Source organism: Onthophagus taurus, chromosome 1 (genome assembly GCF_036711975.1).
Source record: "Onthophagus taurus isolate NC chromosome 1, IU_Otau_3.0, whole genome shotgun sequence".
In the NCBI taxonomy this organism is placed as follows: Eukaryota; Metazoa; Arthropoda; class Insecta; order Coleoptera; family Scarabaeidae; genus Onthophagus; species Onthophagus taurus.
In genome coordinates this window covers 39,153,635-39,263,244 of record NC_091966.1, presented here as the reverse complement: position 1 = coordinate 39,263,244, position 109,610 = coordinate 39,153,635, and the positions used below count along the sequence as shown (strand labels likewise).

At 30.4% G+C, this 109,610-nt stretch overlaps 12 protein-coding genes and 3 long non-coding RNA genes across 21 annotated transcripts; 10 read left to right on the top strand and 5 right to left on the bottom strand.

Annotated features, from left to right (window-relative positions):
- The first annotated feature begins 2,403 nt into the window (after positions 1–2,403).
- On the top strand, positions 2,404–8,302 carry LOC111416368 (equilibrative nucleoside transporter 3). The gene is made up of 8 exons (XM_023048361.2): positions 2,404–2,763; positions 2,828–2,982; positions 3,042–3,170; positions 3,229–3,303; positions 3,360–3,586; positions 3,648–3,834; positions 7,409–7,837; positions 7,890–8,302. The coding sequence occupies exons 1-8, from the start codon at positions 2,582–2,584 to the stop codon at positions 8,117–8,119; spliced, it is 1,614 nt and encodes a 537-aa protein (XP_022904129.1). The 5' UTR covers positions 2,404–2,581; the 3' UTR covers positions 8,120–8,302.
- Positions 8,303–8,324: 22 nt separating this feature from the next.
- LOC111416357 (dynein regulatory complex protein 11) lies at positions 8,325–16,465 on the top strand. Its single transcript, XM_023048350.2, has 5 exons — positions 8,325–8,903; positions 11,668–12,121; positions 12,177–13,130; positions 13,186–13,410; positions 16,212–16,465. The coding sequence occupies exons 1-5, from the start codon at positions 8,367–8,369 to the stop codon at positions 16,460–16,462; spliced, it is 2,421 nt and encodes an 806-aa protein (XP_022904118.2). The 5' UTR covers positions 8,325–8,366; the 3' UTR covers positions 16,463–16,465.
- A 5,991-nt stretch (positions 16,466–22,456) lies between these two features.
- Positions 22,457–47,219, top strand: LOC111416369 (Fatty acid synthase 1). 2 transcript variants are annotated; one of them, XM_023048363.2, is made up of 7 exons: positions 22,457–22,524; positions 37,093–38,287; positions 38,345–39,618; positions 41,925–42,183; positions 42,240–46,313; positions 46,371–46,610; positions 46,671–47,219. In XM_023048363.2, exons 2-7 carry the CDS (start codon positions 37,112–37,114, stop codon positions 46,782–46,784), a joined length of 7,137 nt encoding a protein of 2,378 aa, XP_022904131.2. In that variant the 5' UTR covers positions 22,457–22,524; positions 37,093–37,111; the 3' UTR covers positions 46,785–47,219. The 2 variants fall into 2 exon arrangements, with proteins under 2 accessions (XP_022904131.2, XP_022904132.2); XM_023048364.2 differs by lacking the exon at positions 22,457–22,524 and adding an exon at positions 31,003–31,238.
- A 500-nt stretch (positions 47,220–47,719) lies between these two features.
- On the top strand, positions 47,720–49,213 carry LOC139432615 (uncharacterized). Its single transcript, XR_011642353.1, has 3 exons — positions 47,720–47,816; positions 47,886–48,174; positions 48,227–49,213. It is a non-coding gene; the product is annotated as an uncharacterized lncRNA (long non-coding RNA).
- A 1,101-nt stretch (positions 49,214–50,314) lies between these two features.
- LOC111416338 (2-oxoglutarate and iron-dependent oxygenase domain-containing protein 3-like) lies at positions 50,315–51,629 on the bottom strand. The gene is made up of 3 exons (XM_023048326.2): positions 51,520–51,629; positions 50,878–51,469; positions 50,315–50,825 (listed from the first exon to the last, which is right to left on the bottom strand). The coding sequence occupies exons 1-3, from the start codon at positions 51,627–51,629 to the stop codon at positions 50,550–50,552; spliced, it is 978 nt and encodes a 325-aa protein (XP_022904094.2). The 3' UTR covers positions 50,315–50,549.
- Positions 51,630–51,768: 139 nt separating this feature from the next.
- LOC111416337 (serine/threonine-protein kinase dyf-5-like) lies at positions 51,769–67,256 on the top strand. The gene is made up of 9 exons (XM_071201300.1): positions 51,769–51,873; positions 55,968–56,124; positions 60,000–60,167; positions 60,977–61,315; positions 65,830–66,021; positions 66,072–66,562; positions 66,625–66,860; positions 66,917–67,043; positions 67,096–67,256. The coding sequence occupies exons 2-9, from the start codon at positions 55,969–55,971 to the stop codon at positions 67,106–67,108; spliced, it is 1,722 nt and encodes a 573-aa protein (XP_071057401.1). The 5' UTR covers positions 51,769–51,873; position 55,968; the 3' UTR covers positions 67,109–67,256.
- LOC111416339 (uncharacterized protein) lies at positions 66,921–68,588 on the bottom strand. Of its 2 annotated transcripts, XR_011642356.1 has the most exons (6): positions 68,430–68,588; positions 68,164–68,362; positions 68,006–68,111; positions 67,746–67,947; positions 67,100–67,370; positions 66,921–66,973 (listed from the first exon to the last, which is right to left on the bottom strand). XR_011642356.1 is itself a non-coding variant. In XM_071201301.1 (5 exons), exons 1-5 carry the CDS (start codon positions 68,478–68,480, stop codon positions 67,290–67,292), a joined length of 639 nt encoding a protein of 212 aa, XP_071057402.1. In that variant the 5' UTR covers positions 68,481–68,588; the 3' UTR covers positions 66,921–67,289. The 2 variants fall into 2 exon arrangements, 1 of the variants encoding a protein (XP_071057402.1); XM_071201301.1 differs by having other exon boundaries at positions 66,921–67,370.
- LOC111416340 (mapk-regulated corepressor-interacting protein 1-like) lies at positions 68,276–71,720 on the top strand. Of its 2 annotated transcripts, XM_023048330.2 has the most exons (6): positions 68,276–68,387; positions 70,461–70,560; positions 70,609–70,678; positions 70,730–70,851; positions 70,906–70,959; positions 71,025–71,720. In XM_023048330.2, the coding sequence occupies exons 2-6, from the start codon at positions 70,509–70,511 to the stop codon at positions 71,153–71,155; spliced, it is 429 nt and encodes a 142-aa protein (XP_022904098.1). In that variant the 5' UTR covers positions 68,276–68,387; positions 70,461–70,508; the 3' UTR covers positions 71,156–71,720. The 2 variants fall into 2 exon arrangements, with proteins under 2 accessions (XP_022904098.1, XP_071057403.1); XM_071201302.1 differs by lacking the exon at positions 68,276–68,387 and having other exon boundaries at positions 70,365–70,560.
- A 4,405-nt stretch (positions 71,721–76,125) lies between these two features.
- LOC139432618 (uncharacterized) lies at positions 76,126–77,785 on the top strand. Its single transcript, XR_011642355.1, has 3 exons — positions 76,126–76,295; positions 77,049–77,091; positions 77,696–77,785. It is a non-coding gene; the product is annotated as an uncharacterized lncRNA (long non-coding RNA).
- A 251-nt stretch (positions 77,786–78,036) lies between these two features.
- Positions 78,037–78,508, bottom strand: LOC139432617 (uncharacterized). Its single transcript, XR_011642354.1, has 3 exons — positions 78,342–78,508; positions 78,167–78,274; positions 78,037–78,113 (listed from the first exon to the last, which is right to left on the bottom strand). It is a non-coding gene; the product is annotated as an uncharacterized lncRNA (long non-coding RNA).
- A 2,680-nt stretch (positions 78,509–81,188) lies between these two features.
- Positions 81,189–82,386, top strand: LOC111416355 (vacuolar protein sorting-associated protein 26C). 2 transcript variants are annotated; one of them, XM_023048347.2, is made up of 4 exons: positions 81,189–81,382; positions 81,441–82,059; positions 82,113–82,232; positions 82,287–82,386. In XM_023048347.2, the coding sequence occupies exons 1-4, from the start codon at positions 81,326–81,328 to the stop codon at positions 82,367–82,369; spliced, it is 879 nt and encodes a 292-aa protein (XP_022904115.1). In that variant the 5' UTR covers positions 81,189–81,325; the 3' UTR covers positions 82,370–82,386. The 2 variants fall into 2 exon arrangements, with proteins under 2 accessions (XP_022904115.1, XP_022904114.1); XM_023048346.2 differs by having other exon boundaries at positions 82,107–82,232.
- On the bottom strand, positions 82,255–82,877 carry LOC111416356 (Late endosomal/lysosomal adaptor, MAPK and MTOR activator 3). The gene has a single exon (XM_023048349.2). The coding sequence runs from the start codon at positions 82,803–82,805 to the stop codon at positions 82,431–82,433; it is 375 nt and encodes a 124-aa protein (XP_022904117.1). The 5' UTR covers positions 82,806–82,877; the 3' UTR covers positions 82,255–82,430.
- A 394-nt stretch (positions 82,878–83,271) lies between these two features.
- On the top strand, positions 83,272–94,265 carry LOC111416333 (protein GPR107). Of its 2 annotated transcripts, none has more exons than XM_023048319.2 (7): positions 83,272–83,446; positions 83,503–83,613; positions 83,671–83,816; positions 92,447–92,669; positions 92,726–92,833; positions 92,883–93,712; positions 93,823–94,265. In XM_023048319.2, exons 1-7 carry the CDS (start codon positions 83,363–83,365, stop codon positions 93,968–93,970), a joined length of 1,650 nt encoding a protein of 549 aa, XP_022904087.1. In that variant the 5' UTR covers positions 83,272–83,362; the 3' UTR covers positions 93,971–94,265. The 2 variants fall into 2 exon arrangements, with proteins under 2 accessions (XP_022904087.1, XP_022904086.1); XM_023048318.2 differs by having other exon boundaries at positions 93,811–94,056.
- Positions 94,266–97,447: 3,182 nt separating this feature from the next.
- Positions 97,448–106,959, top strand: LOC111416373 (tRNA-queuosine alpha-mannosyltransferase). 2 transcript variants are annotated; one of them, XM_023048374.2, is made up of 6 exons: positions 97,448–97,583; positions 97,635–97,911; positions 97,963–98,260; positions 98,360–98,442; positions 98,493–106,448; positions 106,529–106,959. In XM_023048374.2, exons 1-5 carry the CDS (start codon positions 97,502–97,504, stop codon positions 98,728–98,730), a joined length of 978 nt encoding a protein of 325 aa, XP_022904142.1. In that variant the 5' UTR covers positions 97,448–97,501; the 3' UTR covers positions 98,731–106,448; positions 106,529–106,959. The 2 variants fall into 2 exon arrangements, with proteins under 2 accessions (XP_022904142.1, XP_022904141.2); XM_023048373.2 differs by having other exon boundaries at positions 97,963–98,442.
- On the bottom strand, positions 104,166–105,750 carry LOC111416372 (cytochrome P450 6A1-like). The gene is made up of 2 exons (XM_023048372.2): positions 104,667–105,750; positions 104,166–104,607 (listed from the first exon to the last, which is right to left on the bottom strand). The coding sequence occupies exons 1-2, from the start codon at positions 105,748–105,750 to the stop codon at positions 104,192–104,194; spliced, it is 1,500 nt and encodes a 499-aa protein (XP_022904140.2). The 3' UTR covers positions 104,166–104,191.
- Positions 106,960–109,610: the final 2,651 nt, after the last annotated feature.

Here is a 109,610-nt window from a genome sequence, read left to right as displayed (position 1 = left end):
CTTCAAGAAATTAATTTTATAGCGAATTTTGCAAGTTATCGATGAAAATTGCTACATCGAAAATTTTATCAAAACTTCAAATATTGTTTTCTCAAAAACTAATAGCTTTTTCTCAAAACTGGTTGGTTCATTGGAAAGAGGACACTTTTATTAACACTTTGAGAAATTTTCATACTCATATTTTAAGAACTGGATTTTATACGAATTTTTAAAACTTAATCGGCGAAAATTGCAAAATTCGGAAAAATTATCGATCATTTCAAAAATTTATTTCTCAAAAACTAAAAGCGATTTTTCAAAACGGCTGGTTGCATTAAAAAGAGGATACTATAATTAATAATTCGTGATATTTTTAAAAGGATCCTTCAAGAAATTAATTTTATAGCGAATTTTGAAAGTTATCGATAAAAATTGCAACATCGAAAATTTTATCAAAACTTCAAATATTATTTTCTCAAAAACTAAAAGCTATTTTTCAAAACGGGTTGGTTCATTGGAAAGAGGACATTTTTATTAACACTTTGGGAAATTTTCATACTCATATTCCAAGAACTGGATTTTATACGAATTTTTAAAACTTAATCGGCGAAAATTGCAAAATTCGAAAAAATTGTCGATCATTTAAAAAATTTATTTCTCAAGAACTGAAAGTGATTTTTCAAAACGGCGTTTTGCATTAAAAAGAGGATACTTTAATTAATAATTGGTGATATTTTCACAAAGATCCTTCAAGAAATTAATTTTATAGCAAATTTTGCAAGTTATCGATGAAAATTGAAACATCGAAAATTTTATTAATACTTCAAATATTGTTTTCTCAAAAACTAAAAGCTATTTTTCAAAACGGGTTAGTTCATTGGAAAGAGGACACCTTTATTAACACTTTGGGAAATTTTCATACTCATATTCCAAGAACTGGATTTTATACGAATTTTTAAAACTTAATCGGCGAAAATTGCAATATTCGAAAAATATGTCGATCATTTAAAAAATTTATTTCTCAAGAACTGAAAGTGATTTTTCAAAACGGCGTTTTGCATTAAAAAGAGGATACTTTAATTAATAATTGGTGATATTTTCACAAAGATCCTTCAAGAAATTAATTTTATAGCGAATTTTGCAAGTTATCGATGAAAATTGCAACATCGAAAATTTTATCAAAACATCAAATATTGTTTTCTCAAAAACTAAAAGCTATTTTTCAAAACGGGTTGGTTCATTGGAAAGAAGACACTCTTATTAACACTTTAGGAAATTTTCATACTCATATTCCAAGAACTGGATTTTATACGAATTTTTAAAACTTAATCGGCGAAAATTGCAAATTCGAAAAAATTGTCGATTATTTCAAAAATGTATTTCTCAAGAACTAAAAGTGTTTTCTCCAGTTTCTTGATATCAGATTTTACTCTGACATTGCTCCTTGAATGCCGCTGTTTATTCTGCTAACCTTTGATTTTCCTCGATTCTTTCTTTCTGTCGGTATCCATTGGAAAGCAAGTTGTAGAATTCTTTTTTCTGGCATTCTCATAACGTGTCCGTACTAGATTAACTGTTTTCGTTGAGTATCCTCTATTATTGTGTGGTCACATATTTAGTCTTCTTCAAACTTAGTGGAGGACCACTTTTTTCATAGTCGTCGAAAAGTTTTTTTGACATACATTCTAGATCCTCTTTTGGTCATCAGCAAAATGAAGTGTATACAGTGTTATGCATCTGTGAGCTGTATTTCTCTTCCTTGGCATGATCTACACTTCAACATCTCTTCAGTGCTGCGTTCTGAGAAATTTTAAAGAATGTTTGGGACAAGCAGCAGTATTGTCTAAGGCCTTTAGTCACTGGACAGGTTGGTGGAAAGAACATTTTCTGGGATTGAGCTGTATGCTTTGGTAAGATCTATAAACATTATTCAATTATGTGCTTTTACACTGTTCTCGGATCACCTTATACTAAGTTTTCGTTCACCTTTTCATCAAACCTAAAGATGATATCTGGAAATTATATGCTCTTTTAAAACTTTCGACGAGGTGCTTCCAATTTTTAAAACCCTCCTTTGAGCTAATTATGCAACCGAAAAGTTTGTAGCAGAAGCAGTTAAAGCAATTTTATGACACTGAAAGAGTACATAAAAGTAGTGTCGTAATTTTGGCTAAAATGTAGAGCAATGTCATTGGGAGGAAGAAAATTATTTTGTAAGGATTTAGGTGGACCTTATCATACTAAAATTTTTTTTTTGGCATTTCTTAATCTTTGGCCATAAAGATCTGTACTTAAAGTTTGTAACGCGCTTTCTATAAGTATCTAATGTAATATTGGATGATGATAAAATCAAAGTGTCAAGTAATACGCTCAAGTAAATTAAATTAAAGTGCTGCCACCGTACGAGTAAAATGTTATTAGAAAACTGATCGGCCGCAGGCGCGAATTCAAAATCAATAAAATATAGACCATGGTCGGGCACCCGATGTCCACATGCGCAAGATATTATTTTTAAGACTTTATGATCAGAACATATATACGACGTACGATGTGATGTGTTAATAACAAAAAGAATCCATTTGTAACCAGTGCAAAAATTACAATGGAACAGAACGGTAATGACGCGGCCGGTTACTCGAAATTGGGAAAATGTAAACGCGAAAACGATTTTCACGTCAAAAACGGTTTCACCAGCATGAATCTTTCGCCGCCAACCGATACGTACAATATGGTTTATTTATCTTTTGTATTGGGAGGAGCTGGATTTTTGTTTCCATATAATAGGTAACAATCTTTATTGAAAAACTGTGAAAACAGGACAATATTTTAATTAAATTTATATCTTTAGTTTTATTATGGCAATGGATTATTTTAAAATTCGCTACCCTGGAACCCCAGTTGTTTTCGATATGTCTCTAGTCTACATAGTTGTCGCTTTCTTAACTGTGGTAGCAAATAATTTGCTGGTGGAAATATGCAGCCTCAACACTCGCATTAATTTCGGTTGGTACTCTTTGTATCACCTCCATTTCTTTTTCGTATTAACATTATCCTTTCCATAGGCTACGTCATGTCATTTATAACATTAACTTTTGTGGTAACGTGCGAGGTTTGGTGGGAGGCTTTCGGCACTTCCACATCATACACCATCAATTTAGCCGCTGTTGCTGTCGTTGCAATTGGTTGTACAGGTACAAGTCAAAATAAAAATGTTTTAGTAATTATTTTTGAAATATTTATCTATTTTAGTGCAACAATCAAGTTTTTATGGGTATACAAGTATGTTACCATCAAGGTATACTCAAGCCGTTATGGTTGGAGAGAGTAAGATTTATTTTTAAATTTCTTGATTATTACAATTAAAAAAATTGAAATTTTAGGTGCTTCTGGTGTTTTTACATCTTCCGTTCGAGTTTTAACGAAATTTGTTATATCAGAGATCCGGGGAAGTACAATTTACTTCTTTAGCGTGTCGATTACGTCCGTGGCGACGTGTTTTGCAATGTACCATTTGGTGAGGAGGAGCGATTTTATTCAATTTTATATCACATTGTGCGAGAGAGCGAAGACTAGAATTACTTTAGAGCCGACAGAAGACGCTGGGCTGGTACAAAAACTTTGTTTGCGAAAATTTCATTTTTTATCCATTTTTCTTATTTACATTTTAGATTGAAACTACTGATGCTCAATATGGAGTTTTAAAAATACAAAATAGCCCACCGACAAGTACCACTTTGAGCTTTGCTAATCCAGCTTACGAACCGTCCGTTCCAGCTCCAACTTATAAAGTTGAAGATGTTGTAATTCGAGGGAGAAGTAGTGTTAGTGCTGGTGGGGGATTTACCGGAATAAAACGTAAGATTTTTATGATTTTATTATCACAAAAATGTGAGGTTTTTGATTTAAAATGTTTAAAAAATATATATATAGATTATAAAGATATGTTGATAATTAAAAAATCTCCGAAACGATTTAAAATCAAATGCTGTCGTATTTGTGTTAATTTTAAAGAACGAAGAAAGTATGAAGAAATTCAAAAAATCATCCTGACTTTATTTGTGATGATATTAAAATGATTTATATCTCAAATTAAAGCTTGAAATGTCTATTTTAGAATGGTGTATAAACATCGATATGTTGATTATCAAAAAATATCTGAAATGATTCAAAATCAAAGACTCTAAAATTAGAGTGAGATCAAAAATTAAGAAAAGTCCTAGAAATTCAAAAAATCATTTTGATTTTATTTTTGATGATAGAGAAATGAATTATATCTCAAATTAAAGCTTGAAGTATCTATTTTAGAATCATATATAAAGATCGATATGTTGATATCCGAAATATCCGAAATGGTTCAAAAACAAACACTCTAAAATTTGAGTTAGATGAAAAATTAAGAAAACTCCTAGAAATTAAAAAAATCATTCTGGCTTTATTTTTGGTGATATAGAAATGATTTATATCTCAAATTAAAGCTTGAAACGTCTATTTTAGAATGGTGTATAAACATCGATATGTTGATTATTAAAAAATATCTGAATTGATTCAAAATCAAAGACTCTAAAATTAAAGTGAGATCAAAAATTAAGAAAAGTCCTAGAAATTCAAAAAATCATTTTGATTTTATTTTTGATGATAGAGAAATGAATTATATCTCAAATTAAAGCTTGAAATGTCTATTTTAAAATGGTGTATAAACATCGATATGTTGATTATCAAAAAATATCCAAAATGATGCAAAATCAAACACTCTAAAATTGGAGTTAGATGAAAAATTAAGAAAAGTCCTAGAAATTCAAAAAATCATATTGACTTTATTTTTGGTGATATAAAAATGATTTATATCTCAAATTAAAGCTTGAAATGTCTATTTTAGAATGGTGTATAAACATCGATATGTTGATTATCAAAAAATACCTGAAATGATTCAAAATCAAACAGTCTAAAATTAGAGTGAGATCAAAAATTAAGAAAAGTCCTAGAATTTCAAAAAATCATTTTGACTTTATTTTTGATGATAGAGAAATGAATTATATCTCAAATTAAAGCTTGAAATGTCTATTTTAGAATGGTGTATAAACATCGATATGTTGATTATCAAAAAATATCCAAAATGATTCAAAATCAAACACTCTAAAATTGGAGTTAGATCAAAAATTAAGAAAAGTCCTAGAAATTCAAAAAATCATTTTGATGTTATTTTTGATGATAGAGAAATGAATTATATCTCAAATTATACCTTGAAGTATCTATTTTAGAATCATATATAAAGATCAATATGTTGATTATCGAAAAATATTCGAAATGGTTCAAAAACAAACACTCTAAAATTTGAGTTAGATAAAAAATTAAGAAAACTCCTAGAAATTCAAAAAATCATTCTGGCTTTATTTTTGGTGATATAGAAATGATTTATATCTCAAATTAAAGCTTGAAATGTCTATTTTAGAATAGTGTATAAACATCGATATGTTGATTATCAAAAAATATCTGAAATGATTCAAAATCAAAGACTCTAAAATTAGACTGAGATCAAAAATTAAGAAAAGTCCTAGAAATTCAAAAAATCATTTTGACTTTATTTTTGATGATAGAGAAATGAATTATATCTCAAATTAAAGCTTGAAATGTCTATATTAGAATGGTGTATAAACATCGATATGTTGATTATCAAAAAATATCCAAAATGATTCAAAATCAAACACTCTAAAATTGGAGTTAGATCAAAAATTAAGAAAAGTCCTAGAAATTCAAAAAATCATATTGACTTTATTTTTGATGATACAGAAATGATTTATATCTCAAATTAAACCTTGAAATGTCTATTTTAGAATGGTGTATAAATATTGATATGTTGATTATTAAAAAATATCCGAAATGATTCAAAATCAAACACTCTAAAATTTGAGTTAGATGAAAAATTAAGAAAACTCCTAGAAATTCAAAAAATCATATTGACTTTATTTTTGATGATAGAGAAATGATTTATATCTCAAATTAAAGCTTGAAATGTCTATTTTAGAATGGTGTATAAACATCGATATGTTGATTATGAAAAAATATCTGAAATGAGTCAAAATCAAACAGTCTAAAATTAGAGTGAGATCAAAAATTAAGAAAAGTTCTAGAAATTCAAAAAATCATTTTGACTTTATTTTTGATGGTAGAGAAATGAATTATGTCTCAAATTAAAGCTTGAAATGTCTATTTTAGAATGATGAATAAACATTGATATGTTGATAATCGAAACATATTCGAAATGGTTCAAAATCAAACACTCTAAAATTTGAGTTAGATGAAAAATTAAGAAAACTCCTAGAAATTCAAAAAATCATATTGACTTTATTTTTGATGATAGAGAAATGATTTATATCTCAAATTAAAGCTTGAAATGTCTATTTTAGAATGGTGTATAAACATCGATATGTTGATTATGAAAAAATATCTGAAATGAGTCAAAATCAAACAGTCTAAAATTAGAGTGAGATCAAAAATTAAGAAAAGTTCTAGAAATTCAAAAAATCATTTTGACTTTATTTTTGATGGTAGAGAAATGAATTATGTCTCAAATTAAAGCTTGAAATGTCTATTTTAGAATGATGAATAAACATTGATATGTTGATAATCGAAACATATTCGAAATGGTTCAAAATCAAACACTCTAAAATTTGAGTTAGATAAAAGTTATGAAAATACCTAGAAATTCAAAAAAACACCCTGGCTTTATTTTTGATGATAGAGAAATGATTTATATCTCAAATTAAAGGTTGAAATGTCTATTTTAGAATGATGTATAAAGAATAATATATTGATAATCGAAAAATATCAGAAATGGTTTAAAATCAAACACTCTAAACTTAGAATTAGATGAAAAATTCCTAAAATTCCTAAAATTTCAAAAAACCACCCTGACTTTATTTTTGGTGATATAGAAATGATTTATATCTCAAATTAAAGCTTGAAATGTCTATGTTAGAATGATGAATAAACATTGATAGGTTGATAATCGAAAAATATTCGAAACACTTCAAAATCAAACACTCTAAAATTAGAGTTAGATCAAAAATTACAAAAATTCCTAGAAATTCAAAAAACCACCCTGACTTTATTTTTGGTGATATAAAAACGATTTATATTTCAAATTAAACCTTGAAATGTCTATTATAAAATGGTGTATAAAGATTAATATGTTGATAATTGTATAATAAATCAAATACTCTAAAATTTTAGTTAAATTAAAAATGATAAAATCTAAAATTCACCCTGACTTTATTTCTGATTATATACAAACAATTTATATCTTAAATTACAGGTTGAAATCGCTACTTTAAAATGAGATATAAAGATCAATTTGTGTTATCTCTGAAATTTGAGTTAAATTAAAAATTAAGAAAACCTGAAATTAACTTTTTTATTTTCTTCTTTTTAGGTGGTCTTTTAGCACGTTGGGAAATAACAAAAGCAATATACCCCTATATGATTTCAATATGTTTGGTATATTTTGCCACATTGTGCCTTTATCCAGGCATAGCATCTGAAATTTGGAGTTGCAATTTAAGATCTTGGATGCCAATCCTGATGATGGCGATTTTTAACGGAGCCGATCTTTTGGGAAAAATGCTTGCAGCTTCATCGTGGCATTGGACCGGATCTCGTCTTGTAAGATGTTCCGTAGCTAGATTAATCATGATCCCGTTGATGTTAATGTGCGTGATACCCAAAGCAAATCCTTTACTATCAGCAGAAATTTTTGCTTTCGTATTCGCTCTTATTTTGGGATTGAGTAACGGTGTGTTGGGGAGCGTTCCAATGATTCAAGCACCAAGTAAAGTTGATGATAGACATCGAGAATTAACTGGTAAAAATCTATACAATTTTTTGGTTTTTATTTTTAATTAATTTTTGTTTAGGGAATATGATGACTTTGCTTTATAACTTTGGATTAACAACAGGATCTTTAATGGCTTATAGCTTAGAATCTTTAACAGGGCCTGCAGATTTCGATCCTTGTACAATGAGATTACCCACCGAATCATTACATCCTCAAAACGTAATTAATACAACTATATTTCCAACAACGATAACATACTCAACTTTATTATCAACTTTAACGAATACATCTACGGAATTTAGCCAATAAATTTATATCAATAATTGTAAATAATGTACTAATATATCATTTTAATATTAAATTTAAATTTAACTTTAAAAATTCGTTATAAATAAACTTATTCGTTGGATATTGATTAATGTTATCTATTGCTTTGTTAGATTTCAAAATAAAAAAACTATATCGATCAAATAAAACGTACACCTCAAGTGATTCATGGTATTTATTTTAACCCCATAGCAATCAATATCACCCTTTTGAGCGTTTAGTTTGAATCATGTCTCACGTAACGTACGACGAAGAATGGAAAAAAGCTCAAGAATTATTAACACAAACGATTAATTACGAACAAGCACCAGGTAATAGAAGACAACAAAGAAAATCATTAGCCACATTATACGTAAAATATATCATCGTTGCAAACAAACTATCAGAATGTGTTGATCAAATGGTGCAACCTCAAAAAAGGGCTTTAATCCGCAAACTTTTGGAAGCTACCTTAGGAAGAATAATTGAACTCAAATGGGATTTGATTGAAGCTGATCTAAACGAATGGAGTCACGTCGGCGACGTCATTTCTGAATTAAATGTTACACCCTATCAGTCGGAATTGAAGATTCCAAAGTGTTTCACAGACGAAAGACGCGAAGAAATTGAGTATAAAGAAAAATTTATTGAGGATGTTTTAGAAAAATATGGGTTTTCTGAGAAAGTTGAAGAAAAGAAACCGATGAGTGAGCAACAAGCGATTTTAATTATACAAACTCATGAGAGAGCTCGGCAAGGACGATTAAGAGCACAATTTATGAAGGAGGTAACATTTTAATTAATTAAAAATTATTTTGAAATTTAATTTATTTGTGTATGCAACCCAAACGACTAACCGCAATTTAGGTTGCCTAAACGATTTTAAACTTTTTAATGACTTTATTGCATAATGAATTACATAAAGGCTTAAACAAAAAACTTTTAGCTTTAATTTGAGTTATAAATCATTTCTTTTTATTTAGAAATAAGTTCAGAATACTTAAACAAAGTTAGCCCCCAATTAGATAGGATTCTACACGTATGCTATACATATATTTGATTATAACAAGAAAAATTCTCAAGCGATTTTGATGAACAATATCTCATTTGAAAGCTTAATCCTTGGTCAATACGAAAATGGAAGTGCCCGATTTAAAAATCTCTTTGTGTTTTGTTAAAACACCATAATATTTCGAAGATAAATGAAAATAACGCTAAAATGATCTTCTTTTGGTGGTCATAACTCGTAAACGATGTATTCGATTATCAAGATCTATACGTCATTCGATTCGCCATAATTTCTTCTATCGAAATCATAAAATGCCCGATCTCATTTCTTTCTTGTTAACCTTATACAGCCTTCAAAACGACATTAATATAGAAGAAAATTTAGTGTACAATAAGAAGAAGTAAGTTTAGCACGGGATTTGGAATGTTTTAGAAAAAAAGTTTTAATATAAAAGTTGTGGCAAATTTTACTCTTAATGATATTGCTCTTTTACACTTTTGCTGTCAGGTGCATAACAATTGAGAAAAATTCGAAAAGGTGAAATTTGGATGAAATCGTGGTTTTACATCTTGTTGTTGGTATAGCTGGGATTCGAAACGTTTTAGAAAAGAAGTTTTTATATAAAAGTTGTAGGAAACTTTATTCTGAACAATATTGCTCTTTTACACTTTTGCTCTCAGATGTTTAAATATCGAGAAAAATTCGAAAAGGTTCAATTTAGATGAAATCGTGGTTTTACATCTTGTGGTTGGTATAGCTGGGATTCGGAACGTTTCAGAAAAAAAGTTTTAGTATAAAAGTTGTAGGAAACTTTATTCTGAACAATATTGCTCTTTTACACTTTTGCTCTCAGATTCATAAATAACCAGAAAAATTGAAGAATTCGAAAAGGTGAAATTTGGATGAAATCGTTGTTTTACATCGTGTTGTTGGTATAGCTGGGATTCGGAACGTTTTAGAAAACAACATTTTGTATAAAAGTTGTAGAAAACTTTATTTTGAACAATATTGCTCTTTTACACTTTTGCTCTCAGATGCATAAATATCCAGAAAAATTAGAAAAGGTGAAATTTGGATGAAATCGTTGTTTTACATCATGTTGTTGATATAGTTGGGATTCGGAACGTTTCAGAAAAAAAGTTTTAGTATAAAAGTTGTAGGAAACTTTATTCTGAACAATATTGCTCTTTTACACTTTTGCTCTCAGATTCATAAATAACCAGAAAAATTGAAGAATTCGAAAAGGTGAAATTTGGATGAAATCGTTGTTTTACATCGTGTTGTTGGTATAGCTGGGATTCGGGACGTTTTAGAAAACAACATTTTGTATAAAAGTTGTAGAAAACTTTATTTTGAACAATATTGCTCTTTTACACTTTTGCTCTCAGATGCATAAATATTCAGAAAAATTCGAAAAGGTGAAATTTGGATGAAATCGTGGTTTTACATCTTGTTGTTGGTATAGCTGGAATTTGGAACGTTTTAGAAAAAAAGTTTTTGTATAAAAGTTGTAGGAAACTTTATTCTGACCAATATTGCTCTTTTACACTTTTGCTCTCAGATGTTTAAATATCGAGAAAAATTCGAAAAGGTTCAATTTAGATGAAATCGTGGTTTTACATCTTGTGGTTGGTATAGCTGGGATTTGGAACGTTTTAGAAAAACAGTTTTTGTATAAAAGTTGTAGAAAACTTTATTTTGAACAATATTGCTCTTTTACACTTTTGCTCTCAGATGTTTAAATATCGAGAAAAATTCGAAAAGGTTCAATTTAGATGAAATCGTGGTTTTACATCTTGTGGTTGGTATAGCTGGGATTTGGAACGTTTTAGAATAAAAGTTTTTGTATAAAAGTTGTAGGAAACTTTATTTTGAACAATATTGCTCTTTTACACTTTTGCTCTCAGATGCATAAATATTCAGAAAAATTCGAAAGAGTAAAATTTGGATGAAATCGTGGTTTTACATCTTGTTGTTGGTATAGCTGGGATTCGGAACGTTTTAGAAAAAAAGTTTTTGTATAAAAGTTGTAGCAAACGTTGTTCTGAGCAACATTGCTCTTTTACTCTTTTGCGCTCAGATGCACAAATATGGAGAAAAATTCGCAAAGGTGAAATTTGGATGAAATCGTGGTTTTACATCTTGTTGTTGGTATAGCTGGGATTCGAAACGTTTTAGAAAAGAAGTTTTTGTATAAAAGTTGTAGGAAACTTTATTCTGAACAATATTGCTCTTTTACACTTTTGCTCTCAGATGTTTAAATATCGAGAAAAATTCGAAAAGGTTCAATTTAGATGAAATCGTGGTTTTACATCTTGTGATTGGTATAGCTGGGATTTGGAACGTTTTAGAAAAACAGTTTTTGTATAAAAGTTGTAGAAGACTTTATTTTGAACAATATTGCTCTTTTACTATTTTTCTCTCAGATGCATAACTATCGAGAAAAATTCAATATTTATTCGTTCAGAATGATTTTTTAAAGTTTATGCCAATTTTGATTTTAATCTAGCTTTAATAAGTACCTGATCATATTTTATTTTAGGTTCGAAACATGAAAGAAAAATCTAAACCTCTATCCGGCGATGGAAAAGAAAATGAAGAAGAATTTAAACAAAGCATTAGCCTTCCTGCAGCAATGAGAATACAAAAAGTTTGGAGAGGATATCAAACCCGCAGACAAACCAGAAGAAGAAAACTTGAAGAAATGTTATTAATCGGAATGATTCCACCGCCGAAACAACAAAACGAAGAAATAACCAAAGCAATTGAAGTAGAAAAATATAGAAGATCACTACAAAAAACCAGACAGAAAGAATATGAAGTAGCCGTTGTGAATTATAGAAATTATATCGAAAAACATCAAAGAGCGATTGTTTTGGAGCAACTTAGCGATGAAATTAGAATTTGGTTGCACGAATATAAAGCGCAAACTGGGAAAATCCCTGAATACACCGGATCCGATCGAGGATCATCTAGATTATTATTGAGTCGCCAAGGTTAAAACAATAAAAATTATCCCATCAAAATAATATTGTTTTTTTATAATTCCAGGCACTGATAGTGAAATAAGTAAATCAACTCAAGGATCTTCAAAAGAATCAAAACCGAAAAAATCAAAAAGTGCTAAATCAAAAGATGATAAATCGGACGATGAGGAAGACGAAACATATTCAAAAGCAATAGTTTCAACGTTTCTCCCATCAATAACAATGCATAATGAAGAATACGACGAGATTTGGAAGAACAAAAACGAATCATCAAATCCACGACAAATTCCTTATAAAGATATGATCGAAAAGCAACAAATGAGTGAGATGGAAAACGAATTAAGAAAAGTTGTCGATGATATGATGAGGGTGGAGCTTCAATTATTACAAGAAGCATTCGATAAAGATAAAGGAATCAAAGGAAAAAAACAAAAAGCTAGTAAACGAGGAACGAAAAAAGCCAAAAAGAAAAAAGATAAAGATTTAACCCCCGATAGAACAACAGCTTCTTTATTTGAAGAATTAGTCGCTAATGGAATTATAAAAAAATATCCAAAAGTTTATCTTGACGATTTTAAAGGAGAACGATCCTACAACAATCCAGTTCCGTTTAATAAAGGAGTTAATCCCTCGATAAGCCTCGGAGATTTTCGACAAATTTTAACTGAATATTGCGTTATTCCTTTATTATCGGATCATATCCATCAATCAACGCCTCAAATTAAATCGATTTTAATTGCTGGCGCTAAAGGTAGTGGTAAAGACATGTTGGTACACGCCGTTTGCACGGAAATTGGTGCCGTACTTTTTGATTTAACCCCAGCGAATATTGTAGGAAAATATCCCGGAAAATCCGGGTTAATAATGTTGATACATTTAATTTCGAAGGTTTCCCGTTTGTTACAACCCGCTATTATTTATATGGATGATGCGGAAAAGCCGTTTGTTAAAAAGATTCCTAAAACGGATAAAACCGATCCTAAAAGACTCAAAAAAGATTTAATTAAAATCGTTAAAAGTAAATTTGAGTTGATTATTTTTTTTTTTAATAATAAATTGGGGTGATTTTTTAGATTTTTGGCCTGAAGATAGAGTGATGTTGATCGGAGTTTCTAGTTGTCCTTGGGAGAGCGATCAAAAATTACTTCAACAAGTTTATCAAAAGTATTTGGTAATTCCTAGACCTGATTATAGTTCTCGGTATTGTTTATGGAGTTATCTTTTGGGACAATACAGTGCTATCGGGTGGAATTTTGATACCAGTGGAATTAGTAGGGTGTCGGATGGATATGCAGCGGGTAAAATAAATAAAATTTAAATACTTATGTGGTAGCCTCCAATTTTTCTAAGTTAAAACCGATTTCGATGAACAATATCTCATCCGAAAGCTTAATTATTGGCCCGATTCAAAATTGTCTTTCGAATTCCGTTAAAACGACATAATATTGAGAAGATACAAGCAAATAACACAAAAATGACGCTTTTTAGGTGGTTATAACTCGTAAATTATGTACTTGATTATCATGAGCTATACGTCATTAGACTCACCATAGTTTCTTCTATCGAAATCATAAAACGCCCGATCTCAATTCTTTCTCGTTAAACTTGTACAGTCCTCAACAATATGTAAAACTACGATTTCTTCTAATTTTCACTTATTCGAATTTTTCTCGATATTTATGCATCTGAGAGCAAAAGTGTAAAAGAACAATATTGTTAACAATAAAATTTGCCACAACTTTCGTTCCAAAGGTTTTTTTGTAATATGCTCCGATTTCCGAACATTATCATTATCAAACAACGAATTCATCAAATTTTCATATTTTCGTATTTATCTCGATATCTATGTATCTCAGAGCAAAACTGTGAGAGAGCAATATTGTTAAGAATAAAATTTGCTACAACTTTTGTTCTAAAAGTTTTTTTGTAATATGCTCCGATTCCCAAATGTTATCATTAGCAAGTGTAAAACAACGAATTCATCAAATTTTCATATTTTCGTATTTATCTCGATATCTATGTATTTTAGAGCAAAAGTGCAAGAAAGCAATATTGTTAAGAATAAAATTTGCTATAACTTTTGTTTTAAAAGTTTTTTTGTGATATGCTCCGATTCCCAAATGTTATCATTAGCAACTGTAAAACAACTTAAACAACGAATTCATCAAATTTTCTTATTTTCGTATTTATCTCTATATTTGCATATCTGAGGGCAAAAGTGCAAGAGAGCAATATTGTTACGAATCAAATTTGCTACAACTTTTGTTCTAAAAGTTTTTTTGTAATATGCTCCGATTCCCAAATGTTATCATTAGCAAGTGTAAAACAACGAATACATCAAATTTTCATACTATCGTATTTATCTCGATATCTATGTATCTTAGAGCAAAAATGCAAGAAAGCAATATTGTTAAGAATAAAATTTGCTACAACTTTTGTTCTAAAAGTTTTTTTGTAATATGATCTGATTCCCAAATGTTATCATTAACAAGTGTAAAACAACGAATTCATAAAATTCTCATATTTTCGTATTTATCTCGATATCTATGGATATTAGAGCAAAAGTCTAAGAGAGCAATATTGTTAAGAATAAAATTTGCTACAACTTTTGTTCTAAAAGTTTTTTTGTAATATGCTCCGATTCCCAAATGTTATCATTAGCAAGTGTAAAACAACGAATTCATCAAATTTTCATATTATCGTATTTATCTCGATATCTATGTATCTTAGAGCAAAAATGCAAAAAAGCAATATTGTTAAGAATAAAATTTGCTACAACTTTTGTTCTAAAAGTTTTTTTGTAATATGATCTGATTCCCAAATGTTATCATTAGCAAGTGTAAAACAACGAATTCATCAAATTCTCATATTTTCGTATTTATCTCGATATCTATGGATATTAGAGCAAAAGTGCAAGAGAGCAATACTGCTAAGAATAAAATTTGCAACAACTTTTATTATAAAAGTTTTTTTGTTATATGCTCCAATTCTCAAATGATACCATTAACTACTTGTAAAACAACGAATTCATCAAAATTTCATAGTTTCGTACTTTTCTCAATATCTATGCATCTGAGAGCAAAAGTGCAAGAGAGCAATACTGTTAAGAATAAAATTGGCAACAACTTTTGTTATAAATATTTTTTTCTAATATGCTCCAATTCCCAAATGATACCATTAACTACTTGTAAAACAACGAATTCATCAAAATTTCATAGTTTCGTACTTTTCTCAAGATCTATGCATCTGAGAGCAAAAGTGCAAGAGAGCAATATTGTTAAGAATAAAATTTGCTACAATTTTTGTTCTAAAAGTTTTTTTGTAATATGCTCCGATTTCCGAATGTTACCATTAACATACAAAGTTATTTCTAGGCCTGGCATCGATTTTCAAAAAAATTTGTCACACCTCTATGCTTTGCCATATAGTGACCTCTGAAGTATAATATAATTCTATTCACTGGTTATGTATTGTCTGAAAATTATGTGAAGATTCATCCAGTATTAGAAAAGTTATGTGAGAAAAACCAAAGGATGTATATACAGGGTGATTCAAAAAACCGCTGACAGACTTCTAGAGTAGATAATACAAGAAAAATTAAGATGAATAGTCTTAATATACATCGGGTCGCAAATGCCTCCTTAACAAGATATAGCGGGTCAAAATTTCTTTAAAATTAAACATTATCTGCAATAAAAAGCCCTTTTCTAAAAATGTTGTCTATGCCATTGCTAATTTTGTCAAACGGGCAGTATTTTCGTATAAAGTGATCAATTATCTATCAATTGGTTTCTTACAAAACTTTGAACCAAGCAATAGTTTTTAAGAAAAACACGTTTGTAGAAAATTTGTTAATCCAATCAAAAACTTTTGAGTGGTATTGTACCTTCGAACTCAAAAGATATTTCAAATTCTCGCATTGGAAAATGATTAAGCTTTCGAATGAGATATTGTTCATCGAAATCGATTGAAAGGAGGGCTTTTTGTTATAAATAAAATGCATTACATACAAAATCCTATTTAATTGGGAGGAGATAAATTTGGGGCTAACTTGGCATAGGTAATTTAAATTTAAATCCTCATAATAAACTATTTTTAGGTCCTATTGTTAAAAGTGTATCTGAGGTAATGACGATTAAACGAATGGTACAATTAAGAGTTCAAACTTTAAGCCCTTTCGAGTTAATAAACGCTTTAGCTAGGTATACGCCAATTTATAAAGAAGAGGAAGAAGCCATGGAAGTTTGGCACGCGAAGACCATCATGTGCAAGAGAAGGTTACGAGCCATTGAAATGCTTGAACAGGAAATTCTTGAATTTCAAGCCAAACAAGCCAATGCAAAAAAATAAAAAAAAATTAATTTAATTATTTAATAAAAATATTCAATCAAATATAATTAATAAAATGATATAATTAAGATTATTATCATTTCAAACGATACTTAAAAGTACCTAAACCAGAAATATTATTACATTAAAGATTACATCAATTGAAAGGACATCATGATATAGTGTTATTAAAAAGTGGCGTGTTTTACTCAAGTAAACGACGTTAAATTGAATTAACCCGACTTGGAACCGTACGTTTAGTGCACAAGCACCGAACGTAATTGTATAATCGAGTTTGCAAGTACAGGCAAAACTTGGTTCAAATCGACTGCAATAAATCTCAAAAATTAAAAAAAAACAGAGGAAATGTATGTAGAAATTAAATCTATTTTAAGAATTTACTTTAAATGTTAAACTAAAATTATTTCGATTAAGTTATATTTAGGTTCGTTGCTATCTCGAATCGCGCGATTTATGTGTTGTGGAAAATAAATTGCTTTTAATCATGAAAAAGAAGAGTGTAATTGGGTAAATAATATAAAATTGCCAAATTAGTTCTTTCTTTGAGATGTTAACTTGGTGGAAAGTTGCGTCAGATTGGATTTGTGACGAAACGAAAGTCGGATCATCTTGGAGTTTACGATTGGGAAAATGTTATCACCATAACAAATTGTTACAAAATTATGAGATAAGAATTTATCGTGAGTTAAACGAAAACGAAAAGAAATGACTTAATTGATTTTAAGTTTAATGATATCTTTGAAAATGGATTACTACAAAAAAATCATCAATCTCAATTGGGCTGCTACGTTCAATAGGTCCAATATAAAAATCAAAATCGTAACTGAAACCAGATATAGCACTCAAAACGGTTACCTTATTGGATTGTATTGCTTTAAAGTTAAGCATATTTGTACATAGATCTCTTACTTTACTTAGCAAAGGACGAATTTTAAAAAGTTTGTCGTAACCAGGTTAGCGAGGTCGTAACTGATCATTGTTATCATTGTTTCTATTAAATTTGTGTCGTTTTTTGATTTCTACTAACATTTTCGGTAACTAGATAATTGAGGTTAAGAATCGAATACATACATACATACATATACTTTTAAAAACGATTCTTACAATCTAATAAAACTAATCAATTAGGTGTCCAATTTCAATTATTTAAGTGTAATTATAAAATTGAATTAAATCTTTTTGTATATCGAAAGTTCAAACGTCAATTTGACATAACGATAATTCAAAACATGATATAATAAAATTCCCTGTTAATCTTATCAACTGCTACTAACTTTACAACAAGTTGACAAGGTAGTGAGAAAATATAGTATACTAAAATATTATTCTTATAATAGATAAGTTGAGATTCAAAGATATTTGCAAATTTGTGGACTACATTTTTATTAAAATTTTAATTGTTAAGAATCCAAATTTCTATTTAGGAAATTCGAAATTGGTTCATTTGTACGAACGTCGATAATGACATTACGTTAAAATATTGACATTTGACATGACAGTTTAGAACTGTCATAAGTCATAAATCTTAACCTTTTTTCGTTGATAACTTCTTTTTGGAGATCTTTAAAATTATCCACGCGCATTAATATGAGCAATGGCAAAAGGTTAAGTATAAAACAATGATTAATACATATGTATATAAGAACAATTTGTGATAATTTTTTACGTTTTGTGTTCCACGTCATTCGAATAAATTTCACGTCTAACGTCAACCAGTAAGCAATTAAAAATTAATGCAATTACAGAAATTATCAATAAAGTTTACAAAAATTGTTTAAATTAGAGAATTATTAAGTTACGTTATAATATATACAGTATACAAACTCAGTATTCGAACATCCTCCGAAATATTAGAAAATCTCTAATCACTCAAGAATGATAGTAGAAATTTCAAATATTTTTGATGATTTATTGTTAGAAGAGTAAAAGCAGATATTAAAAACCTATTACTTAGTACTTCACAGGAATTAGTATCTCTTTTAGGTATTGGACACTGCAGATAATAGTCAAATTCAACCCCAATAGGACTTTTTTTTCTTCGCTTATAATTCATCATCACATTCATTACTAACAGAAACTGTCGCTGTTATCACTTTCGATTATTAATTAAAGTATCCTCTTTTTAATGCAAAAAACCGTCTTGAAAAATCACTTTCAGTTCTTGAGAAATAAATTTTGAAATGATCGACAATTTTTTCAAATTTTGTAATTTTCGCTGATTAAGTTTTAAAAATTCGTATAAAATCCATTTCTTGAAATATGAGTATGAAAATTTCCCAAAGTGCTAATAGAAGTGTCTTCTTTCCAATGAACCAACCCGTTTTGAAAAATAACTTTTAGTTTTTGAGAAAACAATATTTGAAGTTTTGATAAAATTTTCGATGTTGCAATTTTCATCGATAATTTTCAAAATTCGCTATAAAATTAATTTCTTGAAGGATCCTTGTGGAAATATCACCAATTATTAATTAAAGTGTCCTCTTTTTAATGCAACAAGCCGTTTTGAAAAATCACTTTTAGTATTTGTGAAATAAATTTTTGAAATGATCGACAATTTTTTCGAATTTTGTAATTTCCGCCGATTATGTTTTAAAAATTCGTATAAAATCCATTTCTTGGAGTACGAGTATGAAAATTTCCTAAAGTGTTAATAAGAGTGTCCTCTTTCCAATGAATCAACAAGTTTTGAAAAATAACTTTTAGTTTTTGAGAAAACAGTATTTGAAGTTTAGATAAAATTATCGATGTTGCAATTTTCATCGATAACTTTCAAAATTCGCTATAAAATTCATTTCTTGAAGGATCCTTGTGGAAATATCACCAATTATTAATTAAAGTTTCCTCTTTTTAATGCAAAAAGCCGTTTTGAGAAATCACTTTAGGTTCTTGAGAAAAGAATTTTGAAATAATTGACAATTTTTTCGAATTTTGCAATTTTACGCCAATTAATTTTTAAAAATTCGTATAAAATCCATTTCTTGGAATATGAGCATGAAAATTTCCCAAAGTGTTAATAAGAGTGTCCTCTTTCCAATGAACCAACACGTTTTGAAAAATAACTTTAGATTTTGAGAAAATAATATTTGAAGTTTTAATAAAATTTTCGATGTTGCAATTTTCATCGATAATTTTCAAAATTCGCTATAAAATTAATTTCTTGAAGGATTCTTGTGGAAATATCACCAATTATTGATTAAAGTATCCTCTTTTTAATGCAAAAAGCCGTTTTGAGAAATCACTTTTGGTAATTGAAAAAAAAATTTTTGAAATGATCGGGATTCTTTCGAATTTTGTAATTTTACGCCGATTAAGTTTTAAAAATTCGTATAAAATCCATTTCTTGGAATATAACCATGAAAATTTCCCAAAGTGTTAATAAAAGTGTCTTCTTTCCAATGAACCAACCCGTTTTGAAAAATAGCTTTTAGTTTTTGAGAAAACAATATTTGAAGTTTTGATAAAATTTTCGATGTTGCAATTTTCATTGATAACTTTCAAAATTCGCTATAAAATTCATTACTTGAAGGATCCTTGTGGAAATATCACCCATTATTAATTAAAGTGTCCTCTTTCTAATGCTACAAGCCGTTTTGAAAAATCTCTTTTAGTTTTTCAGAAATAAGTTTTTGAAGTCATCAACAATTTTTTCGAATTTTGCAATTTTACACCGATTAAGTTTTAAAAATTCGTATAAAATCCATATCTTGCAATATGAGTATGAAAATTTCCCAAAGTGTTAATAAGACTGTCCTCTTTCCGATGAACCAATACGTTTTGAAAAATAACTTTTAGTTTTCGAGAAAACAATATTTGAAGTTTTGATAAAATTTTCGATTTTGCAATTTTCATCGATAACTTTCAAAATTCGCTATAAAATTCATTTCTTGAAGGATCCTTGTGGAAATATTCCCAATTATTAATTAAAATATCCTCTTTTTAATGCAATAAACCGTTTTGAAAAATCGCCACCGATTCAAAACTTAAAAGATAAAATCTCATAAACATCACAATTTTTCTGCACATTGCTCAATTTTGTTTTTCAAAATGTTTATACACCCTTAGACAGTTAATATTGCAGTTATAAAATGAAGATTTCAGACTCCTGCCTCTTGTTTTTCTCTCATCTGTGAAAATTATCATTTTCCAGAAGTTAAAATCCTTATTTTGGCATTTTTTGGAAATATAAACTGCCAGAAGGGTCCCTTTTACTATAAATGCACAGAACCTAAGATATACAAACCTATTCCTTTTAACAATATTACAATACAATCCTTGGCTTTTTCAAACTATGGGATTTAACGTTATTCCTGTTTTAATTTAATAAAAATACTTTTACGTTTCTTGTTATTTGACGTTAATTTCGATATCATGCATAAAATTGCCACCAATTTATCGCTATTTTCCAATAACAACATAACCATGAAAATCACGGCAACAAAAACAATCTGTAATTTTTTTTTCAACATGATACACAAATTAACTATAACTACTTATTTAGGTAAATGTAGGGTAAAAATTTAATTTTAATCAATTTAATAAAATGAGGAAAGACGTAATCTTTTCTTTTATTATGTAAACGAATGATTTTTTTGAATTTGTTAAATTTTGGATTCATTAAATTGCATCGTTATCGTTTACACTTAAAATCTTCTAATTGATTCGATGAAAGTTTCCTATTACATAAATGTTATAAAATGTGAGAGTTGAACTTGACGAGTTCCGGTAATTTGACGTATAAAAAAGGAAATAACACTATTTTCTGGTCTAACACGACACAGATACAATCAACTCAAAACGCTCCCCGTTTTCTGACCTTGATACTCGTTCCTCCTATAGTTTTTTTTTGCTCTCTCGGCGCATTCCCTCATCTCGTGCCACGGTTTCTAAAATAAAGATAGCGTCGAGGATCACGCCATTTTTCGATGTGTATATCGATGTCCTCTACATGTTATATTAGGTAATATCACATAACACGATAATAATATGTACATATAACGTCGTTTCGATTTCAACCAAGAGTAAAAATTTGTTATTTGATAAAATTTTAATCGCAGCTATTAAGTGTTTAAAAATAAAAAGAAATCATTTGCATCTCATTTCAATGCAAATGGATTGATCAAGAAAAAGGATGGGTATAATGTATTGATTTAAATTTTTTTTTTAGGATTTGCTAGTGTTTATTTGTCGTTCATTTATATACAAAAAAATAAATTGCGCGATTCGCGAAGGTTTATTTACATTTACTATAAACACTTTCTTTGTAAATACGGATTTCTGGTTATTATTCATAACATGTGCGTACTTGTCACCTTCCCAACTCCTTTAAAAAATATAATTGAGTTAATAAAACTTGTTCGATTAAAGACAAAGTTATATAATAAAAAGGTACCTAATTAAAATAAAAATAATTTGACCTACACCGAAAATCAAAATGACCGAGATTAACTTTTTAAATGATGTATTTATGGTTCAAAGAGCGTAAGTCCGAGAATCCCGATAACGTAAATGGGGTGATCCTCTCGTAATCGCGAGGAAATTAATTATCACGACAGTTTTAAGTGTATATTTGCTTATAATGTGTAATCGTGTTACTGTTTTCAATGGATTCGAATTATGAATCAGTTTTTTTTAGATTTGCTCAATCATTGCGATTATTTTTATTCTTAATAAATTAATTAGAAAATAAATTAATGCATTAATCGCAAACTAAATTTGTTTATTTTAAATAGATAAAATGATAAAATAAAATCTTATCTACTTAGCTAATACGTATTAAAAATAAATAAATATAAACTATAATATTAGAAATAATAATGTAAAGAAAAAGAAATGTTATAAAAAATAATTTGTTTGAATCGCACCTAAACAAGTCCTTGAAGGATGAAAGCAAACATCTAAAAATAAGGGAAAATCAATAAAAGCGGCAAGTGTCACTTATCAGGGGTTTGAGGAAGCCATCCAGATCCAGTAATGAATGTGCCACAATCGATCGCGCAGGATAATTTTCAGCTATCCTGTTCAGGTGAACATATTTCGGATAATTTTCAAGGGGAAAGCTTCGAGTAAGTAATTTTAACTTTGTATTTAAACAGGCGATATCAATTTAAATAACCAATAAACAACACGTGTTTTTACAGTTAAATAATTACGAATATAAGTATTAATATACCGTATAAATATACAGGGTGATTCACATAAGAACCGACACAAAGCAGGGACATGTAGAGGACAATAAATTAAGATGATTTAACGTAACTTACCTCTATATTAAGTTGTACACCTGAGGAGTTATAGGTCTTCAAAGATGGCTCTTAAATTTTTAAAAAGTTCAATATCTTCGTAATACATTTAGCCCACATATACAAAAACGTATGCGTACGCTCTTAGTAACGAAAGGGTTAAAGGTGATGGTACCCTAACTACTTCATTTTATGTGGAATTTAATTCTAAAACTTTTCTTACTCTTATTATTTTTTAAAAAACTTTGTCGTTTTCATAGAAAACTTAAATAATTAAACCCACGTATTTCGTAATGTTGCTTAAAATAAGCGAAAATTCAGTAGTCAGCTATGAAATTGTACGTCAAACTTGACAAATAGGTTATAAAACCTTGTCGTCAAATAACTTTATAAGGTTTTATAACCTATTTGTCAAGTTTGACGTACAATTTCACAGCCGACTACTGAATTTTTGATGATTTTAAGTAGCATTAACGAAATTCTTTAGTTATTTGAGTTTTTTATGAAAACGACAATGTTTTTTAAAAAATAATAAGAGTAGAAAAAGTTCTAGAATTAAATTCCACATGAAATCAGGTAATAATCTGGTAAATCCACCAAAAGGTTAAAAAAATCTGTCAAAATTTAGGGGACCAGCACCCGTAATCAACCCTTTCAAATGCCTCAATTGGTCTCAACTTGCTTAACAACTTGCTCAACCAATTAATACCCTCGGTACACTCATAACGTATACCAAATTTGGTTTTTCTAACTTAATGTATTACGAAGATATTCAATGTTTTAAAAATTTAAGACCCAACTTTGAAGGCCTATAACTCCTCAGGAGTACAACTTAGTATAGAGATAAGTTGTGTTAAATCGTCTTAATTTATTGTCCTCTACATGTCCCTGTTCTGTGTCGGTTCTTATGTGAATCACCCTGTATAGTATTTATTAAAAAATTAAATTATTTATTATACAGAGTGGAACAAAAGTCTAAAATCGTCTAATTCCCTCTAAAATAACATTCGCTATGTTGCTAAATTTACCGTTTCTCTAATAATAAGAGTCATTTTGGAGTTTTAAATGCAACACTCTGTATATATTTCATTATGGGAACCTACTCTTCAATATGTTTGCAATATTTGACATTTGGCGTATTTAGATTTTGACATTAACACGTTTCAGTAAGTTTATGTGTTTTGAAAAGCTCAGCAAAGTATATCATTTCTCTACGATCTGATGGTTCTTAATTAAAAAGAACGAATTATTGTGCTAATAATGAGAGGGTACAATGACAAAGCTAGAAAAAAACGACATAAACGATATTTACTTAACTTTTCAGGAAACAAAAAAAAATGTTATATCGAATTATGTCGCTTTAACTGTTGGACGCAGATTTGAAAATACTGATAAGTAAAAAGTTACCACTTTGGCGTTTATGCCATCTTGGCTAGGCAGCGTCAATATACCCAAATCGTTCTTCTAGATAAGGAATTTCTCCAATTCGTCATTGCACAGCCTATAAAATTTAAGGCCGAGTCTTACCGCTCTTAACAAAAAATTGTGTTATATCTATAAGAGGGGTTGTGCAATGACGGATTGGAGAAATTAGCTATAACCCTTTGCTTTTCCCATCTTCAACCACCTAAACCTTTTGTCCCTATTGGATCGTCAAAAAACATTAAAAGAAAAACTAAAATATAAGGATCTCCTTCTACAAGTTTACAGTTTTTAGCTATTCTTTATTAACCATACTGTTAATATACGGCCAGCAATGGTATCAGGCATTATGTTGCCGATTTCACATGTCTCGATCCGCTTTCCACCAGCAGCACTTGAACATAGTGTACTCAGCATGATCATATTCAACATCCTTGTAAAGTGACGCGAGGCTGTTCACTTTTCCTATCTTCCATAAATATTTCTGGCGGTATCCTTGTTGTGTTAGGAACTAAATGGAGTAGAAATTAACCGTCAGTCATCACTCATCACATTCGAGATAAGCCCTATTGCCTACTAGGCAGCATAAGTGACTATTCTGTCTGGCCTGTTTGCAAGCTTCAGTCTGTTTAGCAATCTCGTAATTCAGTCTGTTGCCTTAGTATCATAGATTCTTTTTCTCTTCGTGGCCGTTAAATCGACCGGGGGCACAACGGCGACAATATGCACTACTGGACCAGACACGGTTTTGAAAGCGGTAGTACTTCTAAGGGCGCTTCTTCTCTAAGTAATAAATCATCTTCGAATATCGCTCGTCAGCTTATCAAACCGTACCTCATACCCATACAGCATAATAGAGCTGCCCACGTCTATCCAGAGTCTTCGTTTAGAAGCAGTTGGCCCTCCACAATTTACCATTATTCAGCTTAACATTGCAGTAACCCTTCTCGCTGTGTTGCAGACCCTTGGAGGGTGTTTCCGGAGGGTGAGTCTATTGTCCAGTGTTATTCGCAGGTACTTTAGAGATGTTCAGTTGGTAATTCGGGTGTTAGCAATTGAGAAAGCAATAGCCAGCGAAACGAGGAAAACGTTTTCAGACATTGCTAAACGGAGCACTCTATCATAAAAGACGTTCCAGAGTTCTGTATCCAGGGCAAATCCTTACGCGACTACACATGTCATTCGTTTGGTTTAGGGGCCTTCGATTATTGTGATAGTTTTTGTGATCCTCATGATTGATCTGGGGTAGGAAAGTCATTTTTCAGGGCTGTCGGAGTTAAAAGCATTGCATATGTCTAGAGTGGCCAAGACAACAATGGATCTAAAGTAAGTGTTTATAAGTTGGGTCTTAGCATAGGTGTTCACCCTCTTATAGCTTTAATAGCGTTGTTTGGCCACAGCGGCTTCTAGAAGAATTTCTCTGCTGAGTCTAGCAAGTAGAGGAATCTAAATGAGATAGCGCGTAATGTTTTAATCGTCTATGTTTCGCAGAAGACACCTTCACTTGGGCAGATATTAAACGCTACAGTTACCTTGAAGGCTTCAGGACCTGGATTTTTTCTTTTCATAGCTTTCTCTACGGATATCAACTTCTGATATCTTTTATGAATAAGGGAATACCGTTCGCACTGGCATGGTCCATTACGGTTGTTGCACTTACCACAGGATGGTCTGGGAATAAAGTGTCAACCAATATTGACATGTTTTCTGGTTAAGGGCTACGTTACATGATATTTGAAACTCCATTTATTAGTTTTTCTATTTTGTTAATTATATTAATATATTATGTTAATTACATACAAGGTTAGAAACGCTAGTTTTTTAAAGTGACAGTTCAACTAAAACGAACATAACCTCACTTATTATTTGGTTGTAAAATGTTATACAGCACGGTCATAAAACATAACTTATTGGATAATACAGCCGGTTTTTTTTAATAAAATTCTGACACTGACAACTAATGGGGTCATACACGATTTTTTTTTTATTATATTTTCTGAAAGTTTGTATAAAAATATAGTTACCGTTATTTTTTTTTTGAATATTTTCGAACAAAATCATTGTTAAAAAAATTGTTGAAAATTTATATACCCATTTGCGCTTTTAAAATTCCCGCGTTGATGACGTACGTATCCACCTTTGCGTCCCCTGCTCCCCGCTCAAATGCGAGAAAGCGATGAACATCATTTAGGTTGTATTGAAAAGAGATAGAGTGTTTGTAGGTTATGTTTATTATGTTTTGTTCATGGATGTAATAGAGACACTCTATTACATCCATGGTTTTGTTTTGACACTGTCACACCGCAAGCGCTATCTAACGGACAAATTAACTTGTTTTAGGCAGTGCGGTTCCTACGTCACAGAAAAGCCGCGAAATTATTTCGTTTGAATATTTGCTATTTTTCACTTCAAATTACGCAAAATATAAAATTGATCAAAATATTTCTTTTACTTTGTGTTCATGCATATACTTGCATATATCGTTTGACGTAAAAATTTTCTCTAAATTTAATAAGTGTGTATGACCCCATTTGAAAAATATAACAAAAATTAATTAAAATATTTCCTTTTTTTTTGTGATATTTCGATTAATTCAAGGAGGAAGAAAAAATACGCGATAAGCTTTGTGGTTTTGCGAAATTCCAATTTAAACCTTTATAAGACAGTTAAAGTTAATAATATTTAAGTCAAGTTTTGAGATAATTTTTTTTATGCTAGAAAAGTTTCGTTTAAACTACTTTTAAAACCGTATACACGAAAAATACACAAACAATTGTATTGTTTTTATCTATAATTAAAAATCTTAACGTCTGGGAACTCTAACAACGCTAACCGAAAGGTTGAAAGGTGGATTGGAGGAAATTGGAACGCAAACGATTGCTAAAAGTAAATATTGATTGTCGTTTTGCGATAATTGAGATTATCTATACATGTGGGGTTTTCCTCTGAAACAGTTTAATCAATATTCGCGTAGTTTTAAGCGGTAAAGAAAGTTACTTTGTGTTATACAGTGGTGGACAAAAGTCTACATACAGCATTGGACAAAAGTTTACATACACAGTAGTTTTTAACAATTAATGATGACGCTTCGGGATAAGGCTTAATTAAAATTTAAAAAAACCAATAATTCCAGTCATTTTAGTAAGTACAAAAAGCTTTGTAACTTCACTAATGTTAGCATTCAAAGGGAAAAGAAGGCATGTCTTGCTCAGGTGGCTAGTAGGGGTAATAGTCGTAATCTTTGGAAAAGTTTTCGAAATATGGGAATAATTAGTTTGAAGCAGCGATCAATACCTGATGGTCTTGGTAATGAGAATGTTATAAATGAATATTTTCTTTCAACGCAAGTTGAATCGCTGTGTGATGCCGATATGATAAATTACTTTGAGAGTCAAACTCTACCATCTGTCGTAAAGCAACTAAGTTTTGCGTATATATCTGAGTCGGGGGTCTTTGATTTGCTGCAGTCGATTAAAAGTAAAGCTGTAGGTCATGATGATAATATATCGTTAATATATATAACGATATTACCATATTGTTATATAATTAATTATTGTTTGGAAACATCGATATTCCCTGATGCATGGAAGGTAGCTCTTGTTACTCCAGTGCCTAAACTAGCTAACCCTTTATATCTTAATTACCTTAGGCCTATCAGTATTTTATCTTCCTTATCTAAAATCTTCGAAAAATTTATTGCAGGACAGCTGTTTGAGCACCTTGAAAACTTTAATCTTGTGCATCATGAAACCCTTCCGTCAACTCTGAAATTTTCATGACTTTCGGAACAAACTATAAAACTTTTTGAGAGTTATCTGGATCATCGTTGTCAAACTGTGAATTTAAGTGGGAGGTACTCGAATGTGGGTATGATTTTGTCGGGGGTTCCTCAGAGTTCTGTCCTTGGCCCTATTCTGTACCTAGTTTATACTGCGTATCTACATAAAGTTTTACGATATTGCAAAGTTCATATGTATGCTGGTGATACCCAATTGTAGTTCCCATTTGATATCACGGATATGTTGGATTCACAAAATAAAATCAATCTGCTAAATTAAGCTTGTCTATTAACGCGGCGAAGTCGTTAGTATTGGTCTTTGGGCATAGGAATGCTGTTACCATGCTAAAGGCAAACTTGAGGGTTGTAATTAAATGTTGTTGATGATGCTCGGAATCTAGGTATAACATTGGACTCAACTTTAAGGTTCCGTAAACATATAACCCATCTTCTTCAACATGCGTACTCCACACTTAAACTATTGTATAGCAACAAGCACTTACTGAATCAGCGTATACGATCTCACCTTTGTGATGGTTTGGTGTTATCAATTTTTAATTACGGGGATGCTGTTTATAATTCGTGCCTTGATAGTTAGACCTTCCTTCGCATACAGCGATTGCAAAACTCAAAGTAGAATATCTCATGCACTGCAGTGAGTTGGCTGGTTGGACATGTCTCGCCGGAGATTATTACATAAAGCTTATCAAACCACACTATCTCTATCAAAAAATGACATGTTCTACGCCGGCATGCCCTATCTATACCGAAACATAACTTTCAAATTTTTAAGTGCTCATTTACATATTGCATTGCAAATGTTTACAATTTGATTCCGGATTCGTTTAAGAGACTAAGTATAGGTGGTTTTAAGAATGCATTAAAGTCTTTTTGTTATGACGAACAGATTCGGTGAGCTTTGCTTGATTGGGAGTGTGAATCGGACGAGATGAGGCATCATATAACTTTTTTTGTTGCTTTTTTTAGTTATCTTATTATTCTGTCTCTTTTTGTTGTCAACTTTTTTGTTGTTGGTTTCTTATAAGTATTTTTCTTTTCTTTACATTTACCATATGATACTTTATATTTAATTTGATTTTTTTTTGTTATGCATTTCAAAAGTTTTTTTTCATTGATGCTTTTTTCTTTGCTGGGCCGATGAATAACAAGTACTGGGATCTTCTCAATACATTGACTCAGTCCAAGTTAATGACAGTAAACTGTTCTTTTCTTATTTACTTTGCTTTATTTGTATTTCTGTAAATGTCATCAATAAATAAACTAAAAATAAATTATTAAGTCCATGTAACTCAATATTTCTGAAGAAGGTTGCAACATGGCATCCGAATCGCTTAATTTCGGGCTTAACCCGAAAGTTTCTAGGTCTAGTGTTAGTTCTAATCTTAGTTTAATTAACACCAGCCGTGAAAGCCTTCGTACTTATATCTTTTCAATAATTAGATTGACGAGGAACGGGCTTAATGAATCGCCCTCGTTGATTTCCTGGGAAACCAGGATTTCCTTAGCGACCTTGTTGTCGGTGTTAATCTCCTCAATTAGCTGTATCGGTTTCTTCTCCATCATAAGTGGAGGCGTGACGTCGCAGTCTCTTCTGGTTCAGATTTCTTACACATTCCTCTGCTATACTCTTATGGTCATTTCCTATATTTGCAAAATTTAATGTTTGTTTGATGTATCAATTATGGGTCTATATCCTCTTGTACCTTCTTCGATGTAAATGCTGGAAGTTCGTTGAATGTTTGCATAATTCCTTATATTTTTGATATGTCTAAATTCCAATAATGACATCTTTTTGCCAGTATGGAAATACAGTACGTCGGCACTTGCAATAGTTTTATCAATTATGTTTGTAAAAACACCACCTCTTCTCTGTATTTTAATTATTGATAATCTTTATTAATTTTTTTTGTGAATAAACAAGTAGGTATTATATCTCTAATCAATCACACTGTAATAGTAATGTTCTATTATCTTATTATGTTTTACAAAAATCTTATAATTCAATGCTGACTTTTAAAAACCATGTAAAAACTTCTAACTTGCATTTATTTATATAAAGTCGTACTAGTTTCGGGGTTTATCATCAGCGACAAAGTCAATGAAGCTATAATAGGTGTAGACTGAAAATCAAATGAAAATAAAGCATTTTGCTATCTGATGGATAAACAAAATGAAGATAAAAGATCAAATAGGAATAGCGACGTTAAAAAGTGTGGAATGTTAAAAATTAGAAAAACGAGTAAATCTTTAAGATGTCTTGGTGGGATGAGATGAGGCGAGACTGTTGAGTCTCAGCTTCATTGACTTTGTCGCTGATGATGGGGTAACCCGAAACTAGTACGACTTTATACAAATAAATGCAAGTTAGAAGTTTTCACATGGTTTTTATTTGATTGAGGGATAACTCTTTCAATTTCATGTAGACTTTTGTCCGTCACTGTAATTTTTTTAATTTTAAATCCGAATTAAAGTAAATTGACGTCATTAGGAACCGGCTCAATGAATACTTTTAAATTTCTATGGTTTGCATCATTTTTAACAATTTTTACTTTGCAAAAAAAAACGTTTTAGCGAAAATAATTTTTGATTACATAATGAGTCATTTTTTTACCACCAATAGAAGTCTCAATAAAAGAATTTGATGGTTTTTAACATTTAGTACACTTTTATTATAGTGAATACTAAATTTTCTATGGTATTCTCAACTTTTTTTATAAACAAAATTGTTCTTTTAACGATTTATGTATTTTATTTAATACGGTTGCCTTGACAACTAAAATCCCGATTACTTAACACACATTCGAACAGCTGACCCGTTACGATCGACGCCTAGGCGTCTGTGATTCAAGATTAGGTCTAAGGTCACGCTTCTCATTTGTTTATTATTTTTTTTTGTTTTTATAAATTTGATTCCGAAATAATTTGAAGGTTAAATAAAAGTGTAGCATCGCGTCCACGCCGACGCCGCCTCTTTGGCCGGTGCCTAACAAAAGTCTATCGACCGTTTTCAGGCCGATGCCTCACGAACGGGTGAACCACGCCATCATCCCATTGGCCGAAACGCCATGGTCTGACATGGGACCACGTTCCGCGGCAAATAAATTACAATCGCCAAAAGTTCTAAGGAATAGTCGACGAACGTTCGCGAAACCGTACGTTTCTAAATTAATTATTTCAAATCAGAAACAAGATTCAACATTAAAATAAACTATTTATTTCACACTTTTTAATTTAAGTTTAAGTTGTGATTAAATGTTTAAAATTATATTAAAACATTTAATTTAAAATCAAGTTTTTATTGGATTTATTGGTTCAGGTGAGTTAATAATATCAATATTTAAAATAATTCTTTTTTGTACTTATTGTGTTAAGAAATTATGAATCATTTATGATTAAATAGCAAAATTTGCTCAAAAATTAATTTGTAAGCATTTTGTTAATTATATGGGTCAATGGATCAAAACAATGGTTTAAAAATATGTTAAATTTTTAAATAATTATAATTTTATTCGACTCGTTTAAACACCCTGTATGTTGGCTTAATTTAATTTATTTCATCCAACAAAAAAATATTCAAATAAAAAAATAGGTGAACGTCCTCCATTTTCGATGCTCTAATTGTGACCACGCCGTGTAAAAAAAAGTCTTTACAATCTATTATACAGGATGTTTAAAAAAAATTAATAGTTAAAATTAAATGTCAATTAATTAAATCTTTAACATTGCGATTAATTAATTAATTACATTGAAGACCGGTTATAACCAGCAACTAAGAGACTGAAAAATGCAACAACAATTTTTTTTTTCACTTTTATAATGAAATTTTTATTTTACATCATTTTTAATTTGACGTTTAAATTGACGTTTCTCCAGAAGATGTCAACATTGAAATTGGTAGTGAATAAATAAAAGTTTTATTTTAAAAGTGCTAAAAAGGTTTTAATTGCCTTCAAAGTATACGATGAATAAACTAAAAACATAAATATAGACAGGTTTTTGTCAATTTTATTTACTTAATGGATATTAAAACTACCTAACTAAACATCTAAACTTAAGTGTTTTTGAAGTTAAAAAATACTCCAACCTCAAACGTTTCTTTATAACCTCAAAAAGCTTCATTTCTTAATTCATAAGCGAATCGGAGAAAACAATTTTTATCTTTATGAGATTTTCAAGAAACGAACTGAAAATGAAATTAAAGATAAAAATTGTTTTCTCGAAAACTTTTAGGAAATAAGCAATGAAGTTTTTTGAGGTTATAAAGAAACCTTTGAGGTTAGGTTATACCAAATTATAAGCTTCCAGTATGATAGCTTTATTTTATATAACATTTTAAACATGACCGATTAATTTGACGTTTGTTGAAAATAGTATTAAAGTTAAAAATTGTTTTTTCCAAAACTGTTAGGAATTAAGAAATGAAGTTTCTTGACGTTATAAAAGAACCTTTGAGGTTAGGTTATACCAAATCATAAGCTTCCAGTATGATAGCTTTATTTTATATAACATTTTAAACATGACCAATTTAATTTGACGTTTGTTGAAAATGGTATTACAGTTAAAAATTATTTTCTCCAAAACTTTTAGGAATTAACAAATGAAGTTTTTTGAGGTTATAAAGGAACCTTTGAGGTTAGGTTATACCAAATCATAAGCTTCCAGTGTGATAGCTTTATTTTATATAACATTTTAAACAAGACCGATTTAATTTGACGTTTGTTGAAAATAGTATTACAGTTAATAATTGTTATCTCCAAAACTGTTAGGAATTAAGAAATGAAGTTTTTTGAGATTGTAAATTATCGTTTGAGGTTAGGTTATACCAAATTATAAGCTTCCAGTATGATTAGTTTAGTTTATATAAAATTTTAAATATTACTGATTTAATTTGACGTTTGTTGAAAATGGTATTACAGTTAAAAATTATTTTCTCCAAAACTGTTAGGAATTAAGAAATGAAGTTTTTTGAGGTTATAAAGGAACGTTTGAGGTTAGGTTATACCAAATTATAAGCTTCCAGTACGATTAGTTTAGTTTATATAACATTTTAAATATTACCGAATTAATTTAGCGTTTGTTGAAAACGGCATTAAAGATAAAAATTATTGTTTTCTCCAATTCGGTTAGGAATTAAAAAATGAAGTTTTTTGAGGTTATAAAGGAATGTTTGAGGTTAGGTTATACCAAATTATAAGCTTCCAATATGATTGCTTTAGTTTATATAAAATTTTAAATATTACCCAATTAATTTGACGTTTGTTGAAAATGGTGTTACAGTTAAAAATTGTTTTCTCCAAAACTGTTAGGAATTAAGAAATGAAGTTTCTTGAGGTTATAAAGGAACTTTTGAAGTTAGGTTATACCAAATTATAAGCTTCCAGTATGATTAGTTTAGTTTATATAAAATTTTAAATATGTTTTAACTTCAAAACTTCTTTTCTAGGTTATGTTTAAAAGTAAAAAATCCAATTTTGGAATATTTATTGCAAATTTTCTAATAAATTTAATGGCGAAAACAGTTCTTTGATATCCCTTTTAGTTTTTGAGAAATCAATCTTCAAAATTAACCTAAAAAAACGGATTTTTTTAGTGTTGAGTTCAAAACATCTTTTCTAGGTTATGTTTAAAAGTAAAAAATCCAATTTTGGAGTATTTATTGCAAATTTTCTAATAAATTTAATGGCGAAAACAGTTTTTCGATATCCCAATTAGTTTTTGAGAAATCATTCTTTAAAATTAACTTCAAAATTCGCATCAATATTTTCTAATTCAGCAACAAATTCAAAATTTTCTTGGTACTCATTTGTATAAATAAAATAAAACAAATTTTATAAAACAGAAAAGTGACATCAACCAGAAGTAACACATAGTTACTATATATTTATGCACGGTATATAATTTATGATTATAATTGATAATCTTTATTAATTTATTACATTTTAATCATTTTATAACCGAATATTTCGATTTTAATATAATTACTATAAATCGATTAAGCTTATAATTATTACAATTTCATTTGTGCATAAATAAAGTAAAAGCGAACTAGAACCGCAGATCAATGATATTTAACAATGGTCAATTAACCGATACAATAGTACATTAAAAATTTAAATTTATTCATGTGCGTTTATTACGCATTTCCAAACAAAAAATGTTTCATAGAAAAGTTCTACAAATGTATTTCTCAAAATACACAAAAATGCTTTTTGAATTCGCATAAATTTGTTTCTGTTTTTGTATCGTTTTTATCGAAAGTGAGTAAATATCGTAACCGTTGGATAAAAAATGTGAAATAAGTAATCACATGTAACATGATTATAGGAAATTTAAACTATCAATTAAATGTTTGTTGCAATTACAAAATTTCTTAAGTAATCAATACTGCGTTAAAATCGTTTAAGATAAGTAGATGATTAACTAAGCATTGAATTTGCGACGATAGAATGCATGTATTGACGTCATATTAAATAAAAAGCGAAGTCAAATTTTCCTTTACGGAGGAATAATGATTTTTTTTTGTAATAATCTACTTTTAATGGGATCACGCTTTAACATTGATATCCGATTTCAAGGTTAGAGTTCAATAAAAAACAATAAATCTTTATCAGGAGTGATTTTGTAGTGGAAAATAACAAAAAAATATGGAAAATGAATTAATTATTATTAATTTTGTAAATAAATTTTCATGTGTAGTTATCATATTCTCTAATCAACGCTTAACCTGGCGTTAATCGAATGTTAATTTAAGATTAAGGTAACAATAAATTAAAAATGACTTTTAAATGAAGTTTAACATAACGTAGAAAAGAGAATTTGAAGTCAATACTAAAACGTGTGTCAATTGGTGATATTTTTAAGATAACTTTCAAGATTGATTTCTTAGAAACTACCCCAGATATCAAAATACAATTCAACTTCAAACGTTCCTTTATAACCTCAAAAATACTTCATTTCTTAATTCCTAACCGATTTGGAGAAAACAATTTTTATCTTAATGCTATTTTCAATAAACGTCAAATTAAATCGGTGGTATTTAAAGCTTTATATAAAATAAACCAATCATACTGGAAGCTTATAATTTGGTATAACCTAACCTCAAACGTTCCTTTATAACCTTAAAAAGCTTCATTTCTTAATTTTTAACCGATTTGGAGAAAACAATTTTTATCTTAATGCTATTTTCAATAAACGTCAAATTAAATCGGTGGTATTTAAAGCTTTGTATAAAATAAACCGATCATACTAGAAGCTTATAATTTGGTATAACCTAACCTCAAACGTTCTTTTATAACCTCAAAAAATTTCATTGCTTAATTCTTAACCGTTTTAGATTGAAACAATTTTTTTCTTTCATGCCAATTTCAACAAACGTCAAATTAAATCGGTCGTATTTAAAATTTTATATAAAATAAACCAGTCATTATGGAAGCTTATAACTTGATACAACCCAAGTTGGGTTGGGTTCTGATGCTTAAATAGCTCTGACTTTCCGCATACATAATTATTTCCACACAAGGTAGAATAGAAATAGTGATCACCGAGGCGGTTGGGTTTGACCCATAATTTAAATGGTTCCTGTTTTTCCCATATTAATTGATTTTTATAATATTTTTTGCCCGGTCCTTTCTTCTTTTGTGCTATTTGATGAGCTTCTTCAACTTCTAAACTACTGACCATATTATAAGTTAGGTTAGGACGTTAGGTGCTTTTTCAACTTCTAAACCACTGACCATATTATAAGTTAGGTTAGGACGTTAGGTGCTTTTATATTATAACAAATAATAGCTGTAATTCATAATTTAGAATATAATTATTAGAATTGAACGCAATTACCTGTGCTTTTTTCTCGTCTACTGGGTCATTGGTTTCCAAATATCATTCATTAATTCAAATCAGACATTTAGATTTTTGACAGTTGAGAATTGACAAATGACAGCCAACTCAGCAGATTGATTTTCTGATGACGACAATAATTTGTAGTCAAAAAATGCTCATCACATAATAAAACTTATAAATTCCTCAAAATAAATCCAATTTTCGTTAAATCCTCAACTGTTCCTCATATTAAATGTTTATCGTCAAATTTGGGGAAATTTCTTCAAGGTTGGCAACACTGAACCCAACCTCAAACATTCCTTTATAACCTCAATAAGTTTCATTTCTTATTTCCTAAAAGTTTTGAGAAAACAATTTTAATGTTTAATCTCATATTCAAGAAACGTCAAATTGAATCGGTGATATTTAATATTTTATAAAAAAGAAACTGGTCAGTCTGGAAGCTTATAATTTGGTACAACTTAACCTTAAACTTTCCTTTATAACCTCAAAATATTTCAATTTTCTAATTGCTACCAGTTTTGGCGAAACATTATTATCTTTAACCACAGTTTCAACAAACGTCAAATCGATGGTGAATAAAAAAATTGTTGTTCTATTTTAAATAAATGTTGATAAGTTAATGAACAACTTCAAACATCCTGTATATCTTAAATCGATTTTAGTTTCGAGATTTTTGTTAACGTACAAAAACAGAAATTACGTTAAATTATAATAATTGAATTTAATTATCGTGTGCGTTTGCCGATCAATTCAAGTAGGTGCACGAGTTTTTTCATGGTGATTCATTGGTTACAAATTGGTGTAAATAAATTGATCGATACGGTATAATTATTAGTAGACGACTTTCAATTATACCCGTTTTTTTTCTCACAATCAACATAATTTCGACGTTTATATAAATATAACGTTTATTATTAGTAACTTCGATTATTAATAACTTGGAAATATTTCCAATTAACGATAAAGTTAAAATAAAGCATGTTTTTAATTAATTTTATTCTTTTTATATATTGCAAGAAGATAAATTACGATAAAACCATGTAAAAAACATATTTTTCTTATTTTAGTTTTAATAAATATTAATTAAGAAATTTTAAACATTTAATACAACACATAGCTGGTTCATTCCTCAACACCAGACGTAAAATTAACGAAATTATTCAACAAAAGCCAATTGTACCTACCATTGTACCTTCAATTGGAAGATCTCATTGTTGCTTTTTCTTCTCGTAAAACATAAGTACATCCTCCAGTCTCGGTTCGCATCGTTTCTCGAACGCGTCTCAACCTAATCGCATCGTCTTCAACAAAATGTTTTTTGATTTCAGATATACAAAAAGACGCAAAATGCCCGCCAGAGCACCAGATATGCAACAAAACGGCCAAGTGCACGAACTCATCGACGATGTCGTTATTACCGGGATTTCGGGTCGTTTTCCCGAGAGTAATAACATGGAGGAATTTAGACAACAACTTTTCGACGGGATCGATTTGGTGACAGACGACGAAAGACGATGGCCTTCCGGTTTGTATGGTTTGCCGACGCGTACCGGGAAATTAAAAGACATCTCTCATTTCGACGCGACGTTTTTTGGTGTTCACGCCAAACAAGCCCATGTTATGGATCCCCAATTAAGATTATTATTGGAGTTAACACACGAAGCTATCGTTGATGCTGGTATGAGCCCCGCAGAATTAAAAGGATCAAAAACTGGGGTGTTTATTGGAGTATCTGACAGTGAATCGTCTGAGTATTGGACGTACGATCCCGATAAAATTAATGGATATGGTTTAACCGGTTGTTGTAGAGCTATGTTCCCAAATAGAATCTCATACACATTTGATTTTAACGGCCCAAGTTACGCCATTGATACTGCTTGCTCAAGTAGTTTATTCGCTTTTCAACAAGCCATAACAGCCATAAAAACGGGTCAATGCGATTCGGCTATAGTCGGCGGGGTTAATCTTCTTTTAAAACCAACATCTTCTTTGCAATTTCACCGCCTTGGGATGTTAAGCCCACAAGGGATGTGTAAAGCTTTCGATGAAAGTGGTAATGGGTACGTTCGGTCGGAAGCTGCCGTTGTCGTCTTTTTGCAAAAAGCTAGTAATTCAAGAAGAGTTTATGCAACAGTTTTAGGGGCTAAAACTAATACAGATGGGAATAAAGAACAAGGGATAACTTACCCATCGGGGAATATGCAAAATAAATTAATGAAAGAGGTTTATGCCGAAGCTGGGGTGAGCCCTTACGAAGTATCTTACGTTGAAGCCCATGGTACTGGTACAAAAGTAGGCGATCCACAAGAAGTAAACTCAATTGCAGAACTTTTTTGTAAAAATCGCAAAGGATCTTTACTTATTGGATCGGTTAAAAGTAATATGGGCCATTCTGAACCAGCTTCCGGATTATGTTCCATGGCTAAAGTTGTTATAGCAATGGAATCGGGTTTTATCCCCGGAAATTTGCATTTTAAAAGCCCCAATCCTGATATTCCAGCTTTAAACGATGGAAGGTTAAAGGTAAAAATCAAAATAATTTTATCATATAAACCAAATTAATTATTTGATTACATTTAGGTTGTAACAAAACCCGAACCATGGAACGGTGGAATAATGGCAATTAACTCATTCGGTTTTGGCGGTGCAAACGCCCACATCGTTTTGAGATCCAATCCAAAACCAAAAACGACATGGCCCATGGGACCTTTACCGCGAGTAATTGGAATTTCCGGTCGAACTGAAGATGGGGTAAACGAATTTTTGGATCAAATCGTCACCCATAAACAAGATGAAGAATTTTTATCGTTAATCGATCAAGTGCATTCCTTAAACATTCCCGGTCACTCCTATAGAGGTTATGCTGTGCTAGGGGACGAAATTACAAAAGAAATATCGCAATTACAAGGTGATAAAAGACCCCTTTGGTACGTCTTTTCCGGGATGGGATCCCAATGGCCGCAAATGGCAAAACAATTAATCGAAATTGAAATATTTAAGAACTCCATCAAAAAATGTTCTGATGCTCTTAAACCAAAAGGAATTAACTTAGAAGATTTGCTTATTAACGGCACTGATGCCACATTCGATAACGTCTTAAATTCTTTCATATCAATCGCTGCCGTACAAGTGGCTTTAACCGATATTTTAACAACAATTGGTTTAACTCCTGATGGTATCGTTGGCCATTCTGTAGGTGAAATTGGTTGTGCTTACGCCGATGGAACTTTAACAGCAGAACAAGCAATATTAGCCGCTTATTCAAGAGGAAAAGCCATCATGGAAAGTAACTTAAATCCTGGTGCAATGGCCGCCGTTGGATTATCATGGGAAGAATGCAAAAAACGTTGCCCAAACGATATTTTCCCCGCTTGCCATAACAGCGAAGATAGCGTAACAGTTTCCGGACCACCCGAATCTTTAAAGAAATTCACCGAACAACTTCAAGCTGAAGGAATATTCGCTAAAGTTGTTAATAGTTCTGGAACAGCTTTTCATAGCAAGTACATCGCCGAAGCTGGCCCAAAACTGCGCAAAGCTTTAGATGAAATAATACCAAATCCAAAACCGAGATCATTTAAATGGATTTCATCATCAATTCCTGAGGCGCAATGGGGATCGCCGTTAGCACAAATGAGTTCGGCTGCTTATCATGTTAATAATCTTCTTTCGCCGGTTTTATTCCACGAAGCTATTCAACATATTCCTAAAGACGCTATTGTTGTTGAGATTGCCCCACATGCTTTATTACAAGCTATTTTGAAAAGAGCTTTAGGTGGAGATTCTACTAATATTGGATTGGTCAAAAGAGGACATTCTAATAATGTTCAATATTTGTTATCAAATCTTGGGAGGTAAGTTAAATTATGTTTTAACACTTTTGAGAAACTCGTTATATTTTTTCTGCCATCATGTAAAGTTCAAAACTTTTCCACAATTTTGACTAATAGTCAACCTCAATTTACGGTAAATTCAGTCAGTTCGCGAATTTTCATTTTTGACAATCAAATAACCTACATTTTTTAATTGACACTGGAGCTGACATTTCGGTAAATAAAAAGAAAGTGCTGAAAAGTGACTAACACTAGATTAACTTTAGTTATAAAACTTCTGTTATATGATAACTAACTTCAGGTTTAAAATGTCAACCTCAATTTTGACATATTTGTAATCTTCATTAAAAATCCTTTAAAATGAGTACAAGCACGACATATTTATCTTCAATATTAATGAAGTTATGGTCAACTTCCGGTTAAGAATGTCTACGTCAATTTTGACATATTTGTAATCGTCGTGAAAAATCTTTTAAAATGAGTCCAAACATGATACGTTTAATTCCAATATTAGTCGAGATATAAGCAACTTCCGGTTTGAAATGTCAATGTCATTTTGACATATTTTTAATTTTTATAAAATGACTTAATATTTGACACAAAAACAAAAATGTAATAAAAAAAATAAAAAATTAAGGTTGGTATTAATATGTAAAAATTAAATTGCTATCTTCATTGTTGCTAACTTCGGGTTTAATGTTTTTTATTCTAACTTTTTTGTTTTTTGAGATAAATGCGTCATCTTTGGACTCATTTTAAAGGTTTTTTAATGAAGATGACAAATATGTCAACATTAATAGTTGAAAGATCGAAGTTTTTGATTTTTTGAGATAAATGCGTCAACTTTGGACTCACTTTAAAGGTATATACGCTCTGAAAACGCACACCTAAACCCGATACTTTGATCTTTTACATTGATCTATCATCAATCTAAGGTTAATGCCATAACCGAATTTCCAAAACCAATCACACTTAAACAATTACAGCGATTCTTAGGAACGATAAATATCACAGATTTTTGCTAAACATCTCAAACATTTTAGCTCCTTACATCATTTATCAAAAACACTTTATTCACAAAAAATTAAATCAATCGCTTCCTGGACACATCATCACTATATTTCTTTCACTACAGCCAAGGAACTTTTATCAAAATCCATCACTTTAACCCATCATCACAAGCTGCTCTTTCACTGGCGACAAACGCTTCAAGTAAAGGCATGGGAGCAGTTTTATCACAGACTATAGACAATAAAACATAATCTTTAGCATTATCTTCAAGCCAAATAAATTATTCAACTTTTGATGGAGAATTGATAGCAATTTAAATTCTTTAAACAATTTTTGCATGGACAACAATTTCTGGTTTACACTGACCAGAAAAATTAAGGTGGAAAAACTCTACGTCAGACACGATTAAAGGAGAATCAAACATTGTAGCGGACACCTCGTCCAGAATAAATATTGATTCTCTAAATTCGCAGTACCGTGACACACAAAGTTTAAAAAACGCACAATTTAATGATACAGAATTAACACATTTACTAAACAAACAATACTCAAACACTACTAAATAATACCTATCGCAACAAACAACATCACATTCAGATGTAAAACTTTGGTGCGACCTTTCAACAAATAATTCTCGAACATACATACCACAAAAATTTCGTAAAACAATTATCAACAAATTTCACAACTTAACACATCCTGGTATTCGCGCTACTACGCACATCATTAAAACACATTCAGTTATGGAGAAAAACACACATTCTGTGCACACTACATGTACGAATTATCCCATTAATAGTACAGTATTATTCACTAAGGTTAAGTTTATGTTAGAAGCGTAGCGGGTGGCATAATTAACCTGAGTGAATAATAGCTCATTATATGTGAGTAGAATACTATACTTTGTCCACGACTACTATCGCAATTATTCCATAAATTAATTTTTTTAAATAATTTTTGGAATAAAGTTTAAACGTCAATGTGACACAAATTCAATGTTACCAACTGTAACTAACTTCACAACAATTTGTCAAAATTAAATGTCAATTTTATGAAACGTCATTTTTTTTACGAAAATTAATTAATTTATGCTTAAATCATACGAAATTATGAATCATAAGGAATTTGTTTACGCTTTTTTAATGTCAAACTTTTAAAAAGTCCTAAAAAAATTAAATTACATTGACGTTTTTTGAAATTTTGACAGTTAATCTGTCAAGTTGCCAAGATACCACAGTTACATCTTAACTATTAATACTTTATGTTCCAATATTTAATTTTTAAACTTAATTAATAAAAATTATTTTAAATTCTAGAATTTATATGGCTGGTGGTCAACCTAAATTAGGAAATTTATACCACACGGTACATTTTCCAGTTGGAAAAGGAACTCCAATGCTTTCATCAATGATCAAATGGGATCATTCGACTGAATGGGCCGTTGCAAACTTTTCTGGAAAAGGTTCAAAATCAGGCGAATTAATTGTAGACGTTGATTTAAGCAAAGAAGAGTATCAATATTTATCGGGGCATGCTATAGATGGAAGAATTTTATTCCCCGCAACGGGTTATTTGGTAAAAATTAAAAATGTTTTGATAAATAAATTTTTAATAATTTTATTTAATTTCAGACATTAGTTTGGAAAACTTTCGCAAAACTCCACAACGCAGATTTCGAAAAATTCCCAGTTATATTAAAAGACATTCAATTCCAAAGAGCGACGATAATGCCAAAAGAAGGCTCAGTAAAATTCTTAATAAACATATTCGAAGGATCGGGAGAATTTGAAATATGCGAAGGAGGCTCAGTTGCAGTTTCCGGGAAAATATTTAAACCAGAAAACATCGAAAAAGAAACTTTAAATTTATCCCCAAAAACATCTACAGATAACGATTTATTAAATTTAACAACCGCTGATATTTACAAAGAATTAAGATTGAGGGGATACGATTACGAAGGTCTTTTTAAAGGAATCACCGAATCCGACAACAAAGGATTAAACGGGAAATTAAAATGGAGCGAAAATTGGATTAGTTTAATGGACACCATGTTGCAATTTTCAATTTTGGGACAAAACACGAAAGAATTATATTTACCAACAAGACTCCACAAAGCTGTAATCAACCCAAAAGCTCTCTATGATTACTTAAACGACGAACAAAAAGACATCCCTGTGAATATGTACCGAAATATCGGAATTATCCAAATTCCCGGCGTTGAATTAAGAGGCATGAAAGCAAGTTTAGCCCCTAGGAGACAACAAAGTCAATCACCACCCAAATTAGAACGTTATCAATTCGTTCCATATGAACAAACCGTATCAGCTTTTACTTATGACAAAGCTAATCAACAAGCTTTAGAAATTTTAATGCAAATCGTTAACGAAAACAGCGCGGGGGCTTTAAAACTTAAAATCGCCGAAGTTGGTTATGCAAAAACCATAGAAACATTTTTAACCCCTAAATTATTAGATATCCTCGAATCAGAACCAATGTTATCAGTAGATATGACAATTATCACTTCAGGAGGTGTAGACACCTCTACTTTTGACTCAAAAGGAATCAAAATCGTCCAAAAAGATTTAACATCATCAGCAATCGAACAAAACGCTCATTTGGTGATTCTCCCTGATATTCTCATCAATGAAAATCAATCAATTTTAGATAACGCTATAAATTCGTTAAAATCAGGCGGATTTATCATGATCGAAGGCGCAAATGAAATCAATAAAAATATATCCCAAAAGAATTTAGTTGTTGTATCTCAACAAAAAATTGCTTCAAAATTATACACTTTATTAAGAAAATGTGTTGAAATCCCCGAAGAATACACAATCATTAAAGTAAGCGAAAACAATTTTGATTATGTTGAACCACTGAAAGAAGCTTTAAAAGATTCTGAATCATCAGGAAAACGTATTTATTTAATAAGCGAAGGTGAAGAACTTAACGGGTTAATTGGAATGATGAATTGTGTTAAACAAGAACCAGGTGGTGTACACGTTCGTTCAGTATTTATCCAAGATAAAATTGAACCATTTTCGCCAACATCTCCTAAATATATTTCGCAATTACAAAAAGACTTAATTCATAATGTTCTTAAAAATAAAACTTGGGGATCGTTTAGACATCTCTCAATCGATCAAATCAACGATGCTGGAAAATTACAAGTTGAACACGCCTATATTAACACAATGATTCGAGGTGATTTATCAAGTTTAAGATGGATTGAAGGCCCCCTTGCTTATTACAAAGACGATAATCCCAACGTTGAGTTATGTTCTGTTTATTACGCCCCATTAAATTTCCGAGACATCATGCTAGCAACTGGAAAACTCCCACCTGACGCGCTTCCCGGAGATTTAGCAGGACAAGATTGCATTTTAGGTTTAGAATTTTCTGGGCGAAATTCCGAAGGAAAACGTGTTATGGGGATGGTTTCTGCGCGAAGTTTAGCGACGTCGGTTTTGGCGGATCCTCACTTTTTATGGGAAGTACCTGAAAAGTGGAGTTTGGAGGAAGCCGCGACTATCCCGGTTGTTTATGGAACTAGTTATTACGCTTTGGTGGTACGTGGTGGGATGAAAAAAGGAGAATCGGTTTTAATCCACGCTGGAAGTGGAGGTGTTGGACAAGCTTCGATTTCAATCGCTTTGCATATGGGTTGTAAAGTTTTTACAACCGTTGGAAGTCAAAGTAAACGCGATTTCTTAAAGAAAACGTTCCCTCAACTCACAGACGATCAAATTGGTAATTCCCGCGATACCAGTTTTGAGCAATTAATTATGACCGAAACGAATGGGCGAGGAGTTGATTTGGTTTTAAATTCGTTAGCTGCGGAGCAATTGGAAGCTTCAGTTCGTTGTTTGGCTATCGGTGGGAGATTTTTAGAAATTGGAAAAGTCGATTTATCGAATAATTCGCCGTTAGGGATGAGTATTTTCCTTAAAAATACAACGTTCCATGGAATCTTATTGGATGCTTTATTCGATTCGAACACCCCAGAAAAGAAAGAAGTGATGAGATTAGTTACTGAAGGGATTTCGAATGGGGCTGTCCAACCGCTCCCAAGTACAGTTTATGCAGAAAACCAAGTTGAGCAAGCGTTCCGATTTATGGCATCGGGGAAACATATTGGAAAAGTTATCTTGAAGATAAGAGACGAAGAAAGTCGCGGACCACAACAACCGAAACAAAAATTAGTTACTGCTATCCCAAAAACTTACATGCATCCAGATAAAAGTTATTTATTAGTCGGTGGTTTGGGAGGTTTCGGATTGGAATTAGCTAATTGGTTAATTCTTCGTGGCGCAACTAAAATTGTTTTAACATCAAGAAGCGGCATTAAGACGGGTTATCAAAGTTTGTGTATAAGAAGGTGGAAAGACCTTGGAGTGAACGTTTTAATATCAACGGCTGATGCAACAACTGAACAAGGCGCGAATAAACTTCTTGGAGAAGCTTCTTCTTTAGGACCGATTGGAGGCATTTTTAACTTAGCCGCGGTACTTCGAGATGCAATGATGGAGAACCAAACGGAAGCCGATTTCAAAACGGTTACAAAACCAAAAGTGGACGGCACTAAATATCTTGATATCGTATCGAGGACTTTAGCCCCAGAATTAGATTATTTCGTGTGTTTCTCATCGGTTTCTTGCGGAAGAGGAAACGCGGGGCAAGCAAATTACGGACTTGCAAATTCAGTTATGGAAAGAATCTGCGAAAATCGACATAATTGCGGACTTCCAGCTTTAGCTATTCAATGGGGTGCTATTGGTGATGTTGGACTTATCCTCGAAACAATGGGAGGAAACGACACCGAAGTAGGGGGAACTCTCCCACAAAGAATGTCATCTTGTCTTCAAACAATGGATGTGTTTTTACAACAACCCAACGCTGTCGTTGCAAGCATGGTTTTGGCAGAAAAACGAAAATCATCCGGAAGTGGAAGCGAAATAAGCTTAGTTGATGCGGTTGCTAACATTTTGGGGATTAAAGACACCAAAAATCTTCCATTAAACTCATCCCTCGCCGATTTAGGAATGGATTCGTTAATGGGTTCGGAAATAAAACAAACTTTGGAGAGAAATTACGATTTGGTTTTAAGCGCACAAGAAATTAGAGCTTTAACTTTCGGGAAATTGGTCGATTTATCTTCGGGCGAAATCGTCGTTTCTGAATCATCAGAAAAATCAACATCCAACGATCAATTACAATACGATTCAATCACAGAAATTATGCCAAGCAAATCATTGATAAAAATGTCGAGTAAAAACACCGATAACAAAATGACCCCAGTTTTCGTTTTACATCCAATCGAAGGGGTTGTTAACGCTTTAAACGAATTAGCGAAGCAAATTCAAGCACCCGTGTATGGGTTACAATGCACGAAATCAACACCGCTAAACACAATCGGTGAATTAGCTGGTTTTTATATAGACGAAATCAAAACTGTGCAACCAAAAGGACCTTACACGTTAATTGGTTATTCTTTCGGGGCTTGCGTAGCTTTTGAAATGGGGGTTCAACTCGAAGAGAATGGGGAGAAAGTTAAATTAATGTTATTAGATGGATCGCCAGCTTATGTAGCTACGCATACCGGAAAAGCTAGAACTCAAAAGTTAATTCGCGGAGAAGCTAGTGCGGAACAAAGTGAAGCTTTAGTCTATTTTATTCTCCAATTTAAAGAGATTGATCAACAAAAGGTAATAATAAGAACGTTTTAAATTTGATTCATATTAATTAAATTTTTTTCCAAACAGACTGTGTCTGAGATGTTATCCCTAAAAACTTGGGAAGAACGTTTAGCCAGAGCAACCCAAATCCTCTCCGGATCAACTCCTTTCCCAAGCGAACAATTAGCGGCAGCAGCGGCTAGTTTTTATTTTAAATTGGTGGCGGCCGATAAATATAAACCAACGAAACAATTTCAAGGTGACGTTACTTTAGTGAGGGCGATTGATAATTATGTACAAATGGGGGATGATTATGGTTTAAGTGCGGTAAGTGATTAATTAATTGATTTTTATTGAATCCATTAATTGTTTTTTTTATTTTTATAGGTGTGCAAACAAAAAGTATCAGTTTTACCAATAGAAGGTAACCACAGATCGATATTGGGCGGACAAACGGTACTAAAAATAGCCGATATACTTCACCAATCGATTGCTGTTTAGATAAAGTAATACTAATTTGTTTTTAAAGTCAACACACATTCCTAAAATCTCCACTTCACGTAAAATACTCTCAAAAAGAATTGCAGTCCTATGCGTAGTTTGTTTTAGTATTCATACGGCTGTTAGTTTTTATTTTAATTGTTTTTTTATTTAAGTTTTAACCATTGTAAATATTAGTTTGATGTTTCTTTTTTGATAGGCTGATAGTGAGTAATTAGTTTATTTTTGTACTGTTTCGTTTCGTTTTATTTTTTTTATTGTGTTAATTTTAAGGGACTGATCTATTTATTTTTGTACAAATATTTAATTCTATTCATTGAAGTGAATAGGTGGTATAATAACTATAAAAATTTGTTTTCTTTGTGTGATTTGGTATCATTACGATTAAAATATATGTATGGTGTATATAATCAAAATAAATAATTAAGAATCTTATTTGAATCATTTTATTTATTATTAAAATCGAAAATAAATAACAATTTAGTAAATAAATAAAATTGTAGGCAACTTCATTTGCAGCTGTGTTGAACGTGTTGCCTATATTTTATTTATTTAATAAATTAATTTTTCGCAAATACTGTAACACCACGAAGATACGTAATAGAAAATTACGTAAGTCGAGTTGAAAACACGTCTATTCAAACGTATTTATTAAACCCTATGAAACTTTAAAATTATTAATAACTGTTTTACAATGTACAGTGTGTTAATTAATTATCGTACCCGACAAAGTATGCAACCAATATTTCAGATTGGTATTGCAACGCGACGAAAGTTCCTAAAACCGATTGCGACAATTCATTAACTTTAAAAGTCGTTTAAAATATACGCTAGAAACAACGATAGTTCTAAAAAGAACTGTTTCGAAAAATATAAAGGCAGCAAAAAACGGATAAATAATAAAGAAAATACGGAAACTCACAAAGCGTACAACAATGACGTTCGATCAACTGTCAACATCTGGTTACTAATTCAAAATTATCCAAGCTACCACCACATATTAAGATATACAGCCAATATTACACAGGTCACGTATGTTACGATAATTAATTAACACAGTGTATGTACCTTGATTTAACCATTTATATTTGATGGTTTTAGAAAATCGGAGATGGTTGTTTGGCGGCATAAATTCTTTTTCTTTTTCAAAATTTCTTGATAACATTCAATCGATTGTTGTATATTCTTTTTAACTGTCATTACGCGCTCTTCTGTATGGAATTAAGTGCTTCTGTCAATTTTGCAATGATTAGGGCTTTTCCCAGTTGTGCTAGAAAACATTATTTTCTTCATTTTCATTTTATTGATGGATTTCAATCAGCTCGTCAAGGGTAAGCTTCACGCAATGACATCTTCGCTATCAAGCTCCAAATCGACTTACTTTCCTAAAGTAACAATACTTGCTACTATTTCGAGTACAGGTTTATCTAGTACTGTTTCAGGTGAATCAGTAAAGAAGTCCGAAGAAAGCTTTTCGCAAACTCCCTTCATTGTTTTTGAAGAAACGCCCCCCCCCCTATGATTCTACAGCATCGAGAACATTAAATTTATTCCAAAAATCTTGGACGGACAAGTTGTGATCGTGATTCATGGATTGATTAAAACGGTTAAATGGATGTTGAGTATAATACGCCTTTAACATTTTGATAACACCTTGATCCATAAGTTGATCGGTTAGTTGATTGATCTTTATGCCACTGAATACAAGTAGTAAACTTCAGCCAAGGACCAAGGGATAATTCATTCTCTTTTATTGAAAAGTGTGCAAGGAATAGACGCTAATTCTTCTATTAAAGTGACATTGCTTGACGATATCAATTTTATTCATAAAGCGTGGTAAAAGATCACCGAGTCCACGATTAAAATTTGCTTCAAAAAAACCGGATTCTCTGTCAACAATGAAGATTTTTAATGAAGAAGACGACATGACACTTATATAGTTTATTTGTAAAGGTTGTATTGGACCTCCGAAATGAATCATACCCAAGACTACGTAAACTGTAATGAAAATGTGGCAACTTCGGAATTTTTAACGGATGATGAAATTGTCGCTACAGTCCTGTATAAAGAGACTTGCGAATGAGATGATGAGGGAATAGAAACGTTGTCGAATCGTTCTGCATTACAAAAATTGTATGAAATTCTGCGGTATTTACAACCGCTAGCATTACTACCACGGAAAATATGAAAGCTATTAGAGTACTCAAACGGGTGCTGTAATGAGACTCCTTACAGCATCCGATGCTGCAAGGATAGCGTCTTATTGAGATTCCCAGGGATCTTTGATAGGAGAACTTGGGACTGATTGTATGTCGAAAGTCTCCCGTAAGATGGCATTAGCGTCTATTGTGAAATAATTTAATTAAACTAACAATTTTATTATTAATAGTAGGAATGATGAGAGACAGCAATAATAATTATTACCAGTATCATTCTTTTAATTTAAAAAGTATAGATTCCACATCGTGTTATATTTTTAAATTTGCTGCTAACTTCACCTTTTAAAAGTTGAAGTTTGTTCAGAATGACAGATGAAAACGTCATTTTAAAGTGATTTTTCGGTAAGAGTATAATAAAATAATAATGGTATGATTAAACAATTAGATTATAATTGACATTATAGCTTTGTCTCAGCTCAGTTTCAGCTAACGTTCGTTATAACTGGTTGGAAGCTCGTCAGATGCAATCTCACATGTCATAATATGATGCAGTAATATTCAAATGTGGTGGCCAGGTGGTGGCATTATTGAATTGGAATTTTCAACCAGTCGGAACGTTAAGTGGCATAGTGGCTCCAAACACTTTCCAAACAGTTATTCTGTGGTTGGAGCTTTTATATATAAACCCAACCTGTATTCTAGTGGTTCGATTCTTAGCTGAATAATTCCAAAATATCCCCAACAGATGGCGCCACATGCGTTCCATTTACGAAGTTTTTGTTTATAGAGTTGCATTTCTACGAAGCTATTTTCTATGGTTCTCTCAAGTTCAAAATCACACTAAAATTTTTTATTTTTGTTTGTTTAGTGTTGAAATTGAAAAATAGTGTCTCCTGATTGGTCAATTCCATTAACTAGAAATTCGTTTTTTAAAATTTTCTGTATTACCAACTTTAACATTTGTAAAGTCACTAATTTAATTTGATTAAATATTATTTAAATTTTTATAATAACTATATTTATGTATGAAATCTTATAGTTTTAATGTTTCTTTAAATTGCTTTTCAGATATCTGATCATTTTCTTCTAGATTCAACGGAAACATTCTCAAAATGCTCAAATTTTGAGATTATGAATTTTCATTTAAAATTTTATTAATTCTCACAACGGACGCCTATTTTCCATTCTTACTATGCTAAGATTATCATTTTTAATACCTTCACCCGGCTAAATAACGATTTGAATAAGAAATTGAAAAAAAATCAAATTGAGGTTATGTATCTGTCATTGGGTCTTTAAAATTACTTCGTATCGACTTTACATGGGTTATATGCAATAGAAAACCTCAACGGCCAATAATACTTAACTGAATTCATCCGTAAATTAAATAATATTTTATATTACAAAAATAAACTTATTATTATTACAATTCCTATATTAAATCCTCAAAATAATGCTTATGACTGCAACAAAAAAATAAAAAAACGTTTTTAAACAGTCAAAAAACAAATTACATTTATTCAAACAACATTTAACCATCTTCATAACATAAAAACTAAAAATAATACTTTGAATAAGTACTAATAGTTAAATAAAATGAATCCTTCTAATCTGGAATAACAGGATCTTCAATTGATTTAGTTATATCGCATGTAAAAGAAATTGTAACAGCATATCTAGTGCCTGATTCGACACGTTCAACGAAATGTGTATTTTCAGCGCCGGAGGTGAACATGGAAACTCTTCCCTTACGTGGTTCTACAGTAACATTGGTACGTTTTTCAAATGGTCCATCAACAAAAACAAATCTCCCCCCTCGAAAATCGTAATTGTAGTCGTTAAGATATAACAATGAGGTATAATGAAAGGATTCGTAGGTATCCTAAAAATCAAAATTATTAAAACGAATGATGAATTGAAATATTTAATTTTACCTTATCGATATGTGTATGCCAGTATTCGTCGTGTTCAGTCTTAGGTTCAGCGTTTGTTAATCTACTAAAAAATGTTGGATGTGTTAAGTAAATGAAGTCTGGGTGGAGATCAAATAATTGTGCTATGGCATATTTTATTTTTTCTTTAACTATTTTGTAAACGGTTAAATCAGGTGCAGTAAATACTTCATCTGATTTTTCTAATGAATAAACATTGATGAATTTTCTCCCATATGAAAGAGCACCGGAATGTAAATCTAAAACGGAGGCCCCACCATCAGAACCGCCTAATTCTAAACCTTTTTTAGCAAGTTTTAAGAGTATTTCAGCTTCAGTACTAGTAACAATTTTATCTGAAACAAATCGACCACAAGCTCCAGGTGTACACTCAGGAAAATTAACTAAATCTTCTTCAAAATCAACATCACATTGAAAATTATGCCCTCGCTGCTCCAAAATTTCACCCTGTCTAGCGAACGTTACCACTTTTACTTTAGTTGAATAATAATAAACGTAAATCATAATCCCGATTACCAAAACGAGCCTACTCCAAACTCTTTGGTGAGGAAATCGTGGTAAAAGTCCAAATTTTCTAAAAAATTTCAAATTAAACCTAGCACCAATGAATTAAATTAAACTTACGGTACAATTTTTTCATCGCCTTTTTCTTCTTTATTATTTTCGTGGGGTTTTTCGACCGGTTTTTCGTTCGATTTCCCTTTACGTTGCGTTACCTTAGATACGTCACTCATACTTTCTTCTTTTAAGTTACTTTTCAAAATTTTTGGAAGAAATGAATTTACCAACGACGGCGTTAAGAACAGCCTTGTCTTTCGCGCACTCGGAAATGCCAAAAAATGGGGTAGTTTTTCGGATTTGACAGGATATTCGGAATCGCTACACGATCAACATAACCTATAATTTCGTTTGCTTCGCGGTTTGTCTAAGTTGTCAAGATATCGCAGAATCGATAAATTCAAATTTGTCAAAAGAAAAGTAAGTTTTTGTATTATTAATATATTTCTAAGTTTCTCGTTTAAACATTTTCAAATTATTCTTATTTGTTTATTTGTAAAAAAAGTTTTATGAGTTAAATAATTCTTTTTAAATAGGTTATGTTTATTTAAATTTCTTTTAGTACGGGTATTTACCACAAGGTGGCTAATTAAAAATTGTGACATTAATTAATTCCAAATGATTTTTTTTGATACAAATCTTTTTGAACATCGTGTTCTTTTCACATGTAAAGAAATCGACCTGAAAAGGCAATGCCCCAGATTTTTCAGTTTCAACGAACCCCAAAGAACCCATAAATCCCATAACTGCAGACGACTTGAAGTCACGCGATTTCCGAACGTTACCGCTATCCTATAACTAGAAAGATTAATCACTTACGTTGGTCTGATATCGTTTTTTGGGGCAACGGCTTTTCAAATTTGCATATGGGGACGAGAGGAACTACACAAAGGTGTATTATTAAAGTCATCTTCACAAAGGAATTTCCTTTGTATAATAGAATCCCCCTGGATAATGCTACCCAACAATTAAAGAGAGAAATACAGTGTATCAAAGATGATTCCATCGGAAGCCTGAGAGACTAAACTAGTGGTGGAACGGAATTTGATTTTGTATTGGAGTCCCAGATTGAGAATGTAATAAGTTCTATCAAATCTAAGGCAAAAGGTTGGGATGGTTTGAACATCAGCAATATTATACAGCAATATTGCAATTTAACGGCCTGGGTCCACGGGCAATTAGCTTAATCATGGATTTTGTATCAAATCGCCAGCAGGCAGTGTGTGTTGATGGTTACTTGTCTGATTTCTTGAATACCTTGTTCTGGCTGCCCTCAGGGGTCAATTCTTTCACCTTTGCTTTTTGTCAGTTTATGTCAGCAGTTTAACAAATTGTTTACAGTATTGCGATTATCACTGTTATGCGGATGATACACAAATATATATGTCAGCTAGGGTGGAAGAGGTGGAGGACGTTGTTGCTAAAATTCAGCAAGATTTAAATTTGTTGGTCGAAAACTCTCGCCAACATGGTTTACATATCAATAAAATAGGATAAATTGCGCTTGATGGTACACGGCTGGAGTTGAAGGAAAAAGTCAAGAATTTAGGAGTAATTTTTGATGAGGGTCTAAGCTTCTGTGATCATATCAATGCATGTTTGAAAAAAACCTACATAAACATGAAATTAATATATAACATGAGACAATTCATTTCTCAAAAGTTAAGAACCAACATGATTTCAAAAATATCTTTTAGTTTTCGAGAAAACGATATTTGACGTTTTGATAAAATTTTCGATGTTGCAATTTTCATCGATAACTTTCAAAATTCGCTGTAAAATTTATTTCTTGAAGGATCTTTGTGGAAATATCGCCAATTATTAATTAAAGTATCCTCTTTTTAGAGTTGCTTCGTTAGTTAAATCAGCATTAAAAAAGCTCATTTTGTATCTTCGATCCAAATAAGTTGACATATCTTATCAGCTTTCTTATTAATTTCATTTTTATTCAAATATCGCAGTAATGTGGCAATATAGCGTATCACTTCCGAAATGCAACAGAAATTATAACCGTAATGGCCGCATAGATATGCCGGATAACCGGATATCCGGCCGAAGGAGATGCCGAATATCCGGTTTCGCAAAATTACTATTCGTTCCATCACTAGAATTAACCAACGACAGTAAATCTGACTACTCTTTGTGGAAAGCCACGAAAAGTCTAAAACTACCAACCCTCCAAAACCCACCAATGAGAAAGGCAGATGGAATTTAGTCTCGACATGACGTACAAAAAGCAACGAGATTTGCACAACAGGTGGAATTGATCTTATAACCAAATGAAGGGGAAGACCCACAAGATTGGAATGAACCAACACAAGAGGATGTCGAGATTTCACTCACCACTCCAAAAGAAGTTTTGGAAGAAATGAAAACGAATATTCATCCAAAGGTAGCACCTGGATTCGATTAAACCACAAAAGAAATTCTTAAACGGCTCCCAAAGAAAGGAATAGTAAAACTGACTTATCTTATTAACGCAACATTTAGATTAAGATGATGTGGAAAATAGCGGAAATAATAATGATTTCTAAATCAGGAATGCAAGCTGAGGAAGTATTCAAGTATTCAAGCCAGTAATTGCGAAATTATTTGAAAAGCTATTTCTTAAACGATTAAAGACCGATAATAGAGGAAAAGAACCTAATCCCTTCGCACCAGTTCGACTTCAAAAAAAGCCACTCTACAATAGACCAGATACACAGGATAACAAATATTATTAAAAACTATATTCCTAGATGTAGCCCAGGCTTTTGATAAAGTCTAGCAGGAAGGCTTACTTCATAAATTGAATAAAATCTTGCCACAAGAATACTCTCAATTGGTAAAATCATATCTTGCAGGAAGATATTTTAGAATAAAACAGGTGGAGGCCTATTCTAACTTAAGAAAGATCCAGGCTGTAGTGCCACAAGATAGTGTGCTCGGCCCAGTACTCTACTTGTTTTACACTAGCCATATTCCTGATCTTGAAACAGCTACCATGGCAATAGGAAAAAATCATGTAGACTTCACCAATAGATTAAAATACCGTATACCCATCAGAATAAATGATGCCTGATATGATAACTCAGCGAAATACCTGGGCATCACTTTAGACGCAAGGCTATGCTGGAAAGCCCATGTGAAAAAGAAAAAAGAAGAGTTTAATCTAAAATATAAAAGAATGTACTGGTTGCTTGGAAGGAACTTGAAAGTTACCCATTCACAATAAGCTGCTCTTTTATAAGCAAGTACTAAAGCCAGTATAGTTAAACAGCCTACAATTTTGGACCTGTGCTAGTAAAACTAATATTCAAATCATTCAACTACTACAAAACAAAGCACTGAGGGACATGGTCGATGCACCTTGGTACTTTCGCAACTATGATCTGCACGAGAAGATTGAGGACTATCATGGTAATATAGAGTCTATGCGTTACTTTTGGAAAAACTGTATGAGCAAGTGTTGCAGATTCGATTCAGTCAATCAACTTCTAATTTAAGCCAAGTTAAACACAACGCTTCATATAAATAAAAGGATGGCATAAATTTGATAAAAAGTAGTTTTGTGATTTTTGGCTCTTGTATCTTTGATAATGAGCTGATTTTTGAGCAGTAATAAACGTAATAGTGCAGATGAAGAAAGTATGCCTTCAAGTAGTGGTATTTTAGTGGTATTTCAATTCTGCTGCTCTAATCTTGCTTTTAACTTTTACCGATAAGATAACACCCACGATTCGCATCTGTACAAGACTATAAGTTTATATAACAAGTTTATATCGACTTATAAACTTTTATTTTGTTTTCTGATGATGAACTTTTTTCTTATTTATGAGTCATTAATCGTCGCATAATTTGCTCTTACCATTTTGTTGTATACCATAGTTCTCACTCTACTTTTATATAAAATATTTTAAATTCTAATTTTTAAATTACAGTTTAAAACTTAAATTGATTCTCTTTTCTTTCGAGACTTTATTACGGTAACAACAACATAGAAACTGCACGCACAGTCCACGTGTCCCACTTAAAAAACCAATACAACACAAATTTCCTCCCTAAATTTACATTATTTTTCTCCCTTATTTTTTCTCATTCTTTCTATGTTCAATACAAAAACGACCCTGTTATGGATCGAGGTCACAGAATAAGAACGGAACTTCGCATACATAAATAAATGTAACCCCCGTTTTCATTACAAACCCAATCCAACCTATTTAATTTTAAACACGAACCCCCTAAAATTTACTACCCCCCCATAATAATATTATAGTTAATGCCGCGTATTTTTTTCCTCTTTCAAAAAGTAATCGATATCGCCGATGTCGACAAACCGAAACGTGAAAACCGTGAATCAGTCGCGTTTCGAACCGTAGACCCTTATGCAGGTGTACAAGAGGTGCAGTCGATACAAATAAAAACGTGAATTGACTCATCCAATTGTTAAGAATTAATTAAAAATAAAAGAAAAATAATAAATATGGAAGTTTAATTTCGTTAATTTAGTTTGTTGGGGTCGGTTTCTTTTGCAGGATGAACAGGTATATTACGCTTCATCAATTGGGAGATGGAACGTACGGGTCAGTTGTTTTGGGCCAAAGAAAAGATACCGGGGAAAAAGTTGCAATTAAAAGGATGAAAAGGAAGTATTATTCTTGGGAGGAAGCTATGAATTTGAGAGAAGTTAAGGTAAAAAATTAATTTAATTAATGTTTATTCACCTTGAACATAAATAAAAAGTTAATTGTCACCCAAAAACCTTCAAGGATTATCGACGATTCCTTATTTATTAATTTACATTGACCTGCTCTCAAGAGACTATTTATTTTCTTTACGTTATTAGTGTAATTAGATTAAATTATAGTATTGGTACTTAATATCTAAACAAATTTGAATTAAGAATGAATATTTTACAACAATTCCAGAATGTTGCTAGTTCTAGGTCTAGTGTTAGTTCTAGTTTTAAATGTTATGCAACTTTAGGCCAAGAACTAGAATCATTCGGGTTTATCCGTCTTAAAAGACGTGCGGCTAAACCCAAATGATTCTAGTTCTAGGTATAGTGTTAGTTCTAGTGACAGTGCAAGTGTAAATCTAGAACTAACACTATACCTAGAACTAGAATCATTCGGGTTTAGCCGTCTTTAGAGACGTGCGGCCGTCTTTAGAGACGTGCGGCTAAACCCAAATGATTCTAGTTCTAGGTATAGTGTTAGTTCTAGTGACAGTGCAAGTGTAAATCTAGAACTAACACTATACCTAGAACTAGAATCATTCGGGTTTAGCCGTCTTTAGAGACGTGCGGCTCAACCCAAATGTTTCTAGTTCTAGGTCTAATGTTAGTTCTAATGACAGTGCAAGTGTATTACTAGAAAGTTTTGGGTTTAGCCGTACGTCTTCAGACGCACTTTAGACACGTACAGCTAAACCCAAATGATTCTAGTTCTAGGTATAGTGTTAGTTCTACATAGTAATAGTGCTAGTATGAAACTATAACTAACACTAGAACTAGAAAGTTTCGGATTTACCCGTGCGTCTTCAGACTTTCTTCAAATTTTAAGATGGCTGTTTTACAACCATTTTTATGCATGTTTTTTATCAATAAATAAAACATTTCTAGTAATATCGGCACCATTTGAAATCTTTGAAATCTTACTTAGTTTTCTAGGTTTATAAGTTTAGAAAGGTAATCGTAGTCATAATTTGATTATTCAACTTCCGGTTTAGGAGAAATCCTGTTCACCAATTAACCCTGCTCGATTTGCAAGATTAATATTGCAAATATCTGGCGGGTGCAATTTTAATAACTGTTAATTAATAAAATACGTTTTTAAAACTAGAAAAGTTGCTTATCAAAGCTCTAAAACCCGGTTTTAGAAAACTTTTTAGAGAAGACTTTTTGAAGGTGGCAAAGCGTCCTCTCAAAAATTAGAGCTTGTTTCACCATTTAGTATTCCTATCAGAAAATAGAGACTGCTGATATGTCCTCTAAAAATTTACAACCAAACATACAAGGACCAAGACGCAGATGACATAAAATATGAGGATTCTCATAGTGCCAATAATGATGGTTGTGATGATTGTAGATTACTTGAGAAGTTGAAATGTACTTCTTTGGTAAAGATGGTATCTCGAAAGAATATCAATTGATTCTCTCTTAGAATACCCTACCTTTAGGAATCTATAAACTTCAATAACTTCAAAGTGAAACATCGTAACACTTTGATTAATTCAGTTATTTCTGCGAATATCTAAGATATAGATAAATATTCTGTCTGATCCTACATCAGTCTGAATACGGCACCTGAACTATCACTAGCACAAATTTGAAAATGATGTCTAAATTTTATAAATATACTTGTATTTCAATGAATTGCGTTTCCACCCACAAAATTGTCCAGAATAGAACAACTTAGTATAATAATTCAGAACTTAGTATCAAATATTCTTCTACTTGTTTCTGCCAAAAAAGGATTTATCTTCAAAATTGTGGTCTTTAAAAGCTTCACCGAAAGCTTCATCTTCAAATTGTATCTACAATTTGTGGCATGTGGTGTTTTTAGTATCAACCTCAAATTCTTGTGGTCCTTCCGACATGTCAGTGTCGTGCACAGATAATTCTTCAGAAGTACCTGACCAACAATTGTCAAAACTATAATATAGATGATGTACATCCATGTTAAGTATAGCTGTAATATTTGTGTTAGTACGTATTGAGAAGCCACTTGTAATTGGACCGCGTTATGCATCACTTGACTAAGCCACAAATGAATAATGTTGAGAAAAACGGGATTTTCGTTTTCATATCTCTAAAAATATAAGACTTCTCAGAATAGACAGGCTCAACTATTGAAAATTGTTCAAGCACAGAAGCCGTTACGTTTTACGATTATACAGGCTGTTTCTGTATGTCGTTGCAAAAATTTAATCACTAAAACTAGAGACAAAATGATGACGATTTGTGTAAAAATTTTTGAAGAAAATAATTTACAGTTTGATTTTGTACTTTTAAACTGGTTTCTATTTTATATAGAATTTAAGTCTAACCAGTTTCGACCCTTGGCCATCTTCAGAGACTCTACGAATAGATTAACATCTCCCATCTTATTCATTTTACAAACAAGTTTCTTAATATTTCTTTTTGTTTTGTTAAAATCAGTTATCAAAGTAGAAATCAGATTATTAGTTAGTAATTTACAAAATTAAAGTTTAAAAAGTTGTAAATTAATGACAAAGTGTTACAAATTTAGAGGTTAAAATTTAAGAACGCTCTTTTTTAATAAAAGAAATATAAAGAAACTTGGGAAAAATTCAAGAATCATCATGTGGCATGTGAAATGATCCAAAATACACGTTAAAAATAAATAGAAAGTGCGGAAAAGTGATTAACACTAGATTAACTTCAGTTATAAAAGTTCTATTACATGATAACTAACTTCAGGTTTAAAATGTCAACCTCAATTTTGACATATTTGTAATCTTCATTAAAAATCCTTTAAAATGAGTACAAACACGACATATTTATCTTCAATATTAATGAAGTTATTGTCAACTTCCGGTCAAAAATGTCAACGTCAATTTTGACATATTTGTAATCGTCATGAAAAATCATTTAAAATGAGTCCAAACATGATACGTTTAATTCCAATATTACTCGAGATATAAGCAACTTCCGGTTTGAAATGTCAATGTCATTTTGACAGATTCTTAATTTTTATAAAATGTCTTAATATTTATCACAAAAACAAAAATATAATAAAAAAAATAAAAAGTTAAGGTTGGTATTAATATTTAAAAATTAAATTGCTATCTTCATTGTTGCTAACTTCGGGTTTAATGTTTTTTATTCTAACTTTTTTGTTTTTTGAGATAAGTGCGTCATCTTTGGACTCATTTTAAAGGTTTTTTAATGAAGATGATAAATATGTCAAAATTGACGTTGACGTTTCAAACCGGAAATGATTGTATTTCCATTAATATTAAAGTTAAATATGTCGAGTTTGGACTCATTTTAAAGGATTTTTTATGAAGTTGATAAATATGTCAAAATTAAAAGTTTTTATAAAGTTGACAAATATGTCAAAATTAAACCTTTTTGTTTTTAGAGATAAATGCGTCAAGATTTATGAGTGCGGTGTGAGTACTCGTTTTCTTACGAATGTTTGTGTCGTTGTCGCCATTTGCTTTTATTGCAAAGTTTTATTGTATTTTTCATCTTTTTGGCGGTATTTATATACATAATTAACTGTGTAATTTTAAATATTAATCAAATATTTTGTACTTTTAGTCGTGCCCGTCGAAGTGTCGCACCGAATTTAAATATTAAATAATAAATAATAATCATCGTTATATTTTCTTTTTTTACTTTTGACTTTTGAGAGTTCTGTGTTTTTACTAAAACTAGTCCACTATGTAGTGGGTGAGATCTCCAATGAAATTTTCCACAAAAGCTGCTTAGCAAACAACCCATCCTTTGCCAGAAAATTCACAAGATCAATTAACACCAGCTTTTCATCGAAATCAGCTGTAGCTGTTATTTAATAAAACTTATTGATTTGTTTCAGTCGTTAAAAAAACTACACCACACCAACGTTGTTAAACTGAAAGAGGTGATTAGAGAAAATGATGTTTTATATTTTGTGTTCGAATATATGCAAGAAAATCTTTATCAATTAATAAAGGATCGCCGTGTACCATTTCCAGAAGCCACCGTTAGAAACATGCTATTTCAGGTGAGTTCTTATTTCTTCGGAATCAATAGTTTTTTATTTTTCCAAAACACAAACCAATTTGTGGTCTAATTTGATATTGAATGCGATACCGAGTGCATACAAAATGAAATTATCGATTTCCTCATCTACAACGAACAGATATTCAATTTTCGTGCGTTTAATAAATTTGTATACAGACCATGTTACACGTAATTTTTTGAAATAGGTCAAAATCTGGCCTAAATAATTCATGATTATGATTTTTTAATATACCAATTTCCCGGTAATATCATTTTAACTTGCAATTAATATTTAGAACTGGGATCGATAACATTTTAGGTGGTTTCGATTACATGTTACCATCTGTATATTTCATATTTAATTAGAACACGATTGTATCAAAGTAGTGCAATAGTATTGATATCCAATGATTGGCGTTTATTAGTAAATTATTTAAATCGAGCAAATACGGGAAATATTTCCTTAAGGATCAAAACTTTTAATGATAACTTGTATGCATTGGAACGTATAAATAAATGGTGGAAAACAATAAATCCATATTGTAAGAATAAAATGGGTTGTGTTATCCAAGTTCATGCATTACTAATGCATTTTTTTATTTTCTTTCGTGTTGGGGAAGAAAAAAATAATTTACCTCACGAAGAAAATGTATACTTAAAACGCTTTGTTTTAAAAATGTTAATTTCCATAATAAATTAGATGTTATAAATATGGATATTTACATTAACACCAAGGTTAAAGAATAGATTAAAACTAATTTGTTTGATAACGAAATATTAATTTTATACTTTTTTGCGATTATTTTTTAGATACTGCAAGGTTTAGCATTTATCCATAGACATGGTTTCTTTCATAGAGACTTAAAACCGGAAAATATTCTTTGTTCAGGACCGGAATTGGTAAAAATAGCCGATTTTGGTTTGGTTCGAGAAATAAGATCGCGACCTCCTTATACGGATTACGTGTCAACGAGATGGTATCGAGCACCGGAAGTTCTGTTACACTCAACAACTTATACAAGTCCAATCGATCTTTGGGCCGTCGGTTGTATCGCGGCTGAAGTTTATACTTATAGGCCGTTATTTCCCGGTACAACCGAAACCGATCAACTTTATAAAATATGCCAAATTTTAGGAACCCCAGATAAAGTAACAAAAAATTAACTTACAATTTATGTTGATAACTCTGATTTAAAGTAAACTTTGTTGCACAATAAGGCATCACGTTGTTTAAGGTTTAAAATTTAAGGTTTACAACAAACGTCAAAAGTGACAACCTTATCTTTACAGATTCCTTCATATATCAATGAAATGAAAATTAGAAATAAAGCTCAGACAATAAATAAATAGGATAAAAATGTTAATTACAGGATGGTATAAAATGTGTAAATCGAATAGTTTTCAGGAAACATGAAATTAAATATTTTTTTGTAGTAATATAGTTCAACAAATTCCCGTGACATTTTAAATGTCATATAAAAGTTGGTAATTTAGCTAACTGTACTTTCTATCAAATTTCGTAAAGTTTGGTTATTTTATTATTATTATTGTTATGATTTACATCCGGTTAGGTTTTGGAGTTCGAACTCTTGTTGTATTTTATACTTTCTTCTTTCTTCGGCTTTCTGTTCTTAAAACTTTCTGTCCCATGGATTTTATTTCTGATTTACAAATATAAAATACTTATTCTTCTTCCTTCTGTATTCTACCCTTCATAATCTAGATCAGTGTTGTCCACTAATTTTTGATCAACATCGACTTTTTATATAAATTTCTTGCCAAGATCGACCGAAGGGTTTAAAGTAACCTTCCTTATAATTGAGTTAATTTTGTAAAATCAACAATTGTGATATTTAATCGATTTAGACCTTATAAATAAAAAATGGTAATAATTGGGTTCAATCTTGTTATGGATTTAGTCTTTATGGCCCATTAGTAAGGTTTTATGTATAAAAAGTATTTCCCCATCGCTTTTAGTTTTTGAGTTATCATTGAGTTAATTTTCGAAAATCAACAATTTTGATGTTTAATCGATTTAGAGCTTATAAATAACAAATAGTAATAATTGGGTTCAATCTTGTTATGGATCTAGTCTTTATGGTCCATTACTAAGGTTTTATGTATAAAAAATATTTCCCTATCGCTTTTAGTTTTTGAGTTAGGATTGAGTTAATTTTCGAAAATCAACAATTTTGATGTTTAATCGATTTAGAGCTTATAAATAAAAAATGGTAATAATTGGGTTCAATCTTTTTATGGATCTACTCTTTATGGTCCATTACTGAGGTTTTATGTATAAAAAGTTTTTCTTTATCGCTTTTAGTTTTTGAGTTACGATTGAGTTAATTTTCGAAAATCAACAATTTTGATGTTTAATCGGTTTAGAGCTTATAAATAAAAGATGGTAATAATTGGGTTCAATCTTTTTATGGATCTAGTCTTTATGGCCCATTACTAACTTTTTATGTCTAAAAAGTTTTTCTTCATCGCTTTTAGTTTTTGAGTTACGATTGAGTTAATTTTTGAAAATCAACAATTTTGATGTTTAATCGGTTTAGAGCTTATAAATAAAAAATGGTAATAATTGGGTTCAATCTTTTTATGGATCGAGTCTTTATGGTCCATTACTAAGGTTTTATGTATAAAAAATATTTCCCCATCGCTTTTAGTTTATGAGTTATGATTGAGTTAATTTTTGAAAATCAACAATTTTAATGTTTAATCGATTTAGAGCTTATAAATAAAAAATGGTAATAATTGGTTTCAATCTTGTTATGGATCTAGTCTTTATGGCCCATTACTAAGGTTTTATGTATAAAAAGTATTTCCCCATCGCTTTTAGTTTATGAGTTATGATTGAGTTAATTTTCGAAAATCAACAATTTTAATGTTTAATCGATTTAGAGCTTATAAATAAAAAATGGTAATAATTGGGTTCAATCTTTTTGTGGATCTAGTCTTTATGGTCCATTACTAAGGTTTTATGTATAAAAAGTATTTCCCCATCGCTTTTAGTTTATGAGTTATGATTGAGTTAATTTTCGAAAATCAACAATTTTAATGTTTAATCGATTTAGAGCTTATAAATAAAAAATGGTAATAATTGGGTTCAATCTTTTTATGGATCTACTCTTTATGGTCCATTACTGAGGTTTTATGTACAAAAAGTTTTTCTTTATCGCTTTTAGTTTTTGAGTTACGATTGAGTTAATTTTCGAAAATCAACAATTTTGATGTTTAATCGGTTTAGAACTTATAAATAAAAAATGGTAATAATTGGGTTCAATCTTTTTATGGATCTAGTCTTTATGGCCCATTACTAACGTTTTATGTATAAAAAGTTTTTCTTCATCGCTTTTAGTTTTTGAGTTACGATTGAGTTAATTTTTGAAAATCAACAATTTTGATGTTTAATCGGTTTAGAGCTTATAAATAAAAAATGGTAATAATTGGGTTCAATCTTTTTATGGATCTAGTCTTTATGGCCCATTATTAACGTTTTATGTATAAAAAGTTTTTCTTCATCGCTTTTAGTTTTTGAGTTACGATTGAGTTAATTTTTGAAAATCAACAATTTTGATGTTTAATCGGTTTAGAGCTTATAAATAAAAAATTGTAATAATTGGGTTCAATCTTTTTATGGATCGAGTCTTTATGGTCCATTACTAAGGTTTTATGTATAAAAAATATTTCCCCATCGCTTTTAGTTTATGAGTTATGATTGAGTTAATTTTTGAAAATCAACAATTTTAATGTTTAATCGATTTATAGCTTATAAATAAAAAATGGTAATAATTGGTTTCAATCTTGTTATGGATCTAGTCTTTATGGCCCATTACTAAGGTTTTATGTATAAAAAGTATTTCCCCATCGCTTTTAGTTTATGAGTTATGATTGAGTTAATTTTCGAAAATCAACAATTTTAATGTTTAATCGATTTAGAGCTTATAAATAAAAAATGGTAATAATTGGGTTCAATCTTTTTGTGGATCTAGTCTTTATGGTCCATTACTAAGGTTTTATGTATAAAAAGTATTTCCCCATCGCTTTTAGTTTATGAGTTATGATTGAGTTAATTTTCGAAAATCAACAATTTTAATGTTTAATCGATTTAGAGCTTATAAATAAAAAATGGTAATAATTGGGTTCAATCTTTTTATGGATCTACTCTTTATGGTCCATTACTGAGGTTTTATGTACAAAAAGTTTTTCTTTATCGCTTTTAGTTTTTGAGTTACGATTGAGTTAATTTTCGAAAATCAACAATTTTGATGTTTAATCGGTTTAGAACTTATAAATAAAAAATGGTAATAATTGGGTTCAATCTTTTTATGGATCTAGTCTTTATGGCCCATTACTAACGTTTTATGTATAAAAAGTTTTTCTTCATCGCTTTTAGTTTTTGAGTTACGATTGAGTTAATTTTTGAAAATCAACAATTTTGATGTTTAATCGGTTTAGAGCTTATAAATAAAAAATGGTAATAATTGGGTTCAATCTTTTTATGGATCTAGTCTTTATGGCCCATTATTAACGTTTTATGTATAAAAAGTTTTTCTTCATCGCTTTTAGTTTTTGAGTTACGATTGAGTTAATTTTTGAAAATCAACAATTTTGATGTTTAATCGGTTTAGAGCTTATAAATAAAAAATGGTAATAATTGGGTTCAATCTTTTTATGGATCTAGTTTTTATGGCCCATTACTAAGGTTTTATGTATAAAAAGTTTTTCTCCATCGCTTTTAGTTTTTGAGTTAGGATTGAGGTAATTTTCGAAAATCAACAATTTTGATGTTTAATCGATTTAGAGCTTATAAATAAAAAATAGTAATAATTGGGTTCAATCTTCTTATAGATTTAGTCTTTATGGCCCATTACTAAGGTTTTATGTATAAAAAGTATTTCCCCATCGCTTTTAGTTTTTGAGTTATGATTGAGTTAATTTTCGAAAATCAACAATTTTAATGTTTAATCGATTTAGAGCTTATAAATAAAAAATGGTAATAATTGGGTTCAATCTTGTTATGAATTTAGTCTTTATGGCCCATTACTAAGGTTTTATGTATAAAAAGTTTTTCTCCATCGCTTTTAGTTTTTGAGTTAGGATTGAGTTAATTTTCGAAAATCAACAAATTTAATGTTTAATCGATTTAGAGCTTGCGATCTTGCGATCTAGTCTTTATGGCCCATTACTAACGTTTTATGTATAAAAAGTTTTTCTCCATCGCTTTTAGTTATTGAGTTATGATTGAGTTAATTTTCGAAAATCAACAATTTTGACGTTTAATCGATTTACAGCTTGTAAATGTCTTGCCAAGATCGACCGAAGGGTTTAACGTAACCTTTCTTTTTTTTGCTCTGAGCCCCAGATATTAGATATTTCAGATTCATGATTTTCTTGGCAATCGACTCAAAACTGCTTTGCGATCGACGTTATGGACACCACTGATCTAGATCAACGTAGGGATATCGACATAATAATAATAAATACAGCTAGATATAGCTAAAGTAGTGTAACGGATTATTAGTTGAAAGCTCTAAACCCTGTGGGCTTTAAAAGTTCTTTATTTATCTTTTGTAAAATCAGTGTTATCAACATAATCTATAAATTTCTTGAAATAAAAAATAATGCAAAATTGAGTAATAATTTTTTTGGATTAATAGAAGAATTGGTTGGAAGGTTATCAACTTGCTGGTGCTGTTGGATTTAAATTTCCTTATTTTACAAGTACTCCATTAAGCGCTGTTGTTCCTCAAGCCAGTACAATTGGAATTAAATTAATTGAAGTTTTGTTAGATTGGAATTCGGCTGGAAGACCAACAGCTCAAGCTGCCTTAAAACATTCATATTTTCAAGTAAATTAAAACATTTCAACCATTTTAATAATAAACATTTAAAATTTTAGATTGGTCAACAATACGCTAATAGTGCTTACAGTATTCAACGTCAAAATGGAATTATTCATCAACCCTCTGCTAAAAATTTCACAACTTTCGCAGCCCTGCAACAAAACGGAACGATTTCTACATCCGATCAGAAACAACAAATCGAAAATCAAAACGTCCAAAACGTTCAAAACTTACAAAATCAAAATCAATCCCTTCTCAACCAAATTTCTTTGCAAGAAAACACAAAAAACGCTTATCAATCATCTCAGCAAGAATCAAAAATTCATATTCAAGTACAACCGTTAATTAAGCCAGCTACAAGAAATCAACCGGTACAAGCAGTCGCCCCTATTATTTACAGTTTTGGACAAATGGATTATTCGAATAAATTATACAATTCCAATATTGGTTTTAATAATGCTAATAGCGCCAAAAAGTTCGTTAAAAGGATATCGTGGGGTAAAAATGATTTTGAAGCTGAAGAAGATAATTTTGCTGATATTCTAGGGTAAGTAATCAAATTTTGTTTTGTTTTAATTTGATTTATTCAAAAATACAAAAAATTTTTAGGAATAAAATTAAAGAATCGGAGAAAGTAAAGGAAAACAAGGTTAATTTGAGTCAATATAATCTCCAAGATATACTGGAACCTTTAGCAAAAGCGAGTGCTGGAACCGCCAGAAATCAATATCTTAGCGTGTCGAGATACATTGCCGGTCAGCCTAGTATTAAAAGAGGGAGTAATGTTAATTTCCTCGATGGTGGTGATAGCAGAAAAAATAGTGGGTTGTTTAGTAAAAGATCAGGTTTATTAAATTTTAAAATTTAAGGTGATTTGGGAAATATAAAAATTTCTTTTTAGGTGATTTGGATATTACAAGTTTATTCAATGAAAGTTTAGGTTTACAAACAATTCCACCTGGAAAACAAAAAATAGGAAGTTTTAGTTTAGCTGGTAGTAATCATGGACGAACTGACTGGGCGGCAAAGTTTGTTATTAAACAATTTATAATTAAAAAAAAAATCACTTTTAACTTTTAGGTACCTTAAATGATAGAGATCTCATCAGAACGTAATCAGACTGTGATAGATATTTTCATATACTGTTAAGAATTTGTTACGACAGCACACATTGTACCAATTAAATATTGTACTTAAAAAAATAATTTCTGGTTTAATAAAACGTATGTCTTGTTTCCACATTACTACTTCTTAAAAAAAATCCTTAAATCTTCTTAATATTTCTGATTAAGCAAATTAACGAGACGACTGTGCACCATTTTTAAAGTATCCCTTTCATATCTCAAACTAGAAATCTTAAAAAAAATCTATTACCGTTTAATTTCATTTTGAAATAAGTTAAACCTCGATATAACGAACTTCGTTAGTATGGATTTCGGATATAACGAACAAACATTCAGGTATAGCCATGCGTCTGAAGATGTACGTCTAAATCCGAAACTTTTTAGTCCTAATATTAGTGTTAGTTCTAGTTTTAGTTGTTATTCAACGGTAGATTGTTAAATATTTTTATTAAACTAGAAGAAGAACTAACTAATACAAAACACACCAGTGTGAATAATTGTTCGAATTTGTGTGCATTAAAATTATTCATTCAAACAATTTAAAGTGCAAATTCAAAATTTCCTTCCCCATATTAATCCGTTATATCGAGATTTTCCTATATTTACTTTCAAATCTTTGCGCCCTTTTAATTTCATATATTTATCACATAATGTTTTAATCGTTCTTATATTTTCTGCAATTTGCATTTTAAGATTTTGAATTTCATCCCTTAATTCTTCATTTTCACGATAACATTTTTGGCATTCCTTCACTTTTGAATCGAGCACTTTCAATAAACCTTCGTGACTCGACGATAATTCTTCGTATCTTTAAAGTATTTATGGAATAAGTAGCAAATTTAGTTTATAAAGATACACAAACATACTTATATTGAAGATGAACCAAACTTACTGTTGAATAAGATGTGAAATCCACTTGAGTGCGTGATTTTGAAGGATCTTTATTATTATCTTTGTTTAATTGAAGAGCATCTAATAATTACGATAAGTATACCATAAATAATAGTGTTTGTTAACTACTTACTCAACAATAATTTATTTTCGTTTCTTGCTTCATCTAGTTGATATGATAATTTTTGATTTCTCAAGTTATCGCGTTGTGTAACCATCAATAATTGTCGATCATTTTCGTTTGACTGTATAATACTGCATTCCAAAGTATTTATTGTTTTATGCAGCTTATTGATGTGTTTTTTTAAATCTTCGTTTTGTTGATATTTCTCCTATCAAAAATAACAAATTTTTATAGTAAGTAAAAATTTTATTAAAAACGTTCCATCTTAAACTTGCCGTAGATATTGAATTTGTTAATAATGATTCACTTTTACTCTTGTGAAGCATATTTTATAAGAATATTTAAAAAGAAAACGTCCTTGTATATAAATATTAAAAAATTCATAATTGACAGGAATAAATGACAAGAGTGTCAAATTTAAATGTCAAAAATTATTAACTTTTTTTTTTAATTTCTTGCTTGTGGTTTTATCCCAATATTATATTGTTAAATACTTGATCGATATAAGTGTTCTTGTATATTTTGTTATAAACTTAGCCTCAACTTCTAGAATTAAATAATAATATTAACTAATTTTTTATATAATACTTCTTGACATTTTTATTGGCAATGCCATCTATGAGGCAATTTCTAAAGTATTAAATTAAACAACAAATTTCTTATTATAAATAACACATAATTTATTATTGTTTATTACACTATGTATCATTCTGCAGGGAAATATGTCTACTATTTACTTATTAATTTATTTTTTTACAAATATAAGGCATAAAATCGTAAATATGCATCAAAGAAACGCATCGCGTTTTTATATAAATATAAAGAGATAAGTCCAATTTTAGTTATTTAAAGAACACAAAATTTGCAAGAAACCTAGCAAGTTGATTTAAGAGAGCGAAATGTTTAATAATGAAATTTCTTTACTTTAATAATGATAACCTTTGAAAATTTAAAATACAGCGCCATCTTACCACAGTTTATTTTACTATATCAGTTTTCCTTACGTATTTACTCAATACTTAAAAATGAATATTGGATAAAAACAAATAATGTTACTCATAAAAGATTATTAATAAATTTATTGTGCGTTTTGTAATATTACATTGAACATTAGTTATTGTTTTATATTTTTTATTGGTAGTGCCATCTATTAGGCAATTTCTGAAGTTTAGAATTAAACAACAAATTCCTCATTACAAATAACACATAATTTTTTATTGTTTATTACACAAAATGTATCATTCTGTGGCGAAATATGTCTACTATTTACTAATTAATTTAATTTTCTACAAATATAAGGCATAAAGTCGTAAATATCCATAAATGAAATCCATCGTATTTTTATATGAATATAATAAAGCTAACAATAAGCATGATTTTAATTATTAAAGCTATTTAGCTTATTAATCTATTAAGTTGGTTTGAGAGCGCGAAACGGTTAATAATGAACTTTTTTTACTTTAATAACGTACATTTTTTGAAAATTTAAAATACAGCGCTATCTTCCTTACTATTAACTTACTAAATGAAATTAAAATGACATATAATTTATTATTATTTTTTTATAGTAAATGTATCATTCTGTAGGGAAATATGTACACTATTTACTTGTTAATTTAATTTTCTACAAATATAAGGCATAAAGTCGTAAATATGCATCAAAGAAACGCATCGCGTTTTTATATTAATTATTTTAATTATTAATGTAATTTAAATTTTCAAAAAACTTAGCAATTTGGTTTGATAGCGTGATAAGTATTAATAATTAAACTTTTTTTCCTTTAATAATGTTAACTTTTTGAACATTTAGAATACAGCGCCATCTCGTGGATACAAATACCCTCCAAATTTGGATATAAATAATATAATAATATTATAAATAATATCGCAATGATACGACCACGCAATATAATTTGGTGGAAATTTTTAATGATAAAAATTATTAGATAAAATTGTAAAAATCAATTTGAATTGCTTCGCCATCTAGCGGTAAAAACTTCAATTATTAAATTTAGATACAAATATTTTTAAATTTTTCGACATTCAAAAAAATGTGTGAAAAATAACTTTGTTATATTAAGATTACATTGTTGAAGACACAAATTAATTCTATAATAAATAATAAAAGTATTATAAAATTCTTATCATATAAATTAACCTTTTTTGTATCGAAAAAATACCAACCAAATAAACTTAAAAGTTCCAAAAAAACCATTCAGTAGTTAACTGAATGATTGAAAATTGTTCGTGTGTCGTACAGAGTAGGGAGTAAAATCAAAATTAACTCGTTATCTTTTACGATATAGCACGTGCGTAATCGAGTTCAACCACAACCATTTTAATAGTGCACTGAAATGTATAATGTAAAGGGACCGAGTAAGATCGTGGCGAAAACAACACGAAGAGGTAAACGAAATTGCACCGAATTGGGTTATTTTTAATTTAGATTTTCAGGTATACAAAATTTGGACGGTTTTCGTGACTACACAAAGTCAAAGGTTAACGCGGTTGGAGAGGTTATAAAGTGCGTATTAAGTAACAAATAAATTTCTGATGGTGAGATAATTTTTTTCAGTGACTCGAAACCAATTTTTCAAAATGTTTCAAAGAAAACTCACAACGATACTCGAACTTTTCGTCATAACGAGGTTATTATAACGCCTCAACATGAAGAATTGATATTTTTTATCAACGATTGTAAGTATTTTTAGGTTTATTTGATTTATTTTTAATTTCGGCGATTGATTTTAGCCTGGAATTCAGTGTATTCGGAAATTAATTCATCAGAAAACGTCAGCTTAACAGGTTATAACCTTTTAACGCTTTTGAACTTTAATCTTTTAATTTTAAATTAAAATCGATTTTTACAGGTAAACAAACTTGTTATTACAAGGAAGATCCTTCACCGCAATTAGAAAATTTTAAACCTTTCGATTTAGAAGGTTGGTGGGGCAAAAGACTGTTTAATTACATAACTAATTCAGTTAATCACAAAGGTTAATTAATTGAAGAATTGATTTATCCTTATTAATTAAAAAAAAGATCTTTTTCACTTTTTACAATTTAAAGAATTGGTCTGTTTACCAATCCATGTGATAACATAAAACAAATTGAAAAATAATCATATATTTTATCAATATTTATACGATAATTATTAAATTTACATATCAACAGTTTTAAACTTTTTAAATAAATTCTTTAAATGTTATTCTAAAGTCATGTTCTAATTTTAACTATTTTCTGCAGTGCAAATATCACATATTTTTATCCTAATAATTGTTACTTAGATTACTAACTCTCACCGTAGACTGATTAATTTAGAACGGCTTTATTCTAAATAATACAATATAGAAAACTTGTATGTGTTAAATTAGAAATGTACAATAATTGTAACAGTTTTTATTACCTTGTTACTATTGTTTCTTAGTTTTGTTTGAATCCCAATATATTTTATGATGCTGTTTTTATTCTATTGTGCATAGTGTTATATAAATATGGAATTGTATAGATTTTAGGATGAATTGTTTTCGTTTTTTTAGAAATAAAATTATTACTTTACAAGATTACTTTATAACTTTTTGGAGAACTTTAGATTTTTATAATCCATGGCAAGGAATTACCATGACAGCTGTCAAAGTCAAAGATAACCCTAAATTTATTTAATAACAAAATACACAACATCGTGTAATCACATCCTTAGAAATAGTTAAACACATAACATAAATTACTACAACACTATTTATTAATCACAAATTATAAATAAGTTAAAAAGTTAATTTAAATAATAAATTTATAATAAGCGCCATCTATAAGGCAATTCCCAAGTTTTATCACCTTAATTTTAGGCAACCTAACTGTAACGTTTGTCCGTTATAACTTGATGGATATAATACTAAGTAACTACTAGCACTTTACTTTATAAATCTTGTATATACATACATATTAAAAAATTCATAATTGACAGGAATCAATGAAAGGAGTGTCAAATTTAAATGTCAAAACATTTTTTTTTATTTCTTTACTGTGGTTTCATCCCAATATGATATTTTTAAATACCTGATCGATATTAAATGTTCTTGTATATTTTGCTATAAACTTAGCCTCAACTTCTAAAATTAAATAATAACATTAACTACTTTTTATAATACATGTTGACATTTTTATTGACAATGCCATCTATGAGGCAATTTCTAAAGTATTAAATTAAAAAAAAAATTCCTTATTATAAATAACACATAATTTATTATTGTTTATTAAACTAAATGAATCATTCTGTAGGGAAATATGTCTACTATTTACTTATTAATTTAATTTTGTACAAATATAAGGCATAAAGTCGTAAATATGCATCAAAGAAACGCATCGCGTTTTTATACAAATATAAAGAGATAGGTATAATTTTAATTATTAAAGAACTCTAAATTTGCAAGAAACCTAGCAAGTTGATTTATATGTTTAAATAATGAAATTTTTTTGCTTTAATAATGTAAAATTTTTGAAAATTTAAAATACAGCGCCATCTTACTATAGTTTATCTTACTATATCAGTTTTCCTTACTTATTTATTCAATAATTAAAAATTAATATTGGATAAAAACAAATAGTATTACTAAAAAAAGATTATTGATCAATTTATTGTGCGTTTGGTAATATTTGATTGAGGATTAGTTATTGTTTCACATTTTTATTGGTAGTGCCATCTATTAGGCAATTTCTGAAGTTTTGAATTAAACAGCAAATTCCTAATTACAAATAATATATAATTTATTATTGTTTATTACACAAAATGTATCATTCTGTGGGAAAGTATGTTTACTATTTACTAATTAATTTAATTTTCTACAAATATAAAGCATAAAGTTGTAAATATGCACCAATAAAATCCATCGTATTTTTATATGAATATTGTTGACCTTGTTACTATTGTTTATTAATTTTGTTTAAATCCCAATAGATTTTAGGATGAATTGTTTTCGTTTTTTTAGATATAAAATTATTACTTTACAAGATTACTTTTTAACTTTTCGGAGAACTTCAGATTTTTTATAATCAATGGTAAGGAATTACCATGACAGCTGTCTAAGATAACCCTAAATTTATTTAATAACAAAATACACAACATAGTGTAATGAATATCGTTAGAAATAGTTAAATACATAACATAAAGAATTACTGCAACATAATTTGTTAATCACAAATTATAAATAAGTTAAAAAGTTAATTTAAATAATAAATTTATAATAAGCGCCATCTATAAGGCAATTCCCAAATTTTATTACCTTAATTTTAGGCAACCTAACTGTAACGTTTATCCTGTATAAGTTAATGGATATAACACAAAGTAACTACTAGCACTTTACTTTGTAAATCATTTATTAAAAGTAACTTATTATTCTTATTAAACTTCTTATAACTACATCTGTACTCTATTGTTAACATAACCTTAACTCATGACAGTCATCGTTGACAGTCTCTTACTACTAGATGGCGTAACCATATATGAAACCATTGATTATACTGCTCCAGATTGCTAACCATATGTATAAAATCGGCAACTGTATATGTTGGGTTGCATCACACACTGTTTATTCTCAAAAAGAGAATAAATGTAGATAAGTGAGATAGAGTCATAATAAGAAAAGAGACGATCAATTAGCCCCGACCTCAAAGGACGTCACCTATATATATATATATATATATATATATACACTGTATCTAAATGACATCAAAGAAATAGCATCTGAAAAAGTTTTCTTCATCTCTCTCATTATCCGAGGAATAAAATGCTTTCACTTTGCTCAAGGGTTTAACGTTTAAGGGTCGATAGCTAACAATTAATACATAAAGTTCATTGGTGTTACTTAGATACAATCGTTACCATTTAAAATTCTCCTTAGAAAGAATCTTAAAAACGCACCAAAATGAAGTAGGACTAATAAACATTTTACTGAAGGAAATAATAACAATCTTTAAATGTGGAAATGTCTTTTAGTGTATCTTCTTTAGTGATTTGATGGCGTGAATTGGCGCACGCATCTATTAAAGAAAAAAAAATTAAATAAAATAAGAGTTATGTAAAGCAAACGCTAGGGCCTCAGTGCCTAACCGTGGGAACAACTATTGAAACAAATTATGAAAGAAATAAATAAATATAATCTATTTATTAAAAATGTAATGTTTAACTTTCAAAGTGCAATTTTGATGTTTAAAACATTATTTTTATGTTACAAAGTGACAAGTTGTCATTTAAAACGTCATTAGTCAAACTTATAAACGTCATATTTAAGATAGAAATTACCATTTTGATGATTTAAATGATATTATATAGGTTAGAAATGTCATATTTAAAGTAAAAAGTACCAATTTGATGTTGCTATTTTATTAGGAACATAAGAAAACATTATTTCGTCACCAAAAATTTTATTTCTAAGTTGTAAAAAGCAATTAGAACGTTTAAAATATCATTATTTTGATTAAAAATGTAATGTTTAAGTTTCAAAGTGCCATTTTAATGTTTAAAATATCATATTTGTTACAAAGTGACAAGTTGCCATTTAAAACGTCATTAGTCAAACTTGTAAACGTCATATTTAAGTTAGAAATTACCATTTTGATGATTTAAATAACATTAAATGTGTGAGAAATGTCACATTTAAACTAAAAAGTATCAATTTGTTGTTGCTATTTCATTAGGAACATAGAAAAACATTATTTCGTCACCAAAAATGTTATTTTTAAGTTGTAAAAAGTAATTAGAACTAAAGAATAATAAAGAAAAAATAAAATTAAAGAAAAAATACAATATTTAAGGCATATATTCGAACATAGACGCTACAATACTAATTATTATAAATTATCTTATCGCATATACTCTAATAACGACTACTTACATAAACTAATTTAGGTACTAAAATAAAAATAAAAAATTCTTATTAGCGGTAATGGTGAGGAAAACGTGAATACATAAAGAAAACTTAGCGTAAATCTAGCTTAAACTATGGGTACAAACGAGAGAAGAATCATGTTTAAAGAATCTGCCAGTTCCAAGATTCCGGAGGAGACTGAAAGCTATTGTCACGGAAAATCCGATATATACCATTGACATGTTTTTCCAATTTAATGTTTGAATTCAATTTGTATTATATCACAATGTAATTATTGTTAAATTGACGCACTCTATGCTTTTTTGTAAAATGGAAAAATAAAATATTATTATTAAAATATTAAAAATATTATTCCTTGTGGAAAATATATTGAAGCTCAAGATATAGAAGTATATCTTACTACTAGTATGCGCAAGCCGAATGACTCTCATTCTATCAGCTGAGGGAGTCCATATCAAAGGATAGGTTAGGCAAACACTTAAATAATAGTATTTTAATATCAAATTATTTTGCACGAATATTTTAGTTATACGTATATATGCAATTTTGATTATAATTCCTCGTGGAAAATATATTGAATACTTCTATATCTTGAGCCAGTGTACCATATGTACATATAAATAGAAAAATCGTGCAAAATAATTGAATATTAAAATAGTATTATTTAAGTGTTTGCCGAACCTATCCTTTGATATCGACTCCTTCCGCTGACAGAATGAGAGTCATTCGGCTTGGGCATACAGCATATCAATCCTATTATTCCACGTGGTAAATAACCATGATGCAACTATACCCACTTCATAGGCATACTGGAGGGTTTGTAAGCCTCGCTAACGACAATGCCTCCATGAAAGTACTAACTCTCATTGAGATCAGAGCATCATGGTTATTTTCCACGTGGAATAATAGGATTGATATGTAGTATGCGCAAGCCGAATGACTCTCATTCTATCAGCTGAGGGAGTCCATATCAAAGGATAGGTTAGGTATACACTTAAATAATACTATTTTAATATCAAATTATTTTGCATGATTATTCTATTTACATATACATATGGAAAACTAACAGCTTCAGATATGGAAGTGTTCAATATGCTTTACACATAATTATTCAGCCAGACGCAAGCTTTCGTTAGAGATATAGAACATTCAAATCGGTCAAACCGTTCTTTAGTTATAGCGAATTTAATCAAAATTATTTTTTTTCTAACTAGGGGCCAGACTTCCAGTCGATAGATACGTGGAGTCATTTAAATGGTAGGTTAGGCAAACACTTAAATAATAGTATTTTAATATCAAATTATTTTGCACGAATATTTTAGTTATACGTATATATGCAATTTTTATTATAATTCCTCGTGGAAAATATATTGAATAATTCTATATTTTGAGCCAGTGTACCATTTGTACATATAAATAGAAAATTCGTGCAAAATAATTGAATATTAAAATAGTATTATTTAAGTGTTTGCCGAACCTATCCTTTGATATCGACTCCTTCCGCTGACAGAATGAGAGTCATTCGGCTTGGGCATACAGCATATCAATCCTATTATTCCACGTGGAAAATAACCATGATGCAAATATACCCACTTCATAGGCATGCTGGAGGGTTTGTAAGCCTCGCTAACGACAATGCCTCCATGAAAGTACTAACTCTCATTGAGATCAGAGCATCATGGTTATTTTCCACGTGGAATAATAGGATTGATATGTAGTATGCGCAAGCCGAATGACTCTCATTCTATCAGCTGAGGGAGTCCATATCAAAGGATAGGTTAGGTATACACTTAAATAATACTATTTTAATATCAAATTATTTTGCATGATTATTCTATTTACATATACATATGGAAAACTAACAGCTTCAGATATGGAAGTGTTCAATATGCTTTACAGATAATTATTCAGCCAGACGCAAGCTTTCGTTTGAGATATAGAACATTAAAATCGGTCAAACCGTTCTTTAGTTATACCGAATTTAATCAAAATTATTTTTTTTCTAACTAGGGGCCAGACTTCCAGTCGATAGATACGTGGAGTCATTTAAATGGTAGGTTAGGTAAACACTTAAATAATAGTATTGTAATACCAAATTATTTTGCACGAATATTTTAGTTATACGTATATATGCAATTTTTATTATAATTCCTCGTGGAAAATATATTGAATAATTCTATATTTTGAGCCAGTGTACCATTTGTACATATAAATAGAAAATTCGTGCAAAATAATTGAATATTAAAATAGTATTATTTAAGTGTTTGCCGAACCTATCCTTTGATATCGACTCCTTCCGCTGACAGAATGAGAGTCATTCGGCTTGGGCATACAGCATATCAATCCTATTATTCCACGTGGAAAATAACCATGATGCAACTATACCCACTTCATAGGCATGCTGGAGGGTTTGGAAGCCTCGCTAACGACAATGCCTCCATGAAAGTACTAACTCTCATTGAGATCACAGCATCATGGTTATTTTCCACGTGGAATAATAGCATTGATATGTAGTATGCGCAAGCTGAATGACTCTCATTCTATCAGCGGGGGAGTCCATATCAAAGGATAGGTTAGGCAAACACTTAAATAATACTATTTTAATATCAAATTATTTTGCATGATTATTCTATGTATATGTATATATGGAAAACTAGCAGCTTCAGATATGGAAATAGCCAACGTTCCACATTGGAGCACCAGACTCATCCGCGAGTCCATCGAAATAGAGAAGAACGGTACCTTCAACAAGAGAGATGACGCCCTGCACTTGTCAGCCACTTGGAAAACGGTCCTACACCGTCCCCGATCCGGAGCAACCTTCCTGAGGGAGGGGATTTTGGGCAGACCATAGAGTTTGGGGCACCTGCTTGATTTTTCCCGAGGGATTAAGGTTTTCTTGATCTCGGGGCCTATTGGAGATGCCTCTATTATCGATTTGGTAGTTTTTTTCCAGGTAAGTTGTATGGTTTTTTGCTGCTAACAAAAATTAAAAGTCGTATAAACGATGAAAATATTTTATTTCGGTGCTATCTTCGAAGATTTCGAACGATTATCGTTCTTCTTCAGGCAGGACTAAGGAACATTCAGATATAACAAAAACACAGATAAAGAATATATATAATTACCGTCGGTGTAGGAGCATCGAGAGTATTGTTTCAGAGTATTTCTTCAAAAAGATTCCGTTTACGAAAAATTCAAATGTTAAAAATTAACGACAAAACAAATTACCAAACCTGTACAGAAAGAACCATAATAACTAAATATAAGAAATCAAAAAAGAAAGAAAATTTTTAAACTTACAATTAACACGTTAAAATTTCCTTTAAAATTAAATAACTTGAGTCAACATGATGAGGGATGAAATTGGACTGAAGGTCATAAGGAACGTTCGCCAGATGATAAAGGTGAAAGAGTGAGGGAAAACGAGTGGGAATAAGAACGTCAACATAAAATCTTTCCATACTAAATTAATTCGTCGCATCATAAAAAATCTGAAACATAAAATTAAAATAGAAAATCGTATTGTCACCATGGGAGACAAAAATGCAGGCCTCGTTGAGTTGGACTTTTTTCAAAGAAAATAACATTTTAAAAATTAAGAATAATTTTATCTTTGTTTGTTTATTTATTTATTTATCTTTATCTCTCTAGCTCGACCTCTAGCTCCTCCAGGGATGCGTTCTACTTCCGAAAGGTCTTAGTCTTAGAAGAAACAACATATGCTTGTATAAAGCTAGATCTACACGATACGCGAACTGGTTCGCCACTTCATTGAAGTATCTCTAGCCAAGTACCCCTACCTCAAGTACCTCTATCTCTATCTCAAGTACCTCTATCACTACCTCAAGTATCTCTATCTGAAGTACCTCTACCTCAAGTACTATAATAAATGTTTCAATATTTTATTTAGGATGGACTTTAATGGAAATCCTCTACTCTCCGCTCAAGCTCGACCTTTTAATATATTTTGTTTCCGTGCCTTTTAACCCCTTGTCTAATTAGTATAATATTTCAAAATATTAATAAAAGATAAAGCTTGTTTACAATTAAAGACCAATAATTTTAGGTTAATAACTAGTTTTCAATAATAATTATAGATATTTAAAGCAAATAAACTAAAATAAACTCCGTCTGTGACGTTAAGCCCGCCTTTACCAACTTTTTCCGTAGAAACTGGTGGAAACAACCTGTCAGTTATCTCGGGATTTCCCCAAGTACTTAACTTGAAACCAGATAGAACAACTCTTAAAATTGTTCAAAGTATTGAAAAAATTTCTCTAAAAATTAATATTATTTTTTAATGAAAATAAACTGGTAGAAACAACCGGTTTTTACGGAAAACGTATAATGTTTTCATACAATAAAATTTTATTTGTTAATTAAAAAAGAAATACTAAACAATTTTTATTATTAGTACAAGAAAATATAAGAGGGGAATATAAATTAAAAATAGTGCTGCCATCTCTTAATCATATCCATTATTATTATAAAATCCACCAGCGCCCCATAGCGGACAAATCCAAAAATAACACTTTACGCGTTACCAATTTTTATAATTCGATTTATACTTTATAAATCTTGTACATAAATATTAAAAAATTTATAATTGACAGGAATCAATGAAAGGAGTGTCAAATTTAAATGTCAAAACATTTTTTTTAATTTCTTGACTGTGGTTTCATCCCAATATGATATTCTTAAATACCTGATCGATATTAAATGTTTTTGTATATTTTGTTATAAACTTAGCCTCAACTTCTAGAATTAAATAATAATATTAACTAGTTTTATATAATACATGTTGACATTTTTCTTGACAGTGCCATCTATGAGGCAATTTCTAAAGTATTAAATTAAAAACAAATTCCTTATTATAAATAACACATAATTTATTATTGTTTATTACACTAAATGAATCATTCTGCAGGGCAATATGTCTACTATTTACTTATTAATTTAATTTTGTACAAATATAAGGCATGAAGTCGTAAATATGCATCAAAGAAACGCATCGCGTTTTTATACAAATATAAAGAGATAGGTATAATTTTAATTATTAAAGAACTCTAAATTTGCAAGAAACCTAGCAAGTTGATTAGAGAGCGCGATATGTTTAAATAATGAAATTTTTTTACATTAATAATGTTACCTTTTTGAAAATTTAAAATACAGCGCCATCTTACTATAGTTTATCTTACTATATCAGTTTTCCTTACTTATTTACTTAATAATTAAAAATGAATATTGGGTAAAAACAAATAGTATTACTATAAAATTATTACTTTACAAGATTTTCGTTCTTTACAAGAACTTCAGATTTTTTATAATCCATGGCAAGTAATTACCATGACAGCTGTCAAATATAACTTATAAATAACTTATTATAATTAATAACTTAACTTATAAATTTATTTAATAACAAAATACACAACATCGTGTAATTAATATCGTTAGAAATAGTTAAATACATAACCTAAAGAATTACTACAACACTATATGTTAATCACAAATTATAAATAAGTTAATTTAAATAATAAAATTCTAATAAGCGCCATCTATAAGGAAAATCCTAAATTTTATCACCTGAATTTTAGGCAACCTAACTGTAACGTTTGTCTTATATAAGTTTATGGATATAATGCTAAGAACTCCTAGTGCTTTACTTTGTAAATCATTTATTAAAAGTAACTTATTATTCTTATTAAACTTCTTATAACTACATCTGAACTCTAATGTTAACATAACCTTATCTCATAACAGTCACCGTTGATAGTCTCTTACTACTAGATGGCGTAACCATATACGAAACTAACTAACACCTTACTCTGTGCTAACACATTTTAATAATAAATATAAATAATAAACATTTTAATAACAATAAAACCAAATGTATTACCTTTTATTAATACTGAATCTATTTACTATGTTAAATGAATATTAAACAACAAGAACTAACATCGTTAAGTGTCTAATGCGATTTGTTTAAACCTTTCTTATTAAGTTAACATAACTTCAGAATTTTTTATATATTATTATTATAATCTTAATTTTTATTAACTTTTGATTATTTTTAATAATTTTTATTACATTTCATTCCAATTAAAATTTAATCAAATAAAACAAGAATTCAGATTAAATGCGTAATTTGAGTTGCCTAACTCTCAATAATAACCTCAACGAAAAATTCATTTACAACTTTATTTATAACTTTATACACCTTAAAAACAACAACACAAATTTTTAATTAATTTATGAAACCATTTTAATACTAAATCGAACAAATTATGTCTGTGACTTTAGATATAAAGCTAAAAAAGGTTGATAAAGTATATCACGAAGGGGTAAGAAAGGTTAAATCTCAATTATTTTAATTCTAAACCAGTTTCTTAAACTTTAAAGGAAAAAGTAACGGGGGTAATCGTAATAAACACCAACACAGATTTAAAACATGATGGGATCACATTAATAATGGAAGGATATGTGAATTTGCAGTTAAGTTCAAAAAATGTTGGAATTTTGGAGGCTTTTTATAATTCCGTGAAGCCAATTCAATTGGTTTTTGTAAACTGTGAAGTTAGTGGGCCAGGTAGAATTCCTGCAGGGTGTACTCAGATCCCATTTGAGCTTCCTTTACACCCAAAACCCAATCGAGAACTTTATGAAACTTATCATGGTGTTTTTATCAACATTAGTTATAATTTAAAATGCGATATTAAAAGGTCGTTTTTATCAAAAGACTTACAGAAATCCCAACAGTTTATGGTACAATATAGACCGAGGATAGCTGATCCACCCAGATCAATACAATTTACAATTAGCCCGGCTTCTTTGGCTTCTGGAGGATCTGGAGCGCCTAATTTTAAAATACATGGGAAATTTGATTCTAGTCGATGTAGCGTTTCTTCTCCTTTAACTGGGTATTTAATTGTTGAGCATTGTGCTGTACCCATTAAGAGCATTGAACTTCAACTTGTAAGAGTGGAAACTTGTGGGTGTGCTGAAGGATTTTCAAGAGACGGTAATTGTTAATTCGAATCATAATTATGATAAAAAAATTAATTTTAGCTACAGAGATACAAAATATTCAAATTGGAGATGGAGATATTCCTCGTAATACAGAAATAGCGATTTATATGATTTTTCCAAGATTATTTACTTGCCCAACATTGATCAAAGTTAATTTCAAAATTGGTGTGTTAAATAATTAAAAGAAATAACTTAATAATTATATTTTTTTTGTTTTAGAATTTGAATTAAACATTGTAATTATATTTCAAGATGATCATCTTGTAACAGAAAATTTTCCAATCATGTTAACAAGAGAATAAAAGTATATTAACAAGTATTTTATTTATTTATACATATTAAAACTAATTAAAAAAAACTAATCTAATTCTCAGCGACAACGTAAACTAAATTCGATAAGACAGGTTCAATTTGTTCCTCCAAAGATAATATGTGCCCAGTATTTGCAGAATCACTTGCAATAAATGTAATAATCAATGGGAGTTTATTCATTTGAATAACTTGATATTGGGAATAAGAGCAGATTAACGTCTTCATTTTCCCTAGTCCAAATTTCCTCCCTTGATCGACAGCCAAGCTGAATGTGGATAAAAACGTTGGTTTTGTTGCTATTTGTAGAGATGATTCAGAAGTAACCACCATCACCGGAACGCCATCTCTATCTGATATTATTATGCTGTATAAACCTGAAACGTTCGTTAAGAATTGTTGTAAATATTTTTTAACTTCTTCAACCATCTTAATATTTTGGTAAAATATAAAATTATAAACAAACAGCCGATTTTGACATATTTGACAGTTCTTACTAGGGGTTTTCGTTGGTTTCAAAATAATGGTGGTGGTACACCTGATTAATTTTTTTTTTAAATTAAAATAATTATTGATTAAAAAGTGTTATAAATAAATAAAATTAATTTGTTGAATCATTTTGACAAGATAAATAAAAAATTTAAATTATTTAGAAAACGTTAAGAAATAAATTTTGTAATAATAATGTTTTGGATTTAATGGATTTAATTTAAATCCCCCTCTAAATCCGATTAATCCCGATTACTTCCGAAATGTCAAATGCCAAACGTCATTCTAAAAAATTGACGTTTTCCTACTAAAAGTCTTGAAAGAAGTTTATAATGCGGTTGTGTATTTAAAAGAAAACGCACGAAGCAATAAAGTTGATATTGATCGTAATAATTACTTGGTGATAATATGCAATGAAGCTTTAAACACAAACTAAAAATTTTTTTCTTCGCATTGAATAAAAACCTTGTAGAGAATTTAATTTCGATTTTTCGAAGATGTTTAATCATATTTTGAGATATCTCACGTTATTAGCCACCTTAAACTTGTGTTTTGGGAGGATACATAAAATTAACATCAGCGTAAGTATAAATTAAAGATAATTAATTTTAATAAAATCAATTTTTTTCTTTTTTAGAATGACACTCGTAACTATATAGCATTAAGTACGTTCGGTTTTTATAAAGGTGGTAGATTAGATGTGCAATTAGAACATTTTACTGCAACGCCTTTATCAAAAAGTGACATGGTATGCATAATTAATACAATAAGTTTACTTCAAAACCTTTTTTTTATACCCTTTTAGTTTGGATTTAGTTTAGATCGAACATTAAATGATGCAATGAACCCGTATTTAGATACGCATCAAAATGAATGTTTGTTAACGCAAAAATTCCGTACGGAACACGACACCGATATAATTTATTTCATTTTGGATTTAAATAACAAAATGTGAGTAAATTTTTTTTGTGATTAATCACCTATTGTTTAAGATTATTTTGAAATCACTTAACACTGATTAGTCATTGATTGTATTGAAACATAATTTAAGAATGATATAATTCAAATAATATACAGGTGTTTCTAAATTGATGCTAAAGATTTCAAGGATTGAGGGGTGTCTTTCATATAGCTTTTTGTTCAAAACACTTTCTTCTCCAAGTTATAGCCCTCTAAAGTGAGGTTATATAATTGTTTTTATTTAATAAATCCACTATGGAGGAATTTAGAAGAATGAAATTTGGTTGGGGTAAAATGACACTTTTTGATTTTTGTAACCCTAAAATGTTATTACAAGGGGGTAAAAAAATCAACCCTTATAATATTTTGCATCAGAACTTTTTAATGTGTCTACATTTTTCTATTTAAAAACGCAACTATTTGAAAGAATGGCATTTTCTATTTAGTTGAAGAATATTACTTATTGTAAATTAGGAAATATCACAATAACAAATTGAACAATAATGTGAGGTTGAGAAAACCATCCCCTATATTAGTTTGCAGTAGAAGTTTTGAATGTGTCTATTCTTTTATTTAAAAACTTGATTTAAAAGGACGGATTCAATTTCCAACTTTATTGTCTTTTGACATTTTTTCATAAAACTGTTAGTTTGATCACAAAAAATACATATGGCATAAATTCAGACTAATTACTGAAAACAGAAGTCATATTGAAAGAATAGCATTTACTATTTAGTTGAAGAAATATGTAAATTAAGAAATACCACAATAATAATTGTACTAGTAATAACAATTAACAAAAACAAATAATAACAACGTTAACAAAATATCATAATAACTCATAATAAATGTTGAAAATGCCGCCCCTCAGCAGCAACGCACGATTCTACCCTTCGCCTCATTGAATTTCGTATTTTTTCAAATACAGTCAACGCCCGCTTAACGTACGCCCGCTTTACGTACGTTCGCAGATACGTACAAGACGTTTTATGACCTCGTGTTCGTACAACGTACATTTGTCATCCGCATTAACGTACATCGCCGATGTACGTTAATGTTTTGTAACAAGTAAACGCATCACGGAGCATACCTACAACATTAGAACTTCGTTCCATATTTGGGTCTACATTCTCTATGACATCGGCGAGATTTTCCATTTTATTTAAAATTTCACTTAAAGTTTCTAAGTTTAATACATTTTCTTTGGGCAGGTCTTCAACGGCATCATCGTCATTCGTTTCGACATTATCTGTCTTTTGTAATTCCATGAGATCTTCGATAGACAACTCTTTGTCATGTGATTCTATTAACTCTTCGATATCTTTTTCGTTTATTTCCAAGCCTAAGCGCGTTCCAATTTCTATCACGCCTTCTACAACTTCGTTTTGAAGATTTTCACCATTTGTTTCGTCGTCATAAACAAATTGCGGGCACAACTTTTTCCACGCTCTTTACATTGTCGTTTCTTTAACTTCATCCCAAGAGGCAGACATATTTTTAATTCCATTATGAATATTGTAATCTTTCCAATAAGACTTAACCGTTAATTCCTTATTATCATCAATAGCTTTAATCATGCTTACCATAGTTGCACGTAAATAATATTTCTTAAACGCGGCTATAACGGTTTGGTCCATCGGTTGGATTAATGATGTCGTATTTGGTGGCAAAAATATTACCTTTATATTGGGACATAACTCATTTAACGTTATTGGATGCCCAGGGGCATTATCAAGAAGTAGTAATGCTTTAAACGCTAAGTTGTTTTTAGAGCAGTAATCTTTCACTTCTGGAATAAAGTTGTTTCTATACCAATCTTCAAATACAGATTTCGTGACCCAAGCTTTACGATTTGATTTCCAAATCACTGGCATTGATGACTTTAATACACCTTTAAGCGCTCTCGGATTTTCACTATGGTAAACCAACATTGGCTTCAATTTAAAATCACCTGCCGCGTTTCCACCTAGTAATAAAGTTAGACGATCTTTGGCAGCTTTATATCCCGGCATACGTTTCTCATCTTTAGTGATATATGTGTTGGAAGGCATCTTCTTCCAAAACAATCCCGTTTCGTCAACATTAAAGATTTGATGTGGACTGTCATTTCCATCATGGACAATAGCTTTTAGTGTTGCTATAAATTCACTAGCAGCGTTAGAGTCTGCACTCGCTGCTTCTCCTGTCAATTTCACTTTAATTAAGTTGGCCCTGATTTTAAATCTTCTAAACCATCCCCAACTTGCATTAAACGTATCAGTTGCGTTCTCATCCATTTTTTTTCTTAATTCTGAATAAATTTCCTTAGCTTTTTGTTGGATAGCAGAAAGACTTAAAGGAATATTTCTGTGTAATTGAGAGTCTAACCAAACTTTCAAAATCCCCTCCATTTCTTCCATCACATTAGAACGTATACGAGTACCTGAAGTTTGTTGAAGATTTACCCCATCTTTAACATAACACTTCAGACATTCTTTTGATTTTACTATTGTGTTAACTGTTGATCTACTGTATCCTAAACGTCTTCCTATTTCCGCTAGTTTTTCACCCTTCTCTGCCATTTCAATAATTTTCAGTTTTTCAGCAAAAGTAATCGTTTTTCTTCTTTTCGAACCTTGTTCTATCTTGCGGTCACCTTTCCTTTTATTCATTTTCAACATTTTATTTCTAAAATCCCGTTTGATCGAAATGTATTGACGCGGACGATGTCTGAAACGATCTGAAGCGAACTCAGGACGTGTATCGATTGAATTCACAAAGATATTTTTTCGTCCGGTCTCTTTCGGTAAATCCCCTATGCAAAATGTGGTAAAATAGAGTAGTGTAACGAGCAAAGTAGGAAAGTCCCGAGTCGGCCGTAAGTGTAATTTCGTACGAACAAGTTTGTACGTTCGTGCGAACAAAGAACATCTTGGAACCAATTAAACATAAATATACGTATTCTTATGGATATTTCGTGTTCGTTTAACGTACATTCGTTATACGTACGGTAACTCAGGAACGCATTGTGTACGTTAAGTGAGCGCTCACTGTAGTCTTGTTGTATTCCTAATAGTTTCACATGAATTCATTGAATGAATTTAATTCTGGGAATCTGGCTGGTCAATTCTGAGGACCACCGCGACCTATCCAACGATTTGTATAAACTTCGTCTAAGTAGCGACGAGCGTTAATACTAAAATGCACTGGCATGAACAAAACATCGAAACATCATCGAAAAGCTGGCGCGCCATTTAATCTAATTGGAAGAAAATATGGTCCAATTAAATCATTGTCAATGACACCAAGCCACACATTTAATGAAAATTGATGTTGAAACTTGGATTCAACAATTTTATGTGAATTTTCTTCAGCCCATACGTGATTGTTATGGAAATTACTAATGGATTCTTTTGAAAAACTCGCCTCATCAATAAACAAAATACGACATAAAAACTGCAGTGTCTTTTCATTTCTTTACCCCCGTGTAATAACATTTTTGGATTATAAAAATCGTCAAAAAGTGACATTTTATTAGTTTTTAGTTTTAGTTTTCTAGTTTTTAGTTAGTTGTCATTTTCTAAAAAATATTGACGTTTGAAATGTCACTTATGTGGTACCATTGGATTCAGAAAATTATTCAAATTTCAAAAATGTAATAATATACAGGCTGTTCCATTTAAAAATCTAAAGTTAGTGTCACTTCCGGCGAAACCGGAATTGAAAAAAAAATTACTTGTATGTCAAAAAGTGTCTCTTATCATGTGTATAGGATGTCCCAAATTTGAATCAATTATCTTCAAAACTAAAGGAGGTACGGGGGTGTACCATGATCCTGTTACACCCGGTATAGTTATTTGTATTTTTTTTCCCTAACTTTATAGAGCTGTAACTTGGTGGTGAACGGGTTTTAAACAAAAAGTTATATGAAAGACCCCCTTAATTTTTGCTGAAAATCATCCCTTGAAATCTTTCACATCAATTTAGAATCACTTTGTATAATTTAAGAATCATCATGCCGCTTAAAAATCGACAATTTTTTTTTAATCGACGAATCACTCAAGTTTCGACGTGACGTCACTTTTTGTGACGTCATCGAACGTGTTAACCATATATTTTCGCAGCACATTTGATTAAAACACATATTTTCAGGTGGAATACGGTTGTTTCTTAGGTTTTCGACGTACATTGTGTCCCAATTTCGTTGTACGCATAGGTTATCTCCGAAACTAAAAGAGATAGAAAAAAAAGTAGCTTACATGTCATGATCTCGTTTTTCGAGAAAATGCTAATACCGAAAACTGCGAACAGCTATCGTCTTTTGTTTTCGCCCTATCGACAAAAATAGAAAATTTTGCGAAAATGACAATCGCGAATATCTCATTTATTATCAAAGATGGAGTATTATAAATAAAACATTATATGGGCAACTTTTTACGAAGAATTCAGTGGCGTAGGTAGAATTTTTTTCCCATCTTTTATTTTCCAGATTTTACAAGTAACTTTATTTTTTTAAATGGAAACTATAGTTGGCTATGACGTAAAATAATTTGTTATTTCCTTCTGATAACAAATATACAGGGTGGTTAAGTTTTTAATCGGGAAACTTTACTAGGATGTAGTACTTGCATAAAAAACACAAGTTTTTTATATAAACATAAGGTCGCAACTCTTTTGTTTTCGAGCTATGAACGATCAAAGTTGAGCCAAAAATTTACATTTTACTTTTTATTTCATTTTATTATCATTAAACCGAAGAATTTGAAATTTTGTATGTATGTACTACTGATTAATACCTTATTTTCAAGCATACCTTAAACTTCCCTAGCGCCCTCTAAGGGGATGAAATTCACCACCCCCTTGATTTTTTTATAAGAACTTTTTAACGCTATGGAATATTAACATAAAAAATATGGGTTGTAAGCTTATTCTTTAGTGGTACTTTTTTGTCTCTTTAGTATTTTCTTTAAAGTTAATAGTTTCCGTGTAACAAAATAAAATATCGTGCCATGTACAGTTATGTGCCGCCATGTTGAGCTAAATTTATTCTAAAAGTTGGCTGTGAGAACTTGTAAGTTTCATTTACGGTGAATCCTCATAATTGTATCAACAGTATCAATTTTTTAACATTGTTTAAAACAACGTAATTTGTTCAGCCAGACATTAATCTTATTTATGGTTTTTCTTATGAAAATCACAATTAATTGGTGTTATTTAGTTAGTACTAGATCCTAGTAAGTGCCCAATGTCCATAGCCAGCTATAAAGAAAATTTTTTTTTAATAATAGCAGCGCTTTACAGTACAATGTAGCATATTTTATTTTTTTATGCTAAAACTATTATCATTAAGGAAAAAACTAAAGAGATAAAAAAGTACCAATAATGAATAAGCTTTACAACCCATATTTTCTTATTTTAATATTCCATGGCGTTAAAAAGTTGTTATAAAAAAATTAAAGCGATTGTGAATTTCATCCCCTTAGAGGGCGCTAGGGAAGTTTAAGGTATGGTTGAAAATAAGGTATTAACCAGTAGTACCAACATACAAAATTTTAAATTCTACGATTTACTTATACCCGAAATAAAAGATAAAATATAAATTTTTGGCTTAACTTTGACGGCTCATAGCTTGAAAACAAAAGAATTGCGATCCTATGTTTATATAAAAAACTTATATTATTTTGGCAAGTACTACGTCCCAGTAAAGTTTCCCGATTAAAAACTGAGCCACCCTGTATATAGTTTGTTGGGTATATTTCTTATAGTTATTCAATAGTTAGCAAAAATTCTTTTTGTTCTTTCTAAAACTATTGTATGCATTTAAAAGTTAATGTTGCTATAGTGATAATCATACCATGATGGAAAACAATATTTCCAATAATTGCCAAAGATTGTCATATATCATTTGAGACATTTAATGGAAAATTGTAACATAAGGCTTAATGCGCTGTCTTAATATATTGAGGTATCTACCTGAGTTTAAGTTTTCATGGTAGATACTATATGCCAAAATTCTATTATTTAAAAGGGCACACCATATATTGAACCTGAATCTTCTTTGAGAATATTCAGAGAAATACGTATATAAAAATAAAGTTACTTGTAAAATCTCGAAAATAAAAGATGGGAAAAAATTCTACCTACGCCACTGAATTCTTCGTAAAAAGTTGCCCATATAATGTTTTATTTATAATACTCCATCTTTGATAATAAATGAGATATTCGCGATTGTCGTTTTCGCAAAATTTTCAATTATTGCCGATAGGGCGAAAACAAAAGACGATAGCTGTTCGCAGTTTTCGGCCTTAACATTTTCTCGAAAAACGAATCATGACATGTAAGCTGCTACTTTTTTTCTATCTCTTTTAGTTTTGGAGATAGCCTATGTGGACAACGAAATTGAGGCACCATCTATAGATAACCTAAAATGTATACCTTCTTGCCCTACCTACCTCTCTAACTTATTGGTTCCTAAAGCTATCAGAAGATTAAATACTGTTAGTAAAAAACTAAAAACTGCTTGGAAAGTGGAAATACTATTTCAAGAAGTTGCCTACTGCTTCTAAAATGCTCGATACTGCAGAAAAAGGCCACAACTTACTTGGAAAAGACTAGATACTGTTTTCAAAATAACACCTATGCCTTTCAGAACGCTAAACACTGCTGTTAAAGGTTTTGACCTACTTGGACAAGCGGAATACTGCTTCCAAGACTACTTATTGCTTTCAAAGACTTTAATAATTGTTTGGAAAAGAGATCTGCTTTCCAAAAAGCTATCTACTGCTTCCAGAATGTTAGATACTACTGGAAAAGACTATTATCTGCTTGGAAAGACAAGATACTGTTTCCAAAAGACTATTAACTACTTTCAGAATGCTAAATATTGTTGGCAAAGACTATTTAATGTTTTCAGACGACTATATGCTGCTGCCAAAACACTGCTTAGTGCTTGGAGATTACAATACTACTGGCTGAAAACTATTCTTCTGTTGAGTGATATCTTTCTGTGTCTCTTCCATTACAGATTTAAAAATTGCTGCTACAACACTCGATTCTTTGTCACCCAGATGCGATATATCTTCTTCTAGGTCTAGTGTTAGTTCTAGTATTAACACAGAGTCTATTGACACGCAGTCTATCTAACGACATGTAGTCAGTCGTTATGCGTCGAAAGTGTAAGAAAAACAAAGGTGTTTCATCCATAAATATACGTTGTAATCCTACCTAGTTTAGTGAATATAACTTTACTTTTAAGTTTATCAGATTGATTTTGTGCGTGGCTATAAAATAAACCATATGTAGGTTAGGTGTTGACCGGTTTAATAGGAAAATGCATGGTTAACATCAGCGACGTCACATCAAAACTTTAATATGATTTTAAGACTAGATACGGTTTTCAAAATGATACCTATTGCTTCTAGAACGCTAAACACTGCTGTTAAAGGTTTTGACCTACTTGGACAGGCGGAATACTGCTTCCAAGACCACTTATTGCTTTCAAACACTTTAATAATTGTTTAGAAAAGAGATATGCTTTCTAAAAAGCTATCTACTGCTTCCAGAATGTTAGATACTGCTGGGAAAGACTAATAACTACTTGGAAAGAAGAGATATGCTCTCCAAAAAACCACCTACTGCTTTCAAAATGCTAGATACTGGTAAAAAAGATTACAATCTGCTTGGAGAAGACTAGATAGTGCTAACAAACAATTACAAACTGATTGGAAAGACGAGATACTGCTTCCATAAGACTACTTACTGCTTTCAGAGTGCTATGTACTACTAGAAAAGATTACGACCTGCTTGGAGAAGACTAAATTAAATACTGCTGGGAGAAACTATTATCTGCTTGGAAAGACAAGATACTGTTTCCATAAGACTATTAACTATTTTCAGAATGTTAAATATTGTTGGAAAGACTACTAATTGCTTGGAGAAAGTTAGATATTGTTGGAAAAAACTATTTAATGCTTTCAGAAGACTATATACTGCTGCCAAAACACTACTAACTGCTTGGAGACTACAATACTACTGGGTTAAGACTATTCGTTTGTTGAGTGATATCTTTCTGTGTCCCTTCCATTACAGGTTTCAAAATTGCTGCTACAACACCCGATTCTTTGTCACCCAGATGCGATATATCTTCTTCTAGGTCTAGTGTTAGATCTAGTATTAATACAGAGTCTATTGACACGCAGTCTATCTAACAACAGGTTGTTTCATTCGTAAATATACGTTATAATCTCACCTAGTTTAGTGAAAATAACTTTACTTTTAAGTTTATCAGATTGATTTTGTGCGTGGCTATAAAATAAACCATTTATAGATTAGATGTGACCGGTTTAGTAGGAAAATGCATGGTTAACATCAGTTAACATTGCTTGTGATGTCACATCAAAACTTTAATGTGATTTTTCGGTATATTCTACACTTTCCCGCACTTTCTTTTTATTTATTTATTTATTTTTTTTGGGTTATTTCACATTAATTAAAAAATATCGTCGATTTTTAAGTCACATAATGATTCTTAAATTTTTCCCAATGTTTTTTCGGAATTAATCACCTATTGTTTAAGATTATTTTGAAATCGCTTAACACTGATTTGATTAGTCATTGATTGTATTGAAACATTTTTGTTGTAGAATGACTGTTAATTGTAGTAAAGGTTGGCACAATGGTGTTCATATCTACAAGCAACGAGAAGATATTCCATTAACCAATTCTAAATCGGACGTTTTCGGTGATAAAAAACTTCTTCAACGCGTCACAAGGGAGGTTATAAATGTTCCTGAATCTCGTAGCCTTACCTTACCAGTAACGGAGGTTGTTAATAAAAAAACTGGAATTGTTTATTACAATACAAGCGTAAGAAATAAAAAAAATAATAAAATTTATATAAATAATATTTAAAAATGTTTTAGTTTTCAATGACGGTTGAAACTGATAGTGGAGAAGGGCTTTATAATCTTTATTTTCATAGTTGCCCCAATTACAAATCCGACAAACGAGATGTTATGTATGCTTTTACTGTAAGAAACGTTTTATTTAATTAAAAAAATACTAATTAATTATTTTTAGATGAAAATTATTGAAGAAAACGCCGGTGGTAGCTTCTTATCCGCAGGAGAGATGCCTTTACCAGCTTTATATTGTACAATGGCTTTCCTTTTTTTCCTTTCTGGTTGTTTTTGGGTGTTCCTCTTAAAACAATCGCGACACCCCGTCTTTAAAATTCATTATTTAATGGCAACTTTGGTTTTTATCAAGTCGATTTCTTTGGCTTTTCACGGAGTTAATTATCATTTCATTGAAATTAAGGGTGTTCACTTGGCTACTTGGGCCGTTCTCTTTTACGTTGCCCATCTTTTAAAAGGGGCGCTACTTTTCATTACGTTAGTTCTAATAGGAACTGGATGGACGTTTATTAAACACGTTTTAGCACCCAGGGATAAACGATTATTTATGACGGTAATTCCGCTACAAGTTTTGGCGAATGTCGCTGAAATTATCTTGGAGGAAAGCGAAGAAGGGGCTCGGGAACATCGCGCCTGGCAAGATGTTTTTATACTCGTCGATTTGCTTTGTTGTGGATGCATTTTGTTCCCGGTCGTTTGGTCAATTCGACATTTACAGGAGGCTTCGCAAACTGATGGGAAAGCAGCGGTTAATTTAAAAAAATTAAAACTGTTTCGACATTTTTATGTAATGATCGTTTGTTACATCTATTTTACCAGGATTATTGTTTATCTCTTAAAAATTACCGTTCCATTTCAATATGGGTGGTTACACGAAATGTTCCGTGAAATGGCTACTTATGTTTTCTTTGTATTGACCGGATATAAATTTAGACCGGCGGCTCATAATCCGTATTTTTCTGTACCTTCCGATGATGAAGACGAAGATGAAGTGTAAGTTATATTTAATTTAATTTATTTATTTTTTTTTTTTATTTTTAATTTTTGTTTAATTTTTTCCCAACATGTTTAATTTTTAATTTGACTCTTAGAGTGTTTTCTAGACTGACGGAAATTGGGGCAATGGAAGGAGTATCAAGAGTCAATGTTAAACACAAACTGAAGAAAGAAAGCTTAATAACCGAAGTGGTTGAAGATGAGGAACACGAAAATTTACTTCCAACGAAGGAGAACAGCCATGAATACGATTAAAAAGTTTAATTTTTTCCGTATAGATGTATAAACGCTGTAAAAGTGCTGTGATAGCCTCAAAATGATAACACACTTTTCGTACATACGTCATTAGCTACGTAATATTTTAGATTTTAAGCATTCGATATTTATATTCCTATTTCCAAGACGATTTCATGCTCATTTTATTAATTGCACGACTCATAACGGCAAATACAGTCTTTACGGTTTAAATGAAAATCCTAACCTCACTTTTTCCAACATTTCTGTCATCTAACCTCACATTTTCAAAAAATATGTTTTTACATTTTAAAATTTAATATTTCCAAGAGGATTTCATGCTCATTTTATTAATTATTGCACGACTCATAAAGATAAATAGAGATTTTTTTGAAGATTACGCCGATTTAAGGCTTAAATGAAAATCCTAACCTCACTTTTCCCAACATTTCTGTCATCTAACCTCACTTTTTCAAAAAAAAATGTTTTTACATTTTAAAACCGTTCTTAGTGTAGATTTAATATGTACAAATTGTAGATCTAAACGTTTATAAATTCGAAATAGAGAAAATATGTATAATAAAATTATTAATAAAAAAGTAGATGGAATTTTTCGATTTAATTGAACAAAGATTGTAATGATTATTACGTACCTATTATTATTATGATTTGAGTGTATCCTATTCAATAATAAAGTTTTATAATATGATATTAATTCCTTTGGTTTTATTACTTTTATTGTCCACAACAATATTATTTAAAATTTAAACCTTCCAAACGTTTTATCTTCACAACGTTATAGTTTTTATTGTTTGAGAAACATGGTTAAAAAGATTTCAAAAGCTGGAATGGATTATTTAAGCTTTTCTTATCATATCAAAAACAAATACTTTGGTATCTGGAGGCCAGATTAAAAAAATGTTTTAATGTCTTTAATTTTCCCTCAAATCAGCTCTCTTAGTCTGTTAGCACTTCATCCATGTCTAAATAAGATTACTTGTTGGTTTCTTCTCAAAATTAATTTTTTAAATATTCTATACCACATGATACATTTTTGTTATGCTAATTATACATTGTTGTATACTTTATTATTAACTTTATTCTTTATCAAATTATCTTTTAAGGGTTTATTATAAATTTAAAATAATCAAAAACTTTTAACCACAACATTTACAAGCAATCTACAACATAACTTTAAATGCCTTGAAGTATTTGAAAATGCAACGTGTTGAGAACGTTTTATTTATTAATCCATATCATGGAGGTTTTTTCCGTATAGAAGTAGGTTTTTTATTTCAGAAAACAAATCCCGTCTTCAGACGCACGGCTAAACCCGAATTATTCTAGTTCTAGGTCCAGTGTTAGTTCTAATTTTAGTGCAATAAAAATATACAACATAGTGATATCTAGCAACATCATGTTTAGACTCATTTTAATGGTTTTTCTAATAAAAAATACATTATAAAAGAACACCATGAAGTTGTCCATTTGTCTATTATATGATAACTAACATCAGATTTAAAATGTCAACCTCAATTTTGACATATTTGTAATCTTCATTAAAAATCCTTTAAAATGAGTACAAACACGACATATTTATCTTCAATATGAATGAAGTTATGGTCAACTTCCGGTTAGAAATGTCAACGTCAATTTTGACATATTTATAATTGTCGTGAGAAATCCTTAAAAATGAGCCCAAACATGATACGTTTAATACCAATATTAGTCGAGATATACGCAACTTCCGGTTTGAAATGTCAATGTCATTTTGACAAACTCTTAATTTTTATAAAATGTCTTAATATTTGTCACAAAAACAAAAATATAATAAAAAATTAAGGTTTTTATTAACATTTAAAAATTAAATTGCTATCTTCATTGTTGCTAACTTTGTGTTTAACGTTTCTTTATTCAAACTTTTTCGTTTTTTGAGATAAGTGTGTCATGTTTGGACTCATCTTAAAGGTTTTTTTTAATAAAGAATACATCATAAAAGAACACCATGCAGTTGTCCATTTGTCTATTATATGATAACTAACTTCATATTTAAAATGTCAACCTCAATTTTGACATATTTGTAATCGTCGTGAAAAATCCTTTAAAATGAGCCGACACATGATACGTTTAATTCCAATATTACTCGAGATATAAGCAACTTCCGATTTGAAATGTCAACGTCATTTTGACATATTCTTAATTTTTATAAGATGTCTTAATATTTGTCACAAAAACAAAAATATAATAAAAAATTTAAGGTTGGTATTAATATTTAAGTTAAATTGCTATCTTCATTGTTGCTAACTTCGGATTTAACGTTTTTTATTCTACCTTTTTTGTTTTTTGAGATAAGTGCGTCATGTTTGGATTCATTTTAAAGGTTTTTTAATGAAAATGACAAATATGTCAAAATTGACGTTAATGTTTCAAACCGGAAGTAATAATATTTCCATTAAATAATCCACTTACCTTGCTTATAATTTCATCCATTTACCCATTTTGAATTAAATACAACCTTTAAATCCAATTAATTATGTGTTTTTCATTAAAAAAATTTTAACTTCAACATCAATTTTCACAAGCAAATTGCAATATTTGGATCTTAATCACTATGGCAACCGAGTCAAGTTGGATAACCTTAAAATAATAAAATTTTATTCCGATTTTTTTATCAATTCTAACCTAATTTTTATTAATTTTAAAACAATTCGAATTCTTTACGATTATCTCGCATTCATAACAAATTCGTTAATTGTAATTAATTTAAATCGATTTCAATTAAGAGAAATAAAGTAAAAATATCTTTTTTTGATTTAATCCACTTACCTTGTTTATAATACCCTAGATAAACCAATTTTGAGTTAAATACAGCCCTTTAAACCAATTAAATAAGACTTTTTCCTTAAAAAAACTTAAATTCAATTTTGACAAGCACCTGCAATATTTGGATCTTAATCACCATGGTAACCGAGTCAAGTTGGATAACCTAACAATAATAAAATTATAACCGTTCATGTTTTTTTTATTTTATTTTATATCTTTTTTTTTAATATTTTTGTATTTTTGTGTATTGCTTCTTAAGGGAAATACACTGATAAATAAAAACATAGAAATGTCAATTCTTCCAATAACGTCACTGCTAGGCCTTTGCGGGGGACAAGGTTTATATATAAGAGGTTGTCTAGATTCGTACGCAACCATACCTGACCATACCGCCCATACCGCCAAGCAATTCATATTAAACAAATGCACGGAGATCGCTTACGTTTAAAATTCTTAGCGGCAAATTTAAAAATATAACACGAATTGGAATTTATACTTTTTAAATTAAAAAAATAATACTGGTAATAATTGTTATTGCTGTCTCTTATCATTCCCATTATTAATAACCAAATTTTTAGTTTAATTAAATTATTTCAGTATAGACGCTAATGCCCTCTTACGGGGGATTTCCACATACAATCAATCCCAAGCATAGATAACTACAAGTTTATATCAAAAATTCAGCCATGCAATAAATACATAACCTCACATTCCTTAAAGTATTTGAAAATGCAAAATGTTGAAAACGTTTTATTTATTAATCCATATCATGGAGGTTCTCATAAACAACTTATTGATACATTAACTAAATGTACTCAATCAAACTAATACATTCATCTCGAATACAAAATTATCTTTTTAGATGTGGATAAACCCACCACTGTTTATTTAAAGCCAAAGAAATGGCATTGGAAAGCAAGATGTTCTGGATTTATCCTATCAGATTTAATACCACCAATCAAAAATGAGAAGGTTTTATTTTGTACTTCTGTTTTAAATCTAGCTGAATTACTTGGGTTGAGACCAGATTTAAATGTTTTAAAGAAAGTTGTTTATTTTCATGAAAATCAACTTGTTTATCCTGTGCAAGTAATGAAAGAAAGAGACGTTCAGTACCAAATTAATGAAATAACAACTTGGTATAAAACATATATAATTATCTTTTTGATTTTATTTAATTTTTATTTTAGTTTATGTGCAGACATAGTTATTTTTAATTCAACTTTTAACCAACACTCATTCTTAACGAATATAAATAAAATTATTAAAATAATTCCCGATTTTAAACCAAAAAATATAACAGAAAAGATCAAATCGAAATGTATCGTTTTATATTATCCAATATCTTATCCAATTATTAACAGAGAAAAAGATAATAGGCCATCTAAGCTTCATATAATATGGCCACATCGTTGGGAATATGATAAAAATCCAGAAAAATTTTGTAATACTCTGTTTAAATTAAAAGAGTTTGGAAAAGAATTTGTTGTATCCTTTTTAGGAGAACAATATTCAGAATTACCAGAAATATTTCTTAAAGCGAAAGATACATTAAAAGAAAATATTCTTAATTATGGCTATATACAGAATAGATGTGACTTTTTAAATTATTTAGGTATGGGCCATGTTGTCGTTTCAACTGCAGATCACGAATTTTTTGGTGTTGCAATGTAAGTTATTTAAAATTTAATATTACAATGCTACAAATTTTTTTTTTTAGGTTAGAATCAACATATTTAGGTTGTTATCCTCTTGTTCCTAATGATTTAGTTTATCCAGAAATTTATCCCAAGGAATGTTTATATAAAAACGAAGATGAATTATTTGAAAAACTTTCTGGTTTCTGTGATAACCCTACAAACGCTTTGGATGCTCGAAAACACTTAAATATTGATCTTGAAAGATTTTCTGAGGAAACTGTTATTCCAAAATTTCTTAATGTACTTCAAAATACTTAATTACTTTTCCCAAACTGGATGGAATTGTAAAATCACCAAGATATATGTAATTACCGTACTTGCAATCTTTAAAAGAAATTGATGAGAATATAGGTTAGGTTCTAAAAGATGATGCTTACAGATGCTGTTAAAGCTGCATTAATATTAAACATGTTTGATTCAGTTATTGTGGGTTTTTGTGTTTCTAATTGTTTTATAATATTTTCAATCTGCAACAAAATGGTTGAATTAATATCAAATTAATTTAATTTATTGGTACACTGCTCAAAAAAATTATGGGAACACTTTTTTCGAAATCTGTAACTTTTTAAATAATTCTTGTAGGCAAATCAAATTTGGTTTACTTCATATATTTAACTAAAGAAAATTACAAAAACAATGTTACAACTCTTAGTTTACTAAAAAATGTAAATTAATAACGAAAAAATAAGTGGAAAAAATTTCAAGTATGCTTTGAATTCGCGAATGAAAGCATACTAAAGATGACAAATGAATTCAGTTGTCAATTTTCATTGATTAGAAGCGTTATGAGGCATCTTAGTGAAGTGCAAATTGCTCGTGCTGTCGCTCTTATTCAGCATGGCCACTCTATTTGAGGCCACTCATAAGACATTTTGGAAAACAATGCGATTACTTGGTGTTATAGAGTCTCCCACAGATCTACCCACTCTTGATACTGCTGCTCTAGCGGAGTATTTTGCATCTACCAACGTACTTTCCTTTTCATTCAGCTTGGTTACAGATGCTGAGGTTGGGATGCTTTAACTTACTCCAAGTCTACTAGTGTTGGAGCAAATGGTATTGGACTCAGATTCCTCTTACCCATTCTGGATATAGTTATTAGTCCCCTAACACATATTTTCAACTGTTCTTTTGAATAGTCTATATTTCTGTTAATCTGGCGAATCGCCCATGTTATTCCTATCCCAAAAATTAAATCTCCGTCTCATGTTGATGTCATGGACTTAACCTGAATCCAGGTAAAGCGCAAGCCATTGCATTTGGCGCTCGCCTCTTGCTGGCACAATTTAATTCCTTAACTACCCTTCAAGTGAGGCTTGGCGACACCGTTATTCCGTTTTCTAATCGGTCAAAAATCTTGGTGTGGTAATGGATTCGGCGATGTCTTGGCGGCCACAAGTTCAGGGAGTCTGTAAGAGGGTTTACTTCTCTTTCCATACTTTTTGCGTTTGATCGCGTTTTTCTTTTAAAACTAATTTAATGCTACTGTTAATTTACACCATTATTAAAAAAGAACCACTGACTAAAGCATAGCAATGATCACTGCTCCAGAAATAGCAAATCAAGAGGAACATAGCGTAGTTCATACTATTGACCTAGCTACTATGCGTCAAAAGTTGTAATACATTTTCCGAATGTACTAAAACGTTAAAAAATAACGAAAATAATTTTTTTTTCAAAAATTATAAGTGATCGTGAAAAATTTTTCAAGTAAAAGTTATGTGAGATTATGCTGTCTACCCTAACTGAACAAAAAAAATTATAGATTTAAAAAAATAGGGCAATTAGTACTCACATCCGGTATAACCGGAAGTACAAAGAGAATGATTTCATGTCGTAATAATCCGTTTTAACGGCCTAATTATGCATTCCAGATGGTTACTAATAATAAAGAAAAATATGGGGGTGAGCCACTTCTGAGGGACACCCGGTATATTTATGTAAATATTTATTTTTGAGGCAATAAACATTATTATTATTATTCGACATGTTAGCAGGGATCTTTGAGTTTCCCGTTCTGTTATTCAACGTTTATGGAATCGGTTTCGGGAGACTGGCCAACATGTTAGAAGAGCAGGACAAGGTCGAAATCGAAAAATTACTCAAAATCAAGATCGATTTCTTGTCCTTTTAGATCAAACTGTTAGAAACGGATTAAAAGAAGCGAATTTTAAACCTAGAAAACCTCTAGAAGGTTTGCTCTGGATCATAGAGATTGGCAACTTCGTCACTGGACGCCTGTACTGTTTATAGACGAGTCCAGATTTCGTTTAACTCGTTGCAATGGTCGAGTACGTGTATATAGACGTCCTGGTGAACGCTACGCAGCCGCTACTATACAGGAAGCGGATAGATTTGGTCGGGGATCTGTTATGGTTTGGGCTGGAATCAGTATAGACAACAGAACTGATCTTGTTGTTGTTCCTGATAGAGTAAATGCCATGAATTACATCGAAAACATCTTGGAGGACGAAGTGGTGCCAAAATTTCAGCCTAATGCAGGACAATGCAAAGCCACATACCGCCGGCATCGCCAGAAACTTTTTGCAAGAATGGCCGGCGTTAAGTCCTGACCTGAATCCTATTGAACATGTGTGGGATCAGCTTGAGCAACGTGTTCGCAAACGCCCTAGTCCACCACTAATACGGGAGACTAAAATCTTCGCAGACTAGTGCGAAGCATGCCACGCAGGTGTGATGAATTGATCCGTGCTGGTGGAGGGCATACACGGTATTAAGCCTCACCAATCCACAGAAAATCCGACTGTCATCAATACTATGATAAGAGTCGTTTCCACTTTGTTTTGCATTATTAATTTACATTTTTAAGTGTAACTCAGAAGAAAGTTGTAACATTGTTTTTGTACTCTACTATTGAAAAGTTTCAGATTTCGAAAAAAGTGGTACCCTAATTTCTTTGAGCTGTGTATAATTCAAGAATCATCATGTTGCTTAAAAATCGACAATTTTTTTAATCGACGGGAAATCACTCAAGTAAGCCCTTACAACTAAAAAGAAAGTGCGGAAAAGTGTAAAACTTACCGAACAATCACTTTAAAGTTTCGACATCACCGATCGTGCTAACCATATACAGTGCGTTAATTAATTATCGTAGCCCACGTCATCATTACAAGTATGCAACCAATATCACAGTATTGGTATTGGAATACGCAAATCGAATACGCACGGCTAAACCCGAATATTTCTAGGTCTCTTGTTAGTTCTAGTTTTACTCTAACACTATCACTACACTGAGAAAAATGATGAAAATTGATCTAAACCAATTTAGTTGTCAGACAACTAGTCATTTTTGCTAGAAAATTTACCTAACGTAATTTAGCTGACACATACAATTCTAATTAGTCAAATTTATGATAGTTAATTTATCTATTTACTGAGGAGATATAACTAATTTTTAGAAAAAGAAACTACATCGTGGAAACTAGTTGATAAGTCTAGTTGTTGAGTAGTTTAGTTATCTAAAGTATTTGGTATTTTGTCTATTTTGTTCTAGTCTGAATATCTATATACATTTAACAATGAAATATTTTACCTAAACGGACAAATGTACTATTACATCGATCGTTTATAGAAAATATTTCTTAATACAAAAATTTAGGTGCGACGTCTACAATATTGAAGTAATAAAGCTATCTACTACCATTAATAATAAAAATAATATTAATAGTAAAAACATCTATTAACATTATATAATGAAACTAATTTGATTAGGTATTTATAAGATACATTTTTCGATCATTTATCTATCTTAAGTTATCGAAATAGAATTAGTTTTTATAACTAGTAGTAGCAGTTAGCTAATTTTTGACTAAAAATTCTAGGTAATATGGCTAAATTTTAGCTAGTTTTCCTACATTATTTTTCTCAGTGTAGGTCTAATGTTAGTTTTAGTATTAACATACAGTTTATTGACACACAGTCTATCTAACAGAACGTGATATCACATCGAAACTTTAATGTGATTTTTCGGTCACTTTTCCGCACTTTCTTTTTATTTTTAACGTGTTTTTTGGGTCATTTACATTGATTAAAAAAAATCGTTGATTTTAAACCACATGATGATTCTTAAATTTTTCCAGTTCAATACTTGAATTCCTTCAATGAGAGATAATTCACTTATCGGATATCTTGTTAATTGAGATAATATCTTTTCATTCTAAAAAGGGATTAAATTAATACATTAATTTATTTTTCTAATTATATTTTACACTGTTAGTTAATTTTTCAGCATTAATAATTCCATTACTAAACCCAAAAACAGCAACGATAAGCAAATATATCATCGCATAAAAATCCTTGTTATTCTCCACCATAATATTTCCATACAACCCATTGATTATAATATATCCGGTTGTAACAAGTATACAAAGTGCGTTGGTAATCCCACAACCAAGCATGGCGTTTATAAATAAATTATATTTTTTTAAATTGAAATAAACCCCGCTTTGATATCTTCCTAAATCTTTCAAATTTTTCCAGAATTTATCGGATTTTTCTTTAAATTCGTATTTTTGATTAAGCAAAATCTTGCGTTTAACGATTTTATTAATCGATTCATTGATCTTTTTGAAAAACAGGGTATAGATGTGGAACTCAAATGCGCAATAAAAAGCGATACCCAAATAATTGTAAGCGGACGCTACGGTGATTATTCTTCGGCATAAAAATATTCCATAAATCAGGGAAATCCCGATTTGTAAAAAAACATAAATTCGACTCGTCGCTCTTAATTTTGTTATCGTTTTTCGATTAAAAATGGTTTTTATCCCGTAAGTTTCTCTTGCATTAATCAACGTCACCAAACCCACAAAACTTTCGTATCTTCTTTTGATATAAATTAAACTAAAAAAACTTGAGAATATCGACATTGCGAGTAAAGTGTCTGAAACTAAATAGGTGATTTCGATGGTCGTTATATTTTCTTGGTCGTATAATTTATTGTAAAGTTGATAAGATGTATCCAAAAAAAATGTTAAACAGTAACAAGAAGACACGAACATTTTTATTTTTGAAATTTTTATTATGCACTTTGAGGGCGTTGATTTGTGATCGCATTTTATATCTAAACAACAATATCCTATGAATGTGTTGTATTGCCACAATGGGGCAAATGCACAAATTATGCAGTTTTCAGAAAAATTAGACATTCTTATCGCGTATTTCAATTCGTTGTGGAGTAAGTTTGGATAGGTGGATGATTATTTTGATTGTGATGGGTGTAATTTAGTTGATGGAGTAAAATTAGAGCTAATAATGGATTGATGATGAAGAAATTATAGGTTGTCATCGATTTTGTTAGTATTTAGAAATTGGTTGTATTAAAAAATTATTACTTATTATAACTCACAAATCTAGATAATCATAACCATAAAAATCTTCTTGGTTTTCTTATTTCACGTCGGTTCACCCCATTTTTCTATATTTCTTCTTTTATTGTTGTATTGCAGTGATTCCACGATTTGTTATCTTTATAATAACATCACTAATTCGTTTTTCCACACCAAGATCCGGAATTATAACCCTATGCGGCTATAAAAAATTAACTTAAACAGGATAAACAGAACAAATCGATTTAAGTAAATAACTCGAGGAAATTGAACATAAAAACAGCGGACAGAGCATTAATCCAAGAATCCCCAAGATCGGAAACACTTGGATAATAAGAAAATTAATTTGTTGTAATAAGTTATATTTATACTTATAATTTCAGAACATTTAAATAAATTGTATGTTCAGGCGATAACAAAAAGTTATTCTTATGAAACCCAAGTGGTTCAATCGTTTTTTCACTCAGCGTAAACCGAAAGTTTTTCAAAATTAACGCCAACCCAAGTTTCGATTGCATCATTCCAAATCTAAGCCCAATACAAACTCGAGGACCATCCCCAAATGGTAAATAAGCAAACGGAGGTATTTTAGGTTTATTTATTTCGTTGAAACGTTCCGGATTAAACTCGTTCGCATTTGGGAAATATTCCTCATCATAATGAAGGCCGAAAAGCGAAATCATAATTCTTGTGCCTTCATCTAAAGTTACATTGCATTCAGGAACGAAATATTCTTTTAAACATTTTCTATTTAAAAAAGGAAGTGGTGGATATTTACGAAGAGTTTCTATAAACAAAAAAATGTTTAAATTAAAATTAAGCATTTTAATTTTAATAAAAGTGTACCCTCAATAATTTGTGTTAAGTACTTCATTTCGGCTAAAATCTCATAATTAATCTCCCCGTTAGATTTTTGTAAAACATTTAAAACTTCTTCGCGAGCTTTTTGTTGGATTTCCGGATGTTTAGAAAGCTCGTAAAGCGCAAATTGCATTGTAGTTGAGCTAGTTTCAAATCCAGCGGTGAAAAAGACGAAAGCTTGTGCGGCTAATTCGTTCACGCTTAAATTTTGTTCTTTATCTTTACTATTTTTTAAGTCTAATAAGATTTGAAAGAAATCGTTTCGTCTAAAATTGGTGGATTCTCTGTATTCAATCATATCCTTAACACTTTTCATAAAAAAATCGTTTATGTCTTTTTCAAAAACGGTTAAACCCAGTTTCTTTGCAAAATTGGGATAAAATTGTAAGAAAAATACTCGAAACAGCCTCGCGGGGGTGTTCACAAATAATTTTCGTCCATAAAAACGAAATTGGGAGTTTTCGTCGAAACTATTCGATTCAATTCCGAAAGCGGCGGAAGCTATAACATCGGTTGTGAAACAAGCCACGATTTCCTTTATATCCAAATCGCTATTAATTTTTGTTTCATCGTTCATTTTTTGGACCATAACTTTAGCGCATTCCATTAAAATATCGAACATTATCTTCATTTTTCCCGTTGTAAAAGTGGGGGTTAATTTGACTCTTAAATTTTTCCACTTTTGCCCAGATAATGCGAATAAATGCGCCGATAAAGGTTCGTTAATTTCGTCACAATGAACGCCGCGGTCCATAAAATATTGGAAATCTTGAACGCACACTTTTTTAATGATATTTGGATCGATTAGAAGTAACGACGGCATTGTTCCGACGTACATTCCACCAATTTTAGCTCCTTTTAATTTTAATTGATTGTAAATATCTTGAAGGTGAAGATGACTTGATTTTTTTAATTTTAGCGGATTTTGAAAGTTTCCAAATGGAAATGAGGGGGTTAAATAAGGGATCCCTTTTAAATTCCAATAATTATGTTTTGTTTTGTAAAACCGCTTTATCACGTACCAAGAAAGTAGGAATGATAATGATAAGATAATTGTGATAATAATCATTTTTTGTAGCTAAAAATAACATATTGTTCTAATTATATTAAGAAATAAAATATTAAACATACCCTTTAATTAAGTATAATAAACCAAGACACTAAATAAAGTTATTAGATTGTATTTAGATTTGTTTATAAAAAATTAAATCTTATTTCTTTCATAATCTATATAGCAGAAGGCTAATGAGATGAATGACATTGAAACAAACTGATGGGTATTTGGAGATGTATTCCACTCAAGGATTTAGATAGGAGTGGGAAAATGATGCTCATCTAATTGGTGGTTTATTTAGGCGAAACAAAAATATTAAATGTTATTTTAACATTTCGCTTATTAATAGGATGTTTTTACACCAAAAGTTGTTTTACATATGTAAAATTCATTACTTTTTGAATCATTTTTAATTTTTGGTGTGGTATGCAACTTCTTTAACACAATGTTTTTTAGGTTTTAACCATTTTTAAATACGTATGCCTCAAAATATACAGATTTCGATGCAATTTAGTGCAGCAACACAATTATACTCATTATATTAACAATTAGGTACCCGTTTTCCTAAAAATATAAGCAATAAAGTTTTAAAATTTTTTTCCAATGTATAGGTGGTAGCAATGTCTTTCAAATTTGACAAATTGATTAGAAATATTTGTCATATAAGTTTCTGCTGTTCATACATCATCAAAAAATATCAAGAAAAACTGGAAGTAGGTATCAATTTGTAATGATGTACATGCAATACTTACAATGTGGGGAATAACCTCTTGTCTTTTTGTATGAATCGTAGATATATGAAAATGGAACCCAAGTATAAAATTAGGTTTTTTGCATTGAATAAAAGAAGAAGGAACTCTGATCTTCATGTTCTTCTATAGAAGTCCTAATACAAAACCATTAAACTATCCTGGTCGTTTTTAATGAGTTATTATAAAAAATATGTCCAATCCAGCTCTGAGAAAAAGAAATGTTTCATTAAAAAAAAACTTTGTCCTTCTACATCATAGATATGTGAACAAATAGTGATTGCCACTGCTAAGAATTGATAAAAAATTATTCATTGATTTACCTCCAATAATCAATCAATTCAAGAAAGACTCAATTTCTTTCAATGACTCCGATTTGTAAGGAGTGTATATATTTGAAATTCCATTTAGGACATAAATTTTCTATTTGTTAATTATATTATTATGTTAATTAAACTATTAATGTGTTTTAATACTTTTAGAACTTTAACTTCATAGAGGTTGGAGATCTTGGAGATGCAATTTTTTAAAAGTGAGGTTATATAGGTTTCAAAGAAGTTAGTTTCTTTGAATAGTCGCGTTTTAGAGTTTGAACTTCCATTCATATCATTCTCCAGTTGCAGAGTTTCTTTTAATTCTACTTATTAGGTATATGATATCTTCCTTCTTCAGCTCCTTTGAACTGCCCCATGATTTGACAATTTATGAATATATGAACACATACAGTAAGAAATGTGGACACATATTGAACAACACTTTGAAATAGGGATGACTGGTCTTTCTCAGGATCTTTAGGGGGTACTAGATCAGTCAATTACATATTTCTATAATTGACTAATCATCACACTTATTGCTTTCTTACACTTATTCAGTCTTTCTTGAAGAAACAAAGTATTCGTACAATAATACATATATTTCAAATGAACCGGTTGCCAATAGAGAAACTAGATTAATTGGTAGGATGACTCGTTTTTCTTGTAGAGCCAACATCAACCTTCGCCTATGTGCATCGAATCTTCGAGATGTGAGGTTATGTTAGATTTAAATTACTAATATTTATTAGTAATTATAATTATTAGAAAAACTTTGTTCTCAGTTCTATCAATAGAATTTGATTGCGATAAATATTGCGAGTCAACAAGAATCATGTAAAGTCTACAATTTTTTATTTCGAATTTATAGTTTTGGTTCGAATTCTAAACAGAAAATGGAATATATAAGTTATTTTAATAAAAGGTATGTAAAAACGTTTAAAATTAAAGAAATTGGAAAGTAAAATCATCATTATACTCATCGTTTTGAGCATTACGATCTCATTGTGATTAATTAACATATTTTGAAGGAATTGTTAACAATTAAGAGAAAGTGAGGTTAAGTTTTGTTGTTATAATAATAATAAATTAAAACATTTTCTTTGATAAATTATTATTAATGATGTGATCAGGTTTTAAGTAAATTAATTAAATCAATTTCTATTAATTAGTTTAATTTTTACATTTTTTTATTTGATTGACGATTGACAGCTGGTTGGATTTTAGAGCATTTTGGAGTTCGAATTCTTCGTTCATATCATGCTCCAGCTACAGAGTTTCTACTGACTCTTGTTGTCTTTCCTGTTCTTAAACCTTTCTGTCCCCTTGGTTTTATTTCTTACGTGTGTTACGACATTTACAAATACAAAATACTTCTTCCCACTGTATTTAGGCATAACTGCTTGTTTTTCGTGTGGAAGGTTGTCGCTCCATCTTCCTAGGTCTTCCAATGCTTCTTCGTCCTAATGGTGATTTATCCCGTGTTATTTTCAATGCATTCTTCTGTCATTCGGTCGATGTGCTCATTCCATTTCTTCTTTCTGACCAATACCCAATCATTGATGTTATCTACCCTACAGTGAAGAGATGTTTATTATTTAACTCACGAATGAGATCATCAACCGTTAAGCACTAGAGAAGCGGCCACAGTACTTCACCTTGTTGGCAGCCTCTAACCACAGCTCTCTATACTGTGTGACCTTTCGCCTTAGCCTGAACAACTCTGCTTGCTAGTATTGTCTTTATGCAGTCCACGATGACCAGTGGAACTCTTCGAACCAGTGGTTACTACCACCGGTTTGAGAGTGCAGATATTCAAAATAGACTTTCTTTTTATTACGTAACGCAAGTGTTGTATAATTCCTTAATTGTTTGTAATAATCCCAATGAGCAGTAATTTTAGTTCTTCTAAATCTCGCTTTAGCTTTATTTCTCAAATTCTGTAATAATCTGATATTATCTGTCAACCACGGCATCCTCGGCCTAGTAATCAGTGCCGTCTTTACCGGTGCATTTAAATTAAACAAATCTAAGACTGTGTGGTTAAAGAAGCTTTCTTTATGTTTAACATCCATATTAAAAATACAGTCGAACGGAGCGTTATGTAAATCATTTGTAAAATCTTGTGGGAAAAAAAGAAGAATAATCTCTATATGTATAACAAAATGGCTTGACCGGTGGATGGGTTGATCCAATGTGACAATACAATTTCATGGTCAGATGCTTCATTGTCCTGAATACCATGATCCAGAACAACAAGCGCAGCAGACACGGCGACTATATCCAGCAACGTAGAAAAATTAGCAGTGATTCTAAATATCAGCCCAAAAGTGCACTGCTATATTTTGCTGGTATGCTGGTCATGAAGCAGCTGGCTTTCGTGATGTTGCAGACTGATTTAATATTAGTATTAGTACAGTGCTCAAGTGGTGATAGAAAAAGTTGTCTATTTCTTAAGTTACAAATTACCATCCGTTATAAAATGGCCAAATGAAGCTGAAATGCGTAAAAAGAAAGCACCAAAAAAACCCATTTTGTTTGAAATGGGTATGCTATTGCTACCCAATGCTATTGGGTGCATTGATGGTACTCATATTAAAATAGACAAGCAATCCGAAGATCCAGATTCTTATTTAAATAGGAAAAAATATTATTCCATGCAAGTAGGTTATTTTCTTTTAGTGTAATACATATTAGGTAGTGTATGAAAGTAATGTTTTGTTTCTAGGCACAGGTAGTATATATGTGACAATACTAAAAGAATTATTAGCCATGTATTTATTATTATTTAGGATAGCAGGGTTTTTGACTTTAA

Bases quoted from the DNA above. Each gene is read 5' to 3' on its own strand.
- LOC111416368 (XM_023048361.2), top strand. From the start codon at position 2,582: ATGGAACAGAACGGTAATGACGCGGCCGGTTACTCGAAATTGGGAAAA. The intron at 3,304-3,359 runs GTAAGATTTATT...TTGAAATTTTAG, and splicing joins AGCCGTTATGGTTGGAGAGA to GTGCTTCTGGTGTTTTTACA. The intron at 7,838-7,889 runs GTAAAAATCTAT...ATTTTTGTTTAG, and splicing joins TAGACATCGAGAATTAACTG to GGAATATGATGACTTTGCTT.
- LOC111416357 (XM_023048350.2), top strand. From the start codon at position 8,367: ATGTCTCACGTAACGTACGACGAAGAATGGAAAAAAGCTCAAGAATTA. The intron at 8,904-11,667 runs GTAACATTTTAA...ATTTTATTTTAG, and splicing joins GAGCACAATTTATGAAGGAG to GTTCGAAACATGAAAGAAAA. The intron at 13,411-16,211 runs GTAAAATAAATA...AACTATTTTTAG, and splicing joins GTCGGATGGATATGCAGCGG to GTCCTATTGTTAAAAGTGTA.
- LOC111416369 (XM_023048363.2), top strand. From the start codon at position 37,112: ATGCCCGCCAGAGCACCAGATATGCAACAAAACGGCCAAGTGCACGAA. The intron at 39,619-41,924 runs GTAAGTTAAATT...TTTAAATTCTAG, and splicing joins TTGTTATCAAATCTTGGGAG to AATTTATATGGCTGGTGGTC. The intron at 46,611-46,670 runs GTAAGTGATTAA...TTATTTTTATAG, and splicing joins ATGATTATGGTTTAAGTGCG to GTGTGCAAACAAAAAGTATC.
- LOC111416338 (XM_023048326.2), bottom strand. From the start codon at position 51,629: ATGAGTGACGTATCTAAGGTAACGCAACGTAAAGGGAAATCGAACGAA. The intron at 51,470-51,519 runs GTAAGTTTAATT...GAAATTTTTTAG, and splicing joins GGCGATGAAAAAATTGTACC to AAAATTTGGACTTTTACCAC. The intron at 50,826-50,877 runs GTAAAATTAAAT...TTTGATTTTTAG, and splicing joins GGCATACACATATCGATAAG to GATACCTACGAATCCTTTCA.
- LOC111416337 (XM_071201300.1), top strand. From the start codon at position 55,969: ATGAACAGGTATATTACGCTTCATCAATTGGGAGATGGAACGTACGGG. The intron at 60,168-60,976 runs GTGAGTTCTTAT...ATTATTTTTTAG, and splicing joins TTAGAAACATGCTATTTCAG to ATACTGCAAGGTTTAGCATT. The intron at 66,563-66,624 runs GTAAGTAATCAA...AAAAATTTTTAG, and splicing joins AATTTTGCTGATATTCTAGG to GAATAAAATTAAAGAATCGG.
- LOC111416339 (XM_071201301.1), bottom strand. From the start codon at position 68,480: ATGCTTCACAAGAGTAAAAGTGAATCATTATTAACAAATTCAATATCT. The intron at 68,363-68,429 runs GCAAGTTTAAGA...TATTTTTGATAG, and splicing joins TAACAAATTCAATATCTACG to GAGAAATATCAACAAAACGA. The intron at 67,371-67,745 runs GTAAATATAGGA...ATTTTTTTTAAG, and splicing joins AAGGGCGCAAAGATTTGAAA to ATTTCTAGTTTGAGATATGA.
- LOC111416340 (XM_023048330.2), top strand. From the start codon at position 70,509: ATGTATAATGTAAAGGGACCGAGTAAGATCGTGGCGAAAACAACACGA. The intron at 70,852-70,905 runs GTAAGTATTTTT...GATTGATTTTAG, and splicing joins GATATTTTTTATCAACGATT to CCTGGAATTCAGTGTATTCG. The intron at 70,960-71,024 runs GTTATAACCTTT...CGATTTTTACAG, and splicing joins AGAAAACGTCAGCTTAACAG to GTAAACAAACTTGTTATTAC.
- LOC111416355 (XM_023048346.2), top strand. From the start codon at position 81,326: ATGTCTGTGACTTTAGATATAAAGCTAAAAAAGGTTGATAAAGTATAT. The intron at 81,383-81,440 runs GTAAGAAAGGTT...TAAACTTTAAAG, and splicing joins ATAAAGTATATCACGAAGGG to GAAAAAGTAACGGGGGTAAT. The intron at 82,060-82,106 runs GTAATTGTTAAT...AATTAATTTTAG, and splicing joins TGAAGGATTTTCAAGAGACG to CTACAGAGATACAAAATATT.
- LOC111416356 (XM_023048349.2), bottom strand. From the start codon at position 82,805: ATGGTTGAAGAAGTTAAAAAATATTTACAACAATTCTTAACGAACGTT.
- LOC111416333 (XM_023048318.2), top strand. From the start codon at position 83,363: ATGTTTAATCATATTTTGAGATATCTCACGTTATTAGCCACCTTAAAC. The intron at 83,817-92,446 runs GTGAGTAAATTT...TTTTTGTTGTAG, and splicing joins TTGGATTTAAATAACAAAAT to AATGACTGTTAATTGTAGTA. The intron at 92,834-92,882 runs GTAAGAAACGTT...AATTATTTTTAG, and splicing joins ATGTTATGTATGCTTTTACT to ATGAAAATTATTGAAGAAAA.
- LOC111416373 (XM_023048373.2), top strand. From the start codon at position 97,502: ATGCAAAATGTTGAAAACGTTTTATTTATTAATCCATATCATGGAGGT. The intron at 97,584-97,634 runs GTACTCAATCAA...TTATCTTTTTAG, and splicing joins TATTGATACATTAACTAAAT to ATGTGGATAAACCCACCACT. The intron at 98,443-98,492 runs GTAAGTTATTTA...TTTTTTTTTTAG, and splicing joins GAATTTTTTGGTGTTGCAAT to GTTAGAATCAACATATTTAG.
- LOC111416372 (XM_023048372.2), bottom strand. From the start codon at position 105,750: ATGATTATTATCACAATTATCTTATCATTATCATTCCTACTTTCTTGG. The intron at 104,608-104,666 runs GTACACTTTTAT...TTTTGTTTATAG, and splicing joins CTTAACACAAATTATTGAGG to AAACTCTTCGTAAATATCCA.